A 144179-nucleotide genomic window follows, 5' to 3' on the forward strand; every position below is an offset into this window, starting at 1 on the left:
TGCCACGAATGATGCAGGTGGAGACATCGCTCAGCATGCATGTGCAAAGTTGAAGGAGTCCGTCACACACCCAGCTTATGTACACACAGCTCAGCGCTAAATATTGGGAACACCCTGCAGGGAAGATGTCCGGGTACACAGAGGAAGGAATACACCTTGGGACAATTTCACCATGCTGTAACTGCTTACATGAACAGAGAAACCTAGCTAACACCGTGTGATGGCACACAGATACCAGGGTCCCCCCTATGACCAGCACACTACTACATTTCCCACACACCCAACACATGAACACCACCCAAAACCATGTAGCAGCCCCACCAACAGCAATACCAGCAAAGCAGTAGTGTTCCAAGAGGAAAAAAATAAACTGCTTTATTCAGCATGAACCAAAAAAGTCTTGTTTGTAGGAAGTTCAATATTTACAAAGCCCATAGGGCAGTCCAGAAGTCACAGCTGGATGGGGGACACAGTGGGATGCGTGTCCCCTGGCTTGCCTGCACAGTTAGATTCCGTCGTCTTCCACAGGGGTGAGGGCATCATGTGGAGGGGAAGAACCAGGCACCGCAGGGACAGGAGGGCGAAGGGTAGGCGTCGTGGGTGCAGGGATGGAGGATTCCACCACAGGGGGTGGGGCAGGGCCAAAGGCGGAGGCCAGGATCTCGCTGCACACCTTAGCAAGGTCCTCCAGGGAATCCCCTGCACCCGAAGGAACCACAGGCCCCAAGGAGGGGGGGGGGTCAGAGGGATGGGTCGCAGCGCCACTGGGGAAGGGTGTAGACAGGGGGGGAATCAACCACCCTGACCGGGGACTCCCTTGACCGCTTGCGGGGTGGTGTCGCTGTGGGGCTCAGGGACAGAGCGGCCATGAAGGAATCTTTGTGTGATATGTGGCCAGGAGAGCTGAGGGGAGGGGATTTGGAGGGAGTGGATTGGGTGGAATGCGGACTCCCACTCTGGCTGCGTGTCTTACGTTTGCCCCCGACCCAGTGGGTGTGCCTACTTCACCCTGTGTGTGCGTGCCAGGAGGTGTGCGTATGACCTTCCCTGCTGGTGTGGTGCCTGTGTCTGTTGTGGTGTGTGCATGCGTACGTCTAGGTGTACGTGAGACAGGCATGGGAGTGGGAAGTGTGGATGGGGCAGGGGTAGGGGGTGGGACGTAGCGCTGCAGGAGACCCACTGCTGCAGTCAGTGTCGAGTCTATGGACCTCAGCAACTGCCGTTGGTCAGCCTGCGATGAAAAAATGCCCTCCAAGTATGCCTCCATGTTGTGCAGCACTTTGCTGTGGCCATGGAGGACATTAAGGATCGCAGCCTGACCAACCTGCAACTGCCGCTGGTTGTCCACAGACTCGGCATTGGCGGCAGCAGTGGAGACAGGGGCAGGGTGTGCGGTGCCTGGCAGGAAGGAGACATGTGGTGACCGTGGATGTTGGGAAGGGACATGAGCAAGTGGGAGGCGGCTGATGGCAATGGAGGGGGCGGGGTGCGATGTTGTGCCGCTGTCAGCTGGTGGTGCAGCCTCCGCCCACTCGGAGAGATCATCCTCGGACCCGTCCGCTTCATATTCGGTGGTGCCAGTGGACAGGTCCTCGGCCTCACTCTCCGCCTCTGTACCACTCAATGTGCCCGCCACGATGTCAACGCTGGCACTGGTGCTCGGTCCCTCCGCTCCGTCAGTGCTCATGTCTCCCTCCGTGACCCCCGACGATGCTGTGGGCAAGGTAAAGAGACAGCAATTAATCACACACCTGTATACATATGTCACATGAGTCCAATCTACATAGGTTACAGTGCATAGCCTGAAAAGTAAGATCAGTAACATCTACAAAACAAGGTACAGATGTAGGGCATGCAACACACAGTTGGTTCACCCACCATGCCAATGAAAATCCATGGAGATCATGACACAATAGCAAATGACATGAAATGGAGTTTGACAGAGGAGCCAGGCCCTGGGGACAATCCAGCACTGCATCTGCACCACACAGCGTTGCCGACAATAGGGATGAGGAGGGACCAAATCCATGAGCTTGAGGCACATGCTGCATAGGTAATACTGAAAACATGCCCAACATGACTGGCTCACTGCACCTTGAGTGTATGTCCAGCCAAACATAACACACTGGCCAGAACTAGCAAGGAGATTTCAGGTTTTGACATGTAGGCTTGCCCCGCACCAACCACCCCCTACATGAGACAATCTGTTGAGACACAGGTGGCACGTACACCTCTTAGTCTGGGTGAAATACACAGGGGATGCATAAATGCAAGATTGGACGCCAAATACCCGAGGTGCGCCTGTCCCAATAATCATATACAAATGGCCAGCATCAGATGATTGTAACAAGACACACAGGCACTGGCCACTGTGACTATGAACAAGGAAATTCAGGTCAGGCTGTACAGTGGACACTTGTACTACATTTCACGTCAATATACATGGTGCCAGGGGACAATGGCACAGAGCACAACCTATGCTGTAGACACTGAGAGTGTCCACGTTTTGTGATGACACACTTGACACCTCGGAAAATATGCCCCAGGGGACAGTAGTGGCAACACAGCTCCATGGTCCTGAATGGGAATGACTGCAACACACGCCACCATCCCTGCGCTATGCGTATCGCACACTCATGCACATCATGTCACAGGGCACAACATAGGACATGCGCACTGTAAGGCATGACACTTGTGAGACTAACTCCCATGTCTGGACTCAGCATCAGTGCCAACTGACATGGAACCCACATGTACTGAACTGGACAGGGCACAGGCAAGGTCCCAAAACCAGTTACACACCACCCCCACACATGATGCTACAGGCATAGTTCACGTGGAGAAAGTGCCAGCCTAGATAACCTTGTGAAGGTGTGACTACACACAGACCAGGGAACACATTGCAAGGAGGGGAAGGGAGGCAGGAGAGCACAGCTATACAGTGGGTAACTGGATCTGCACAGCACCTTTAAACACTGGCAGTGTATCCATGCAACTGTGCACTTACAAATGCGGGTGAAACACAACAAGCACACATGTACCTACCCCCTTCCTGCTGCTGCATCTCCTGTAAGCGCCTCTCCAAGTCTGGAAAGACCACCGGCAGCACACGCTTGTGGATGTGGGTCAGTCGGCGGCGCCCGCGGTTCTTATGGCTCTCAGGTGAGTCCCCCAGCAGGACCCGTGCGATCCTCCGCGTCCAGCACCGGATATCCTGCCAGCGTTTCCTCACCTGGGACAGGTGCTGCTTCCGACCATCCGCACTCCTCACGGCGCTGACGGCGGTCAGCCATATCTGCTCCTTGGCAGAGGCGCCTACCTGTGAGGATGAACAAGTGACACTACATCAATACACCTGGTACATGTCACAGAGACACATATTAGAACACATTTGCTGTTTACAAGAAGGCATAGTATGCATCCAACGCATTGCACCTTTGTCATAGGGACATGATCCTCTGGGGAAGGGCAAAAGCAGTACGTGCCATTGAAAGGACACAGGTGGAATGAGGGCAACTACACAATCAATGATCCAGGCTCACACTGTGCATCACAAGCTACACCAGGATAATGTGCAGCACCTCTAAGCAGTCACATGCCACAGGCCACTGACGCTACCGCAGCAGAGTACACAGACACACACAGGCACAGGACATTCACCTGCCATTGCCAAATGCAGCGACAAACCTCACTCTGCACATGTGCCACTAGACTGGGGGGGGCTCACAGGTGTGGGGCTGGCTCTGCACGTCAGACACACAGCACTGCTCCCTGCTCACATCACATGGCCAGGGTATATCCATCCCTCATGCAGCTGGGGTGCTACACTCCACATATGCACCCACACACATGACAGGGGACTTACACACACACCCATGTCCAGGGTACGAACATATCATGTGGACACTCTCAGCACAGGTACACAGAACTAACACACATCTGTGGGTACAGTCACCTGTCACACTGGGCTGACCACATAATCACATGAGGACTGTAGAGGCAACATTCCCAGGAGGATAAGACAGGCAGAATGTGGCATGCACCATGCAGTGATTGTCACAGTAAACACAATGCAAGTGAGAATGGCAGACATGCACCACTGCATGCTCTGGCTGGGAGACATCAGGCATTCCCCCCCCCTGGGACCCCCCCTACAGTACATAGCATGTGTGAGACACCTAGACACAATGCCAGAAGTCACAGTCACAAAAAAGGGACACAGTCTGTGCCAGTGGACTCTGCACTCACCTGATACCCTGAACGCCCATACAGCATGGGGTACTGTGGGAGGATCACATCCAGCAAAGCCAGGTTCTCCTCCAGGGTGAAGGGCTGTGACCTCTCCACAGACCTTGACATGGTTCCAGGGAATCAGTAGCAGCAGCTGGGTCATGGAATCCAGAGATGTGCAGGCAAGTGCTCCCTCATGGGACCTGGCTGCCTTATATCTGCCTTGCTGGCCTGTTTCATGCACAGGAGTACAGAGTGATTGGTCACTCACATTTGCATCCTATGTTTCCTCCAATCCCTTCAAACCTAGCACAGTCAGTGGGTTCTTATTGTGTTTTTTTCTTCAGCATGATGTCAACCCCACAAACACATTGCAACAAAGTAGATTCATTCCAACTGACTTCTGCTGTGCACCTTCCAGAACAAATTCAAACTTTCAACTTGGTCTCCATGACAACCAGCATGCATGTAGGCCTTAATACTTGTCCCTCATGTGTCCCCTATGTAATTTTGAGCTTCACACACAGGTACAGTGCGTTCCGGGGCCCTAGGGCACCCCAAATGCATAGCAACGGCCCGTACAGGCGTGTGTACGGGCCGTACCACTATGAGTATGCATACGCAAGAACACCCATAGTGGTACGGCCCGTACACGCTTGCGTACGTTCACTATCACTATGGGTGTCCTCGCGTATGCGTACTCGTAGTGGTACGGCCCGTACACACGCCTGTACATTCACTATCACTACGAGTACGCATACATGAGGACACCCATAGTGATAGTGAGTGTACAGGCGTGTGTACGGGCCGTACCACTATGAGTACGCATACGCGCGGACACCCATAGTGATAGTGAACGTACAGGCGTGTGTACGGGCCTTACCACTATGGGTGTCCTCGCGTATGCGTACTCGTAGTGATAGTGAGCGTACAGGCGTGTGTACGGGCCGTACCACTACGAGTACGCATACGCGCGGACACCCATAGTGATAGTGAACGTACAGGCGTGTGTACGGGCCTTACCACTATGGGTGTCCTCGCGTATGCGTACTCGTAGTGATAGTGAGCGTACAGGCGTGTGTACGGGCCGTACCACTACGAGTACGCATACGCGCAGACACCCATAGTGATAGTGAACGTACAGGCGTGTGTACGGGCCTTACCACTATGGGTGTTCTCGCGTATGCGTACTCGTAGTGATAGTGAGCGTACAGGCGTGTGTACGGGCCGTACAACTACGAGTACGCATACGCGCGGACACCCATAGTGATAGTGAACGTACAGGCGTGTGTACGGGCCTTACCACTATGGGTGTTCTCGTGTATGCGTACTCGTAGTGATAGTGAGCGTACAGGCGTGTGTACGGGCCGTACCACTACGAGTACGCATACGCGCGGACACCCATAGTGATAGTGAACGTACAGGCGTGTGTACGGGCCTTACCACTATGGGTGTTCTCGCGTATGCGTACTCGAAGTGATAGTGAGCGTACAGGCGTGTGTACGGGCCGTACCACTACGAGTACGCATACGCGAGGACACCCATAGTGATAGTGAACGTACGCACGCGTGTACGGGCCATACCACTATGGGTGTTCTTGCGTATGCGTACTCATAGTGGTATGGACCGTACACATGCCTGTACGCTAACCATCACTATGGGTGCACATACGGCAGCACTCCCATAGTGATACGGGAACGTACACAGGCCCTCTTAGCAGAAGTACGGTGGTTTTCACACATCACAGTAGTGACAGGCAGCACACAGGAAGGAATAGGGCTGACATACTTGTCCATGGATGGACATCAAGGCATTTTCTGGGCAGTACTACATGTGTGGGGCACAGGTATGAAAGGCTGTGATGTGGCACATTACTCCTGAGTCGAGAAGGCACCAGATGTATGATGAGATGTGTACACATGTAATGTGTCACGGTGCAATGTGTGCCAGGCATGCCCTTGACTCCTTTGACATGTGTGCATGTCGTACTGCACACTTGGGATGAGCGTCACTGGCATGGCACGGACACCAACACACGGAAGTGTCCCCTGAGGCCCGGTACAGGGGTTACCACACCAGACATGTCACTACCCACGGTGCACGATGTGACTATGTCCTGTATGTGTGGGGGGTTCCCATTAGGTTGATGTTGGTGCTCCCTCAAAAGCTGCAGCCGTTGCAGCAACCAACATGTGTCTGTGTGTAGATTGACATGGCACACTGTTCCGCACACCATGCCACATGTGGTATCGGATGTGAGGTGCGTATGTATGCATGGGACACGGAGTAGCGTAACAAGGACATGTCTGCATCCTCTCTATGAATGTGTGGTGAGTCATGACATGTACACCTTAATGGCAAGGGGCCCGATTCACAGAACTAACTTAAGACAAAATCCTAAACTTACTACCATTTTGGTATTCACAGAAGGCACTTACTCATTTTGGTATTCACAGAAGGCACTTACTCATTTCGGTATTCACAGAAGTTAGGAGTCCTAACTTTAGGACTCTTAAATGCCTTCTGTGAATACCGAAAGTTTTAAAATTAGGATTTTTCTCAGTTTAATAGTAGTATAGTTAGGACTCCTAACTTTAGGACTCCTAAATGCCTTCTGTGAATACCGAAAGTCTTAAAATTAGGATTTTTCTCAATTTAGTAGTCCTAAGTCTAAACTTAGGACTACTAAATTGAGAAAAATCCTAATTTTAAGACTTTCGGTATTCACAGAAGGCATTTAGGAGTCCTAAAGTTAGGAGTCCTAACTATACTACTACTAAACTGAGAAAAATCCTAATTTTAAGGCTTTCGGTATTCACAGAAGGCATTTAGGAGTCCTAAAGTTAGGAGTCCTAAACTTAGGACTACTAAATTGAGAAAAATCCTAATTTTAAGACTTTCGGTATTCACAGAAGGCATTTAGGAGTCCTAAAGTTAGGAGTCCTAACTATACTACTACTAAACTGAGAAAAATCCTAATTTTAAGACTTTCGGTATTCACAGAAGGCATTTAGGAGTCCTAAAGTTAGGACTCCTAACTTCTGTGAATACCGAAATGAGTAAGTGCCTTCTGTGAATACCAAAATGAGTAAGTGCCTTCTGTGAATACCAAAATGGTAGTAAGTTTAGGATTTTGTCTTAAGTTAGTTCTGTGAATCGGGCCCAAGGTGTGTGGGCTGTCCTAGTGTAATGTCATGTGACCTGTGGCTCTAGTGTTCCGCTACCAGTCTCTGCAATCGACATCCTACTTCTGCTGATGTGTGGATGTATGTCACTCCTGTGTTGCGTCTGGCTGTTCACTTGCACTGGGACACAGCTAATCCCATGCCATGGCATGTGGAGGTTCACAATCTCCGTGTGTAGCTGGGTCTTGGTAGGAGTGTCACCTGGCAGCCATACATGTCCAGGGCATGTGGCACATACCTGACTCCGTATGTAGCATATGTGTATAGACAGATTTACATGTGCTCAGTACAAATAAATTGTTGTTGTGGTGCACTCACTCTTCCTTGTCACTTCCAAATTACTGCAGAGCGCTGCCTCTTCACCGACCAATTCCGGACTTGGCTGCCATGCGGGAGAATGACTGTATCCGGTGCTACCGCTTCCCCCAACGGTTGATTCTGGAGTTGACGGCGAGACTGGCACCACACCTGCAACCGCAGCACAGGTATCCTACGGCACTGACACCCAAGCTGAAGGTAATGGCAGCCCTACATTTTCTAGCCAAGGGTACCTTTCAAAATACCATAGCTCATGTTGGTGGCATGTCCCAGAGCATGTTCTGCCGTGTGCTGCATGATTTCTTAGAGGCCATGTTGATTCACCTGGATGACTTCATCCATTTTCCTACCCCAGAAATGTTGACTGGGGTTAAGCGTGGATTCTATGCCCTGGGAGGGATGCCCCATGTCATTGGGTCCATAGATGGGACACATGTGGCTTTGGTACCACCACAGGCACAGGAGGTAGCGTACCGGAATCACAAGCACTACCACTCCATCAATGCCCTTGTGGTGTGTCTGTCCAACATGGTGATTTCACATGTCTGTTCTCGTTTTCCAGGATCAGCACACGATGCCTACATCATGAGGCGTAGCAGGGTGCCTGAAATGATGATGCAGCTGCGCAACGAACAAGCATGTGTTGTTGGTGGGTACAGTCTGTCTGTCCTGTATTTTGCGTAGACTTCCAGCATGACCGCTTCTCCTGTCCTACTTATGTCCATGTGCTTACCATGTAGGGGACGCTGGCTATCCCAACATGCCATGGCTGATCACACCTCCGCAACCCCATCACGCCGGCCCAGCTCCGCTACAACACCGCCCATGGCCGGACAAGGCGAGTGATAGAGAGGACGTTTGGCCTCCTGAAGAGCCGATTCAGATGCCTCCACAAGACCGGCGGCGCCCTCCCATATGCCCCGGCGAAGGTCTGCAAAATCTTCATGGTCTGCTGCATGCTGCACAACATGGCAGTTGTGAAAGCTGTGCCACTCATCCTGGATCAAGATGACCAGGACCATCCACCCGTGGAGGACGAAGGGCTTGGCAATGGGGCTAGTGATGTGGAGGATGTGGAGCCGCAAGAGGACATCCGGACTCGGCTCATACGCGACTTCTTTGCTTAGTGGTGAGTACCAGTGTCTGAGTGTGCACGCATTGGTCCCCGTGTGGCATGTGTTGCGATGTGTGTCTCCACCTGCATGTATGGCACGTGAGTCAGAGGTGTGTGTGGATGTGTCACTGGAGTGATGGTGCCAGTGATGGGTGTATTTCCCCAGTCATAATTGTGACCTAGCATGTTGTCATCCATACATGTGTCGAGTACATGCACATGCAAGTGGCTGTGCTTTTTGTGGCTGACTTCTTGTGTGTCTCTCTTCCCCAGGTACTTGCGCTTGCCGTCTGCTGCTTGCATTGTTGTGGCACTGCTATTCCTCATGGACACGTCATCGTGTGCTGACTCAGCGTTACAGGCACGGACACGTTTGGAAGTCTCCTTAGGGTAAGGGATGCATCAGGGGTGTATTGGGTGTGGCAGTTGTTCACGATGTATGCACACTGCCCCTGTCGATGTTTGGTTCCTCTGCAGACATGTTGCATCACCATGGTATACATTACATGCAGCTGGGTACACCTGAATAGATGGTCAGACTTGTTGACAGTCATCAGTGATGGGATTGTGGAATGTGATGATGGCATCAATGTGTGTAACACTGCCCTCGGACACATACGGTTTGCATTGGCTTGACATGCTGTGGGACTTCCACATCAGCGGATCAATGGTGTATGGCAGGCTCTCCGTGAGCAGCAGGGGGTGTTTAGCTGTTAGCCGACACTTGTGTGCCAGTTCCATGGCTATCACGCATTTGTGCTGCAGAAGGGGGGTGCCAGTGTTGGACCCACATGTTACTCCACATGAACTGTTCATGTGTACTTCGAGTTGCCTCTGCAATCCCGAATACATGACTAATAAAGGTGTCCCTATGCCTCCAAGGTGCCTCTTCTCAGTCAATGCTGGTGTGTTGCCACGGTGCATCCGGCATGTCTGGCATGGTTTTCCGTGATAGTGGCTATGTGTCTATGTGTAGAGTAGCAAGATGCAAGCTGTTTGTGTGTTATTAGACTGTGTATTGTGCATGATGTCCATGACTGTGTGGGTATTGTGACATGTGCCATCCCCATGCATCCAACGTTGGCCAGGCCACCATTCTCTGCATCCACCTGACTCAAGCTTGCAGGACATGGTTCTGCCACCTGTCTACACATACCTGGGTGCCCCCCAGGACACTCGACATGATCCCTGACCTCTGCGCATGACTGTTGCTGTACTCAATATGTCTGTCGGCACGGTTGTGCGGCCACCCCCTCAGCTGGTTGGGCCCATCACAGGTGTGTATGGTGCTCCATGTCTGTCTTGCCTAATACACTGTGACTCGTATGTCCTGTGCCAGACTCAGGCCCCAGGGTGTGGATGGTTGAAGTCAAAAGAGAACTCAGGCATGTTTAGACTTTACAAGACACATATAAGGTAATAATGCAACCAGCAGGCATCTTCTCTTCATGGTGTGACTTTTTATTTTAGGGGGGGGGTTGACATGAGGGGCTTTCCGGGTGTGTGGAATCCAAAGGTCACTAGGGGAGTTGGTGTCCTTGCCATTAGAAATCCTCAGAGTCCATGCCACAGTCTTTGTCAACATTGGTCAGACAGTGACCAGCAAGGCCATGTGGCAGAGAATGTCTTTTGATGCTGTGCTGCTGTTGCTCCAGTGGGCCAGGTGCCAGGCCAGGTGTCCTGGGAGATGGTGCTGTAGCGCCAACCCTCACGGTCTTTTCCGTGGATGACCCGCCCTCCTGCGGGGACCCTCAGAAGCAGGCCGTGATGATGTTTGGGATGCTCCATCGGATGTTTCCTCCTCCTCCTCCTGATCCCTCCCTGTGGGTGGTGATGTTCTACGCCTTCTGGCACAGGAAGGGTTGCCCATGTTGTTGGCCATCCGACGGAGTGTACTGTGAATTCCCGTGAACACCGTCACGAGCTCAGCCTGTCTGTCCTCCATCCTCCGTTGGTGTTGCAGTAGACAGGCATGTTGCTCCGCATGTTGCTGGGCCTGCTGGGTCTTGATCTCATCGAGGGTCCCCTTCATATCGTTGAGGGTGGACACAACCTGGGCCATGCCCGTGGTGTCCTGCCGGTATGTGTCCAGGATGTTTCAGACATGGGAAAATACCGGTTCCCCAGCCAACTGGTCAGGCTGGCGCCTCCGCCGTCCTCCACTCCCACCACCCCTGCCCACTTGCACCTGGCCTGCCCTTGTGGGCACATCGGGTCTCCGGGACCCCTGAGGGGTGGCATTGGCGTTGTCGCCTGCCTCCTCCTGGGTGCCCGGGACACCGTGTCCCTCCTGGCCAGCCTGGCTGCTTTGTGGTGGTGGGGCAGGGATCCTGGGTGTCTCCTGGGATGTGGCAGGAGTGGGGGTGGTGGTTGGCCCCGTTGTACCTGACGCAGGTGCTGCAGGTCTTTGGACACCAGAGGGGCCAGGTTGGTCGGGGTCGGGTTCGTCAACAGAGTGGTGAGAGTCGTCGCTGCCGGTGGCTCCTTCATCCCGCCGACCCGGGTCCTGTGAGTCTTCCCCCCCAGTGTTGGGGGGTGATCCACGACATTGACCTGTGTGAGAGAGACAATGTTAATTTTGTTCCATGCAACATCCATGTTTCATTGGTTTCTAAGTTGGCACATTTCCTCTGGGAATTTGGATATGTCTTGCATTCCACTCACAGTGCACTTGTGCATGGGTATGCCCCTTCGGCACAGCTTTGGCGACTTTACCTATGTCTGACACAGTCTTACTTGCTGCGTCAAGTGTGACTGCAGTCAGCAGTGAAGTGGGCAGGTGTGGCAAGCCGTGCATTGGTGCCTTCCGTGTGGCACTGTACGTGGGCACATGCAGTTGTTCCACACACTTATATGATGCAGGTAGCTGTCGTTGTGCTCGTGCACAGGTTGTGACATGGCCCTGTGTTTTGACATGGAGGAGAGGGGGGGTGCTGGCACTGGCCACCCTTATCTACATGCACGCAGTCCACCTGCTGACTGGCACACATTCCCACACACCACAAGGCTGATTTGCTCTCCCTGTGTCTCCCTCCCTCTCTGTCCCCCTCTACCTCCCTCTGTGTGTCAGCCTCCTCCCTCTGTCCGTCTTCCTGTGTCTCCCTCCCTCTCTGTCCCCCTCTCCCTCCCTCTGTGTGTCGGCCTCCTCCCTCTGTCCGTCTTCCTGTGTCTCCCTCCCTCTCTGTCCCCCTCTCCCTCCCTCTGTGTGTCAGCCTCCTCCCTCTGTCTGTCTCCCTGTGTCTCCCTCCCTCTCTGTCCCCCTCTCCCTCCCTCTGTGTGTCACCCTCTGTCACCTCAGCCCAGCTTACTGTGCACACACTGTTAGCAGATCTTTGAATGGGCCTAGGATTGTTGATGTGAGTTTGTTTCTGATCTCCAGGCACCCATTGGGTGTTGTGTCTGCACTGCTGCTGTGGTGGTGTGTGCTGCCACTCTTTCACAGTGTTGGCTGTTCATTAGCTGCTGTCATGTGCAAGAACGTGCTGTCACCCCCATGTGTTAATGCAAGGCGTCCGCCATTTGCTGGCAAGTCTTTCCTGTGTGGGGACACACTGTTTGTCTGGCTGTGACCTAGGCCATATGGGCAGAGGGCATTGTTGTCTGCTTCTGAGTTGCACTATGTGATTTTTTGGGCCCACCCTCCCACCATCCGGCTTACCGTGTCATGTGTTGGTGTCTTCTGTGGCCTGTGACTTGACATTGTCCAGCTGGGTGCATGGGGCATGGTGGCGCCAGTGGCATGTGCGTGTTCATGGAGTGTGGTTGAGTCATGCGATAGCTTGGGGTGGTTGCGTGCCTGTTTGTGAGTTTGGTTGTGGATGATGTTCCCCCCATGTGAGGTGCGTTGTTTGTGTACTCACCCGGGTCTCGGAGTCCTCCTAATCCGTCCACTGCCTCCACCGGCAGTATGGCCATCACCCTCTCCTCCCAGGGATGGTAGTGTACGGGTCTGCGAGACGGCCCTCCTCCAGTGACGTTGGCCTGGTTCCTTCTGGTGTCCGCAACAGCATTGACAGCATCGATGATGGTCTGCCACATGGCTGTTTTTGCTGAAATGCTGGTCTGTCTGACCAATGTTCCAAAGAGGTGTGGCTCGACTCTGAGGATTTCATCGACAAGGACCTCCAACTCTCGGCTAGTGAACTTTGGATTCTTGTTAGTGGGCATGGTGAGGGGTGTGGGTGTGGATGGTGGGGGGTGTGTGTGTGGATGGTTGTGGGTGTGTGGGTGTGGTTGTGCAGGTGTGTGTGTGAATGTGATGAGGGGGTGTTTGTGAAGGTGTGTGTGTGAAGGTGTGCAAGTGTAGGGTGTGGTAAAGGTTCTAGTATGGTGCTGTAGGTTGTCTGTGGGGTCTGGCAGCAGTGAGTCTGTTGCAAAGGCTCATGGTTTGTGTGTGTGGGCCCTTTTTATTGGTACACGGGGGGTACGACACGTACATGGGTGTACATACACGGGGGGTACGACACGTACACGGGTGTACATACACGGGGGGTACGACACGTACACGGGTGTACATACACGGGGGGGTATGACACGTATACGGGTGTACATACACGGGGGTACGACACGTACAGGGGTGTACATACACGGGGGGTACGACACGTACACGGGTGTACATACACGGGGGTACGACACGTACACGGGTGTACATACACGGGGGGTACGACACGTACACGGGTGTACATACACGGGGGTACGACACGTACAGGGGTGTACATACACGGGGGGTACGACACGTACACGGGGGGTATGACACGTACAGGGGTGTACATACACTGGGGGGTACGACACGTACACGGGTGTACATACACGGGGGTATGACACGTACACGGGTGTACATACACGGGGGTGTACATACACGGGGGTGTACATACACGGGGGTACGACTCGAACGTACGGGGGCTGGGGGGAGTGTTGGGTGCGTATGCGGGCACATGTCTCCATGGTTGCTATGGGAGTTCGGTGCGGACGGTGTTTTTTCCATGCGTTTGTAACATCGGACGCACGGGATGGATCGTGATTCCGCGGTCGGACTTCACATTTCACATTTGTACGGTAAATCGTCTGTGGACGTGTCGGACACTTTTTCCGACCCGAGGACGTGTGGGGAATACTTCCCAATGCGATTCGTATGGACTTTTTGCCATGCGAATCGTAATTGGCAGTTTGTACGGCACTTGTACGATTCGTACGGTAAAAAGACCGGATACGAGTCGTACGGGCTTTTTTTTTACCAGATCGTATTCGGCACCAGAGTATTTCATTGTTGGAAAATGGCCCTCTCTGAAGGGTTACCCCGAACTAATTGCCTGCTAACCCCTGCTCTCTTCTCGAAACATGTTTGGCTATTTAATTTACTTGCAAGTCCCATCTAAAGTGGTATAACATATACCCACGGCCTGTAAGTTAAATGCTACAAGTGGGCTGCAGGACTGATTGCGCCACACACATAAGTAGCCTTTCAATCCTGTCTCAGTTTACTGCCTCTTTGACTTGGCATTTAAAACTACTTGCAGAGCTTGAATCTCCCCTTTTATTACACATAAGTCACCCCTAAGGTAGGCCCTATGCAGCCCTAAGGGTAGGGTGCTATGCAATGAAAGGTAGGACATGTACTGGTATGTTTTGCATGTCCTGGTAGTGACAAACAGCCTATTTCATTTTTCATTACTGTGAGGCCTACTTCTCTCATAGGTAAGCATTGAAAATTCTGCAATACATTTTTAAGTTGTAATTCCTGATCACAGAAGAGTCACTTTTTCATGTTTTATATGTTTGAAATTGTGATGACAAATCCTCCTTATTGGTGAAGTTGGATTTAACATTACTGTTTTGAAAATGCCACTTTTAGAAAGCTGACATTTCTATGTGCTTATAACTTTTTTGTGCTTTGCAGCCTGTCTCCCATACACTTCTGGGCTGGATGCCAGCTACACATTGTGCACAACACAGGAAGGATAGGTGAGTCTGAGTACCCACCTACATGCATCTGTATTCTGAATAAAACAGGTGACTGCAACAGTTCCGTTTGCTCATCCTTTGCCCTGTGAACTAAGCCTGGGCGAAGCACTACGCTACGCTCGCGTAGTTTGCGAAGTTCGCGCTACTTCGCACTACGCGAACTGCACGTAGCACAGTGCGAACACGCGTAGCGTAGTGTTGCGTAGTGCTGCGGTCATTTTTTGCTTGCTCGCGGTCCTCAACTTCAAGTTGGCGACCGCGAGCAAGCAAAATGACATCCCGGCGAGACTTTTTCCTTGTTTGCGATCAGCAACTTCAAGTTGGCGATCGCGAGCATGGAAAATAAACCTCCCGGCGAGATTCCCAACGCGAGGAGGTCAGGTTTCTCATTGCGAGTGGTCGCGTATGCTCGCGACCGCTCGCGATGAGAAACTACCAGTTCGCGTTGAGAAAGCTGAAGCTCGAGTAAAAATCTACTCGAGCAGCAGAAAACTACAGCTCGCACTGTGCAAGATGCCATTTTCAATGATTGCACAGTGCCGGTTGCTTGTCCGCACTGTGCAATCATTGAAAACGACATCTGGCACAGTGCGAACAAGGTACTACGCAGTTCGCGAAGTGCTACGCGTAGCTCGCGTAGTGCGAACTTCACTTTGCGTAGCTTCGCGAAGTGCTACTTCGCGAACTACGCCCAGGCCTACTGTGAACAAGGGCGGAGTTTCCCATGAAACGTGTAAGGCTGTATTGAATGGATTTTATGCCTGCTTCTGGCCTCGCTGCAGATCTCATTAAAAGAAGGGACAATCTATCTAGGAGTGCGTTTTCTTTGTTTGTATTTTTAACAGCCAGCCTAGCCATGGAGATGCACTGCCGCAGGAAGTAACAGCCAGCCTAGTTGTGGAGATGCGCTGCCGCTGGAAGTAGCAGATCTGTAATATTATAAATTAATACAAATATTTTAATTATAATTAAAATACCAAAGTATATTCTAAAAATAATAACAAATAAATAGAACATTTATTTTTAAATGAAAAGCATTCAATACACATAACAAAAAACACAGTTTTTAAAAATATTTAAATATTCTTGAATGTTTTATTACTTAAGTATCAACCTACCCAATACCTATACAAACACACCTAAAATATATTTATTAAATGATAATATTTACACATATTACATAATTAATTATCAATTAAAATACAACCCACACCTAATTAATGTATTTAAAAAAATATGTAATTGAATCATTTCTATAATTAATTATCAATTAAATAATAAATAATTAACTAAAAACAAATCAATTATATTTAATTAACTCCCCATCATTTACCCCTACAAATTCAACTGAAAACTAATATACAAAACATACAATATCTTAATTACACAATGTAAATTATTATCAATTAAATATTTTTTCATGAATTAACATTAATTAAATACTGTAATTAATTGCCTGCACACCCTATACCCATACAAAAACAACAAACTACCCCCCCAAAAAAATGTGTACATAATTTACATAATTATCAAATAAATATTTAATTACAATAATAAATGATTATTAGCTAATTATAATTAATTTACTGCCCACCCAATACCCCTACAAAACCCACAACCCGCACCTAAAACGTAAATTTAAAACAATGTAATTAAACAGTTAACATAAATAATGATCAATTAAGTCATTAATATTAATAAAAAATGCATTATTTATTAATTATATTAATTTAATTCCCAAACCTGTACCCCTATAAACCCCACAACCTGCCGTGGTAATAAAAATGACAAAAACTATTACATTACATTTTAAAATGGATAAAAAATTCACAAAATATATTAAAAAACATTACACAAACAGATACAATTAAAATATATACTGAAATACATGAAAATAATAACACATTGATCTTATTAAAAATATTTTTTTTAACATTGATATTTATAACATAGATATTTCTATAATCGTTATTAATACTTTCTATTTTTTGAACATCAATGTTACTTACCTTAAAATTGATATTCTTGTCGACGATATTCGTGCTGGTGATATTTCTGCCTGACGATATTTCCATCTCAATTTTTCTTTAGGTCGATATTAAAATTTCAATATTATACTTTTTTAATTTTTTTTAATTATTTTATTGTTTGCAGTTAGTAGAGGCAGACATAAATAAGCAATTCATCAGAATTGAATTATCATTACTATATATGATACATACTCATCACTTAACATAAATACGAAATCTATACTTGTGAATAGGAAACCTGACTGATGATGGCTAAGGGTAGGCAAAGACTTAGTCCCCACCCTGTATTTTATAGAATTTCCTTAAAGCTCCTACTCTTTGCGAGTATAGTTTTTCTTTCGCCGTGATGTGAGACATCTTAACTAACCATTGAAAAAATGTTGGAGGATCAGTCTCCTTCCATCTTTGCAAGATCAGTGACTTGGCAACAAGTGAAACAATAAAAACAAATTGTTGTTGTTGTACTGGTAGGGCTAGTGTATTGGTCAATCCGAGAAGAGCAGTACTTGGTTCGGGTGCTAAGTGTATTTTCAGCTTGTTCCTGAGCCACTGATGCACCTGGTTCCAAAATTTAGCTAAAACTGGACATGCAAATCAGATATGGAGCCAGTCCTCAATAGGATGCGTGCATCTGAAACATGCTCCAGAAATAGAAGAACACATTTTAGAGAGTCGAAGAGGAGTGTGATAAAGGTTCCATTTGGAAAGAAAAGCCATACACTTAAAATTAGCCCCTTAGCCCCTTATGGCTTTATGGGCCCAGATGTTATAAGATCTCCATGTTTGCATATCCAGTCTACTATCAATAGAGGTTTGGATCATTTGTAAAGCTGTAGGCACTGTTTTAGTCTGAAGATAGCTAAGTAAAATGTTTTACCAGTTGCTTGTCCCTCAGCTTTCTTTTACATACAAATTAAGACTGGGGGCATGGCTTCGGCACCGAGAGAGATTGCCACACACTTGTGAGGCTCCGTGACTCCCCAGGCTTCTGCCTCTAATTAATCCGTCATTAATGTCAACAAATCATGTCAGACAGCGGCGCTCATATATTGGAGTATCAGAGATAGACAGCGCCGGAAGAGTGCAAGCGACAAAGGCACGGACAGCATGGTACGTGTGGTGAGGCCTAGACGGAAGGGGAAGCCTCGGCCTATAGTAGTGGGGGAGTCCAGCCGCAGTAACGGTGCAACTGGAAGGGTTGAAAGGGTTGGAAGCTCTAGAACATAGGTGGACCGGGTCTGCACCCCAGTAGATAACAGTGAAGAGGGCCACAGGCTCCGGGATCGATCGTGGGTCCAGAGAAACTGCAGAGCTCCCAGTGACGCAGTGAGAGGACGGATGCTGAGGCCAGCATGCAACCTCCCCCCGGTGAGTCCGTGAGGGGACAGGGGCTCTCTAGAGACAGCCTCGGTCTGGACACAGCTAGATGAAGTAAGAAAGAGATTGGCAAAGATGAGGCCCTAGAGACAGAAGAGGGTGCCGAGTGAGTGAGGAGCGGGGGGACATCTGAGGGCGGAAGGAGGGGGAACAGTGGACTTCGTCTAGCTATGGTAGAGCACTCCTAGAACAGCTCCAAAAGCATAGTAGGGCCTGCGGATGCACAGAAAAGCAGAATATTGGAGAGGTGGTAGTGGATCCACCAGCTGACACTGCAGAGGTTGATTGTGGCGTATGGGGGAAAGCGGTGGAGGAGAGCCTTTGTCCACTCCCGGGAGTAGCAACAAAGGGAGAGAAGTGACAATAAAGGTCTGAGGATCAGCAGCAGCCGGCCGAATTATCAGCCAGGAACCCCGGAGGGGGGGGCGGTTAACAGAGCTCGGAACTCCAATTGAGCAGTCGGATATAACACGCATGGTCAGTTGAACGCAGGGATCAGGGCGTAGCTGAAGAGAGACCACCTGAATCGGAACCGGGGATCCTGTAAAGAACAGCGGTGAAGACTAGAAGTGTTACGGTGCGGGAGGTTGAGGGGGCCTTTTGTGCAGAATACGGGGAGCAGGGAAGGAGTTGCGGGGAGCCCACTGGCTAGGGAGCATAGAAATCCGGACGGGCCTTAACGGGCCATCTACCAAGAGGCCACAATGTTGAGGGGCAAAGGAGCAAAAGGATCCCTCCAGACCAAACTGGATATATTTGCGATGCAGAAACGGGATGAGCCAGAAGTTCTAAGTAGGGGAGGAGACGACACAGGGCAGGAGCCGGACAGTGGAGAACCGTCCTTGAAGGATATTATGGAGGCCATAGTTGTAATAAGAACATCGCTGGAAACCAGAATGGGCTCGATAACATCCGAGGTGACACTAATGAGGGCTGACATGCATAACATCAGCGAAAAAGTGAGGAACGTGAAGGCGGCCATGACAGCTCAGCGGGGACGCAAAAAAGATGCAATGAGAAATCAAAGACCTACAGGTGGCCAGCCAAAACATGGAGAGACTCTTGGATGATTATGAAGGCAGGTCCCGAAGAAATAATATTAGGATACTTGGGGTCCCGGAGAGGGTGGAAGGGCCAGCAGCAGACATCTTCGTAGAAACCCTCATCTGCAACTACCTCAAGCCAAAGATCTTGTCTACCTTCTTCACTGTTGAGAGAGCACATAGGATTCCCGGAGATAGGCCCAAGCCGGGTGCCCCTCCTAGGCCCTTGCTAACGAGACCGTTGAACTTCAGGGGCCGAGACAGTGTGCTACAAACTGCCCACACGGCCCCGCCTTCTACACTGATTTCACGGTCGCAGTCCAGAAGAAAAGGAGAACCTTCTTGGAGGTGAAGAAGCAGTTGCGAGACAAAGGAATTAGGTATTCCATGTTATTTCCAGTGAAGCTCAGAGTAGAGGCTGAGGGGAGGTCATGGTTCTTTGATACACTGGAATCAGCTGCAGATTGGCTGGAGGGATGGAGATCAGCGAGGGACCACAATTCCAGAAAAGGAAAAGATCACAGCTTGATCGCTAAATCTTTGAACCAAGGAGGACGACAAGATGCTACAACGAAAGAAACTGAAGGGGAAGGTGCATATGGTTGAGAGACACAGGACTCGAGCAGAGAATGATAAGTGACTATATTGCACTAGACCTGAAGAATGAGTGAGACATGATACCACATTGATTAAAGGGTTGGGAACCGGGAGTCCAGCATGGGGGTCCCCCAAACTTACTTTTAGTTAGTTTTGTATGGTGCGACAGGCACTCTGTGTCTCATTGAGCATGGAGGGCCTCCCCCAGGTACGATCAAGAGGTACGGGGAGTATAATGATATGTGATATTTGATGATAAGAAGTGGGCAGACTCATGGAGAAGGGATTCCGGCTCCTGTCCTGAAATGTAAATGGGTTGTGGGACAAACTCAAAGGAGGAATTGTGCTACAGTTTATTAAACAACATGCTCCGGAGATAGTATTGCTCCAGGAAACCCACCTAATAGGTAATATGTGCAAGGCTCTGGCGAGATGGGGTTACCAAATGTTGCCACACTTAGGGTTTACCATGTGCTTGTGGGGAGTGTGAATATTGAAAAAAAGGTTACTTCCTATGGCAATAGATCAGGTATGAACTGATAGTTTGGGGAGACCAACAAAACCTCGGGACTGGACATCGCCATCGCCATTCTCTAAGAATACAAGATCTCCAGGAAGGACGCCCCACCCGCCCGGGAGGAAGTATCACCATCGTCCACAAATCCACCGTCTGCCTGAGCACACTCCCTGATGAGCCCACAGACCTGATGGAACACCTTCACTTCAAGATACTGGTCAGCTCTACCTCCACCCTCCGAGGAACCCTCATCTACCGACCCCCTGGACCCTGCAGACTTTTCTCAAAACTCCATCACGGACATCATCTCCCCGCATGCCATTGCGTTCACCAACTACACCCTACTGGTAGACCTCAACTACAACCCTTGACAACCAACTGGACCCCAGGACCACATCCCTCCTGGACAACCTCCACAACATTGGACTTCACCAGATCATGACTGAACCCACGCACTCAGCAGGACACACCCTCGATCCCCTCTTCACAACAGGAAACTCCATCACCTTCAGCCACACCACCGAACTCCCATGGACTGACCATCGATGCTTCCACTTCACCTTCAGAACACCCACCATCCACAGACACTAGCACCAGTTCCCATGAAGAAACTGGACCAGAATCACCAACAACCAGCTAACCTCATCACTCAGCAACTCCACCCCAACCATCATGGAAAACGACAACCCTAACACCGCAGCCCGAACCTTGCATAGATGGATCTCCGACAGCGCCAACACCATAGCCCCCTCAAGAAAAACAACAACACCCAAGCCAATAAAGCTAGATGGTTCACCACGAACATCGAGAGTCCAGACACACTTGCCGCCGCCTCAAAAAGGCCTGGAGGAACACCAAATACACAGAAGCCCACAACAACTTCAGAGCTGCCACCAACGCCCACCACCAACTCATCTAAAAAAAAAGAGGAAAAAAAACTATTGAAGACAGAATCTCCACTCATGCACACAACAGCAAAGAACTCTTCAACATCATCAAGGAGTTCGCCCAACCCACTACCGAGTCCACGGTATCCCTCCCTCACAAGACCTCTGCGACAAACTCAGCACCTTTTTCCACCACAAAATCAAGAGCATCTACGACAACTTTGACGAAGACAACCAACACACTGAACCCTCACCAACCACCCCCGACACTTTGAAGCCAGCGATCGACAACTGGACAGCCCTCACCACTGAAGACGATGAAGTCAATCCACTCCGGGGCCCCCACGGACCCCTGCCACACCACATTTTCAAAAGAGTCGCCAACACCATCGCACCCATGCTCTGCCACACCATGAACCGCTCCCTGGCAACCGCCTCGCTCTCTGACGACTGGAAACATGCTGAGATCAACCCCCTCCGGAAGAAACCCTCGGCGGACCCCACCAACCTCAAAAACTACAGACCCATCTCCCTGCTCCCGTTCCCTGTGAAAGTCATTGAGAAAGCCATCAACAGCCAACTCGCCACATTCATCGAAGAGCACAACATCCTCGACTCCTTCCAATCCGGCTTCAGAAAAAACCACAGTACGGAAACCGCTCTCCTCGCCGCAACAGACGGCATCCGTACCTTACTGGACAAAGGAGAAAGAGCAGCCCTCATCATCCTCGACCTTTCAGCAGCATTCGCCACAGTCTCTCACCGCACCCTAATACGCAGACTCCACGCACAGGGATCCAAGACAAGGCCCTCGACTGGATCCGCTCCTTCCTCTCTGGCAGAACGCAGCGGGTCAGACTCACCCTTTTCCTCTTGGACCCTACACCTACCACCTGCGGAGTACCCCAGGTGTCCTCCCTCAGCCCTACGCTCTTCAACGTCTACATGGCTCCGCTCGCCCCCATCATCAGAACCTACGGACTCAACATTGTGTCATATGCAGACAACACCCAACTCATCCTCTCCCTATCCAATGAACCCAACACCGCAAGACACAACTTTCGAGAAGGCATGAAAGCCATCGCCAAATGGATGAAAAACAGTTGCCTACAACTAAACACCAACAAAACGGAAGTACTCATCATGGGCCCAAACCCCAATGCCTGGAACAACACCTGGTGTCCCCCCGCCCTTGGATGCCCACACACCCCCACAGACCACGCAATCAACCTAACCTGGTAATCATCCTGGACTCAGAGCCCAAAATGGACCGCCAGATCAACTCCATCTCGTCCTCCAGCTTGCACACCCTCTGCCTCCTATGTAAGACCTTCAAATGGATCCCCCTCGAATACAGAAAGACCGTCACTTACGCCCTGGTCACCAGGAGGCTCGACTACAGCAACACACTCTATGCCGGAATAAACAAAAACCTCACCCGCAAGCTACAGAACATCCAAAACGCCGCCGCAAGACTGGTCCTCAACCTGCCAAGACACTGCTACATCTCCCAGCACCTGTGCACACTCCACTGGCACCCCATCAAAGCTAGAGTCACCTTTAAGATGCTAATCCACGCTCACAAGGCCCTCCACAACACCGGACCAGCATACCTGAACAGCCGCCTCAAATTCCACGCACCCCAAAGGACCCTACGATCAGCCCAGCTCTCCTACTCTGTGGTCCCCTGCACCAGAAAGACCAGATCAGGAGGCCGCTCCTTCTCCTTCCGCGCGGCCAGAGCCTCAGACAGATAACATCGCTCCCCATCTTCGCAAGAAACCTCAAAACCTGGCTCTTCGACAGACTCCCTCCTTGATGGACTGGAAACTGCGACCCCTCCACCCCCCAGCACCTTGAAACTCTTACGGGGGAGTAGTCACGCTTAACAAACACCTGTATGATTGATTGAGATATGCAGCAGTGTCGGGAATCTGGAAAGGCGAAGCGCTAACCATAATTTCGGTATACTTACCTCCTGGCCTACAAGAGGTGGTATTCAGGGACTTAGGCCAAGTGATGTTAACGTTCCCCACAAGGAAACTGGTGGTGAGGGGAGACCTTAACTCCGTATTGTCATGAAGGCTAGATCGAATCCCCCTCAGGGATTTAGGCACATCACAACTAATACTCCCACATTTGCTAGATGCACTGGGACTAGTGGATGCCTGGAGGGTTCATCACCAGACCGACTTGCACTTTACTTTTTACTCAGGGGCGCATAATAGCCTTTCTCAGATCGACTATATTCTTACCCTGGCGGATCAGGTCAGGTATGTTCAGGAGATCCGGCACTTAGCGAGGGGCTTCTCAGATCACTCTACGATATGGGTGTAAGTGGAGATTGGGAAAGGTAGCAGTACTAGGGTGGCGCCCATAAATCAGTGGCACCTCCAAAACCTGAATATCAAATTGAAGGTCACCCAGGAAATCGATCACTATTTTAAGGAAAACAAAGAGTCTATAGACCCGGCCCGGATCCTCTGGAGGCCTTACAGTGATACGAGGACATGCGGTGTCGCAGATAGCAGGTGCAAAGAAGGAAAAGAATGCAGGGCTTCTCCGACTGAAAGAGGAAATATTGAATTTAGAAAGTGAACACACTGCACAAAAGGGGCGGTATAGTGCGCATATTCTCAAACTGAAGCAAGAGGAGTATAGGGGCGAGGTGAGAGACATGGCTAGAACATTGGATAGACACAAGTTGGGGTGCATATATGAACTAGGGGACAAAGCAGGGAAACTACTGGCCTGTCTGGACAGGAGGGAGATGGCGAATCGGCTGGTCACGGAATTGGTGGGGACTCCGGGGACAGTCTCACAGACACGCAGGACATTGCTAATGAATTTGCCAGGTACTATGAGCAGCTCTACACATCCAAGGTCATGAGGCAGGACAGCGAAGTGAAAGGGCTGTTATTGGAAATGCGTCTACCGACGCTTGCGGAAGACGACAGAGTCTCGCCTGATAGTGACCTCGCCCAGGAGGAAATAGCGCACGCCGTTCAGAATCTCCAGACAGGGACAGTGATGGCCCAAACGGTCTCCTGATTGAGCTTTAGAAATTGAGGCCAGACAGGATAGCCCCACATCTTAAGGCGATGTTTGAGGAGAGCCTGGAGAAGGGACACCTTCCACAAGACCAGAGGATGGCCACTCTGGTAGTGATATACAAAGATGGAAACCCTAAAAATAAATGCTCGCCACACCGACCTATATCACTGCTGAATGCAGAGGTCAAAATTCTGGCCAAACTGTTAGCCACCAGACTGGCCCAAGTAGTTGCCGGATTGGTCCCGGATCAATCTGGCTTCATGCCGTCCAGGAATACATCATTGAACTTGCGACGACTACATGGGGTGATGGGAAGGGTGGACACCACAAGAGAGGATGGGATGGTGGTGTCCTTGGATGCTGCCATGGCATTTGATACCATAGAATGGCTGTATCTCTTTGCAGTTTTGGAGAAACTCGGATTTGGCTGAAATGTATTAGCTGGGTATGACTTCTAAATGCTGACCCCCTTGCCCAAGAAGTAGTTAATAATAAAAAATCTGCAGTTTTTCAACTCCGTAGAGGGACGCGACAGGGTTGTCCCTTGTCACCGCTATTATTTGCATTGACGTTGGAGCCCCTTGCCTTCTGGATGCGTAAGGACCCTATAATTCGGGGACTACGATGGGCAGAGGGCTGAGAGGACCGGCTCTCCCTGTACACAGATGACATCATGCTGTACCTGGCCTCTCCAGAGAGATCCCTACACAGGGTTCTAAATATATTCACTAATTTTGGTAACTATTCCGGATATACTATTAATTGGACGAAATCAATAATATTTGTAGTGTACGGCAAACCTCCGGTACTGAGTGAACAAGATGGCTCCCCTGTGGAGGTGAAAAAAGCTTGAGAAATAAAGTTCAGTAGCTTGCAAGGGGATGTATCTCCTTTTAAATGTGTCTCCTGAAATAAGATAATCTGAATTTGAGTAGAGACGAGCCACTGTAACAAAGCTTTTAATTTAACCTGGTTGTTAGCCCCATCATGGTGGGTCATTGAAAAAAGAGAAAAATTGTCCTTTTAAAAAAAAAAAATTACATACCTGGCCAGTTTTCTGGCAAAAAGACGATATATGAGGCTGCCTGAGAGTAGGGGAACAGGCTGCGGACCAAAAAGAAGAGGCAGGAGGCAGGAGGTAAAAGGGGTCCCAAAAAAGCTAGCTCTGAAGAGACTGTTCCAGGGCGCAGAGTCTCGGGCGAGAGGTGGAGGAACGTGCTCCAAAGAACAGGGCTGCTACTCATGAAGTTTTGGTGGTAGCGGTATCATCTTCCTCAGAGGAGCGAAAGCGGCAGTGGCAGTGCTGCAGTGAAGACCAGCAAAGACACAGAGGTGGAGGAACGTGCTCCAAAGAACAGGGCTGCTACTGATGAAGTTTTGGTGGTAGCGGTATCAGCTTCTTCAGAGGAGCAAAAGCGGCAGCGTCAGTGCTGTAGTGTAGACCAGCGAAGACAAAAGACCAGGGAGCTCCAGTTTGTAACGACTGGCATCCGTGGCATCAGTGGCATTTGAGTGAGGGAGAGCGAGCCCGACCAGAGTCCCAGTCCGAGCTCCAGAAGTCTCATCAGGAGCCCTTCTTCTATATAGAGGCTGTGACATTTATATTCACACTTTGTACGTTCTGTGGCTGATCACCTATTTATTAGTATTTTCTACTGGCATATTTTCCTAGACAGGTTCTTCTTAGCTCCAGATTGTAGTTCTTCCTCCGGCAGCTGTCCTGGTACTCCCGCCGTCCTCCCACTACACATGTTGACCTTTGGCCTAAGATCTGCTGCCCTTTTTTCCTGTATTTCCTTCTTAAATAAGAGCAAAACCGAAGAGATAAATCAGCATCGGGGCTTCAATCAACTAAAATCCTTGAGAACTGGGGCACAACTTTGAGTCTAACCTTAGGTTGGATGTTGATGGGGTGCGCAGCGGAAGCGGTCTGTGTAGCACAGATGCGGCTTGCAGCCATCTTATCTAACTCACAGCTGGGTTCGATATAATCTCAGCAACTCGATAGCCCACTCTTTAATCCCTATAAAAACCAGCCACATTCAATGAAGCGCAGTTCAAGGGATTCCTCTATGAAAACACGATCCGCTCAGCGCAACTTCAAATACGACAAGACTAACAAAACAGTCACAACAGACAACCGTGCGGTAGCGCATCAAACATGCACAAAACAGCTTCTAACCTCAGATAATAAGTCATGGCATTGGGACGATTCTTTGCACAACATTTCTCAGGAACATAATACAAGATGAGAATCTAGTTTGAGCTCCGGCACTATATCACCTCTCCCAGGAACTGCCTTAACTACACCTATTTCATTAGCTGTTTCATCTACTGCGGCAGTTGGTATCTCTAGCTTCGCTATAAGCCCTTCATCTGTAGCAGCATCGGTTAAGCCGGAAAAAGGAAAGCAACCCTTCTCTCTATTTTTCTGGGCTGCCAAAAAGGATGTGCAAAAAGGCTTTCATACGTCATCACAGTTGACTCAATCGACTAACCAATCCACTACTGAATTACTATCAACCCAACCATTGTCAAGCCAGTCATCCGATCCCTCTCAGTTTATAAGTCAGAATTCAACCATCCAGCATGATCCCGCATTTGTTATTACCACAACATCTTCAACCGCCAATCCCATGTCTTTAGTATTTCCTACACCATCTCCATCATCTGTACTGCCTTCTCAGCCTCTCCCAATCGAGGCAACGGTGCCTGAAATTCTAACTGAGCTACGCAACATCAAGATCTCGCAAGAAAGGGCTCATATGAAAACTATTGAGCAGCTCGAACAGATCAGCAATACCCTTCTTCAATTGTCTTCACACATGACCCAGGCTGAATCTCAAATTTCTTCTGTAAAGGACTTTTCTAAAAATCAAGGTACAACATTAAATGAAACACGGTCAGACCTCGAGGATCTCCAATTCAAAATTGACGATATGGAAAATAGGGAACGACGTACTAACCTTCGATTTGTGGGGATACCAGAGGATACGGAAGCCAGCTCTTCCCCTTTAAAATGTATCTCTGACCTGATCCACAAGCACATATTGATGGACAAGGTAGCTGCCGGGCAAGATCTTACCATCGTCTGGGCTCATCACATTCCTCCAATGCGTCCTTCCAATGTTAAATATCCTTGGACGATAGTGGCCAGTTTTGGAGACGTGCAAATAAAAGAACAGATCGTATCCCAGGCAATCACCAAAAAATCCTTCTCTACCTTTGAGAACCTTTCGTTTCAGATTTTCTTGGACATGTCGATACTAGCGGCTTGAAGACGAAGAGAGTTTGTGGGATTGATTAATGAATTCAAGAACTCGAGGGTACCCACTGGAATTATGCAACAATCCAAACTGAGAGTGCTTTACAAAGGACGCACACATTTTTTTGGGCCGTTGATCAAGCTAAAGAATTTCTCCATATAGTGAAGCAGGGTGGTGGGTAAGATAGGTCAGAGGATTCCTTTTCTTCTTCCTCCCCCCTTCTCTTTTTATTCTCCCCTTTTTTTCCCTCTCTTTTTTTCTCCTTATCTTTTTAGATAAACGCATAAACATGCAACGAGAAGAAAGGAGAAAAGAAAAGCCTTTATGGATTAACTAATCCAAGCTCTAATAATTCTGAGCTATCCACTCCTCCTCCTTGGAGATGAGCTTTTGAGTAGGCCTGGGCGGTAAATTCCGTTCCGTTCGCGGAATTTGCGGAATTTGGGTAATTTCGCGTTCTGCGGAGAACGCGAAATTGCCCAAAATTCCGCTTTCCGCGACTTCGCGAAATTTTTGCTTGTTCGCGTTCTCAAAATGCGTGTTCGCGAGATATTTCTCCCCGAGCACGCAAACAGCGATTGTGAACAGGAAAAAAGCATCGCGAACAAGCAATTCCGCGTGTTCGCGGAATTTCTGTGTGTTCGCGGAGATTTTTTACCGTTTCACGGAGATTTGCGTAACGCGATTACGCAAATTCCGCCCACCCCTACTTTTGAGTACCATATCAAAGTACTTATTTAAGGGGCGCAGGGAAACAGGGGTATGGGTGGGGCAGCCGTTCGGGCCAGTGACGGGTAGAGCCTTTAAACAGGGGTTGGGGGGTATGGTGGGGTGTGTTGATCAGAGGATTAAAACTGAAAAATAGCAGGTAGTAAACATTTTGCTTACTGTTTTTGATAAGTCTCTGAAAGCTCCAAAGCAAAGAAATCATGTATAATCTTATAGTTTCATGATTCTGGCACAACTCTAAGTCTCTATGTTTACACAACAAATAATTACATTTGCTTCAATATTTTACATGAATAAGCAGTGTCCTGGCCCCACATAAAGGACTGATCCCCCACAGATAGTCTGGTAGTCAGGACTGGGTTTAAAGGGGCACATCTGCATTTCATAGGCTGCTTTGAACTCACCCCCCCATCAAAGGCACTTTTGGGTACAAGACGTGGGTCCCTCGCTCACTTTGCCACTGGAATCAAGCTAGCCTGACTGATGAAGGGTCTTACACAGAAACTTGTCCCAGGATGCTTGTTTCTGGTCCAAGGAAGACATGGCTTGGAAGTTCGGGCTGGACTGTTCTGTTGGCAGGATATGCCCAGACGTGAGTCCCTTGCTCACTTTGCCACTGGATTCAAGCTAGCCTGGCTGATGAGTGCTGTTAGCCCGAAATTGGTCCCAGGATGCTTGTTTCCGGTCCAGGGAAGACATGGTTTGGCAGTTCGGGCTGGACTGTTCCCATGAGGCACAGGGTCAAGACTGATTTGCATATAGCTATGTCTGAAGTGCGGTGGTGAAGTGAGCTAAAGAATGATTATGGATCCAACCAAGATCTGTGACTGGGTGTGAGTGTCTGAAAAGTTTCAGCACTCCGTCCATCATCTCCTTGTCTTTGCTTTGCATACCTAAGCCAACCAGTAATCCGCGTTCTAACAACTGTCAAAAGTAGGAACGAACTCCATCGCTGTTGTGATGGAGTACCCTCTTCGCCAATATATATCAGACCCTAAGGCTCAAAAGGGAAAGTCAAAAATCTTCAGCAGGGTTAGGCTGTTGTTCGACGAGGTCAGATAGCCACTAGAAAGATCTTGGTGATGCTGTTGGTGGTTTTTGGTGGGAAAGCGTTGAGCAGGAGACATTTTAATTTCAGTTTCAATGATTGCCCCTTGCTGGCTGGGTACTTTTGGTGCCTTAGCCTACTTACGATTTCTTTTTTTTGGACTTAGTCACTTTTTTGTTTCTCAGCTTCTTCCCGTTGGGCAAGGCTGTAGGCTATTGCTGAAGAGGGCTCCACCAGGGTAAATACCTTCTTTGCGAGGTCCAGCAGAATCAGGTTTGCTCTTCCAGAAATCATCAAAGCGGTGGATAAACCTGAATCTCTAGCCTGGTGGCAAAACACCCTGGCCAGATAGGCTTGGTAGGTTTGTCCCGATCCTTTGGAGGTCTTTGGAGACAAAACATTTCTAAGTCTCAAGCTATCAAGGTTGGTAGAAGCCCAGCCAGATATAACTAAGGAATCCATGACCTGAGGAACAGCAGTTGGGGATCAGGACTGACTTCAGCAGAGACCAAAACCAGGGTTCGGGTCAGGTCCAGTTGGAATTGGTTGGCTGGAAAGTTGCAAGAAGGTCCTCTTGTAACTTGTTGTGTCCCTGTAGCTTAAACATGAAAGTCAGTCTTTTGACCACTGGAGTCCACTTCTTTGTATTGGGTATAGGAGAGAGCAGGTACAGTCCTTCATGGCTTGTCTTAAGTGTCGGGCAGCAGGTTGAATCCTCTTCTGATCTAGATAGGTCCCTGGGAACACCACATTTATGCCTGCCACTATCTTGTGGGTGTGGGCGGTATCCATTTCCTCCCTAACCAGTGGGTTATAAGTTTCCTAAGGTTACCCTACCCACCTTTACAGCATTCACCCTACCTCAAGCAATCCCACAGTGTTCCTCAATGCTTAAATCCAAGATGGTGAAACACTTCTCCCCTTGTGCAGAGCCTGTGTACCCACCCAAGAGGTGTGGCAGGTAAATGAGAAACCCCTGCTCTGTGGTGGCTTCAAATTATTTCTGGGGCAGCTCTCTCCTCCCTAAGAGTGGAGCCTGCCTGACTGGGGGAACAAAGACGGGGTTTGTGCGGGTGTCATCTGACATCGGCCTAGGCCAATGGAGGCTCCTTTGAAGTTGATCAAGTTTCTGGGCACTGCACAAATGGTCATCCTGCCAGAGGAACTGAAACATCTCCTACTCCTAAGCCTTTGTCTTCTGTGCTAGGACCAGTTTTCACAACTCCTTCAGGGTTGAGCACTCTGAGGGCAGCAGCTGGAGGCTAAGGCACAATTTCCTCCAGAGGCTTTAGGCAGTGAAATGGTAACTAAAAGTAGCTCTTTGTTTAATAATTAAAAATATGACTTCACTAGTGAATGTGGCTCAAAGATTGTAGAGAGTCCAGGAATGACATTTCTAGGGGTTTCTTAGCCAGAGACAACATTATTAAATTTAATATTGCATCCCAGTATTTTCTAAAAGGAACAGCTAACCTTGCTACAGTGAAAATACCTTTTAGGTGTTACTAATTGTAAGGACATGTTTAACATCAAATTTCTACATGTGTGTTGTAAAATGAAAATGCCCATCCAAGTAAAAGTTGCTGAAAATTTGTTAGGAGAACAGCACAGTACCTGCCATACAAAGAGACAGTCAACTCCCAACTCACCTCATCATTCTAGAGGGCAACTAGCAGTAGAAGTACATCGGAAAGATAACAATACTCTCAAATGACCACACACAGATACAGAGCGGGTGCCTTAAAGCAATAGCCTATAACATACAAAAGAGGTATAAATACAAATGTAATTATGCAACAATGGGCTTCTTTTTAATACCATGCACCCTAAATTATGGACTTTAATGCCTACTTAGGATTGACATAATAATATTTAAAAGTAAAGTTTAGACCTGTTAAAACGGTTTATTTTGGTTGAATTGCAGTTTAAAGCTGCTTTACGAAGCCATGTTGTATACGGTATTTGAGGGCACACTGGGCACTGCAGTCTACTAGTGACATTTAATTTACAGGCACTGGGTATGCATTGTACCATATACTAGTGACTTTTAGGCAAGTTAAATATGCCAATTAGAGGAATACCAATGTCAGCATGTTCAAAGGAGGAGCGCACGCACTTTACCACCATGCAAAAAATGATAATTTTCTATATTTTTATATTTGTGGATTAATATCACAAATCCATGCATCCTATACAAAATAAAATAAAATACTTTTAACATTTTGTGAATTTCGCTTTTAAAATGACAACTAAGAGCTAACCACTTTTATCAGTGCTTTTGATATCAAACACACATAATTTTGAAGAGTTCTGGAGAACATTTAAAAATGTAGAAAAAACATGAAAGCCCATAAAAAATGAATGTCTCTTTTTTGAAGTAGGTTATGAGGGGCTTGTCCTGATTTACGGAGGCAGAGTGTTCCACATTCTGGGGGCAAGGCCAGAGAAGAAGCTGCCTTGCCCCCTTTTTTAACTTCTGTGGTTTCAGTGCTTCTTAGGGAGTGCCTGCCCCTGGATAACTCAAGTTTGTTGGCCAATTATACAGGAGTATTGTGGTGGAGGGCCTCGTGCATCATGCAAGCAATCTTTAACTGGATTCTAGCTTCACACGGGAGCCAACTAAAATATTTTAAGACTAAAATATTGTGATCTATTTTCTTGGAACCTGTTATGATTCTGGCTGCTGAGTTCAATGTGGCCTTAAACGGGGACAACTTTACTTTGGGAAGGCCGGCAGCCATAATCTAATCAGGAGATGACCAGAGATTGTACAGCTAATTGAAAATCCACAGGGGGCAAGACAAGAAGGGTTTGATTTTTCTTATGATATTCATTTTGTGATTGACTCTTCTGATGGTTGCACTGATATGATCTTGCATGTTAAGATGTTTGCCCAGAATTATGGCTAAAAATTCAGTAGATACCCTGGATCCATGCAGCACCTCTAAGTAATGATGTAGTGATGTCATCAGTGATGTCATTTGAGATGTCATCAGTGATGTCATCAGTGATGTCACTGACCATGTCATGAGTGATGTAATATGTGACATCATCACCAGAGCATTGCGGGCGCACGAGTTATAGTTCGTTCAACTAACTATAACGGGAAAATTTCTCTGGTTTCATATGAGTTAAATGTCCAACTAACTATAACGTCCCTGAAACCTATGATTTTTTCAGTGAAATTCAAAGTTTTTTTAAATGCTAATTCCTAACTATAACGTCCGTAAAACCTATGGTTTTTTCAGTGAATTTCAAAAGTTTTTTAAATGTTAATTTCATATTTTAATATTTATAAAACCCATATTTTTTCTATTTTAAAAAAAATATATTTTGGAACTCTATTATCCTTTTTTTAAATTAATTTTAAAAAATATGTAATGATTTGTATCTTCAAAAACAAGTAACTATATAGTTTTTTTTTTTAGAAAACTGAAGTCCCGTAACGCTAGTGTACCAAGCTCCATCAGCACGCAAATCCTATCCACCATATTGCTAAGCTCATAAAGGATGCGCATTTTGTATCCGACGGGTTCGTGGCACTGCGTCCCATGTAACATCATATACGTATGTGGTCGTGCCAGCTGCTACTTTGGTATGCGACGGGTATACAGTACTTAGCCATGCCTTATGTCATTTACGTATGGGGTCACGCCCGCTGCACGTTGCGTATGCGCGAGTGCTCGCTGCCAAGCCCTGTTCTACGTTTTTGTCTCAAAACAGTATCTAAATAAGTTTAAAGTGTATATGAAAACAAGCGATAATCTAAAATATTTTAAACATTTATATATTTCTAACTGTAATAAACGTGTATTATGGTAAATATATTTTCTCAAAATTGCGTCGGGTGCGGCCTCCTTGCGCGCTCGGTGCGCAATTGCCATATTACCTTAAAGGAAAGCATTTGATTGGTTCATAACATTTCCCATTGTAGCAGTTGGAGGAGCCCACCCATTTTAATCATTCTCTCTACAGCGTTTGATGAGAGACTCCTCTTCTGCTGAGAGAGCTTTTTGAAAACCTTTTGCTATGTACACATATCTGACACTACACACAACATGCAACCATCATCTTCATCAATCTACATGCTCTGTAAAGTAGCCTTCCACCTGTGATAGTCATGCATCTAAAAGCTACATAACAGAACTTTTCCCCACTGCCAGAGGTAACATGGTTGCATACGCTGTCCACAGCACAATGTAATGTGGTACGGCCCTGGGGTAGTATAATGCATAGATAATGAACACACAGACACAGATAGACAGTGGAAGTGGGTACGGGCACGTGCGCTCGACTCCTTTTTATTACCAGGGTCACATATCCAGTGACGTCAGTGCTGAATGCGTGTGGGGTGAGTGTAAACCAGCCCTCAGGGAATGGTTGCTGCTAGCATCAACTACAACAGTAATCATTGGATCAAACACAGAGATTCAACAATAAAAGGGTCAATAGTTTGTGCTGCAGTAAGGTATGGACACTAGATGTGAAATAATACAGAAAAGATTCTATAGTAAAAGAACCATATCTTGTGGTATACTGAGATACAGGCAGTAGATCTGAAATAATACACAAAAAGATTGTATCCTAAAGGGTCCATCAGTTCGAGTGCACTCAGATAGTCACATCAAAAGCATTCAGCATGTGCACAGCCAGCGATGATGCATGCTGCGGGCGGGCTGTACTAGGAACAATATTTGTTGCCTACAGGACTGCCTCATCTGCAATAGCGACTCGATCTGAATTGTAAACACTGCTGTCTGCAGTTTAGGCCAGAGAGCAGTCAGCAAGGGCCCACAGCCACGTGGCGTTGACTTGAGCTGTCCTGTTTGCCGTACGCGAAGCAACAAAAACAGGGTGCAGAACCTGTGATGATGCGTATGCGTGGAGTGGACAGAGCACACTGGAGCAATGTCTTTTGCCTACAGGACTGCGTCATCTACAGTAGCGACTCAACCTGAATTGTGAACACTGCTGTCTGCAGTGTAAATTGAAGGCAGTAGCGAGCACAGTCTTCCATGAATACTTTTTCTCACTTCCTCTTCACAAAATACAACATAAATTACACAAAACTCTGCAATAAATAAATCAAAAAAATTCAAATTGCGATCTCTGCTGTCCACTGTGTAGACTGTTATTCAGTGTTCTTTACCACTACCAAGAAGAATTTGGTCATTGTACTAGACCTATAAGTCAACCTTAAAAAAGTTCTTGAAGCAAGTATACTAAAAGGCTATTTTGTATATTTCAATAGACATTGTAGTTAGTTGCCTACTGGATTCTGTAATTAAACAATAACACTCGATCTGAATTGTGAGCCCTGCTGACCGCAGTGTAGGCCAGAGGCAGTGGTCATTAGCGCCTCACAGCCACGTGCCGTTTTGATTCGAAAGCATGGAGTTGGTTGCACCTGATCGGAGGGGGTACACACATCACAGACTTTACCTTCTGACATCCTCAATCACAGAATCAAGATCCCCTTTCACTGTTCCGACCTGCTGTACCACAGTGTACTCCACTGACTGCAGTCAGCCAAGCCCAATAATCATGTGCAGCAGTTAGCTACGGAAGCACAGAGTCTGATGCACCTCAACAGAGGGAGTTCTGTGAAAACCAAGCAGCAGGTAATATCGTACATCATCCATTTTGGGATCAAGACACCGTTCCACTGTTGGGACGTAGAATTGGTTGCACCTGTTTGAAGGGAGTACCTTCATCTCCACTCTCAGATGCAGTCCTAACATCGTACATTGTGGGATCAAGACCCCATTTCACTGTTCGGACCTGCTGTACCACGGTGTACTCCAGCGACTGCAGTCAGCCAAGCCCAATGATCATGTGCAGCAGTTAGCTACGGGAGCACAGAGTCTGATGCACCTCAACGGAGGGAGTTCTTTGAAAACCAACAAGCAGCAGGTAATATTGGACATCGTGCATTCTGGGATCAATACACCGTTCCACTGTTGGGACCTAGAGTTGCCTGTACCTGGTCGAAGGGAGTACTTTCATCTCCACTCTCAGAGGTAGTTCTAACATCGCCCATTGTGGGATCAAGACACCGTTCCACTGTTGGGACCTATAGTTGGATACACCTGGTCGAAGGGAGTACCTTCATCTGCACTCTCAGATGCAGTTCTAACATCGTCCATTGTGGGATCAAGACACCGTTCCACTGTTGGTACCTGTTAGACTACTGTGTTAGTAGTATACAGAGCACTCCACGGTGCTGGGCCTCAAGCTGGGTGTTGTCTGCCTGTGTTGCGGTAACCTGCGTTGATCTCAGGAGCATTCCCAGCTCGCAGACCTCAGCCCAATAGCTTCCACCGGCACGTGGTAGGCCCTCTTTCACATACGGCGGTGTCGAAAGGTGAAATGTGGGGCATATGTGCATCGCAGCGGCCATGATGGTTTCTGGATACCAGCAGGCTGAGAGCATTATTCCCGCAGCCACCTTCGCTCACGGCGTCAGCCTTGTGGCGGTGTAAGCTGCGCAGACCTGACAGACATGTTCGCCATTCCGGAAGAGAACCACACCCAGAGAAACGTGCCTTTTATTCATACCCCTATGCTAGCCTTGCGTATGCCAAGCCAGCCCACTATGCTAAAGATTTGAGGGGAGGGGGGCACGTATGCGCTATGTTTTCATAATCTTCCCTACTGACTGTACTATCATGATTGCGTCCACTGTCCACTTCACTCAATAAACCATCAGTTTATGTTGACATGTACATGTCTGTGCTCTGCATACTGAAGTCTGATCGGCACATCCCCTCAACACTTTGCATTGTATACTTTTATAATCGAGAATCACTTGCCACCTTCGCACATACTTTGCTCCCATACCTCCCCGCATTCTGCATTGTGTGACAGAGGTGCTATGTTTGGTTTGTGTACATGGCTAGCCACGGTTCCCACAGTACGTAGGATAGTTGAGTCTGCTAGGTGTACATGTTGTTTGTCATGTTGTATGCGATTATATAAGGTAGCACGTTTATTTACGAGCAGTGGTTTCTCCCATTTACATATCGCTGTCTTAAAGAGGATACAGAAGTTTTTCTCACAGGTGAAATTTGGGACAACAATGGCAGTCATTCATTACTATGCAAGAATGTCCAACTGCACGACGCTTCTAAGCTTACAGCCCCCAATCTTGTGTGCTTTCTTAAAAGCACGCCAACTCCCACAATCAGACCAACATTCACACAGCTTTCTAACGGCAGTTATCTGCTTCTTAATAACATGGACTGCTATGCAATGTGAGCTGGCATACCGTATGTCCTTACTGTTTCAAACCGGATAACTTCCTCTTGCAATCTCTATTCCCAACCACGCAATGTAACTCCCAAAGTTCAACTTGGCCTTCAATACCTACTTTGAAAACAGATTTTATTAAATGGAGCAAACTGAAAGCGCTTTTGTTTCAAACAGAAGTGTCCCTCACTAGCATGAACTTCAAGTAAAATACACCCCCTTTTAAATACGAACATCCCATTACACTTTGTAAATTGTTACACAATTTCCAACACATCTGACATTTAAGTTCTGGCACGCTTTCTTAACACTATCTCCTCCGGCCTTGTCACAGGCTTTCAAACTGTTTTTAGTCTAATACCAGACTTCATTCATTCGATCATCTCTGGAATAACAGGAACAGTGCCCACAATTCTCACTCTGTTTGCGGCCATCCTACTACTATTTTAGCTTGTTACAAAATGGCTGCGCTCCCTGTGGTAACAAGCATGTCCGACAGAATACGCCTCTACGCGAAGCTACATCAATACCATGAAAAAATGGAACAACTTTTTGTTTGCCTGCCTCTATCTATTATCGGAGCCAGCTACAACATGACATTTATTTACACATATACAATCTGCGTGCAACCATCTTTTTATTACAAAACTTGCCCAATCGACTGGCGAATGGATCTTTACCTTGCGAACATCCCAGCAAATGCTCCCGATATCCAGCAGGTAATGGAGTATCTTGAAAACCATGAACATGATTGTTTGGGCAGTGGAGCAATGGCTGCTGCAACACAAAATTGTGATTTCTGCGCAGCCGTGAAAGATCTCCTGCAACGTGCGACCTTTGATGACATCGCAGATTGCCTGCCAATTCAAATTGCCACTCCAACATTCGAGGAACATTACTGTCCCTTCGTGGATATGAATTGGATCGCTTCTCTTTTCTCACTCGATGGCAACAATCGCCTCTTGGAACATTACACATCTCAAGCCGCTGAAGAACTTCCGGACTGCAATCTCCAAGACTTGTAAGAAATTCACTTTATTCTTGGATTGAGTTTTTCCAACTTTTTTTCTTTTTCCTATAATATATTTTAATACACTTCAATTGAACTATTTTCATATAATAACTTTCTAAGTATGCTTAGGCATTTAAACTCTGTTTTCATTATTGGCCCTTACGTCTCCAGACTAACCAGGGATGGATGATGTATGGACTATGCAAATACGCTATTTACTTGCTAAATTAGCCTAAACCCGACATCCATTTTGAAACCATGTCTATTCTTTGTACACACGTCTCTCTGGCTTCCTGTTATCCACGAAGCCCTTTCACACAAATTAGCTCATCCTCAGCCTCTGCTCACGAGCTGGCGATCAAGATAAAAAAACACGGCATAGTTTAGGAACTGGTTGGCACAGTCTGGTAATCGTATCCTACCTTTATTTTCATTCTACAATTTACAGTCATTCATGTCTAATATGTATTGTTTATGTCACATGGAACTGTAACATGTAATGTGGAATTGACTGATGCAAGAGCTTAGGTTTGAATACAGCAGAAGTGGTTGGAGTTTGCCTCAGCTGGATGCCTTAGCTCTTGCACCAGTGGGTTCATTTCTGGCACTTAAATAAAGACACTTTTTATATAACTAGCAGACTCCATCACTTTATCCCACTCAGCCACTTTCTTAAAAATACCTGACCATTTGTCTTCTGTGGCATTGCAACATTCTGCATTATACTCTTCACGATTATTTCTTTATTCCTGCTTGCTAAAACACTCCATTTTAGACTTCAGACCGGCAGGGGTGAGTACTTTGCTTCCCACTCCCGCTATAGTCTAAACCCATACTAACACCACTTGCACAGCTATGCTACAGTGGCCAGTATGCTACAGCGCCCAGAGCATATCAGTTTACAGCAATCAGCTCACGGTTTCATCCCCGAGTGTACCGGCACCTCACCTCAGCACCATCTCACTCTGGGCAAAATAGCACTTTCACACCGCTATGGGTGAATACTTGACTTCACACTCCCTGTATAGCACACCCTAACCACCCCACAGAGCTCACAGCGCTATAGTCTAAACCCATACTAAAACCACTTGCACAGCTATGCTACAACGGCCAGTATGCTACAGCGCCCAGAGCACATCAGTTTACAGCAATCAGCTCACGGTTTAATCCCCGAGTGTACCAGCACCTCACCTCAGCACCATCTCACTCTGGGCAAAACAGTACTTTCACACCTGTAGGGGTGAATACATCGCTTCACACTCCCTGTGTAGCACACCCTAACCACCCCACAGACCTCACAGCGCTCCTACCTTCCTCTTTCCTACTCTTTTTGCCCTTTTTTCCCCTTACTCACTTCAACAGAACCACAAAATGGCTGCCAAAACTTCCTAGTTGCAACCGCTCGCAGCCAATAAGCAGCAAGCTCGTGCTCGTAACACCTCAGCCAATCAGATGGCAGAATTCCCAAATATTGATATCTGTAAATTTTTATATTTCTCAAAAACTACTGAACGGATTTACACCAAATAAACAAAAGCATGCTTTCTAGACGAAGACCCTTCTCCCTGCCAAATTTGGGGTAATTCCGTTCACCCGTTCGACCTGTAGCCTTGTCTAAAGTTTCCTATGGAAATTGCATGGAGAAAACATGTTTTGGGATCCCCCTTTTTCCTCAGCCCCCCTTGACGAATCACCCCCAAACTTTCAACATAGGAGCTGATATGAACAAAGAATTAGTTTGGAAATTTTCATGAAGATTCATCAAACGACGCCAAAGTTAGAAGCAAAACAAAAAATGCTCTTCCCATGGAAACTTGATCCTAACAATAACTACCTACTGGCAACTGCCAGTAGGTAATATATATATATATATATATATATGCAAACAAACTCCTCCATTGCCGAAAGAGAGAGGCCACACGGGGAAATTTCTTTTGGAAGCCTTTATTTGAACAGCTGTTTGGCACGATGCATTTCGGCTGGATTAGCCTTCCTCAGGTGCTGCTGTAGTCACAGGATACTGCCCCACCCGTGTTTTGAGTAGTCCTGCATCCCTCTGATTGGTGGGGGCGCCCGGTGCTCCTGGTCATGTGATCGCCCCTCGTGGTGTAATGCATTACACACTACATCTCCCAGAATTCCTCTTGCCTGGGTAGAGGTTGCGCGGAGCCGGATTGAAAGAAAATCATCCTTTTACTACTGGTGCTCTGCAGGAAAAACACAGGTGACTGGTTGAAGATGTTCTGGTTGCCATGTAAAATCATAAAGTGCTTTCTCGGGTCCCCTTACGCTCGAGCCTCTTAAAGTTAGTGTCCACCGGGCTGCGGGTTTACATTGCAATGAAGAAAACCCCTTGTGAAGTCACAAGCTGCATTCAGCAGCAGCTCTTGTATCTCCTGCTTGCTGAGGCGAGCTGGAGAAATTCCGATACCTCGGAAGAAAGAAAAGCGTTCCAAACGCGGGAGCCAGCAATCCTCCAGCCAACTTGAAGAGCGGGGCCTCTTAACACGCTTCTGGCCAGCGTGAAAATATGCAAACAAACTCCTCCATTGCCGAAAGAGAGAGGCCACACGGGGAAATTTCTTTTGGAAGCCTTTATTTGAACAGCTGTTTGGCACGATGCATTTCGGCTGGATTAGCCTTCCTCAGGTGCTGCTGTAGTCACAGGATACTGCCCCACCCGTGTTTTGAGTATATATATATTTTTTTATATATATGTATATAAATATATATATATATATATATTGATTATAATATTATTTATAATATTTTTAGTAAATCTCTTTTTGTTTTTATATTTAAATGATTTGGAAAGGTATTTAATCTTTTGCAGTTTTATACTTTATATGTTTAATTCATGTATACATGTATATGCTTTTTATAGTAATAAAAAAACAAATACCCCCAAAAATGTAATATAATATAAAATATACATTTTGTAATTATAGTGTTACATTATATTAATGTATATATAAACATACACACATATGTGTGTGTTTATGTAAGCATACATTTATATATAGTATTACATCTGATTTAAATTAATTGAATTTACATCATTTTAATGTTAGATATAAAAATATGTAAGATTTACTATTTATATATATATATGTATTAAAAACTATTTTTTTATGTTTTTTAAATATATTAGTGTGAAACAATATCTTTTTTCGATATTTTTGTACTTACAATATAAGTATTGGGAAACAATATTTTTATGAACAATATTTTTGACACAATATTTCTGTATCTTGTTATTATTGTAATCGATATTGTGTCAGTGTTACAGAAGGAGGGCAGTTTAAAGGCTGTGGGAAAGGAAGAAAAAGCTCAAAGAAGGGGTGCAATCATGCAGTAGTGCACTGTGACGAGTCCTCTGGCAATGCAAAAGTTAAGTTAAGTTGCTCATCAGATTTCGATTCTGATGATCAGGTTCTTAAAAATCAAAAAGATGAGGAATTCTATGAAGGTGAGAAAAGAAAAGTGCATTGACTGACCCTTTGGGATATTGTATGTTTGATTCTATGTTGTTTAAAATCCTTTTTCCCCTGAGTTGATACTAACGGCTCATGTTGCTGAGTATGTGGAATTTTACTTAAGAAGGCAGATTCCGAAGGATGTTAGGATAGGGTTAAGAGCAGAGTGTCTCAGCCCTTTGTTGTCCAATAAGGTGATGGCAACGCCAGATCGGATGTGAAAATATTGGCCTTTATTGGAAAAAGGGGACATGATGTAAAGATCTGAGTAAGGGTTTGAGAATGTTTCAGGACAGATTACATGATGTGATTGGCTCTTTAACCAAGGTTTTTGATATGAGTGAGGAGGTCTATGTAAATCAGAAGACGTTAGATGTGGAGGAACTCTGACAGTGGGTTTCGAACACCGTTTGCCTTTAGGAAATGCTAATATCACTATTTCAATGGAGCACAGGAAGAGTATTTTGCTCTATATTGATCTAAAATTGGAGGATATGGCAAACAATGAGACAGGGTCTGCAGTGAATGGTCCCCTTTTATCAGACTCAGGGTTCAACCCAATCATCTGAATTCTTTCCTCGAGACAGTGATTTAGAAGTAGAGGGAACCATGGTGAACATCAAACTTAAAGTTCAGGTAAGTCTAGACATTAATGTTTTCCCCTTAAAATTTGGTGGCAGACTTGGTCAGTTTTATCACAATTGGGTCCGAATCAGAGGCTCGCCGTACCTGTTGGGGGACTTTGCTGCTGTCCTGTCCTGCCTGCGCTGCTGCCGCCGCTCCTGGGCCCCTCACGCTGTGTGTCTCCCCCGCCGCCGCTACTAAACCTCGCGGCCGAGAGTAGGGGGAGACTACAGCTCCCAAGCTTCATAGCGGCCGCCGACGCCACCCAAGCGCCCGGAGGCACACAAAAGAACGCGGCTCCCTCGGGGGAGCGGGAACCCGAATCAGAGGCTCGCCTTACCTGTTGGGGGACTTTGCTACTGTCCTGTCCTGCCTGCGCCGCTGCCGCCGCTCCTGGGCCACTCACCCTGTGTGTCTCCCCTGCCGCCGCTACTACACCTCGCGGCCGAGAGCAGGGGGAGACTACAGCTTCCATGCTCCATAGCGGCCACCGACGCCACCCACGCGCCCGGAGGCGCACAAAAGAACGCGGCTTCCTCTGCGTCGCGGGACGCGCGCGGGTGGCGCCGGGCTATGCCCGGGACAAGGGCGGGCTCTCTGAGGCCCTCAGAGGCACAAGGAGGCCGGGCCACGTTATTATCTCTAATATGGACATGCACAATATTGTATTGTATCCTATAATATGTCACACACTGTACCTTTAACTTACTCATTCTTGATACCTACTGTACCGTCCACACTAACCCTCACGTGACCTCTCCAAATAATTAAAACAAACCCCCCTTCTTTTTTCCTTTGGCTTTCTTCTATAAAACGCACTATCCTTTTCCCTACTAATTCTCCGCTGTTAAACATTACTCCTAAATGTGTATCTTATTGTTCTTTCTGTTTTCTTCTCCCATTAACGTTCTTACATTTTGACTCACTGGCCTGTTTTCTCTTTAACTCTTGTGCTTAACATGTCATATGCATTCGCATATCCCAAATGTTTTTTACCTACCCTTAAAATGAACAGCCCTGAAGAAGCCCCAGGCCTATAGGCCATGTAGGGGGCGAAACACGTGTTGGCTGTGCCACCCCTTGGTTTTTTCTCATACCCACCCCTATGTATGAGTGCAAATAAAGGACTAGCTCACGTTTAAATCAACTTGCTTTGAATTGGAATTTTTTCCTCCAAGAATCAAAATACACTAATCTTGCCTTGACAACCCATCAGAACTCGGGCCACGTTATTAGGCGTAAGGTATTCGCTCCTGTTACCTGTTTGTTGGACTTGGCGAGTTTATCGTCTCATTGAGTATGAGTGACGATATATAGGACAAGGAGCTGATTTATTCCCTTATTGATTTATTTTGTCATCATTTGTTCGTATAGGCACCTTTATAGTTTGATATTTTTATAATTAAACATTTAAACATCCCGAGGTATCTGTGAAAATGTCGAAATCCACAATAGGCAAAACACCTTCCGCCGCTGCAACACTAGATAGTTATCTGGTGAAAGTCGTTACTAAAATAAATAGTGAAAGACGTAAATCACTGGGCCAGGGTTCCACTTCTCCCTTACTGACCAGCACGCCCACTACATTATCTCCCCCCTCTCAAGGTGTTAGCTGCAGTACTGAACAACACGATCTGGTAAACTTGGCAGATCTAGTTCTTCTATCCCCTGAAACAGAGCAGATTCAGGATGATATGGCTGACCTAAAAGACATCAATGAGGCTCCACCATAGGGGTCCTTGGTCCCGGCAACTCAGAGAGTGTTGAGACCTCGTAAGCATACACAAATTAAACGGGGGGGGTGGCCGAAATAGTAACAAAAAAACAGGTGCTCCGCCCACTAATGGGGATAGTTTAAAGGAGGTTCTGCCAAACAACGCCATGACTAAAATAGATCCAGAACAAATAGATTGCCTGATTGGCATTTTGGAGGCCAAAATTACCAAGATAGTTGAACCCTTAGTGGCCAAAATTGGTGTGTTATCGGCGGAAATTGAAAGTTTACGAAACCTTCTGGGTCCCCGTAGTGACATAACTGCAAATGTTAGCACTGCTGTAAGGGGCCCGAGGGGAATAATCGTGTCACATAAGCCCCTTAAGGAAGGACGCAGTTTAGTTGAACCTGCAGATGCTGTGCCCCTGACAACTGTGATTAAAACTCCATCTCTAGAAACATGCCCAGGGAGTAAGAGGGAAATAAGGTCTAGTCGCACGGTTAGTGCACAACCAGACTTACCTCCTGAGTGTGCCCCATTTGTGGCAGTGTTGACTTATGTCCCACCTCTAATAGAGGCTGGTTTACTAAACAAGCCAGAATCCCACGAATCTTTAAAGAACAAAACTGTTTTGTGGTTAAACAAAGAGTGTGGGTTCCCAGTAGAGTTATCACGCCAGATATTAACCACCAGGAGAGTCTCATGGATAGGGCGATCACATAAGAATATTAAGGGGGACTGCGTCATTATAAACTTCAGTAACCCATTTTTAGTTAATAATGCCCTGTTAAGAGCATCCTCGCTGCCATATACTGACCAGGGTATCACACTTCGCCCACTGGGATATTTCTATAGATATCATACAAAGCAGCCCATAAACGACTTACGCAGGGGCAGAGAAATTGGTTCTGAAGGGTGTATTGCCCATGGGGTTGCCAAATTCAATCGTTATCAACCATTGAGTGATTTAGATTCAAACGATTGACTTGAATATGGCCGGGACCATCTTACACCTGCCATAGAAGCTCCAATTTTGACTATGGAGGAGGAACACGGGACAAATGAAAATTCAGTGTGCACTGGGGAGGGTGGTACCCTAAATGTCATGAATACAGAGGGGGATGCCTATGGCGGCATCACTGATGGTTTGGTGGGAGTGTCAGCCCAACGTCTAGGTACCAGGGTCCTCAGTTGGAACATCGCTGGGCTGAATAGTAAAGCAAATGATCCACAGTGGAGGAACTGTTTAACAGATTGTGAAATTATTGGGTTACAAGAGACCTGGGACACGGAAAACACCTTTTTGTTGGATGGGTATGCAGCTTTTTGGTCGGCTGCAGTTGTCTCTTCTAGGGGGAGGGCAAAGGGCGGTCTCTTAACCCTTATTTCATTAAAACTTGAAGGGATCTATACTAAAGTGGAGACAGGTTCGCCATATTGCCTTGCAGTGGAAATTCAAACTAACTTAATTGGGAATTGGCTTATTGTCAATTTTTATAATTCTTTTGCTAAGAGTACGCCTAACGAACATTTAGTCAGTCTATATGATTTTTTGGAAATGTATAATGTCAACAGTACGGACCACTATTCGGTTATTGTGCTTGGTGATTTTAATGTTCATTGTTGCTTAGGTAATTGTTTTGTTTGGGACAGTTTAGGCCCACCAAACCAAGATAACATTCATTTTGAACACACCCCGCAGGGTTTGTATTTAGAAGACCTGATCGTTGGAAATGATTTGATCTACCCCACCAAATATACAGGAGATATCCCAACCTATAAAGGAAGCGGTCTGGGGCCCACCATTGACTATATTTTTGTGAGTGTAAACTTAGTTAGTAGGGTGAGCCAGTATAAAGTTAGATGGACTACTTATGGTGATCACAACCCTGTTCAGGTGACTTTGTCAGATGATTTAAGGAAAAAAGAATTTGACATCCTGACTGCTGGAATCCTGGATATAAGGTCCACCAATCAAACGCGTCGCCTGAAATGGTGCCGTGTGGTACCGAAGGACTTTAAGGAAAATCTGATGGGAAAGGTTGGGGATGATATGTCCACTTGTCTGAAAGATGGCATCATAGGGGATGAGGTCTTAGTAGCCTACGGTAGAATCTGCTCCCAGGTCGATAGTGACCTTAAAAAAGTATGGAAGGGGCAACCCAGAAACGGGGAAAAATGGTTTGATCATAATTGCTCAATAGCCCAACGGAAGTTGATGGTAGCGCTGAAAGCCGTGCCGCCTGACAAAGCGGAAATTGCTGCCCTCAGGAATGCTTACAAAAAGGCACAAAGTAAGCGCAAAAATGAAATTAGGGAGGAAGCGTGGAATGAGCTTTTATCAATAGATGTAATTAAGAACAGTGCTAAATTCTGGACTGTGGTTAACAAGCCCTTTTTTCAGGATAAAAGTAATAGTGAGCTTGACTGTGGTATCCAGGAAAAAAAATGGCACAGTCATTTTAAACAGGTGTATGATGGAAACGGGATGTTGGAAGGCCCAATTTTAAATATGGAGAAATATTCTTTGACCTTCACCGAACTGGAAGTCACACATGCCATTATGCAAATGACAAGTAATAAGGCTCCGGGACCCGATGGAGTCCCGGCAGACCTTTTTAAATCAGACGTAAAAACCTGGTCTAAGATCTTATTCAATGTCTTTGTTAATGCCTGCCATTTGGGTCTGCCCTCTACTTGGGCGCGATCGGTTATTATACCCATATACAAAAAGGGTGATAGAGGTGACCCGAGTTGCTACCGCCCGATATCCCTAATAGATTCTTCTGTGAAAGTGCTGGGTAGGGTGGTCCTTGGCCAACTGATTGGCTGGCTAGAGGAATCTGGAACACTCTCTATGGCCCAGTACGGCTTCAGAAAAGGGATGGGTACTATAGATCAATGCCTGAACTTGCAACTACTAATAGGTAAATACACAGTGACTAAAAATGGAGCATTATTGGTAGCCTTTATGGACTTGTCCTCGGCCTTTGACCGTGTAAACAGGTTAAAACTGTGGTCCTTGCTTCTATCCTATGGAGTAGACAAAAACCTCGTCTACTTCTTAGCTGACCTGCATAGGGATTTATCGGCTACGGTCAGGTACGATCAACAGGGCAATTGTATGGAAGATATACCTATATCCAATGGAGTTAGACAGGGGTGCATTCTGGCACCCCTGCTCTTTACCCTATACATAAATAATCTAGACAATGCCCTAATTGCTTCATGTAAAGATATTCCGCGTGCAGGGAAATGCCTGATTCCCGCACTTTTATATGCGGATGACGCCGCCTTACTTGCAAGAACGGCAGTGGGTCTTCAATTATTGTTAGACTCTTTTGCGGGTTTTATGAAGGCACTGGATCTAAGCGTCAACTTCTCAAAATCGCATGTAATGGCCATTGGACAAAAATCTTTAAAGGCTAAAACCTTTAAATGTGAGGGGCATACACTAACTAGGGTGTCGTCATTCCCATACCTGGGCGTACTTTTTGACGACCAAGGATCCTGGGTAACCCAAATTACAGCGAAAAAAATTGTATTAACCAGAGCGACTCTGGCCGTATTGGGTTTTGCCAGAAAGCTAGGAGCCAGGCCAATGAAGGCCCTTATCCAAATTACAGAGCCAAGTGTTTCTCTCTAGCTATGTAGGGGGCCGAGTTATGGGGCATAAAGAATGTAAAGAACATACAGATTGTTGAAGATAGGTTTTTAAAACACCTCCTATCTGTCCCGAAAACAACTGCCAATTACAATACCCATCAGGAGCTTGGAATTGGCTTTGTGGAAGATTCTATTGCTGTGGCACCATTACTGAAATGGATAGGCATCTGGTTAAATCCTGACCTACTGCTTAACCGTATCATCATAAAAAATTGTATGTCACTTGACCATGGGCTATGTATACCCTGGCTTAAATACATCCAGAGACTGGCAATAAATTTGGGCCGCCCAGAATTATATCAATCACCAGAAGCTCTAGTGAAAGGAGATATAAAATGGTGTAAGGAAATGTATTTGCGTATAGCCACCATGGATAGGGAAGAGAGTGAGTTGTTAAAGGTAACTGTAAGGGCTCACCAGCTATGTAAAACAACACCATTCATGGAACCATATTTAGGATACGTCATAAATAATAACCACCGTTTTTTATTGACTAGACTTAGACTTAACCAATTGCATCTACTTATTGGAGAACAGAAAGGATGGAAAAGGGTAGAGGATCTTGGCCCTTGTACCTGTGAAATTTCTCACAACAAGATATCACACATTTCCTTTTTTTTCTGTGAACACTTCATTGACATCAGGAAACGTTTTATACTCCCTATCTTAAAAAACAAAGGCTTTGTGCAGGTGAGACCTGCCCTTCTCTACCTCCAAATGCTAACTGACGTTTGGGAAACTTTTAACATTGCAAATTTTTTATCAGCAGTTATTAGATTTTTGAGGACATGAATGTATAATCATATTATGTATATTAAGCCTGGGCGTTGAACTACGCTCCGTTCGCGGAGCTTGCGAAGTTTTGGTAACTTCGCGCTTCGCGTAGAGCGCGAAGTTGCAGATTGCTACGCAATCTAGCGCGTAGCGTAGTAAATTTGCTTCCTCGCGCGCTCAATATTCATTCTCGCGCGCGCGGTAATGTCTTACCTTGATTCTGCGATCGCCAACTTGCTTTTCTGTCTGTTTGCGAGCGCCACGAGATTTGTACTATGGCTGCCCAAGCCCGCGAGAGTGTGCGCCCCCGAACACGTCATTGGTGCGCGCGAACTGACTTCCGGCGGCTGTTTTGGTAAGATCGCGATCCCGAACATGGAAAAACTGCAATCTGGCAAAGAATATCTCGCGAGCTTCATAAAACCTTCTCTAAAATGATCATTTTGCTCAGAAAACTCCTCAGATTGTGATCTTGCTGTAGTCTTTGTGTAAGAAAGAGTCCTTTAATTTTTTTAACACTTTTTTTTCAAGAGGAAGGAAGTGCCCCTGACACTACAACTTCCTGTTCCTGTCCAGCAGGCTCCTCCCACGTGCTTTGTGCATGTGTTGTTCACTTTCATTTGGATTTGGAGCTGGAAGGATCACTTTTTGTGTCTGTCTGCTGCATCACACCATTTTTTTGGATTTATTTGAGGAATTTTTGATTTGAGATTTAATTTACGACAAGTAAGTTGGAGAATTGGTGTTTTTGTTTCATTGGGGCTTGTTTGTACCTACATTTTTCTGGGATTTTTATTGTTTTTAAAAATGATTGTTGTGGTGGGTGGCCTGTACTACTTTCAATATGGGCCTAGTTGTTTTTCTCTGCAATTTCAGCCAGTAGGGTACCCATGGGTCCATGTTTTGTGGTGTCTGTAGAATTTCTACATCATGTAGGGCATGGATGGCATAGGATTGAAATGCTAAACGTGGCTGTGGTGTATTTCACTGTTGGTGTGTGTGTGTGATTTACCTTTGTTGGATGTGTGTGCTTGTGGCCTAGTAGTCTTCCACTAGGCCCAGAGGTAGTCAGCCTCCAAGCTGTGGTGCGTGATTTTAAATGTACAGTTGGTGTTGTCTGGTGATTTTCCTTTACTCCATCGATGGCTTTGGATTTTGTTGCAAAAGGTGTGTTTGGGGTGCAATAGCATTTGTTGGGTGTGTGCTAAACAAATTGGGCTATTTTGGCCTGCATTTAAGGCAAGGGATTCAGCTCGCGAACTTTCGGTAACTCTGCACAGCGCGACAACGCGGACTTACAGTTTTCGTCATTTTTGCGCTCGCAATATGCGTGTTCGCGCACGCGAGAAAGCCTTTTTGTACAGTTCGCGATCCCGAACACGCAGCTTTTGCAATCTGGCAAACAATATCTCGCGAGCAACATAGACCCTTCTCGAAAACGCTTTTTTGTGCATTTCTGCACAAAAAACTCCTCAGGCTGTCATTGAGCTGTAGGTTTGGAGCAGGGAGAAGCTGTTATTTGTCTGGAAAACATTTTTATGAGAGGGATTAAGTTCCACAGACACTACAACTTCCTCTTCCTGTCCTTTCCAATCACTTTTTGTGTGTTATTGTGGTGGGGGGGCTGAGCATGTGTGTGGCGGCCATTTTAGGAAGGCATGCATTGTGCCTTTGCCATAGGCGTCCATTGACTGTCTCCCATTTCTTGTGGTTGTTGTGGGTGTGTGGCGGCCATTTTGTGAAGCCATCCAAGCAGTGTGCTTGCTTTTGCCATCCGGTTCCAAGCTTGTGGCCTAGTAGTCTTCCACTAGGCCCAGAGGTAGTCAGCCTCCAAGCTGTGGTGCGTGATTTTAAATGTACAGTTGGTGTTGTCTGGTGATTTTCCTTTACTCCATGGATGGCTTTGGATTTTGTTGCAAAAGGTGTGTTTGGGGTGCAATAGCATTTTTTGGGTGTGTGCTAAACAAATTGGGCTATTTTGGCCTGCATTTAAGGCAAGGGATTCAGCTCGCGAACGGCCATTTTAGGAAGGCATGCATTGTGCCTTTGCCATAGACCCTTCTCGAAAACGCTTTTTTGTGCATTTCTGCACAAAAAACTCCTCAGGCTGTCATTGAGCTGTAGGTTTGGAGCAGGGAGAAGCTGTTATTTGTCTGGAAAACATTTTTATGAGAGGGATTAAGTTCCACAGACACTACAACTTCCTCTTCCTGTCCTTTCCAATCACTTTTTGTGTGTTATTGTGGTGGGGGGGCTGAGCATGTGTGTGGCGGCCATTTTAGGAAGGCATGCATTGTGCCTTTGCCATAGGCGTCCAAACTTGTGGCCTAGTCGTACAGTAGGCCCAGGGGTACAACTCAGCAATCATCACGGCGGGTTTTTTTTCCTTGCTATTCTTCTTCCTAAGTGTACACTACACAGCACAAATACAACAGGATCCCTGGCCTTGTCAGTCTCTTAATGGCTGGCTATACTGTTGATGTTGTTCACTGACTGCATGAAATTTAATAATTGTGATGACCACCCACGAGACACTAATAAATTATATATTATATTATGGATCTTTTGACTGATGTTCTTCTGGCTTTTTTGCTTTTAGGTGCACAAAAGACAGAGGTGTGTCATCATCATCCACTGTTGTGGTGCCAGACCGACGTCCTGCTGCTGTAGTGTACACAACGTGACGTGTCAGTGACCTGACCAGGCATCTCTGCAACTTGTGCAACTGAGTGCTGTTTTGACATCTGTTGAAGATGCCCCCAAAGAAAGCAGGTAGCAGGTCCTCCGGTACCAAGAAAGTTGCCATGGAGAAGAAGGAACAGAAGAAGAAGGAAGTGTCACTTAAGTCTGGTGTGCCTCCCAAAACCTTTTTTGGTTCAACAAAAATGAGGCCTGCAGCAGCGGTGTCGGGGGGGCAAGCTGGGGGCAGCACCTCCACATCAGTGGGCCCAACCCACCAACCCATGCCCAAGCAGATGAGTGTGGAAGAGGTAGCCAGCCTTATGGTAGAAAGCAGTGATGCTGAGCCTGAACTAAACTTATCGCTATCTCAAAGTAGTACACAATCAACGCAGGAGGGAACATCATCAACACAGCAGATAAGTGGTCAACAGCCGCAGCTACCGCCCGCAATAGTAGCTGTTCCTCCTGAAGTAGGGGCAGTTCAGGAAATTGAGCCTCATGCAGAGGAAGAAGAGGAAGCCACTCCTTTAGAAGTTGCATTGGCTTTTAAATCCCCAGCAAGGAAAAGGAGGGTTAGTACATCAAGTTCTTCACCAAGCCCCCCTTCTGATGATCTAGATGTCACTTGGAAGCCACAAACAGAGTCTGAGAGGGAAACACATCACAAGAGCAGGCATGGCAAAAGGAAGGTTCCAGAAAGCCTTACACTTATGGATGTTGATGTAGAAGAGCAGGTTGATGATGATGATGATGATGAGCCAGTCATCACAAACATCACTCCCGGGCCTGAGGAGATGGAGAGCAAAATTTTTACATTATCCAAAATGGATGCGAGGGATGTAGCACGCATACCTCCAACACAGGTAACACCAACACGACCTCCAGCTTCCATATTTACATTAGCAAAGGGCCGGCAGCGTCCTACATCCAGCACAACAAGCACCACCTCAGCAGAAGTAGGTAGTGGTCCTGCACAGAGTCAAATTCAACACACACCCTCCAGTTCATCCGGCATTGGAAGTGGGAGTGGCACCTCCAGCAGGAGACAAAAGTTAAGCTCCCCAGTGTGGGACTACTTTACGGTTAGCCCAAAGGAGGAGAACATTGCTGTATGCTCCGTTTGTCATTCCTCTGTTTGCCGTGGAAAGCTTGGTACAAACTATGGTACCGGAGGCCAAATGACCCATCTGAAAAAACACCACGCAATCCAGTGGGAGGAGCACCTTAGGCTCATCAAAACTGGAACCATTTCTGTTGGGCATAAACGAGTAGAAAGTCCGCTCACGGTGGAACAGGAAGAAGAGGAAGACATTCTCTGTGCTAGTGGTACACAAAGTAGCCCTGTCCCCAGCACTGCAGTGGTAACGCCCACATCCTCAGCCACATCTCATTGGCACAAGAGTAAGAGCCAGCCTGAGACACCAAGGAGTACTGCTGGGCCAAAAAGTGCGACGTCGACCACAGGAAGGAATACCATGCAGCCTACCATTCTTAGCATGTTTAGTAGGCCGGAGGGGCAGTACGAACGCAATCACCCAATAGCACGTTTGTACAATGCTAAGCTGGCAAAAATGTTAGCACTGGACCTTCTCCCTTTTTCTTTTGTTGAAGGGGTGGGTTTTCTTGAGTTTGTGACCACCATCTGCCCAAAATGGAAAGTTCCCAGCCGCTACTATTTTGCAAGAGTTGCTGTTCCAGCACTACATCACGACGTGCTGGAATTGCTTGGAAAAGCCTTAAAACAGAGTGCTGTTCAGAGTATACACCTGACAACAGACATGTGGACCAGTTGTCAAGCCACTGATTACATGTGCATCACTGCACACTGGGTCTCTTTTTCGGGTGTTAAAGATAAGATATCTGACGGCGTTGTTGACACCGCTGAGATTTTTAAAGACACTCGCAAACATGCAACTGTAGCCATGTTTGCAATGGAGAAATCTCATACTGCTGCTAACATTTTGGATGAGTTTAACAGCAAGGTGTTGGAGTGGCTGCGACCAAGAGGTCTTACCATTGGTTTTGTTGCCACGGACAATGGCAGTAATGTAGTTCGGGCCATGAAAGATGGTGGTATTTCAGGGTGCCATGTTTGGCACACTGCATTAACATTGTTGTGCAAGACTTTCTGAAAAATGAAAGCAAAGTCAGCAGCTTACTGACCACCTGCAGAAGAATATGCACACATTTCAACCATTCTTTTAAAGCCCGGAAGGAGCTGAGGGTGATTCAACGTGAGCATAAAATGCCAGTCAAAGCACTCATCCAAGAGGTGCCAACACGTTGGAACTCAACGTATTACATGCTTGAGCGTCTGTTTGAGCAGTACATACCACTTAATGCTTATGTCATGAAAAGGTCAGGGGATCCTACAGTGAAAGGCATGAGAGTTGAGATGACCCAATGGGACCTTGTCAAAAGCCTGACAGAGATGCTACTTCCTTTTGAGGTCTTCACCCGTGAAGTGAGCCGGGAGGACTGTACTATGGGCCAAGCTATCCCATTGTTGTACATGCTAGAGCAACAGCTGAAGGATGTGGCAGAAATGTACGCAGATGTGGATGACAAAGTAGAAGCACATTCTTTGGCAGACACCTTATCCACTCGCTTATCTCACAATACAAGGATTCAAAATAACATTCTGTCAGATCCACATTAGATTACTGCCTCAATTTTGGATCCACGTTACAAATTATTGCTGCGCAGTAATGAAGTCATTCCTTTTTCAGAAGTGAATGTTGCCCAGTACAAAACTTTGATAGCTGAGGAAGCCACTGAGTTTGAAAACGAAAGGATCGAGGTCTACATGGAGCAAAGCCCATTGGTGTATTGGTATGGGAAAAGAAGCCAATGGCCAGTGCTCAGCAGGCTGGCGATAAAGTATGTGGCTTGCCCTGTTGCAAGTGTCTCTTCAGAGCGTGTTTTCAGTGCTGCTGGTGCCATTGTTACTGTCAAAAGGACCAGTCTCTCGCCCAAAAGTGTTGAGAGGTTAACCATGATCAAAATGAATCAACACTTTATACCACCGGAGTACAAAATACGTGAATCACAGGAGGAAGAGGAGAGTGACTTTGATGACATAAGTAGTGGATTGTTAGACGTACTGCTGTCCGAACCACCAGAGTTTGAGGACGAGCTCCTCTTCCCTGACAACTAGGCTTTCAAATTGTTCTCCCTTCCTTTATTTGTGTGTGACTGTGTGTATCTGTTTTTCTGGTTCAAAATCTACATTCACAACAAAGCCATCAACAGTCTCATTTTTTATTTCCCTATTGGAGTTGCACGTCTGTGCATAACTGTCCACTCCACTCCTCAGGGTCCTGCTCCATGTTCCTTACTCTCCCTAAGTACATTTCAAGCAAGTCAGACATTGGATGGAGATGGAGAATAGTACAATACATGTTGCCTCTAACAGTCCCTCCATAAGAAGTGAAACGTGACTCCACCTATATTCCATTTTGTTTCCAATCCGAAAGAAACTCATCGCTGACTGGCAGAAGGCTAGGCAGGCATCAGATCAGACAGCCAAAGAGAACACCAAGACAGGTAATGAGTGATTATTGTGAATGATGGTGGCATGCATTGCATTGGATGCTGGCTGACTACGAAGAATTGTGCATGCCATGAAGTAGAACTATACTAGTTTATCGACAAAGTACAAGTGACTCAGGTGTGGTGACAGTTAATGTTTCCTTGCTGTTTAATAATGACCACATTGTACTCCTACCACTGCAGGTGCCGGCCAATATCCGTTGCAATTTGGTAATATGGAATATATTATAAACTTAATCAGTCACTACAGACTGAGTTGGTGTTGGAGAATACGTACCACACGGTCACCATCATTGAGGATGCTGAGCATACTATCTTTGCACACAGTCAGTTGGATTGGAGAAAATTTATGGAATAACGGCGTTTCATGGGCTGACATAAAAGGTAAAAAGTTTGAACAAGAACCACAGCAGACCTAGGCTAGATGTCCGTGTAGTGGTGTGGACTGGAGTAGAGTGTAGTGGTATGACGGACAGTGGCGCATTGATTTAGTCCCTTCATTGTGAAAATTCTAGGTTGCTGCAGTGCATTTGACATTTCTCTGGCTCGGTCAAAATGTAAGTAAGGGGTAGGGTGCCTGGCCTGTGCCGCGGTTCTCCTGTTCTGTGGCTGTGCTGGCTCCTGAATCCTGTCCCGTTGTTGTTGTACCTTAATGCTTGCTGTAGAGTAGACACACTATGTAGCCTATCCAAGCTGCCTCAGTCTGAAAGTGTTCTCTCCAGAGTGTTGTCTTGCACTCCACTGTAATTGAGTTTATTGTTGTAAAGGCTGTAATTTTTCAATACCCCGTTTGTTTTTCCATCTACACTTACAGGCCGGCCTTTACCCTGTGCTACAGTGGGAGAAACGACTCACACGTACCTTACCAATACGCATCAGGCTTTTCATGGGCTGACATAAAAGGTAAAAAGTTTGAACAAGAACCACAGCAGACCTAGGCTAGATGTCCTTGTAGTGGTGTGGACTGGAGTAGAGTGTAGTGGTATGACGGACAGTGGCGCATTGATTTAGTCACTTCATTGGGAAAATTCTAGGTTGCTGCAGTGCATTTGACATTTCTCTGGCTCGGTCAAAATGTAAGTAAGGGGTAGGGTGCCTGGCCTGTGCCGCGGTTCTCCTGTTCTGTGGCTGTGCTGGCTCCTGAATCCTGTCCCGTTGTTGTTGTACCTTAATGCTTGCTGTAGAGTAGACACACTATGTAGCCTATCCAAGCTGCCTCAGTCTGAAAGTGTTCTCTCCAGAGTGTTGTCTTGCACTCCACTGTAATTGAGTTTATTGTAGTAAAGGCTGTAATTTTTCAATACCCCGTTTGTTTTTCCATCTACACTTACAGGCCGGCCGGCCCTTTACCCTGTGCTACAGTGGGAGAAACGACTCACACGTACCTTACCAATACGCATCAGGCAGGCAGTGATACCCAAGATTGATGTGCGGAGTGTCTATGGAAGGGAGGACCAAGAAGAATGACGAGAATGATGCAACTCCTCATTTGGACCAGGATAATACAGTAACTTTAGTATCATCATTCGTCTTTACATTTATTTGCTTGCTTTTTTCTCTTTAATCATTACGACTGTGTGTTGTGGTTTGTTTGTTAATTGATCCAACTTTTTTTTAGTTTCCTTAGCTAGCTTGAAAAATGAAAGTAAGCCCGGTAGAGCAGGTAATTGGGTTCGGTCTGAGCTCTGAGGGCGTCAGACAGGCAAGGCAAATTTCAATTTCGTCCCTGACTGTACTGTCTCATTGGGTCATAGTAGTTATAGTACAACTCATTATCTCATTAACCATCAAGTTATCCTCCTCAGCATGCATGCATTTGCTTTCTCTCACTTCATACTTTGATTTCTTTGATAATGGATCATGGTCGTCTTACAAGATTGTGTTTTACTTTTGTTGTGTCCATGCATATTGTCTGTTTTTCTTTCTCAAACCTTTCCCAAAACCCCACTTCCCATCCAATCATCAATCCCTAACCCTCTTCCCCCGGGCTGTGTGATTTATATTGAGGTGTGATGTGATGACTATGTACACCAATTGATCACACGCTTGCTGGGGCAGATGTGGTGAAAGCAACACTAATTGAATTTCAACTAAGGCAGGGCAAGGATCTTCTTCTGCTTGACCACCCATGCTGTAGTTTACTTTGTGTTCTGTTCCACTCCTCCTCCCTTAGTCTCAGTCAAGTGACTTTCTCTTTCTTTTTTCAAACGCTATTGCCAGTGTCTACTACTACCACCACTATAATGGCATCTACTCCGTCAATTTGGGAAACCAACCATGCAGCCATCAGTGTGCCGAACTTCATCATCAATCACAGGTAAGATAAGTTTGGTGGGAGGTATGGACTAGGAGGAGAGACTGACAGTACTATGACAATTAAAAATAACTCAGTGAGGGGTACTGCATCTATCGGTTTGTGTGTTACAAAATCGGCAGATCTTTTAAATCAAACACTGGCTGTGGGCATGCAGCAGCACGGAAACAAAGTAAACAACCATGTAACTTACATTGAATTCGGAAAACTGTAACCCACCACAAAAAACATTAACATCATATAAATAAATAGTAAGTATATTTTTAATATCCCCTAACAAAAATAAACTATCCCGCTCTGACCTAACCCACCCCCCTCCCTAACCCCAACGAAACGAAAGTCCAAAGTCCCAATGTCCGTTGAAATCCACAACGCCCACAAACCCACCCACCAACAAAAGGAATTAAAAAAGGGGCAAACAACAAGGTCCTCTAATGTCGGCGGGCCTTAAGGTGTTTGTCCACCAGGATCTTGACCCGCTCCTCCATGTTCTCCTCCCAGCGGGCCATCCGGCGGAGCAGCTGGCGGCGAAATGCCCTAAAGTTGCTTCCAGGGTGGGGGGCAGCAGTGCTGGAAATCGAGGCGCGGCGGCGGGCAAATGCCGGACCACGGCGCCGTGAAAGTGGAGGCCGGGCCTGACTGGGGCCCGGGGCATTGGAGGAGGCTGCAGCTTCAGCCGCCTCCTCCTCCTCCTCCTCCTGAGCCACCAGCCGGCGATAATGCTCGCAGATGGCCTCCAGTTTCCGGCGCCGGGCCCTAGCGGCCAACTCCTTCCTTGATGGTTTATTGGAAGGAGTATCATCTATATCAAAAAAGAAAAAGAACATGTTGGAGCCAATACTCTTAGCAAAACAGGAACACTAAAATCATTCAACACATAGTGTCACAGTATCACTAGCAAGCACAGTTCATAACATTTGGGATTTGGTGCTGGGGTAAGTATCTCTAATCCTACTTCCTTGGACTCTAACATTTGTGACCGTTTCAGACATTATTTATAAATATAATCGTACTATGTATGTACTGCGGTACACCAGTCGTGCTGTTCTTATCTGTAGTTTAGCCCAATTACATAACCTTGTTGTAGGCGGCATGCCAGGTCCATCAGCTAAGCTTGCACCCAAGAGAAACAGATATGAGCCACATGATGATGCAGACTCACGTTACTTTTATTTACTACTACTGTCTGCAGGTGGGGAAGCTCATCTTTTTGTCTGACGCCTTACGGCCGTTGGCACTGGTCATACTCTGTTACATGAGGGCAAATGGCATGCACAATTTCACTTACACCATACCATGGGTACTACAAAAAGGCTGATTATTTATTTATCGGATCCAACGATCATTGCTTATATTCATATTATAGATGCTGCTAGTGCTAATACGATATACGACATCAGGTCGGTAGCGGTCGGTGGTGGGAGTGCTGCCGGTCGGTGACGTGGGAAGGTGCAGGGTGGGGATAGTAAACGATGGATTAAGGACATTCACAGGTAATTAAAGAATACATAAAAAAAAAAACATTGCTGCACACAGTAGCACACACTGCATCGCATTCGGCGGTGCAGTGCGCACCTTGAAAATAGTTTTATTTATTTTTATGTTGATTACCTGTATTTGGCCGTAACAGTAATACACAGTTTACTCGCCAGTGCCACCCACCCGTCCCCTCCCCATGTCGCCGCCCGCCAACAATCCCACCACCGACCGCTACTGCAGAGGGTACTTTGCTTTCATTGCTTGTGTAACCAATATACATAAACATTAAACAACAGATAGGCCACCCTTTGCAGGCTGGCTGCCCCAATCGAAAATACATTAATAATAATAGGTAGGGAGTGGTCCCCAGAGTGGGAGGAAGGGGTTTCCGCTTGATAATATATGACGTGCTTGCAAACTACTGCAAGTGTACTGTATGCTCATAATACTACCTTGATTCCTCTAGGCTTTGCTACTGTCGCGCAGTTTCTGTTACATTTTCTTCAAAGTAAGAATCTCCAGTGACACTTTCCACCTATACTGTCTCTTGGTGATAGTACATCCAGGCATACATCCATTAAAGTAAACATCTATCCTTTTGTATATATCTCTTAACAAACCTTAGTTGGTTTCACCAACAAACACCCATGCTTCTGCTCCTTCCTTCCTTGCCTTGGCTTTGAGTTTGAACCAAAAACACCGCTGATTCTTGCTATCTAGTACTATCCACCCATACTGTGTCGCCCACCCAGGCAGGCATTCTTTCACCTTCCACCCATCCTTCAACAACCCATGCATCTGATCTTATTACTATCAGACTCCTATACATGCTTCCAACAACATATCCTTCTCTGCCGGTCAGTCATATTGTTTATCTCGCCCGTCCTTCCACCCTTAGTGCTTTCCCTCTATGTTCAACACATCCATGAAGGTCATCTGATCTGAGTTTGTCTTCTCCATAAAACATTCACAGCTGATTTTGGAGTCAAATAGAAGAGGCCATTGGTTACTCTACTCACGCTGGTAATGCTACGTAAAGGGTGTCTTCTTCAACCGTTGTATAATGTCGCACAGTACAGTGAAATAGTGAACACAGTTCCATCTAGCTGTAATGTCAAGAAGTAATGAATATAACTTACCGCCGCCGGCCACTGCTGCTGGATCCCCCCTGGGCCCTGTGTCTCCTGCAGGTGCCGCCAGTTCGCCTGCCCCCTCCGGAATGGCCGCATCGCTGGCCCCGACGGCACTGGTGGATGGTAGTGTGCCTAGAAAAAAGCATCAAAAATTTTTTAGATGCCTGTAAACCTCCCCCTATTTTAAGTGTTCACTTGGAACATTGAACAAAAAGTTAATGCGATGCAACATACATCAGCACTAGACAGTAAGTACAGTCAGTAGACAGACACTAGTAGGATATGGTTCCACTTCCTAGGGTCATCTAGTCCTACTCTACTCTTTTGAAAGTTAGCCTGAGCCATGAGTAACCCTTTTAGATTCATCATGTCGAATACTACTCTTTTGGTGCATATTATACCTGCCAGCGTATTGACATGTGCAGTAGATGCCTTTAAGGCCGCTTGACTGTTGCGTACAAGTGAAGAGGTCGAAAAAAAAACAACATATTGACTTTGTTTAGTTTATATTGCTTAGCCATCACACATACATGTTACACTTTTTGGCATGACTGCAAAATGCTAGCATCATTCACCAGTATACTATCTAACGGCTAACTCGCAGCGTTTTTCTCATATATCATAGGCGAAAGATTCCCTTCTACAAACCAGAGATTTACAGAGCATAGTGGATGCAAGATGATGTAACCAGTATTTCTACGTTCTACGGTGAGGGATCTTCCAGAATTATAAAGATCTTGGCTCTTGTTCTTGTTGTCAATCATGCACTTGTAAATGTTTACTGTTTTAATGTTAGGCTTTTTGCTGGCTTATTGACTATGGCTGTCGTAAATTAAATTTCATATTAACGATGTACAGAGTTTGATACTTGTTTCAAATAAACCTTTTGAACTTACACATAGACTCTGTGGTATTTGGTGTGGTGGAGTGGACTTACACAAGTGTGTGAGCAAAATGGTGTTTGTTATTATGTTCTGGATTGTCTCTGTCTCCGTCATCATCAACATTGTGTATCGTCTTCGTGGGGGGGTCGGGAGTGGGACCCTAATGTGAGACACTAGAGCTAGTCTGTTAGGGGATCCTGGGTTTTTCGGACTGAGGTGTGATCAGTAAGATCCAACCTCCCATCTGCACCATCCTATTTTGTTGTGCATAGTTCTGTATGTGGCTCTGCAGAATCCTAGACAATAGTAGTATCATGTACTATCCGATCAAAAATACTAGTCAAATATCTGGTTGGGCATTTTGTTTGTGGTAATTGTCAAAGCCTCAACATTGAGAAGACTTGAAGAGGACAGCCCAAAGGACAGGACCCAGTGGCTAGAGCTATTGGTCAATCAGAGTTTTATTGTTGCAAAGAAAACCTTCTATTAAAGAGTGGGCAACTGTGCAAGCTTCGCTACACACAGAGTAATATTAGTAATAGTAGTAGTAGTATTAGTAGCACAGAGAGTCATAGCAGAGGGAGTTAGAAGCAACTTCGAGGCAGGGATAAACAGAATTAGTAAACAGATAGTCAAGGTCAAAGAAGTAAGCTTTTGTAAAAAAGAGATTCAGAAAGTGGAACCATAATTTAGAGTTTGGGAAAAAAAGATGCAGTAACATAACATTTAGGGAAATATAAATGTCAATCTAACCAATGGAGGACTTACTGGGGCCAGCTGCAGGAGCCTCAGTAGAGGAGAGGTCCTGGGGTTCCCCCGCCGACTCCGACCCCGTCTTCTTGCCCCTGGGTGGTGCTGATGATCATGTAAAATATAATAAAGAAAGAGACCAACATTAAGGAGTGCTGTGAGAAAAATAATAAATCATTTGGAAAAACAATAAGTCAAAGAACATTTTAGGAAACAACAAGTGCAATAAAATTGACCTATCTAATCAGATGGATCGACTACTGGCTGCTTCCTAGTGCATTTACGGATCGTCTACTTATTTATGAACACTCCAGTGTTCCTTGATCATTCTGATTCCAAATACTAACAAAGCCTAGTAAGTACCACCTGACCTACACCACCTATTCCAGACGGGCCAATTGTTCACTAAGTCTGCACTTCAATTTTTTTCAGCCATCAAATGCATAGATGATGAGATGGAGGACACATGCATAGTTGCATACATTAGTGCATACATACAACAAATTGTGGGTTGGTTGCATAATGCTGATCTAGTTCTGCTACTGACTGACCATGCTAAGCCTACCACACACTAAACAAAGTACAAAAGGTTCGACGGAGGACTGGGGTAAGCAGCACTCAGTGACAGAGGATGCGTCACGCAGACCGCATAAAACAATTAGTAACTACTACTAACAAACTAAACCTAGTATCCAATATCCATCCACCACTATTTCACAGTAGGACAATGGAAGGACTAGAGTCTCTCTAGCAAATCGCATTACCTAACTTCAGTTCTGTAAAGTAAACTCTTACATAATCAGCATCAGCACAAGCTAGCGCAAACTACGTTGCAAACAAGTAAGAGTACCACCGTGCACCTGGGTCCTTAAATCAAAGAACATTTTGCTTTTTGGAACGTAATACCAGCAACGCTTGGCACGCAGCAGTAATCTTGTTGTTCATCTAATTTAATATACACAATCAGTTACTCACCAAGCCCGATGACCTCGACACCTAGCAGGTCCAACAGGTCCTGCTCCCGGTCCAGGATGTCGGACCACCGGTGAGCTGGCTGGTTGTGGGTGCGCCGGATCCCAGTGCACCGGAACACGGCCCGGCGCACCTTCGCCCACCGACGGTGCCGCTCCTGGGTAGCGTACCCGGAGCCGGGCCTGCCGCCTGCTGCCAAGGTCAAGGGGAGGAGGCGCTGGATGAAAAAAACAAGAGCCGCCACCTCCTCCTCCCCAAACAGTTGCCGGGCCTGCACCCCTGCAGGACGCATTCTGCCGCAAGGCAGGCGGCGCTTCTCTGCGCCTGCAGGTCCCTTGCCCTTGGGACTTGGTGTGCCCTTGGCCATGGTTCTGGGGTGGGTGGGAGGCGGAAAAGAAAAGTCCGAAGGGGAAAAAAAGTTAGGGGGAAGAAGATAGAAAGAACTTTATAAAAGTAACAAAAACACAGTAAAAGTAGAAATAAAATGCAAAATATAAACTGAGGCAAACAGAGAGATAGATAATAACTAAAAAAAAGTCAGGAAAAAGGCTTTAAAGACAAAGGATTGCTGAGATAAAGGGAGGATACAAAAGTAGGCCCAGAAACATGGCATAGAGTGAAAAACAAGATGGCCGCGCCCATTCGCGACCGCGTGGGTAAGTTCGCGCGATATTTCTCGCGAACATGTACAATTTATCGCGAACAAGTAAAATGCGCTCCCGAACACGTCAATGCACATCGCGAACACGCTATCCGCGACCCGGAACAGGAAATAAGGCATCGCGAGCGGGCGGGACTATAGAAAAACAAGATGGCCGCGCCCATTGGCGACCGCATGGGTAAGATCGCGAGATATATCCCCCGAGCATGCAAACAGTTCCCCGAACATGCTTACTGCGCTCGCGAACAAGAAAAAGCCATCGCGAACAGGTTGCCACAAGCAACTACGCAAGCTCGCGAAGCTTCGCGAAGGTCGCGTAGTGCAATGACATCTTCGCGAAGCTTCGCGAAGCGCGACTACGCGAACTACGCCCAGGGTTAATGTATATCCTCTTTTTATCGTCTTTAAAATGGAATTGTTTTTAATTGTCCTATTGGATGTTTTTATAGGTTTTTAGGAGCTATTGATTGTTCAAAATGAATTATGTACCTTCAACTGCTTTTATATATTATGTTATGTAGTTTGCTTTTATGGTTTGCACTTAAACCGAATAAAGATTTTTGACTGACTGACTGACTGGGTCCGAATTACAAGGGAATCATGGGTATTAGAAATGGTGCAAGGTTACCAAATTGATTTCATAGAAGTACCCATTCAGACTTGGTTTCCAAAAGGTATTGTGTTCAGCGAGGAACAGTCAAAATTAATAGACAAAAAGGTTCTGGAATTGTGGGAAATGAATCTGCGATTTTGAGGTTTCTCAGGACTTAGTGGGTTTTGTAAGCGGACAAAGTTATGCATCACAAGATATATTTACGGAGTCTGAACAACTGGGTTGTTTTTCATTATTTTACAATAAAGGATATGCATATGCTAAGGGACATTTTGCAGAAATGTGATTGGTTGACTTGATCGGATTTCCCATTTGAGAACCGCATCAGAGGTTTCTGCAGTTCAGATGAGCGGAAAGTTGTTGAAGCTTGTTTGCCTTCCGTTTGGTCTATCATTGGCTCCGTGGTGTTTTATGAAAGTTCTTTGACTGGTGATGACCTTTTAAATAGAAAGAAGTGTCCGATTGATAATCTATTTGGACAACATTTTGGTTATAGATCAGGTGAGATGGAAAGTGAAGATTTATATGAATTTGGCAACAGAGGTTGTGGAGAGTTTTGGCTTTGTGCTAAACAGCTAGAAGTCGAGTTTGGAGCCAAGTCAGGATACTCAATTATTGGACGGTCAGGTAATAATTGTAGGAGGGTTCTTGCAATTTCCTAGAAGCAAGGAGGAGAAGGAGAGTCTAAGAACTGTAAGCTTGGATCAAATTTCTTTGAGGATGTTGCAGTTGTATTGCTGGTTTTCTGTCTTTAATGATTCAGGCTGTTTTTCTTAGTCCAGTGAATTATTGGGCATTACAAAGATTGAAAGCTTTGCATTTGAGAAGTGGTTTGAAATATTCAGAAAAGATTGCTCTTTCGTAAGAAGCGAGGGAGGATCTTCAGTGGTGGTTAAAGAACATGGAGGATTGAAATGGGAGAGCAATTTTCAGGTGAAAATTGGACCTGTTTATAGAGTCAGATGCGAGTTTTGATGTGATTCGGTGTCGACAAGTGGATGGTTAATGGAAGAGAAGAGCAAGATGCACATAAATCGTCTGGAGTTGCAGGCAGGGTTGTTTACATTGCAATATTACAAGAAAGACAAGATAAGGTGTTCAGTTCTGTTGAGAATAGAAATGCTTCAGTGGAAAGGTATGTGAACAAATTGAGGGGGTCCCAAGTCCAAAGATTTAGCATATCTGATCAGAATCTTTTGAGAGTATTTTTTGAAGAGCAATGTTTTTGGTTCAGACAGTGCATTAACCAGGGTTAAGCTTCGTGTTGGTAGATTGGTATTCAAGGAAATTCCAGCATTACACCTATTGGAGGCTGGACTTATGAAGTTGGAGAGTGTTTGGTGTCCTTTCATGGTAGATCTTTTTGCAAACAGGTTGAATGCTCAGGTAAGGACATTTTTCAGTTGGCGTCCAGATCTGGAGTCGGTAGGGATAGATGCATTCTATCCAGATTGAAGGGTTGCCAGCCCTTACGCATTCCCTTTTTTTCCCATGATTGCTCAGGTGACCTTGACGGTTCACAAGTGGAAGGAGACTGTGGTATGAGTTACCCTAATTTGGAGGGCCTAGGTTTGGATTCCAATTCTTCTGGAGTAGTCAATAGATTTGCTGATTCTCTTTTCAATGTTTCTGGAGATTCTGATGGGACTAACAGGAGAGGTTAATGGCTTGGTGTATTCAGGACAGTATCTGTTGGGGGCTTGGAGAATGTTGGCATAGTATGGAAAGTGCCAGGCATTACTCAACAGGCTTCATCAGTCATCAAGGAATTGTGAGCTCCAGGCACTCGGATGTTGTATAATTTTGGCATTGCAGCAGTAGGTTTGCTGGTGTGTGGAGAGTGGTTTTGATCAAGTTTCAGGGGATGTAGTGGAGGTTGTTAACTATTTGTCAGAAATGTTTAAGTGTGATTTGATCTATAGCATTATTAATGTACACAGATCTGCAACTGCAGCTGGGCATTGTCTGGTAAATAGAATGTGTATAGGACAGGATGTTTGGGTAATAAGATTGATTATGAATAGAGTGATTGTGGATGTGAGTGTGTTTGGTGCTCATCTGTAAGCGGTGCAGCTGGGTCAAAGGCTTTTATGATGGGAAGTGCTTTGCAAGATATTCAGAGGTGTTCTGATTGCTCTACTTTAGGAATTTTCACTTAAAAATGATAGAGTGCAGCTTGTTGTTTGATTGATAAGCTTTAAATTATAATAATATTAGCCTCTGTTTCTTGCCATAAAATGTAGACTTTCCAAAGTCATGTGGGCAGAAAATATGGTTTTTATTAAAGTCATAGGGCTGAATGACAAAAGTAAAGTCAGACCAAACGTCTAACTTAGATCAAAAGTCTGACTGTACTACTTTTTGGTATTTACAAAGGTAAAGTTTGACCAGAAGTCTTGCGTAGACCAAAAGTCTGACTTTACCCGTAGTGATTTGCCTTTGTGAATACCGAAAAGTAGTAAAGTTAGACTTTTGGTCTAAGTTAGACTTTTACTATAACTTCACCTTTGTGAATCAGGCCCTAAGGGTAATATTCTCCTTCCAATTCACCCAACCCTTTTTAATTGTTAATTTTTTTTTTTTCTTTTCGTTCATGGTCAAGTTTAACTTCATGGAGGATCTTCAGTCATCAGTGTATGGATGTGAGTAGTTAATATGAAACAAACCTCTTATCTGACCTATTTCATTTTAACAATGGTAATCATTCCCCATAAACAAAGTCTCATCATATATAATTTTTCTTAAGATTTTATTATTTGTCATAACATTTATGCTTTTTCTTTTTTTTGGGATTATCTTTTTTCATGTGCTCAAAAGTCATAAAAAACATTAACAAGTACTCGCAAATTCATACAACTGTTTATGACATTAAAAGAACAAATCTTTCAATTGTGGTAACCCCCACACGAAGCCATCATCCCTCCATTCTTACCTCTCATTCTCATCAGTCATACTACCAAACATACCACACACAAAGAGTGACAATAAAATACACAACTTTAAACGGGATCCTACTAGCTATTACTTATTAGCATGACTTTGTATTTCAGTTATAACATTCAAGAAGATTTTTTCTGTTGCTTTTAATTGATTCTTCTTTCATCTGTGTCTCAGGTAGGATTACCAGACATGTAAGGGACGGTCTACGCACGTTTCGGTGAATAACCAATTATATCACCTTCTTCAGGAACAAATAAACATACATTTCTTTGGGTCTGTATAGTGGCCTGGGGGATTGTATGACTTATTTGCCGTCGGGTATTCTCTGGTTCAACGAAAAACCTTGTTCTCAAGTAGGGGTCATCATTTGGCTATATTCTCAAAGATTCCTATTTCCCTAATTGTATAATATGGGCGATGTTTTATCCATATCGCACCGGGGCTTCAAGGCGTCTTCTTATCAAAAAAATGCTCCAATGTGTTAATCGTCCAGCTTCTATATTAGAATCTTATAGTTCCATCTATACATAGGCAATACTGTTGATTACATGGATTAACACAATGGCCCCATTGTCCCAGAAATTAGAAAGAGTATCTTCTCTGTGTACTTCTGATGTATTCAATTGCGTTGGTTCGGTATTACTTTTCACCTGAGTTCGTATGCATGGAGTCTTGTAGTTCACTACACTACACTACACAACTACCCTTGCCTATGTATAGATGGAACTATAAGATTCTAAAACAGAAGCTGGATGATGAAGTGCACAGCTTAACCAAGGCGAAAATCGCTGCCAACAGGAAGGCAGCAAAGGTGACTGGAGGTGGGCCCCCTCTGCCACAGGAGGAGCTGGATGAGCAGGAGGAAATGGTGGCCACAGTCATCAGTGCGGAGACGGTGCAAGGAGTTGGGGGTCTGGACACTGCACGATCTGACCTGACCCAACAGCAACACGGTGAGTAACGACCAGGGACTGGGGTGACGGAGGAAGATGGGCACAATGGCACACATGCACAATCATGCCCAGCTCCCTGAACACCTGCAAGGAGTGTGGAACATGTCCCTGATACCCTTGGCACACTGCAGCACATATAGAAACACCAAGTAGGCCCCCCTCCACAATATGCACAAATAGGCCCCCCCATATCACCAATGCCACAACCTACCCATGCACATGTGCTGAAGCAAGAAAAGCTGCGGCTTTGTGAGCCATACGGGCTATTCAACTGACACTGCATGGCAGATAGCATGGCTGCAGTCACAATACATGACATGGTGCACAAGATGACTTAGAGCTGGCTGAGTGTGGACTACATCTGTAAAGGAGCAGGTCACACTCTGACACATCCACGTGCACCTGCAACCCATGACGTCAAAAACACATCTGCAGACAAACAATGCACAAGAGTACAAAAATATGTCCAACAGCACCAATGACCCAAGTCACAAACATCACAACACCCGAAAAGCACACAAGTCAAAGGCACATCGACTCATAGGAATGAGGTGCTGCCAAATCAGAGCTGCAGGGCCGACTCGCCAACAATGCAGCACACACACATAGCAATCACAGAACATCAACATTGATGACAATGTGGTACAAAGTGCAACACCTACACCACAGGACAGAGGCTACAACTGCTGCCGCTCGTGCGTAGAAACTGCCCAATCACATCTGGCATTGCTTGACACTGTGAGATAATGATGTACGAGTACCTCACATCCAACATGTAGTCGAAATGTCCACTGTCTTGCATCAAATAGGCAGCTCCTCCAAAACAGTCCCAATGTACATTGCCATGCAGTCTGTATGTAAATATGTACAATGTGCAACATACATGCAACACACTGTTAACCTGCATCTCCCCTTTAGATTGCAGAGGAACAATCAACACCTCCTACAGAGCAGACCACACATCTCTACAGTGATGATGAAGAGGACACCATGCACTTCTGCTCAGACACCCTCTAGCAGCTCGTGGACAGCCTCAGCACCCCACCCCCAGGAGCAGTGCAGCCCAGCTGCATCGAGGTGACCCCCACCCCCTGCACAGCCCACACAGCAGGGAGCACACAACACCATGGCTGGCCCACAGGACCAACACTTTGAATTCCAATACTGTGTGTTAGCATGCCAGGAGGAGTTGGCTGACCAGCTGCGGGTGGGTTTTGACCTCGTGGCAGCCAAACTCAATGCCATACGTGGGTGTCTGAGTCCCATCAGGGACCACGTACAGTCCCTATCGGACACCCACAGTCCACATCATGCTCGCGACAATCCTTGGCTGACCTCGCTGGGGCCATCACTCGGATACAGGAAATTCCTAGTCAGACAGGCTCCAGCGATGACAGCACAGAGTTGACACATATGCAGAGGACACTGGAGACCATGGAGCAGATGCAGGTGGGGAGTAGGGCTGCCGCGGCTGAACACCAGCGACATGTAGCTGGGATCTTCCAGGCCTTGCAGATCCTCATCTTGCCATTGCTGCCACAGTGCCTGCACCAGATGACTGCTGCTGGAACTTCGACACACACTTCTCCATCCCCTGAAGGGTCTGTGGCACACAGTGATGCAGCCATTACACCTCCACGCCCCGATGTGTCAGTGGCACACAGTGATGCAGCCCTATCACCTTTGCACCCTGATGTGTCAGTGGCCCACAGTGATGCAGCCATAACACCACCACAAACACCTGACACACCAGACGTCTCAGAGGAGTAAGATGTGGAGTGCAATAACTGTGAGGAAGGAGGCAGTAGCAACCGTACCCTCCACATGGCCTGTCCCTGCATGGTTCAGCCCCATGCATCATGCCCTGGTACAACACATCCAACAGTCCCCAGGAACACTCTGCGACATTCCCCTGGACCCCGACATAGACTGCCATATTTGCCCTTGTACCAATGACACAGCAATCCGGCTGAGGACTGTACTTTTCCTCTTCAGATCAACTTTGCATTCCCCCAAGGACTCTGGTTGGCCCACCACTCGGAAAACACTTAATGATGGCTTGAACTGGACATGTACCCCTCCATCTCGGAGACTCACCAGAATGTAAATAAAACCTTCTGAATCACATAGATGTGTCATGTCTATGTTCACCCACGTGTACAAGTATGGATGTAAATTGTAAATTGATATGTAAATTGATACTTGTATAGCGCACTACTCACTCGCAAGGGTCTCAAGGCACTTGTACGAATACCGCTGTGGAACCCATCCTGGCTTTCCCTGTGAGGTGTCCACTCCTGGGCACCCCCAAGGTGGAGGCCAGGCATCCTTAGCGTTGTGGGGGCCGTTGTGGAGATTAAGCAAGCTATTGCCCAGAGTTGCAGAGTGGGACTCCATGATTGGAATAGGCACCGAGGCGAGAATTGTCAGGTCCGTGGAATTTTTTAGCCCAAGACACGCCGAGGCGGGGAATTGAACCCTGGTCCCGGGCCAGACCTCTGCATCAGGGTCTGCCGCTCTAACCATTGAGCCACACTTCTCCACCGATGCATGTAGGGACGTTGAATGCACTAAGAGGTACACCCTGGTAAATGTCAGCAATGCGCAAGTTTGACCCACATGTCCAATTGGATTACTGTGAAGGTGTGTACTAGCTGTGACCTCAGTTCACATGCCCAACAATCTCGCATTCCCCAACGTAGCCCCATGTCCATGTATCACATAGGGCTGTGTGTATCAATGTCATAATCGGTAGCCCACCTGAAGTAGTGTCCCCCATGCATGATGTACTCACACACATCAGTGTGTACACAGTCTGCTTCAACGGATCATATCGCTCCACAAGGCAAGTAGTTTGACACCATACTCACATTGCTAAAGACACGTAAGGGCAGAGGTCTACCAGCAAGTATACCAAAAACAATGTGTGGCTCACAGAGGTGGAGCTGCCAATAGGGATTCACCACCTACGTACTAGAGGCAGTCTGTCCCTCCCTGTGAATGGAAAATGCTCATTGATACACATGATTTGTCAAACTAGTCAACACTCATCACAGTTGTACACGGGTGAAGTTGCGTAGGCTTTATTAGGATGTGCGTGTCAGTAGGGGCAAGTGATGGGCCCCATCAGGCAGACAAATGCTGAATACACTTGCAGGCAGAATGGGAACGTGTTGAGGTGCATGGAATGGGGTGGCAAACATGTACACATATCCTTACGGTTGGCAACGGTCTCAGTCCACCTTGCCTTGCTGGTTGAGTCATGTGATGTTTGGCATCTGCTCATTGCCCCGTGTCAGCGGACACGACTCATATCCCATGGGATCTGCATGGAGCTTTCCCACCAGACTGCGCCGACTGTGTGCTCTGCTGACACTGAGCAGGTGAAAGGGACCAACAAGGTCACATGTCATGCCACATTGGCATGTGTGTAGTCTACCTCCAGCTGTATGTCAGATTTGGAGAGCTAGGTTTGGATTCAAATTCTTCTGGAGTAGTCAATAGATTTGCTGATTCTCTTTTCAATGTTTCTGGAGATTCTGATGGGACTAACAGGAGAGGTTAATGGCTTGGTGTATTCAGGACAGTATCTGTTGGGGGCTTGGAGAAATTTGGCATAGTATAGAAAGTGCCAGGCATTACTCAACAGGCTTCATCAGTCATCAAGGAATTGTGAGCTCCAGGCACTCGGATGTTGTATAATTTTGGCATTGCAGCAGTAGGTTTGCTGGTGTGTGGAGAGTGGTTTTGATCAAGTTTCAGGGGATGTAGTGGAGGTTGTTAACTATTTGTCAGAAATGTTTAAGTATGATTTGATCTATAGCATTATTAATGTACACAGATCTGCAACTGCAGCTGGGCATTGTCTGGTAAATAGAATGTGTATAGGGCAGGATGTTTGGGTAATGAGATTGATTATGAATAGAGTGAGTGTGGATGTGAGTGTGTTTGGTGCTCATCTGTAAGCGGTGCAGCTGGGTCAAAGGCTTTTATGATGGGAAGTGCTTTGCAAGATATTCAGAGGTGTTCTGATTGCTCTACTTTACTTAAAAATGATAGAGTGCAGCTTGTTGTTTGATTGATAAGCTTTAAACTATAATAATATTAGCCTCTGTTTCTTGCCATAAAATGTAGACTTTCCAAAGTCATGTGGACAGAAAATATGGTTTTTATTAAAGTCATAGGGCTGAATGACAAAGGTAAAGTCAGACCAAACGTCTAACTTCGCTACTTTTTGGTATTTATAAAGGAAAGGTTTGACCAAAAGTCTTGCGTAGACCAAAAGTCTGACTTTACCCGTAGTAACTTGCCTTTGTGAATACCGAAAAGTAGTAAAGTTAGACTTTTTGTCTAAGTAAGACTTTTAGTATAACTTCACCTTTGTGAATCGGGCCCTAAGGGTAATATTCTCCTTCCAATTCACCCAACCCTTTTTCATTGTTATTTTTTTCTTCTTTTCGTTCATGGTCAAGTTTAACTTCATGGAGGATCTTCAGTCATCAGTGTATGGATGCGAGCAGTTAATATGAAACAAACTTCTTATCTGACCTATTTCATTTTAACAATGGTAATCACTCCCTATAAACAAAGTCTCATCATATATAATTTTTCTTATGATTTTATTATTTGTCAAAACATTTATGCTTTTTCTTTTTTGGGATTATCTTTTTTCATGTGCTCAAAAAGTCATAAAAAACATTAACAAGTACTCGCAAATTCATATAACTGTTTATGTTATTAGACATTAAAAGAACAAATCTTTCAATTGTGGTAACCCCCACACGAAGCCATCATCCCTCCATTCTTACCTCTCATTCTCATCAGTCATACTACCAAACATACCACACACAAAGAGTGACAATAAAATACACAAATTTAAATGGGATCCTACTAGCTATTACTTATTAACATGATTTTGCATTTCAGTTATAACATTCAAGAAGAATTTTTCCATTGCTTTTAATTGATTCTTCTTTCATCTGTGTCTCAGGTAGGATTCCCAGACGTCTAAGGGACGGTCTATGCACGTTTCAGTGAATAACCAATTATATCACCTTCTTCAGGAACAAATAAACATACATTTCTTTGGATCTGTATAGTGGCCTGGGGGGTTGTATGATTTATTTGCCGTCAGGTATTCTCTGGTTCAACGAAAAACCTTGTTCTCAAGTAGGGGTCATCATTTGGCTATATTCTCAAAGATTCCTATTTCCCTAATTGTATAATATGGGCGATGTTTTATCCATATCGCAGCGGGGCTTCAAGGCGTCTTATTATCAAAAAAATGCTCCAATGTGTTAATCGTCCAGCTTCTATATTAGAATCTTATAGTTCCATCTATACATAGGCAATACTGTTGATTACATGGATTAACACAATGGCCCCATTGTCCCAGAAATTAGAAAGAGTATCTTCTCTGTGTACTTCTGATGTATGCAATCGCGTTGGCTCGGTATTACTTTTCATATGCGTTCGTCTGCATGGAGTCGTGTAGTTCACTACACTACACAACTACCCTTGCCTATGTATAGATGGAACTATAAGACTCTAATATAGAAGCTGGACGATGAAGTGCACAGCTTAACCAAGGCGAAAATCGCTGCCAACAGGAAGGCAGCAAAGGTGACTGGAGGTGGGACCCCTGTGCCACAGGAGGAGCTGGATGAGCAGGAGGAAATGGTGGCCACAATCATCAGTGCGGAGATGGTGCAAGGAGTTGGGGGTCTGGATACAGCACGATAGACCTGACCCAACAGCAACAAGGTGATTAACGACCAGGGACTGGGGTGACGGAGGAAGATGGGCACAATGGCACACATGCACAATCATGCCCAGCTCACTGGACACCAGCAAGGAGTGTGGAACATGTCCCTGATACCCTTGGCACACTGCAGCACATATAGAAACACCAAGTAGGCCCCCATCCACAATGTGCACAAATAGGCCCCCCACATCACCAATGCCACAACCTACCCATGCACATGTGCTGAAGCAAGAAAAGCTGCGGCTTTGTGAGCCATAAGGGCTATGCAACTGACACTGCATGGCAGATAGCATGGCTGCAGTCACAATACATGACATGGTGCACAAGATGACTTAGAGCTGGCTGAGTGTGGACCACATCTGTAATGAAGAAGGTCACACTCTGACACATCCACGTGCACCTGCAACCCATGACGTCAAAAACACATCTGCAGACAAACAATGCACAAGAGTACAAAAATATGTCCAAACTCACCAATGACCCAAGTCACAAACAACACAACACCCGAAAAGCACACAAGTCAAAGGCACATCGACTCATAGAAATGAGGTGCCGCCAAATCAGAGCTGCAGGGCCGACTCGCCAACAATGCAGCACACACACATAGCAATCACAGCACATCAACATTGGTGACAATGTGGTACAAAATACAACACCTACACCACAGGACAGAGGCTACAACTGCTGTCGCTCGTGCGTAGAAACTGCCCAATCACATCTGGCATTGCTTGACACTGTGAGATGATGATGTACGAGTACCTCACATCCAACATGTAGTCGAAATGTCCACTGTCTCCCATCAAATAGGCAGCTCCTCCAAAACAGTCACAATGTACATTGCCATGCAGTCTGTATGTAAATATGTACAATGTGCAACATACATGCAACACACTGTTAACCTGCATCTCCCCTTTACATTGCAGAAGGACAATCAACACCTCCTACGGAGCAGACCACACATCTCTACAGTGATGATGAAGAGGACACCATGCACTTCTGCTCAGACACCCCCTAGCGGCTCGTGGACAGCCTCAGCACCCCACCCCCAGGAGCAGTGCAGCCCAGCTGCATCAAGGTGACCCCCACCCCCTGCACAGCCCACACAGCAGGCAGCACACAACACCATGGCTGGCCCACAGGACCAACAGTTTGAATTCCAATGCTGTGTGTTAGCATGCCAGGAGGAGTTGGCTGACAAGCTGCGGGTGGGTTTGATCTCGTGGCAGCCAAACTCAAGGCCATACGTGGGTGTCTGAGTCCCATCAGGGACCACGTACAGTCCCTATCGGACACACACAGTCCGCACCATGCTCGCCGACAATCCTTGGCTGACCTCGCTGGGGACATCACTCGGATACAGGAACTGCCTAGTCAGACAGGCTCCAGCGATGACAGCACAGAGTTGACACATATGCAGAGGACACTGGAGACCATGGAGCAGATGCAGGCGGGGAGTAGGGTGCCGCGATAGAACACCAACGACATGTAGCTGTGATCTTCCAGGCCTTGCAGATCCTCATCTTGCCATTGCTGCCACAGTGCCTGCATCAGATGACTGATGCTGGAACTTCGACACACACATCTCCACCCCCTGAAGTGTCTGTGGCACACAGTGATGCAGCCATTACACTGCCACACCCTGATGTGTCAGTGGCACACTGTGATGCAGCCCTATCACCTTTGCACCCTGATGTGTCAGTGGCCCACAGTGATGCAGCCATAACACCACCACAAACACCTGACACACCAGACACAGAAGACGTCTCAGAGGAGTAAGATGTGGAGTGCAATAACTGTGTGAGGAAGGAGGCAGTAGCAACCGTACCCGCCACATGGCCTGTCCCTGCATGGTTCAGCCCCATGCATCATGCCCTGGTACAACACATCCAACTGTCCCCCGGAACACTCTGCGACATTCCCCTGGACCCCGACATGGACTGCCATATTTGCCCTTGTACCAATGACACAGCAATCTGGCTGAGGACTGTACTTTTCCTCTTCAGATCAACTTTGCATTCCCCCAAGGACTATGGTTGGCCCACCACTGGGAAAACACTTAATGTTGGCTTGAACTGGACATGTACCCCTCCATCTCGGAGACTCGCCAGAATGTGAATAAAACATTCTGAATCACATAGATGTGTCATGTCTATGTTCACCCACGTGTACAAGTATGGATGAATGTAGGGACGTTGATTGCACTAAGAGGTACACCCTAGTAAATGTCAGCAATGCGCAAGTTTGACCCTGACCCACATGTCCAATTGGATTACTGTGAAGGTGTGAACTGGCTGCGACCTCAGTGCACATGCCCAACAATCTCGCATCCCCCAACGTAGCCCCATGTCCATGTATCACATAGGGCTGTGTGTGTCAATGTCATAATCGGTAGCCCACCTGAAGTAGCGTCCCCCATGCATGACGTACTCACACACATCAGTGTGTACACAGTCTGCTTCAATGGATCATATTGATCCACAAGGCAAGTAGTTTCACACCATACTCACATTGCTGAAGACTCGTAAGGGCACAGGTTTACCAGCAAGTATACCAAAAACAATGTGTGGCTCACAGAGGTGGAGCTGCCAATAGGGATTCACCACCTACGTACTAGAGGCACTCTGTCCCTCCCTGTGTATGGAAAATGCTCATTGATACACATGATTTGTCAAACTAGTCAACACTCATCACAGTTGTACACGGGTGCAGTTGCGTAGGCTTTATTAGCATGTGCGTGTCAGTAGGGGCAAGTGATGGGCCCCATCAGGCAGACAAATGCTGAATACACTTACAGGCAGAATGGGAACGTGTTGAGGTGCATGGAATGGGGTGGCAAACATGTACACATATCCTTACGGTTGGTCACGGTCTCAATCCACCTTGCCTTGCTGGTTGAGTCATGTGATGTTTGGCATCTGCTCATTGCCCCATGTCAGCGGACACGACTCATATCCCATGGGATCTGCATGGAGCTTTCCCACCAGACTGCGCTGACTGTGTGCTCTGCTGATACTGAGTAGGTGAAAGGGACCAACAAGGTCACATGTCGTGCCACATTGGCATGTGTGTAGTCTACCTCCAGCAGTATGTCAGATTTGGAAACTTTGCCAAACGATGCTGTGCTGCTCCGCCCATGGGGCTACAGCACCTTGCACAGGTGTGTGGCAACACACATCGGTGCACGCACATGCATTCTGAGTCCGTGCGAATGCAGAATCGTCCACTGTTGTATTGGCTTATGGGAACAATACTTCACGATGCAACACGTTGTTGGGACCAGTGCTCTGGGTGTCAATCAGTTGTGTATGCAGGAATGTAGTTACTCGTCCATGAATGCGAGCGCTGCTTCGTAAACAATCAGTTCCAGAAGTACGTTGTTCTCGGATTCAAGGAACACGAGGGAGAGCCAATCCATTCATTGGTGCAGACAGATGTGCTCCAACCACGCAGTTTTACCAATCCGCAGCACAGCCCAATAGGGGAGCACCTTGATGTGGTCACTGCACACGATGACTTATGCAATCTCCCATCCACTGCTGCCGGCACAAACACCACATATCAAGGCATCCCATGCCTGGGAATCCAGGTTGCACTCCTGTTTGTGTGTCAACAGGGGTCGTACACACAAGTCGTAATCAAGTTCAGCTACCATTGTGTTGGATAGGCAGACCTCCATGGGCAACTCGAATGTGCATGATCGATAGTGGAACCATGGCTGGATGCATGTGACGTATGCAAGCCGGTAACTCAGACGGTAACTGATTCACAGGACTGCCATTGACAGAGCTCCCAACAGATGCAGCATTCGTGCACGGTACAGTCCCACGTGACTGTGGTTGTGCATGTGCCCGGGATTGCCTGCCATAGCGTTTGTTGGTCTCGTACCACCGGCACTCCTCAGACCGGCATCGGCTCTGTGGACGATATGCCACAGCTCGGAGTAATGAGTCGTATGTGTGTTCAACGTTTTGACGTAGGGGTTATCTCTTGTACCAATGTGTTGGGGGAATGCCATGCAGGTGTAGCTTGAGCAGGGACAAGTGTGTGTGGGATGTGGACAAGTCACTCTTTTATTAGTGCAGTTCGTGGTGTGAGAGTCAACAGAGTCTAGTATGGTATCTCACTCAGGGGGGGCCGTGCGCATTGAAGACCAAGGTCGGAGGTTCGGATGTCCTTCCGCCTTGTGTTTCTAGACAAAGGAGCTGTCATGCCTAAATTAAGTCTGACTACTGCTTGCATTTCTGAAATGTGATGTGGCCTTCGAGCTGGATATGTTGCCAGGGCCAGAGGTTTTGGGTGCACCAATTGCGAGACACACGCAACAGTTGACATGTACGTGCCAAGGGCACGATTGTCCTTGCGCTCCTTGTTCAGTTTCACTCTCTCTCTCTCTTTCTTTCTCTCTCTCTCTCTCTCTCTCTCTCTCTCTCTCTCTCTATCTCTCTCTCTCTTTCTCTCTCTGTCTGTCCTTTGATGAGTGCCTGACATATTGTCTTACAGGCTGTCACTTGCAGATTGTCCAGAGATGACTAGCCATGACTCTTCCAAAAACTTATTTGATGCAATATTTGATTGTGATGTTTTGTTTGGACTTTCAATGGTGAAGGATTGAATCTGCTTTTTCTGTACTCAAATTACTATTAGTTGTTGTGTTTCTGTGGCATCAGGCGAATGGTTTTGTGCATGATTTCGTGACATTGATGTGCATTCTCTTGGTCCTGGGAGGTGGGGGTGGCCGGGGTGTGGCCCGGGGGGGGGTGGCTGTCCTGGGTGTGGTGGTGGGGAGTGTTGTGTCCCTGTTGGGGCTCCGAGCTGCATGATCAGTGGCTCTATGGCATCTGTTGGTCTTCAGGTGTGGCTGTGGTCAGGGCTCCCTTTTCTGTTGCCGGTTGTTGTCGACTTTGCACCAGGTCGGAGCAGGTGTTAGTTTCCTGCTGCTATTGCGCCTTATCACATGTTTTGTGATCTTATCGCCGATGTGGCTGTTTGCTGAGAATGTTGAGGTGTGGTGCTGTGGCAGCTTTTTACCCAGCAACTCATTAGCGATAGTTGCTGTGGTCATCCGTGGCGATGTTTTTTGAGGTTGCTATCGCAGGTAAACTGGTGGTATGGGCAGTTTGCACCAGCTTGTGAATTGGGTGATGGATTTATCGCGACTTTGGCTGCGCTAAAGTGCTGTTAACTCGGCGATGGCTCCTTAACAATATGCCCCTATGTTTTTAAAGGGGCTGCTGTGAGTAGTGGAAGCAAAAGAGATAGCTTAATATTAACCTATACATCTTTAATAAAATCCAGATATTCTGCCCACTAGGCTGTGGAAAATCTACATTTTACAGATCTTACTAGATACAGATCTTACTAGATAGTTGGCACCAGTGATCAGTGGCTTAAGCAAGGAAGCCTGCGTACTTCGGTCATTGTTTTGATCACTTGCTGACATGACTCAGCCTTTCATTCATCAGAGGCAGATATATTGGGTGCCAGGATATGGGTGATAGTGACAAGTCATTGCCGCAATTCTATTCTTATGAATTCTTAATGTTGAATGTTTGTATTTGTCTTTCACTTTTTTATCTTTTCACTCAAGATTGTGTTTATTGAAGTTTTTTGTCATTATATTTGAATTATACAGTGTATAATTTGTTAATAATTTGTCAAACTTTTTTATATTTTTAAGAAAACATGTTTCTTTTTAAATGTCGCATAGTGTATTAGTTCTATGCTTTTTTAAATAAAATACTAATTGTTATTGATAATAAAGATAAAAAAAAATTCATTACTACATGGTACACTGGCTCTCATTAACAGTAATTTTGTCTATTTTTTGGTTATACATCAATACATTCAGTGTGTGATATTTGTATCAATATTGATTGCCTAGGAATATATTTTGCATTGTATGGGTGATAGTGACACCTGCCACAGTACTACAAAGCGGTGCCCAAAGCAATGTATATAAAACAAATTATCAGATTTTATTTCAGAAAAGAGACACACGATTATTGTATTACAGTTTTCCCAAACACTTTTATATTTTAAGATCAGTCCAATATTAGAATGAGTTGATTCACAAACACAACAAACATGTACTTATTGGTACATATGAATCTGAAAAGGTCAATTCAATCAATAGTCTTCATATCTAACAGAAAGTCCAAACCAAGTCAATTTCGCAGATTCTCGCCTTTATTGATTTAAAAAGGATTCCCAGCACACGATCTAGCCGACACGTGTTTTGTCTGTACATAACAACACCTGGTACAAGCAGCACTCTGGTGTTGCAATGGGGGCTACATTTTCCCCATCATACGCATATATCTACATGGGTTTTTATGAAGAACATCATATCCGGAAAATGTGTCCACCCAATTTAACATATTCTATCATTTATTGGGGAGATTTATTGACAACATCATAATGCTATGGGGTGGTGACAGACTGAACTTAGACAGTTTCATTGAGAATCTCAATGATAATGATAATAATCTGAGTTTTACACACATTATCAATGCAAAACAAATTTACTTATTAGACATCACACTTTTTGCTGAGGAAGGAAAATTGGAGTGTAAATTATTCCACAAAAATACAGAATGCAACTCCGTGATGCATGCTAGCAGTGCCCATCCTGCTTCTCAAATTTGTGCAATACCCTTTGGAGAAATGACTCGCCTGAGGCGGAATTGTAGTAAGGATGATGTTTTTCAAACAGAGGTTACCAATTTGAAACAACGATTCCTTAATAGGGGCTATGATCGCACCACATTAGATAGAGCCCACACCAGGATCAATCGAACAAAACACAAAGGACTTCTTAAGTCCAAATCAAAGAAAAGTAAGGCAACGGAAAGGAAACAAATTTGAATAATAACTCAGTACAATTCACACAGCAACAATGTATTTAAGACGATACACAAACATTGGCACTTGTTGAAACTGGATCACGAGTTGGACTCATATATTTCCAACAAACCCCGCATTACATATAAAAGGGGCAAGACTCTACGTAATCTGTTGAGTCCCTCTATTACAGTTAATCGAGATTTAGACCCAAACCTATCATGGTTACCAGCTAAACCAAAGGGCTTTTTCAGATGCACAATTTGCAATGTATGCCGATTTACGGAAAATAAATTGACCAGTTTCCAATACAACACCAGGCAGACACATCAAATACATCACTTTATGAATTGCAACACCAAATTAATAGTATATTGCATCATTTGTCAATGTAATCTAATCTCTGTGGGTAGCACAATCAGACCGCTCAAAGAGCGAATACAAGAACATATTAGAGCCATTCGGAATAACAACACCGATTACCAACTGGCAGTTCATCATAACACCGCACATAAGAACAAAGAGGTACTACATATCAGATTTCTTGGGATTGCCACAGTATTAGATGATCCATGTGGAGGAGACAAAACATCTGCACTTTGAAAACTTGAGTTCAAATGGTTAATTAAATTGAGAATGGTGGACTTAGGTCTTAATGTTGACAGGGAGCTTCATTTCTTTTTGAAAGACTAATGATCTGCAACCACTAATATGGACTGTGGTTTGCTGATTAACAAGGTAACACCATTTCCCCCTTTGTATAGGCATGGTTATCATAGTGGTCGACAATTAATATTCTTTGGGAAATAACGGCACACCACGCCTAGAGTGACAGTACCTACAATGAATTTTTAGAATGTGAAGCAGTGAAATTGATTAAGATGTGTTTGTACAGATTGGGGAGATTCCGACTGTCTATATAATGTATTATGTAAAATTCATGTCATTTGGGGGTCATGTGACGGGAGACTGATTAGATTTCTGTATATGACAATTTGTTTCCGCACTGTACAATACAATCTTGGGATGTTTATTGAATGTACACATTCTGTACTATGGTTGTATTTCAGTATAAGATATGTCATATAGTGGTGGTTTCTAGTAGAGACTTATTGAGGCATTTTATGTCCAACTACTAGTCTTTGAAAGTTAACAGCTACACACTGGCAATGGGACTTGTCAATAACACATCCTTATTATGCACTGGCGCTACAATACCTTTTTTTGAAACTAAGATGGATCTACTATACAAAGTATCTGATATTTACTTGTATTATGGGGCTTATTAAAATGCCATTTGGGGTATTTTGCACATTAGACGTTGAATATTGAGATGACAGTTGGTCACTATGGGGCATATTGATATGCCCTTTGGGGTATTTTGTACATTAGACGTTCATTATTGAAATGACAGTTGGTCATCGTGCATTAACTGATTTGTGATATTGTTATGTTTTATTGACATCAAAACGTGGTTTTTCGGAGTGTATTGCTATCAGTATTTTTGTTTTCCTTATTACCTAAGCACGTCATATCACTCCATACGAATAGGAGTTAAACCCGATAAGATGGCGGTCATTTGTTGTGAATTCCACTATGTATACTTTTCTAACTAAAATCATGTGAGTCCCACGGGAACTCAAATCATGTGATAGGGGTTTTGAATTATATAGGATTAGCAATATGCTCCTCGGGATGATATGCACATCAGATATATAGTATTCAGATGACACTTGGCATCGTGAAGTATCCAGGTTACGATATCTTTATTTTAATTATTTATTTACCCAAGACATATCATGGTTGATTTGACTGCATTGTTGACACTATGTCTGGTTTATTTATTTACTGAATGTACCAACTATCATTTATATAATAAGAATTGAATCATCTAAGATGGCGGCTACTTTCCACAAACTTTGCGGTATTGTTTTACCCAGGTCACATGAGTATTTTTGGAACTTTGATCATGTGACGTGGGGTCGTGAGCATATATTTTCTACATTGCTTCTCATTCATTGCTCTTTACTGTGCTGTCAGTCAGCCATCCCACCGGTCATAGTGGAGAACTGCTATATTGCAGGTGAGTGCACTAGTACAGTTGTAGGGCTATACATAATATATTGCATATAATTTTTAGACGCTGATGGATTTCATTTCTTTTGTTGTCAGGTAGATTCTTCTTATGGAGGTGTACTGCAAGTGTTGTCATTGAGGAGGAAGTTTTTTCAGTATCAATTGGACCGCATTCTGTTCAGGGGTTTATCAATACTCATAGATATGTCATCGTTTGGTGGGTTTGTACCAGGTTGCCCACGGCTATGACACGGTGATTACACTATTATTGTACTTGTTGTCGTTATAGATTTATACCGGTGCAGCATTCTACGGTTCCATTTGGATACGCATGAACCATGAGATAATGGGATTTTCCTAGTGGATATTTAACACGTAGGTGAGAATATGTATTGGAAACCTATAGCTACATATCTTGCTATCCACTTATTTTGTAGACTAAGGTACTCTGTGCAGTAACAACTGGCATGGTGGTGCATGACATACATATGACTATTCATCTGACATTGTATATTGATATAGGAGCCTCTGTTTTTCTGAGACAATAATTATAAATGGTTACACCGCCTAGTGGTTTCGTTTGAATACTGCCCTGGCGTACCCACGTTGTAGGTCTTTGGCGGTGGTATTTATCTTTCCCATTGAATTTTTGATAGGCAGATGCACTGTTGTGTATCATTTAATAAATTGTGGTCCTCGTTTATATGTTCATGACCACTTTTAAACTTTGTCTCACATGACTTTGTATGTTGTTGTATTTATTATGCACATAGGATTTTCTATCAATTGATTGACGTGCTTCCATAGCCTTTACATATTCAGCTCGACTTGATGTTTTTCTAATTGTCTTCGTGACTAGTAAATATCGACGCTTGAAATTGCTGATCGGTGAGTTTCGTTTTTTCTTTTTCTTTTTCTTTTTCTTGTTCTCTTTTCTGGGTTCATGGGCTCTTCTTCTAACACTTAATCTTTGAGTGGCATGTGGTGTAGGGGCTACTATAGTATCTGTAAAGAGGAGAATCTGCCAAATTGACTTGGTTTGGACTTTCTGTTGGATATGAAGACTATTGATTGAATTGACCTTTTCAGATTCATATGTACCAATGAGTACATGTTCGTTGTGTTTGTTAATCAATTCATACTAATGTTGGACTGATCATTAAATATAAGGTTGTGCGGTTTAGGCTTTTTTGTGTTCTGAATGTATGCATGTTATTTATTTAATATGCGGATGACATCTCTAGGTAGTAGATGTTGATAGCTGTTCGAGCACCCCAATTTAATGTCATAGAATATTACGTTATCACTCCAAGGACCTTTTTTGAATATATAAATTGGTGTAATTTGATGTGCTTTTTTTCCTTTTTGAGGAACACTACTACCTACTTTAAGTTTTACAAAATGAATGTGTCCTTGTGTAACGCATCTGGTGCTCATGTAAAGTACTCTGATACCTGATACCTTCGGGTCTTCGCGCTATATAAAACTGCAAAAAAACACTATTTTTGACCAATTATATGTGAAGTGCGCTTGCGTATGTCTCCCCTGCATGCATATCATTGATGCATAAATGGACATCACATTTCCCACCCCTCCTCCATTTTTCTGTCTGCTTATGCTGGCATAGGGGATCTGTGTACTATGGCACAGTATGTGTTATTTTCCCCTAAACATGTAGAGTACATGGATGTCCCCTAATTGGCTTATTGAATTTTCCTGAAAGGACAGGGCTGATGATGATGCAGGAAGTGAACCAATTATTTAGTCGGCAAATGGCATATGTGGACTGAATTTGGGTGAATTATTTGTATTGCCATACAATGCAGCAAATAACTCTATTAATTACATAAAATAATTCAAATTTTAAAACATTGTAAGTCAGGATATGGCCAGCTAAAAAAATATGATTTCTTTTTATTGGGGGGCATCTTAAATTTACAAACCACCAGATGGTCTTCTGAATTTTAGCTGTCAGGAAGAAGAATAAGAGTATGACCAATCTGAGCACTTGCTCCCTGTGTTTGCAGAGAGTTATTTTAGTCGCAAATGTGCAAATACATATCATGATCACAAACTAAATGGCAATATCCCAAAATTCGTACCAGGGTTTGTCAATGAACGAATTTTCTTGGTAGACCAAAGAGAGATCTAATTACATGGGCCAGATATTTGCACATTGTACATTTTCCCAGGAAAGCTTGTTGAGATGACCTAAATGGCAACTTTACTCCATGGAATGTGGTCTTAACATGCTGTTGGAAATAACTTTGTTTTGTGTGGTATACCCCCAGATTTTGTATTTCTGTTACTGATCTCATTTTTGTTGGCTATAGAATTCTGTGCACTTTGCCCCTGCCAAACAGTGGTAAAGTGATTGTGCTCTTCTTTTCAAACATGGCCACATTAGCACATTTAAGACACTGGCATGGTACTATCCATAGCTAGTGCCTTTAAATTAAATTGCCCCCCACTACAGTAGCATTGTAAAGTATGTCTCCAGGCCTGCCACTGCAGCCTGGTTGTGTATTTTTTTTTTTGTGTTGAAATTTTTTATTGAATTTTTATAGAACAAACACATCAAAGCATAAACACCAGAAAATGAAGAGAAAATAAATCCATGTTGAAAGAAACAATGCAGAGAGATACTGGTGAATAAATATGATATAAATATGATATAAATATGCATTTAAATAGATAAATACTAATTGAAGTAATAATTATGTCAAGGCATAGAATGATACATTATAAAGACATAACCTATAAGGAGAGGAGAAGGGAAGAAGCTTAGACAACAGAAGTGCAGGAAGTATGAATAGATAGAACAAAGATAAAGTGATTAGATAAAGACAGAAGAACAGTACAACGAATAAAGCAGAGGATACAGAAGGCAAAGAAAAGAAAAGAAATAAACAAAGGACAAGAAAGGGTAAAAGCTGATTAATGTGCTTGGGTAAAAGTAGAAGCAGGAGAATTAGCAGCATTTGATTTAAGAAATGGAGACCAAATTCGGAGAAAGGTGTCAGCTTGATCCTGAAGGTTATAGATTGTGCGTTCATGTGAGGCAGTCTGGATCATCGCTACCAACCAATCTTCCTGAGAGGGAGGTAAAGATGATTTCCAATGACGCAAGATACATATTTTAGCAGTAGCAAGTGAGGTATGAAAAAGACGGAGTTGTGGTTTCGAGAGCTTTGGGGAGTGGCGTAAGTCATGCAGGAGAATGTTAGTTGGTGTAAGTGGCAATTTTAGGGGCATAGTGGAATTCAAAGTAGTACCAATGTAAGCCCAATAAGATTGGATACTGGGGCATTCACAAATGATATGAGTAATATCGCAACCTGAATTGGTACATCTCCAGCAGTTAGAATGGGAAAGAAGACCAGCTTTGTGCAATTTGACTGGAGGCCAATGCCAATCATGTAGTATTTTGAAAAGACAAAATTTGAGCCTTGATTCACGAGCTCCCTTGTTCAAATTCTCTAGAATCAAATCCCTTTCAGTGTCGGAAAAGGAAATTGAGAGGCGAGCTTGCCATTTACGCTGAAGATCATGTGAAAGAGATTTAGAGAAAAGATGGGACGATAAAATTTTGTATATACCAGAGGTAACACCTTTAAATTTCCCCCAAATGTGCAAATAGGATAAAATAGGGGAGTCTTGTAGTAGCCATGGCGAGGACCCCATATGGGTCTTCAGACATTGCTGGAGCTGAAGGTATTTAGAAGAATGATGTAGGGGAAGATCAAATTCTACCCTTAGCTGAGAGAATGGCTTAAAATCCCCATCATGCAGAAGCTGGTCCGGATAGAGGATGCCTGCAGCACGCCAATCAGGCCAGGATAACATACGACCATTGATACGAATGCCCGAATTATTCCATAGGGGGGCGTTGATGTGAATTCTTGAATTCGAACCTAGCAACCTATGACTTCTCTGCCAGGATTTATGCATGGCAGATAGTATCGGATTTTTCGGGTCGAGACGACTAGTGCCACTACCATACAAAGGAGTAAGATTCGATTCCGAGGATAGAAGATGACGTTCTATTTGGACCCATTGTGGCAAGTCTTTAATACCAGGTAAAAAATAGGAGAGTTGGGAAATATGTAACGCCAAAGAGTAGTGTTCAATGGATGGAAGACCAATGCCGCCAGATAACTGATGAGCCTTCAACTTAGTTATGGCAAGACGTGGCTTAGCGGTGCCCCAAATGAAGGTTTTAATCTGGGCGTCTACTGACCGGAGTAAGGATAAGGGAATCTGTAGGGGAAGCATGCCCAGAATGTAAATAAATCTTGGAAGAGTAACCATTTTAACAGCCTGAGCCCTACCCCAAAGAGAAAGACCCAAAGCCTTCCATTTATCAAAATCCCGTCGCATTTGGGAGATAAGAGGAGACAAATTATCTGTAACCATATCTTGTAACCCTTTATTAACTAGGACACCCAAGTATTTGAGGCGTGAGGACTGCCAATGAAAAGGAAAACCAAAGATGGCTGCTTTTGTGGTACCGTTAGAAATAGGTAAAGCCTCACTTTTGTCCCAATTAATCTTATAACCTGAAAAGGAAGAGAAATCATTAATAATTTGAAGAAGAGAGGGGATCGACCGAGGAAGACGAGTGAGAGTGAGTAAGATATCATCAGCGTACAGGTATATTTTGGAATGTCCAATGGGGAGGGGAATACCAGAAACTTCATCAGATTGACGGATGGTAGCAGCCAAAGGTTCCATAGCCAAAAGAAACAGAAGGGGGGATAATGGACAACCTTGGCGTGTCCCTCTCTTAATTGTAAAGGTATCAGACAGAAATCCACCACAATTCACTTGAGCAGAAGGATGATTGTAAAGTAAACGTACTTTATCAATAAATTTTGTACCTAAGCCAAATTTTTCCATGACCGTAAAAAGATAATTCCATTCGATGCGATCAAACGCTTTTTCTGCGTCAAGTGAGAGGGCTAACGCATCATCTGTGAGATGTTGAGCCGACCATAGTGCATGGGCCAGAGAACGCAAATGATTCCGGGAAGAGCGTCCCGGTACAAAGCCTACTTGGGAATGGTGTATCTAAGAAGGCAAAACTTTACGCAAACGGGACGCAAGGATACTAGCCAGGATTTTAATATCAGAGTTCAACAGGGAAATGGGACGATAACTACTGCAAAGCTGGGGATCTTTGCCTGGCTTTGGTAGCACAACAATAATAGCTTTGTTAGAAAGAGGACCCAATGAGGATGCAGCATCCGCCTCCTGGAATGCGGCATGTAAAGTGTCAATAATATTGTGACCTGCCCAACGATAGAATTCAGGAGGAAACCCATCCTCGCCAGGGGCCTTGTGATAGGGCAGGGCAGCAATCGCACTGGAAACCTCGTCCCTAGTTATTTCACCCTCAAGGATGGCCTTACCATCCGCTGAGAGAGAAGGGAGATGCACCTTCGCAAGAAATGCCGTCATCTTATCCGAATCCATTCGATTATCAGAAGTATAAAGGGATTCGTAAAAGGAGGCGAACTCATTGACAATGTCTTGAGGTTTTGTGCACAAGTGTCCTTGCGCAGATCTGATGGCCGGAATGGCCATAGATGCCTCCCTTTGACGCAACTGCGCGGCTAGTAACCTTCCCGCCTTTTCTCCTTGCTCGTAGTGTCGACCTTTCATTTTCTGTAAGGCGTATTCTGCCTTAGATGTAAAGAGACTGTTTAAAGCCATTCGGGCTTGTTCGAGCAATTTACGATTTTGTAAGGACGGAGAAGTGATATATAAGCGAGAATAGGTTTGTATATCATGTTCAAGCTCCACTTGTTTCCTCGCATTTTGCTTATTAGCGAGTGCTGCATCACGCATTAATTGTCCCCTTAAAGTAGCCTTAGCTGCAGCCCAGAGAGTCCTGCTGGAGGTCACGGACCCCTGATTAGTAGAAAGATAAGTTTGAAGGTGTGATTGCAGGTGGGATTTACCAACAGGAGTCCTGTGGCGCTGAATGTTCATTCGCCAGGGCTTACGTCCAGGACTAGAAAGTCCCAGTTCAAGGGAAAGGAGAACCGGAGAGTGGTCAGACAATGCCGCTTCCAGAATGCAGGAATCCGTGACCAACTTAACTGCATTCTGTGAGATGAGGAAGTAGTCAAGACGAGAAAACGTACCATGAGTCGACGAAAAGAAAGTATATTCCTTATCCGTTGGGTGACTGATACGCCAATGGTCAACCAACCCGATATCTGAGATAATGTCACCTAGCAAAGCCCTATCTGACGCATTGCCCCTATCTAATGGACCAGTTTTATCTAGAATAGAATCTTGCGTCACATTCCAGTCTCCACCAATCAAATATTGCAATGCATTAATCTCGAGCAACAAGCGGGATAATTGAAGAAAGAATGTTTTCTTGGTACCCGTATGGGCATATACAGACCCTACACAGACGTGAGAATCACCAATTTTAAGTTTAGCAAATACGTAGCGGCCATTTACATCTGACCATGTTTTAGAGACAGTGACCGGAAGGGATTTGCGAAGAAGAATTGCAACTCCACACTTGCGGAGGGGACCTGTGTCCGTGGATTCATCTTGTTGAATGCTGCTATGAATAACCTTACCCACCCAGTCTCTACAAAGTTTGTCTGATTCTAGAGCATCCAAATGGGTCTCCTGAAGCAAGGCTACATCTACATGCTTAGTCTGAAGGTAGGAGAGAACCTTCTTCCGTTTTATGTAATGGGTGAGACCATGGACATTCCAAGTAATTGCATTAAGAGAGTGTGTTTTTGCCATATTAGAACAACGCAAATATCAGAAACAGGAGAATGAAGCACAAAACAACGTGCTGAACCAAACAAAGGAAAAAGAAAAGAAGTGACAAAAAGAAGGGGAAACAAAAATAAAATAAATGGAAACGATACTTTGATTTAAATGGAATACATGAAAGAAGCGATAAAAAGAAGAATGAAAAAAGGAAAAAAAAGGAGATGAGATTTAGAGAAGTGATACAAGAATAAGGAAAACTATAAAATGTTGAGTAAAAGCAGAGAGAAATCAAGAGACCGTAAACTGTTACCCGCGGGTCTGGGCGCACTAGAGCACCGCCACGGGAAAAGACCCCACAGAAAAAGAGAAAAGATTAGGAGAGTAGTAATGATATAGAAGGAAGGCCCAGAAAAGCATTGTGAAAAAGAACATAGGTACGATAAAAAGGTAGAAAGAACAAAATAGAGATTAAGAAGCAGTATTGCTTAGAAGGGGGGAATCTAGTAATAATTAAATGTAAAGTAACCTAAGATCATAAAGCATACAATGCGTGTATAAATAAGCATAGACCAACATGCAATCGTGCAAGTAGAATAATAAAACTGTAATTAAACCATTAGACGCCAAGGCGCCCAAGTAAATGCAGAATCATTAAGAAATATTTAAGCAATAAATTGTAACAGGAGGAGCAATGAATATAGGAAGAAGAAAGAGTGATATTATTAGGCAGAGAAATAGCAGTAAGCAGACTGAAGGAGAAAAGAAATAAGGTAGAAAGCTAGGAAGAAAGAGGTAAAAAAGGACAAGCAGATATTATAAGAACAGCAAAACATGTGAAAAGTGTGGTAAATAATTAACAATAAAAATAAGACTCAAGAAAAAAGAGTCTACAATTAACTGCCAATAGTATTAAGGACAACAACTTCCAGGAGTGAGAGAATTATTCAGTCCGCATCTGAAGGAGTTTTAAGAGGAGAACGTGACTTGTCTCTCTGCAAATCTTGTGAGAACGTAGCAACCGAAACCGATTGTATTGCAGATTTCCTATCTTCTTGTGAGCGATGAAGACGTTCAAGATCCCTACCCCGAGGTCGGGGGCTGCTAGGAGGGCGCCTGTTGCGATCTGACAATGTAGTGGAAGACTTAGAGGGTGATTGGGACTGAACTTGCTGTGAGGGTGTAGTGAGAACCTCCATCTCTTGAGGATGAAGACGGTCCAGAAATTGCTGAAGATGCTCTGGGTCGAAAAAGTCCTTAGAAACTCCATCTTTGGTAACGCGAAAGCGTGCTGGGTCAAATAGGCCATATTTAATACCTAATTGACGTAGTTAAGGTCGCATGGAAAGAAAGGCTTTCCGCCGCTCATTAGTTTCCTTGGAGAAATCAGCTGCCATAAAAATGCGATGACCTTCAAAAGAAAAGGAGCCTTGAAGCCGAGCCGCAGATAGTATTTGTCTTGTTTGTTCATGACGGAGAAGACAGGCAATAATCGGTCGTGGACGCGCGGCGGGATCACCACGTGGAGGACCAATTCTATGAGCCCGTTGTATCTCCAGAGGTGGATTGAAAGGAATACCAGTTAGCTTTGGGAGTATACGACACAGAAATACACTGGAACTCTGCCCTTCAATGCGCTCTGGAAAACCAAAAAAACGGATGTTGTCTCTCCTACTTCTGTCTTCCAAATCAATGAGTTTACTACGGAAGAGTAAAAGGTCCCGGTCTTGATTTGGAAGAGATTCCAATCGATTCTCCACTGCCAGAATTCTAGAATCAAGGGATTCAAACTTCGTATGAAAGTTGGTAATTTCTGTCTTAATTGATTTAGTCTCCTCAGCTAGTGATGTAATTGTGAGGTGCATGTCATCTAATCGACGACTAACCTCGGAAATTTCGTGCAGAATACGTTGCAAAGCTGCCGCCGACGCCTGCCCACCATTAGAGACCGAAGCCTGAGGTGAAGCTGAAGGAGAGGAGGCATTGCCTTTTGTTGGCATATTGATAGACTGCTTGAGGGCTTCTGCAAAAAGAAGTGGTTTCGAAGCCTTGTTTCCTTGCTTAGAGGCAGACATTTGAGGAGAATGTTTGATAAAAACTTTGAAAGTACGTAAAGCCGTCTTGCTGTTAAGGAATGCTTATATGTAATTGCAGAAAAATACCAAGACATGCAAAAGAAACACTTAATAACTGTATATGTATGATATTAATAAGCTAAAAGGAGCTTATAACGCATTTCTAGACAGTAAAATGTAAAAGTACATCATTGCTTAATGACCCCCACTACTTACACTTGTGAATATGATAACAACTGCCGCTATATTCAAGGGCACGTAAATAGAGGTAAGATAAAATGAAACATCATATGCGCGCTTATGGTAATAATAATAAGCACAGCTACATACACAGCGAGATGAACAAGGCTGTAGAATGCAAGGTAATCATAGTCAAAGCAGAAAAAGCACAGCCCAACTGAAGAAGTTAACATGGGCACTATAATGGCATTGGAAAAAAGCACACTCTTGTGCGAGACATATAGACTGCGCTAAAGGAGGCCATGAAGCGCCAGCTGTAACCAAAGTCAAAAAAGGCGCGAAACTGTAACTGTAGCAAAAAAGTTCAGCTTGGAAGAACAGTTTAGCGTGATGAATCGCAAATTAGTTTGCTGACCTGATGATACACTCATTGACTGGATGAGGTGGGTGACATAGGTGCCACAACAGGATTATAGAAGGAAGTAATCCTACCAGTAGCTGAGCGTCGACACGTCAAGAATCCTAACTCCTGTCAGGCGACATTCCTGAAAATAAATATTACAGCAGGCAGGTTGAGAGAGGTGCGGCTTCATGAGGAGGTGGATACTCGTCAGGAGCGACGAAGGCGCGGCCTCATGAGGAGGCGGGCGCCCGTCGTCAGCAACGAAGGCGCGGCCTCATGAGGAAGCAAGCGCTCTTCAGCAGCAACAGAGGCGCGGCTTCATGGGGGCAGCCGTTCTTCGTAACAGAGGCGCGGCTTGAGGAGGAAGAAGAGGCAGCCTGAGTAGATACGTCAGACAGGCCCCGCCGGACACGCAGCTCCACACAACCCTGTCATCGAGGCAGACAATACTAGGGAAACTTCGCCGTCACATCGTCGAGAACACGCCCAAATCGTGCCCACCACCTTCCGGCTGACGCAGGGCACAAGAAAAGGACTCCAAAGCCGATGTGAGGTAAGAAATTTCCGTTAAGGGTCCATCCCGCGACGGAGCTCACTCGTCAGGCGGCCATCTTCCTGCGTGGCCAGACCACGCCCCCTGGTTGTGTATTTTTAAACTGCCATTTCCGCCTGGCAAAACAAAGACCTTTTGCTAGGCCTAAATCTTCCTCTTTAATAGTTCCCTGGCAGTGAAAAACCTCCAAAGTAGTTTTTCACTGTGGCAAGGCTGGCTGTTCCATAAGTTAATACTGGTTTACACTATTACGTTTATTGAATGTTAAATTCAGTTTGGGAATAGCTAGAAAAATGGGTAAAGGACTCATTTTAATAGCAACTTAAGATACGACCAAATGGACAAGCTGGATTTTATATCACTATATTGGAAATGACACACTTAAAAAGTTGCCATTTTCCTGCCCAAAACCAAAAGGCTTCCTATCAGAGTCCAGCTGTTACTTGACAACTATAGCTCCCCTGTGTATTTCTCCCAGACAGTGGACAAAGGGTTTTGGTGTGGGGAGGTGTTTTTCTTCTTGATCATGGTAGCCTGGGGGCCTGGAGGATGCCTGCGCTGTCACTAGCAGATGTAGCCCACACCTAGGCCTACCTCCCATTGTCTTCCTAGTCAGCTTGGTTCCAAACCCAGTAAAGGAGTAACTGCCTCAGACCTGATTTGGACTGACCACAAGGGAAGGTTTTCCCATTATCATAGCCACACCTCAGGGGAAGAAAGATTCTACCATGTTGGATTTAGGGTGGTGGGTAAAGGGTACTATAGGGTCGTTTAGAGTGAATCACTCAGAAATGCAGCAAAAGTGGGTAGGGTCACCCCTAGGAACCTTTATCCCATTAGGTAGGGCATGGCTAGGAGTTTCAACTACCCACAGTATGCCATTTTGCATAAATGTTGCCTTCCCAGTCTCCCCCCGCTTAGAACACTTCTGAACCTGCGAAGAATCTGAAGGACTCCCCTGCTCTCTGAAGAACCAGAAGGAAGGCAGAACCTGTCTGCGTTGTATCCAGTAGTCTAGAAATGATTTAAAGAGTCAATTGGCAGACCTCCTGTTAGAGCTACAGGGGCACAACAAGCTTCTAGAGACTTTTCTCCCTGTAAATGACCAGCTGACCAGTTTCAACTGGACCTGCCCTTGACCCTGCTGCTGGCCTCTGCTGTAATTAATATTAGTCCCCTCAAGTGGTGCGCCCTAGGTCCTGGACCCTTGGATTGTGTTAGAGTGCCCTCCTCCTACCGTCAAACGTAAAGAAGTAGGACTTAGAAACTCTAGAAAGTTTTTGTCAACCTTCTGCCTGGAGAACCAATGGAAACCAGGGTGCCTGTTGAATTTGCACCTGGTCAGCCTCAACTTACTGGTTTGCCCAGCTGAATGGATCTGACTTCTAGAAAAGTTTCTAAGACCATCGCCAAGCCAATCAACGTTGAGATCTTCTTGGGCTCTGACTTGCAAACTATTTTTGACAACCGCACTGAGACCCCACACATCAGCAACCTGCCATCGTTGAGCCATGCATCGAACCCAAATTGCCTCATCAACTCGTCGACTGACAGTTTTTTGCCATAAAAGTGCCTAAGTCAAAAGCTAAACTTTTCATCCAGGTGTACCTAGTCCCTGTATCCAACCTGCAATCAATCTCGGTCAGCCTTAACTTTTGACTTTGATGTGATCTAGCATGGCCTGATTACAGTTGTTGGTTCTTTGTGCTTTTTGGCACTATTTTTAATTCAAATTTCAAAAATTCATATCTCTGGTTCTACTTATTGTTTTTTTTGTTATTTTGGTGGCATTTTATATATTAAATGTACTATAGTTTAATTTAAATGGGATGCCTCTATCCAAGTCCAGCTCCAGAAACAACTTCTGGTTCTCTACTGGCATCTACTTTTAACTAATTCTCAACCACGGATCCAGCCCATCGGCTGTCTTGTGGTTGCCCAGCTGTTTTGGTCCCCAGACCTCTCTACCTCATCATCCAAGCCTCAATATATGACAAGATTACCATGGTTAGTGTTTTGTGCTTTTTTTTGGCACTATTTTTAATTCAGACTTTAAAAATTCATATCACTTGTTCTATTTATTGGATTCTTGTTGTTTTTGGTGTCAATATATTTATTAATATTTACCATTTTTCTAAATTGGTTTGCGATTTTACAAGTTCATTTGCCAGTTTACAGATTTCACTCCTCCGATTGTCCCTGATGATCAGGTCAGCAAGTCAAATTAATTCTCCCATAACATATATCCAAGTCAAGTCCCATTCATTCAATCAACCAAGGTACTCCCAAAGTGAACCAAAGTCAAGGTTTCATACTGTTGGAACTGGCCCTTTTTGCAGGTTTATCCCCAAACTTGTTGCTTCTTCCTCCTCTAGTTTTTCTGACCTGTGGTTGTTGGCAATAGGACTCTGGGCACTTTACCACTGCTGATCAGTGCTAAAGTGCATAAGCTCTCTGTATAAAATATCATATTGATTGGATATACCTGATTGGCATATTTGTATCACCATAAAGTCCCTAGTAAAGTGCACTGTGTGTGCCAGGGCTGGTGATGACAGATGCTACTAGTGGGCCTGCAGCGCTGATTGCGCCACCCACGGGAGTAGCCCGAAAATGGTGTGGCCTGCCTGCAGTCCCTGGACTGCCATGTCCACCTGGCCAGTGTCCACACTGGCCGGGCCTATCCCTTCCCTTTTTGTGCACATCAGTCATCCCTATGGAAGGCCCAAGGTACCCCCCTGGGCAGGGTGCAGTGTATGTAAAAGGTAGAGCATGTACTAGTGCAGGTATCATGCTCTGGTAGTGAACAGCGGCCATTTTGTGTGTTCACTGCTGCAAGGTTATCTTGCTCCATAGGCTAACATGGGGGAGGCTGGTGCCAATGGCCATCAGCCTATCTTCTCATAGGAACAAGATAAGACATGAGTGTTTGATATCCCTGAGCTCAGCATTTAATAACACATCTTTTAGGAGAGGTTGTTTTTAAATCCTGAGTTGGAGAACAGTACTTTTTAGAGAGTAGCTGTTCTCTTGTCTGACCCTTCTGTGTGCCTGGGCATGCTTGTGGATTGACTGTCTGGTTTGAGAGTGACAGGGGCTGGGGAGCCCCCAAGAGGTTGGATGAGTCAGCCCTTTGCTGAATGACTGCATTTGCAAGTAGAGTGGAGGGAGGAGATAGCACCTGGGAGTGAATAGGGCTGTGCCTGCCTGCCACACTGCTGGCTCCACCTCCTGCTGGGCGGCTGACTACTCTGCCACTCACTCTGAAAGGAAAGAAGAAGCCAGGAAAACAAAGTGCTCCAGCAACACCCAGAACTGGATCAGACCGGGTTCAGGACCCACTTGCACAAAGACTCCATAGACTTTTAGGGGTATAAGTAAAGGACCCCTGACAACAGAAAATCAGATTCTACAATCAAGAGGAACCTCTGCTGGAAGACGGACCGCTGAAGGACTGAAGGGAGATTGCCTTGCTGTGTGCTCTAAGGGCTGACCTGTCCTGCTGTGCAACTGAAGCTGAGGAGGAGAAGGGACCTTGCTGTGTGCTGTGACCCTGCCTACTTGACCTAACAAGACTTTGCTGTGTGCTGTGTCTTCAACTTTGAATCTCCAAGGGCCCGAGAAGAGCTGGCCTCCTGTTTTGCAACCCAGGGACAGAAAGGTTGCCAAGACTTCAAGACTCTGCTGTGTCCCCCTGGGCTGCTGTGTACCGCAGAGATCGTGGGCTGTTTTTAAACATCTGCCCCGTGAAGTGCGCTGGCTGCTCTCTGCTTCACTTGAGAGCGCCGCGCTGATCTTTGCCTGAAACCGGCTGCCGCGTTGAGAAGACCGACGTTCATCGGCACGTGTATTGCTGGTGGGGGCTTGGCCGGAGGAGCCGCGCTGCGAGTGGCTGACTCCCGGTAGCATCTGACATCGTCACTGGGGGCTCGTCGAGGGAGTCGCGACCTGATTGGCCCATCGCTCGAGAGCTGCAGAAACCCTGCACCGGAAAAGTTGCTCCGAAGCGCCGAGTCATCGCGCCCCTGCCCGCATCCTGGTGAGTCTGTGCCGGGAGGAGGAACCTTGCTGGGAACCTCGTTAACTGTAGGGGCATTTTTAAGTCACATCTCAATCCCCGAACGTCCCGCATAGCGCGTGGGACCCGGGGACTGCCGCCCATGGTGCAATCTTGTGATTACAAACGAGAAGAGCAGCCTGAGAGGAGCGCTTCGGTTATAAGCGCAGGGCACAGCTGGAGAAACGTGTTTTAAGTACTGGGAGCCTACAAACTTATTCTTTTCGAATACTAATTCCCACAAGAGACTAGAGACTATCTTTTTATTTTCCTAGCAACCAGAGAAAGCTGAGGAGAACCGGACACTAATGTGCAATGCTATGGTAGTTGATTTTTATTGCTGAAACTAGATAAAGCTATATTTTTAATATACTCACCTGTGTGGTCTGCATTTGTGGTGTACTGGGGGGTCATTGTGGTTGTTACTTGCAAATACTTTACACATTGCCTTGGGGATAAGCCTGTCTGCTCGAGCCAAGCTACCTAGAGGGTGAGCAGGGGTTATCTACAGTGTGTGTCCCTGTACCCTGACTAGAAGCAAGGGTCCCTATTTGGTCTAAGGTACTTACCTCTGCCAACTAGAGACCCCCAGATCTAACACATACCATGTTATCCAAGCCCTGTTATTTTACCCAGTCATTTTGACTCAAAATCAGTATTTTGAATATACCTGATAAATGTGCTCATTTGCTTCCTTAATACCCCACATTTGTCATTATTGCCTTCAAACTTCTGTGTCTCCATTATCCATGCCCTCACTCTCACTTTCAGCACTTGCACACAACTGCGAGTACCCTGGTACACCCTAGCAGTTGCTACTCTATCTACGAACACTACCAGCCAGATCTCACAGCAACTCTCATCACCACCTGCTCCACTTCACCACCTGTAGATATATCCCATCATCCTTAGCCCACCACATCCATGCTTCGACCATCAGCACCGCAATCAGTATCCCAACATAACAGTTCACCTTAGCATCTGAAATCATCTGTCCATCTCAATCTTTTCTCCCGCATCCACTATGATCCTATTACTTGGCCCATTGGTACCCTGACCCCATTCTGTATCCACCATTCTTCCAGCCTTATATATCTCCAAGATCCCCAGACTGGCCTTTTTGTCTCAATCTCCCACGTTTCTTTGGTTCTGTCACCCCATCCACCTTATGCATTGACAACCTCACCCATCCACGTAACCGTGCAGTTCAGCTTTTGTTTTCTGCTCCATTTAACCCATACAATGAACCTTCTGTCCTTACTGGGATACTGCCACATTTCTGTAACTGCTCCAAATAGGCATGCTGGACCAAAGTGCAGTGGGGAGAATATAATTCCCATCCCTACCTCATTGCCCACTCATGCCCACAGTCTCCAACACTTCACAACAATATTCACCACTCCAAGTTAACTAGAATCCACCAGGCCCTCCACAGCCTTCTAATGCCAGATAGGCAATCAACAGGACCAAGCTGGCCCATGAGTGGTGCTCCCAGAATGTGTCTAACTGATCAGTGGCCTGGTCCTTAACCCTGTCCACTAGGTAAAACAAAGACAGGTCACTATACAAATGATCACCACTGCCTTCCACCTAGCTTCCATCATCATCCCTGAACAGACAATCCATTCACCTCCACACAGACTAGGCCTTAGTGTTGGTCCATAGTCTAATTTCTTCTCTTCTCTCTCACCTGCTCTTTCCTTTCCCACTCGGAACCATGGTCTTCAAACCCCTTTATCCAAAAGGATCCTCCCAAATTCCAACCAAGACACTGCAATGTACCGTATGTAGAGGAGAGACTGGAGCCCCTTTGCCCATTCAAACAATGGAGCCCTGAGCCAACTTCTGTACCTTATAACAAAAGCAAAATCCCATCCTTCTTTTCCTCTTCTTAAGACCCTAGCACATTCAGCACCTCAGGGCAGTAGGCATGAATACCAGTACTAGACACAACCATAATGCATCACAAAAATGAAATAAATGGCCAACTTCACACCCATTGAAAAGAAGAGGAGTGTGATGTGACCTGAAGCTTCAGGTCTCCTATGGGCATATAATGATTCCTCAGTCCCATGTTTGTAGAATCAGGTCTCCATGAATGTGATTGCTGCTCTGGTACATTCTCCTCCTAATCTCTGCCATCTTAGCTCTGTAACTCGTTGTTCATGGGTAACAAAGCGGGTAGTCAGAGATATGAGCTGGTAAGCTGTACTGAGAGCTGGTAGGAATCATAAGGCACAACAAGAGAATTGGTCGACAGGAAGAGCGGGAAAAGGCACAGCAAGACCAATCAGTACATGCAGGGTCATTCAGAGAGGAGTCCCTGCACAATGAGCTGGACTCACATTTCACAATGTTTCCCCAAGCAGCTTCCCCTTCAGAGGCACCGAATATACCACCAAAGATCATGTCTGAGGTAGAGTAGAACCCGTTGACCTCACGGTGGCTGAAAAATTACAGAGTCTGGCTATATTCACAGATCCTCTAAAGTATTTTTTTAACCCCTGTAAACTCATCCTCAGAGTTCCACCCCAGCTCCACTCGGAGCTCTCTGGTTTGCTCTAAATATACTGTTTGGCAACTAGCATAATGGACAGTTTTTGACCAGAGATTCATTGAGAACTCTCCCAGTCAGCTTCTCCAAGCCACACACACTGCCCTTTTGCAGAACAGAGAATGTAAGCAGGACAGAAAGGAGTGTGGATGTACTAAATCGAGAAGATAAGGATCTGCTAGGAGTGTATGGACTAAATTAAGCAGGTGTGGATCTGTTAGGAGTGGGATGCATGAGGAGATAAAAGCAAGTAGGCAAGGGACAGGAAATATTTGGGATGCAAAGACCTCCCTAGTGAAAACTACACCTCTGAGGGTCGAATGAGGGTAAGAAAAGATATGATACGACCATGGAACAAGTGGAAGGGAGGGAGTAAAAGAAAGGAATTAGTGGAAGAAGCACCTCACTTGGATTGCAGGCTTCTTGGAGACCCACATTGACTCCTGGTGAGAGGCAGTGAACCAAGACAGCAGATGGATACTGACTATTTCTAAACAGACCGCCTAATCCCCCTTCCCGCATGGTGCCATTTTTATATGCATGTATACACCACCAGTAACGCCTGCTACCAAACAGGGGTCGTGAGGCAGGGGGAGTGGTGGAAGAGGGGGATAAAAAAAAATTGCACTTACCTATACCACCAATCGCTGGCTGCCACCTCGTCTTCCTCCGTCCTCCTTCTGCAGGAAGCACACAGCCTCCCAGAATCCCCTGACCAATCACAACGCTCCTAGGGCAGCATTGTGATTGGTCTGAGCGCTGAACCACTGAGCACTATGGTTCGGCGCACAGACAGGGGTTGGCAGGCTATGCATGTTCTCCATGCAGCTTGTAACACAGGCTTCATGGAGAACATGCAGAGTGCACATGATGCTTTGGCCAGCCCGAGACGGCCGACCAAACCATCATGCGCACTTTAGGTGCTTCCACAACTCCTCCTCCTCCTGTGACGCAGGGAGCCCAGCCCCGCCGCCCCTGTGGCTTCAGCTGCAAGCTGAATACAGAAAACAAAATGATAATAACGCACGATAATAACGAACGTTAATAACGAACGTTATTATCATTTTACTTTTTTGTATTCAGCTTGCAGTTCAAGCAGTGGGCAACGCTCCTCCGCCTGAACGGAGGAGCCGCCACTGTGTAACACCACATTGACCATAAAGGTAAAGCAGAGCCCCTTCAACAGTTAGAATGCGAGCGAAGGACACGATTGCAGTGCAGTTTTTAGTTAAATATGCTTAAGTCACCCTGTACAAAGTTTTAGAAAAATTTGCAAACACTGGGAACAGAGTAACATGCTGTGAACAATATGAAAACAAGACCGTCAGAGTTCACAAGCCCACTCGGGGCTCGGAGGGTGATATTGAAACGCCTCATCAGTCGCTATCTCTTCCACCATGTGTTCAGTTTTCCTAATCTGTTCTTCATTGAAAATCAATTTAACATCTTTCAATTGATAGCCTGGCAGTCCTCTGTGTGTTTAACAGATTGATTTCTTCTTTCACACGGTGCGTTTGGAGTCCATCCAAAGCCGAATCTCCCCAATTCCTACTCGGTGTTTGCAATTATGCACATGTGACCTGCTTCTTTAATTGAGTTCAGAGCAATTTCTCTCTTAAACTTTGAAAGTGATGTGTAAAGCCAGACACATGTGCCAGTTTAATCAGATAGAGCTGACAGAAGAAACCTTTTAGTCACGCACCCTTCAAAGCAATTCTTAAAATTATGCCAGCCTAGTAATTATGTTTAATTTTGTTTTAATCCTGTCACTTCTCTGTACTGATTTCCAGGGGAAAACCACTGTTTTTCATGCTCGTTCTTTTTATTGTTAAAATTATACCCTCAAAGAAAGTATGTATAAAATCGGGCTCTTTAATTGTGCTTTGAAGTTTTCTCTGACAGATGTTCTGCAGTGTCTGTGGTTTGCAAGCACTCTGTGGAAAGGTCACTACATCACATTTATTTAACTTAAACAAGTAGCCCTTGCAGCCTAGAATATTGCATTCCACGCTCCTCGAGCTGATTCCGGGTGGGAAAATTACCACAGGAAGTTGTGCGAGAACAGTCAACTGTTTTTCTTGTATCCTTATTTAATACACTAAAAAAGACACACTTGTTTGTTGTTAATGGTCATTTGGCATTTTTGCGGTGCAAAGCTGCCACTCTGTGGTCTTACTCACTGATGCCTAAGGCTTTGCAAGCCTTAACTCACGTGAACGGAAGCGGTGTGTGCTTTAAGTGCATCCTGTATGCATTAGGAAGCAGAGGTGCCCCTGGCATAAATACAAGCCAGGACAATGGGCGCAAGCCCCTCGTTAGTTTGCAAAACAGCCATAACTGAGGTGAAGTGGGTCCCTCACACTTCTGGGAAGTGGTGGAACTGTCGCTGCCGCACTATCAATAACTGCAGGGGTCCCTGTGTGGGAAGGACAGGCGAGTAACACAGGCCCCTGCAGCTCCTGCAGTGCCTGGAGGGGGCAAGACTTCAGGAGCTGCAAACACTTCAGAGGGGCAACAACCCGCCCAAGGCCAATGAATACTTGTGAGATATGGAAGACTCAAGGGCCGCTCTTCACATTCTGCAGGGGAGCCCCATCATTTTGCGTTATGCCACTGGGGAAGAGTTGGTGGTCTTGCATGAGGTGTGTTCGGATCATGTTGCAGCTTTATAAGGAAGTTGCTATTGTGTCTAGGAGAGGTGTGATGAATGAGTAGCAATTGTTGCTTGTGTTGTAATTCAGAGGTACAGCTGTCCTATAAAAGAAGCATTTGGTGTCATGCTCAATGGTTAGAGCGGCAGACCTCGATGCAGAGCACTGGTCCGGGACCAGGGTTCGATTCCCGTCGCGGCAGGGTCTCGGGCTACAAATTCCGCGGACCAGATATTCTTGCCTCAGTGCCTATTCTAATCATGGGTCCCACGCTGCAACTCTGGGCAATAGCTTGCTTAATCTCCACAACGGCCCCAACAGCGCTGGGATGCCTGGCCTTCACCATGGGGGTGCCCAGGAGTGGACACCTCACACGGAAAACCAGGAAGGGTTCCTTCAGCGGTATGAATACAGCGCTAAGATACCCGTAGTGGTGATCAGCGCTATATAAAAAAAAAAACATACATACATACATGCATGTTACATTGTGCTCCAAACCTGGTGCAGGGCACCAAATCATGCTAGTGCATTCTCTTTGCTGCCTATCCATACATACCCCAGTGCTGTATTGTTGTGTGGAAAGGCGACTGACGATCATTGAGCGTTGTCCATGTTCTTAGTGGCAGCAGGCAAGGAACCAGAATGAGAGGTTGTTCTCAATTTTTCAAATGCCTTTTGCTAGTGATTATGTAGTTTGCCATATTGTGCTGAGAAAGATGAACTTTCAAGATGATCCTTGGTAAAATTAAGGAAAATTATTTGCCAGTCAGCAATTGAAACAGAGACTCCTGCCGGGATAAGATCAATTTAGCTCTCACTGGAGGATTTTTCGTCCAGTACACTGGAAGGCACAATGCTCAATGCAGAGGGATTTAAATGAGCTTTAGCAGATGGCTAGCAGTGCTTGTAATGAAGCATTTATGTAGTCATAATGGCATAGATTAAATAGGAGTCTTGCAGCATCATTTTAAATCCTCATTTCTCTGTAAAGGAGAAGTAGAGGGCTGATGCTTTAGAATCCATTTACATCATCAGAGTGAGAGACAAAAGGAAGGAACATAGCTTGAGCCTGATGCATGATTTCTAGGAGCGTGAATATTTGTCTAAGGAATTTCAAGACATGGAAGGAGTGTTTCACATATGACTTCACCTGTGGAGGCAGCATCATTTAGACATCCATGGTCACCTTGAGGCTCCCTGCAGCCAATCTAAAACTGCCAGTGAGAGTGAACTCAAAATGAGGTCCATTGCCACAGGTTATGACTTTGAGTTTGATAAGCTTTAGCTTTATGTGGTTCCATGTCATATCGTCATTGACTATAAAAAGGCATTGCCCCTGGGAGTATTCAAGGACGCCAGGCAGCTTACTTTAGAGGATGATTTGACTGATATCTGCATAGATGTGACAAGTTTGGCTGAATGACAGGATGCAGAGAAAAGGAAGCTTTAATAGAGATTTAGGGGCATATTATCAAGCACACCATTAAAATTATCGCCGCTTTAGCGGCAGAAAACTGCCGCTAAAGCGGCGATAATGGGCTTGATAATATGCCGCAGAGAATTCCAATAGAAGCCCATGTTGACACCAGAACAAGCGGCAGCAGCGATAATTTTAACGCCGTTTCTGGATAATATGCCCCTTAGAGAGTAAAAAGTAAGAGTAGGACAATAGTGAAGCCTACATGGACACCCGCAAATGATATCCAAGGGAAGAGAGATGATAAATCAGAGTGCTCAGTTAGGAATCAGCAGATCTAACCCATGTCCAATTTGCCCATTTCCAAAAGGTGATGGAAGACAGTCAAACTGTACATGCCAAATGTGATGGGTAAACCCACAAGAATGAGATCAGCAACTCGATAACAATCCGATTACAATTTAAGGTCTTCAGATTCGAGTGTGAATGCATTGATCATCAGGCAAGTGAGGTTGCAGAGTGAAAAACCTACAGTAGAGCAAATTGATTGCATGTTTGCAGCACAAGGTTAGGGGCAAACGCTGGGCAACAGGCAGAGGGGCTGGTTTTGCAAAATGAAAAATAATAGCTGTGATCTAATTTTGTTATAGGTACCCACAGATATTTTGCATGTTATTTTTAGCCCTGAAAACCCTTTTATTGGGATGGAAATGTCCCATGCCTGGTGAAGTTAAGCTCTTCTGCCCGGAGTGCCTATTGTAAGTATCTGGTCTTTTGAATTTGGTCCTAGCTTTACACTAATCTAGTTTGTGCACTGAAGCCTAGGCCTTGGTACGACTGAGTTCCTAGACCTTTTTCTGTGACATTGAGGAATGCACCACGTATCCCTTCATTGCACTGACTGGACCACCGAACCTATCATCAGTTTAGTGCATTGAGCAGTGATAGCAGTGTACCATGTTTTGTGAATCCCTAGTTGTGGCCAGACTGTTTGTTAGAAATGGGGTTTCTGGCTTTCAGAGTATGGACTCTGCACAAGTAGGACCCACCACTCTAATCAGGGTAAGTAAAATTCACACCAAGGATAACCTGTGCTCACCCTCTGGTCACTTTGCAGAGAGCAGACAGGCTTATCTAAAGAGGCAATGTTTAAAGCATTTGTGCAACACACACACAGCAACACAATGAATACACCACAAAAAGAAATGCCAAGCAGGTTTATAAAAATAGATTATGATATTATAAACAAAACAAGACCATAACAACAAAGATCCAATTATCTGAAGTCGATATATTGAATTTTAAAAGAATAAATGCAGTATAGCACTTAGAAGCAAGAGGTGCTAGAAGGTTACTGGAGGTTGCGAGGGACTGGTACAAATTCAAAGTTTAGGCTGACCGTGATTAAGGGCAGGTCGGCTCCAGCACTCAGATATATCCTGCTAACAGAGCATGTTGGATAAAGAAAAGTGTCTACGTTGAAGACTCAAGGCAAGGAGTCGAGGAGGCACCACATCGTCATTTATCTGTGGATGGAGGCGTGAAATGGCACCGATCCATGCCGTTGATGGAAACTTGGGTGTTGCACCCCTTTTCGATGTAGGCACTGTGTCGATGTCGAGTTGCACCTTCTGTCAATTTCGAGCTGCACTGGCCATCAAAGTGATTACAACAATCGGCCCCTGTGTCGGTGTCCATCGAGGTCGAGCTGCGCAGTCTGTCAAGGCGATGTCGACGATTGGTTCCTGCGTCGGCTTCAAACGGCAATGTGTCAGTTCCTATCATTGCAAAGTTGTTACTATATGTTTGTATGTAGCAAAACAGCTTTAGCACCCACTTCTAAGGCCAAGGACTGGAGAGAATCCTCAGGCAAGGGCAGGACTCACAGACAGAAGAGTCCACCAGCAATAGCAGGATTGCAGAAAGTCTTTTGTGTTCCTGAGACTTCAGAAGAACAGGAGGCAAGCTAGCAATTCCTTGGAGATCACTTTCGATGGAAGGGAGAGTTCAGCCTTCCTTCAGCAAAGTCAGAGAGTAGCAGGCAGCAGGACCACAAAAAAGGCAGTAGCCATTCCAGAAAAGCAACAAAGTTGAGGCCTTTGAGCAGCACTGCAGTTCTTCTGACAGAGAACCAGTTCAAGGTTGAGAAGTGTCTGATTAGATGGGGTCAGAGCCTCAGTACTTATATCCAGAAATGCTTTTAATGCAGAGTGCGACTTCAAAAGAACCCTCAGAAGTGCACAACAATACCTTTCAACCCATCCCTGGCTCCAGACAGTCGGTAAGGAGTAAATCACCCCTTTGTGTGAGAGCAAGACAAAACCTATTCAGATGTAAGTGTGAGCCACCTCTCCCTGCCCAGGAAGACTATCAGTATGCAGAGGAACCTGGATGTATCCCTGTCACACCCAGTCTTGCCTGTGTTGTGGATGTCTAGAGGTAATGCCCAAAGTGTAGCTGTCACCCAACCCAAATGTGTATTAGAGACAGGCTGCAAAGCACAAAGGGTTCTATGCACAGAGAAATACCCATTTTCTAAAAGTGGCATTTCTAATATAATAATGTGAAATTCAACTTCACCAGTAGGAAAGATTTTTCACTAATATTATAAACATGCCAAACATGAAAAAAGCTGCTTCTTTCTGATCAGGAATTACCATTTCAATGTATATAAGGAAATTCCCAATGCTAGCCTATGGGAGGAGCATGCCTCACAGTAGTGAAAAAAAATCTAGCTGCTTGTCACTACCAGGACATGCAAAACATAAAAGTACATGTCCTACCTTTTACTTACACAGCACCATGCCCTTAGGGATACCAAGGGCCTATCTTAGGGGTGACTAATATCTAATAGGAGTTTAAGGCTTGGCAAGTAGTTTTAAATGCCAAGTTGAAGGGGAATCACACTGTGCACACAGGTCCTGTGGTAACAAGCCTGAGACAGGTTTGAACAGCTATTTCTTTGAGAGGCACAATCAGTGCTGAAGACACACTAGTAGCATTTAATTTACAGGCCCTTGGTCTATGGTATACCACTTTACAAAAGGCTTGGGCGGAGTTCTCAGAGTTACATGGAACTCTGGGAAGTGACAAAAAATACTCTGCCAAGCCACATGCTGTTCCGCGAGCGGTGGGGTGCGTTACGTCACAGCATTCACACTGATCTTTAGTGGTGGGTGTTTGTCCAGCATTGTAAAATCAGCTCAAATGGCATCATGCGCAGCGCAAGAGGGTGCTGCTTCTTTCTGCCATTCAAGTAGAAGTTCTATTTGAGTGGCAGCTTCCTCAACGTGACCGAAAAGTTTCTCATTACAAGCAATGGCGATCATCCGGAGTTGCCCGTCTTGAGAAATCTCCCTGGGAAGTGGTCTAGCATTGGATTGTTCTCACCTGCGCTCGCCAACTTACTGTTGGTGAGCACAAATGAGGGAAAAAATCTCCCAGCTACCCGGAGCAGAGTTTTTCAGAACTCTGAGAGCTCCACAGTGAAAAACTCTGCAAACTCCATGAACGGCGCGGAGTACACCGCCCAGGCCTGCTTTACAAGGGACTTATACATTAATCAAATATGCAAAGCAGGTGTGAACCAATCACACCATATTTAGGTGAGAGAGCACATGCACCTTAGCACTGGTTAGCAGTCCTAAAGTGCCCAGAGTCCCAACGTCAGCAAAAAGAAGGTGAGAAAAATAGGCGGAGGAAGGCAAAATGTTGGGGGATAACTGCAGAAAGGGCGCTCAATCCCAGAAGCACAAAATGCCCAGCATTTACCTGTGGAGCTGATCCAGGGCACTCGTGCAAGCTGGGGGGCCCAAGCATCAGTAGGTGGAAGCAGGGCAGGACCTTTGACGAAGTAAGTTGGTTTGGAGGGGGCCGGTCACACACAGGACTTTTGCTTAAACAAAGGAGTAGGCACCTAAACTGTATTTCATCTGTTTTTTTCAGAGCCTCGTTGTTGAGCAAATCTTTTCGGTTTACAAAACCTTCTTTTTGCAACCTCCTGACTTAATTAAATCTTCAGAAATTACAACCTTTTGCCATAATATTTAAATCCATAAAAAACTTTGTCACCCACAGAGTGTGATCACAAGGCCGACCTCCTGTGCTCCCTTGAGAATCCTTAGCCCTAAGTTGTTGGTGTGACTGCAAAGAAATCATAAAAACCATTACAGCAGATTAGAGAAGAGCGATTGTGTAATTTGGATGGAAAGACTCGATGTATATTGTGGATGAAATAATGCATGTTTGCATGATCCCATAGCACATGTGAAAGGCACAAGAATGCATATGGCATGACAAACTTGATATACATATGATTCAATCACAACAGCAACACGCTGGGTAAGAGTTGTGGTACTGGGTGAAACATGCCTACACCCCACAACAACGACTCCAGGGGGATCTATGTAATAATGGTGATCTAATGTAAAACGCAATGTATTTAACAATGAATAAATATATTTTTCCCTGGTAATCCTCATCCAGACCAGTGGCAAGTATTAGGCTTGTTCCAGTTTTTAACACTTAGAGGTTCTTGAGACAAATAGTTCATATGCACTCACGTCTTTAGGGGAAGTAACTTCATTACGTCCCACCCTGATGAAAGCCCAGGACCTATTTAGGCCAGGTAGGAAGGGCTGAAACATGTTGGTGCAGAAGCAAGGGTCATAGGACCATCACATCCTTAACACCCGTTTGTATGTATTTTAACCTTCCCGCGCACCCCATCAATCAAGATTTCTTTAGGAGTGGGTGAGGAATTTTATCTTTAATAGTACGCCCCCTGAAACACGGTTGAGCCCACCCCGACCATTAGGAGTTGGGGTGAGCCCTATGATGAAGCATGTCATTATTAGAGTGAGTGAGGGTTATTAAAAGAAAAGGGTCTTTTTCCCGTCCCACCCGTAAACAACGGGTTGGTCATACTCATAATTCTCCATCACACACCTGGGAACAACCCCCCCCCTACTTTTGGTCGTTCCTGTGTAACTACCCCCTAGTTCTAGAGGGAGCAACCAGTAAATAGGAAATTCTTTTGGTTAAAAATGAATGGATGATTAACCATCTAAAGCTCAGCACCACAAGGACAGAGATCATGACCTGTGGACAATGGTTCAACTGCCAGACTAAAGACATATGGCCCAAGTAACTTGATGCCCCACCATCTATGGCAAGGGAAACGTGAATTGAGAAACATTAGAGTAACCCTGTCCTCAGTTCTGTCCCTGATACCACATGGAGATGAAATTACAAGGAGCACATTTTATGAATGAAACACTGCAATGCATCTTTCCATACCATGGATACAATAAAAACTACAGCTATCCTCCGTCTCTTAAGCGTCAAGGTTGACTATGCCAATAGCCTGTAACTTGGTACACCCAGCTTCACAGTATGAAAACTGCAACAAATTTCAAATGCTGTAGAAAGACTCCTCCTCAGCCTTCTGCCCAGAGACCACATGAAAGCAGTCTGTCAAATACTTTATGGGCTACCTGTAGTTGCACGTTCAATGTTTAAAGCACTATGCCTCATCCACAGATCTTCCCGAGGAAAAGTACCACTCTATCTGCAAACCAAATTTAAACCATACAAACAAAATAGGTCTATGCACTCCAGGCTAGACCCACAGATTTGCATACCCACCTTACAATATGAAATCCAGACAGAGGGTCTGCATCCCTGGCTACAAGCTGCCAAACTCTTGAACTCATTGTCCACCAAGATATGCAAGATCCTCTAAAATATAAAGTTCAGAAGGCAGGTGAAAACATGCTGGTTCTCAAGATTATTACATTAACCACTAACCATGAGATCGTACCCAGAATGATAATCCTTCTATTAATAGGAGCTCAGCCAATGACGGAACAGTAACATAACAAGAGGACAGACACATGTATTCAACTTGTAATGGCAATCATATAAAAGAAGACTGTATTGCAAATTATGCGGTCAGATCTCTGATTTTGCCACTCACTTTTTATTGATGCCTGTTACCTCTTGCCATAGGATCACAGAGTGGATGACCTACTGCCACAGTCAGGAAAAGAAATCAGATCAAGTACATAAAAGGTAAACAGCCAACACTATTAATAGAGCTGCCAGCATTACACATATTTTAAAAATGTGTGTCTATCTCTTAAGCGTCCTCCTCCATCATGCTGCTAAGAGTTGCACACCATAACTTGGTAACTGTACCTTGGTGGTCATTATGACTAAACATGAAACCATATCCCACATATGCTCAATGTGATATCTCTCTTGTACCATTGTCAATATTCATTATGTTCCACTATAAAATGTTGTGTTGTCAATAGAATGTTGGAATTTGATCAGAGATTCAGATACCAGTGGCTGTTGATAGCTGAGGTGTTCTTATTAAACAGCTCAACTTTAGATACACAATTTGTCAGCCAATATGCTCCTGAGTAGCCTAATTCGACAATAAACCTGTAGCCTCTCAAAGTAACTCTTATTCCTTGTCTACAACTCTGGCCTACCTTCCTACTGAGCATTCATGCGTAACCTCTTATTCAGTTAATGATTTTCTTTTGTATCAGCTTAATGTTTATTATTCAACGTACAGCGCTCTGATACCATAGCAGGTCTTCTTAGCACTATATAAAACTATTCAAATAAATAAGTAAAAATAAATAAATATGTTCCTGTTTTACCTCGCTGCACTAGCGACGAGCATGGGATGGTCTTAGTTCAAACCAATACATCATGAGGCATCAGTGGGCATCTCATTGCGGTTCAAAGAAAAGAAGATGAGGATACTGTTCATTGAACATGGAGTGGAAGAACAGGCGTTTGGCTTCAAGGAAACAAATCTTTGCGAAACAGTGGAAGCCAGATGTTATGAAGATCTTGATCAGCTTCAGCCTGCTGTGCACCTCTCTTCACTGAAACATAAATTATTGGTGACAGGTACATTATAATAAGGCTTCAGCCTGCTAAATTTCGTGACAGGCACAACTTACTTCACCAATTATAAGCAGGCATACTGTGAAAGACTTAAAAAGGAATATTGGGAAACTAACTGAAAAAATTAGCTATATTTCTTACATTTAGTTTGTAAATTCTGCCAGTATAGATACTGATATTTAAAATAAGTAGGTTTCAAACTTAAGTTCACAAAAGCCCAGAAAATGTTTAATAATGCTGTTAAAATGAAGGATGGTGGGATATGGAACATAAGTTGTCTTGTTGTGCTAGATTGAAATAACAAACACATTGAGAGATGATAAGGGAGGAGGAGACAAGTATGTACATGTTGCTTCTATGGGTAGTGCTACTAGCGGTGATGTTGTAGACAGAAATAGTTTTTTTGATGTATGCTTAAAGTTAGGTAACAGGTGCTTGATTTGGAATGTGTATGTTTAAAGAAAGCTGTCTATATAATAGGCTGGCCCCGCCAGAGACTGCAAGGTGTAACATTGAACTCCAATGCAAAATCACAAGCTGAGATACCGGAATTTGAACAATACAGGGCAGAATGTGGAGATGAGTATATACAATTATTTCATGACGAATTGGTTTGTGCCAAAGGCTAAAAGTACCAGATAAGTATTAAAAGGAACGCAGTACTTGTTGTTGCAAATGTTTTACAAATTTCAGTAAGCATACAAGATAGTGTAAGTAAAGAACTGAAACAACTCAACATGGGAGTGACAGAACTAAAGAGTGGTTGGATCCATTGTCATAGTCAGCAAGGCAAGTGGTGGAATTTGCTTATGTATTGACGTAAAAGCTCGTAATTGAAAAACCATTGTGGATAGATTTCCCTTCCCCAGTGTTGTTGAGACTGCAACAAAATTAGCTGAGACAAATATTTTCACAACTCTTAATATAACTTCAACCTAAAATTGGGTTGAATTAGAATATTGTTTCCAAGAAGCAACTGCTTTCATCATATGAGGGCTTAGTCATTTAAGAGCCTGTTGTGTGGTCTGGTTTCTTCTGCCTTTGTTTTCCAGCAGTTCATGACAAGTGTTCTGAGTGGATTTGAAGGTGTTTAGTGTTATCATGATTACCTTTTGATTTTGGTATCAGTATGGATGAAAGTGATGTAAGAGTATGGTTAGTCTTTTAAAGGTTGATGAAAGCAGAATTAACAATAGAAATGTTAATGTAATTTTGAGGTAAGTGAAGTCAACTATTTAGGTCACCACTTTTCTGATACCGGTGTGACTCCCAAGAAAGATCTGGGGCATGCAATTAAATAGAAAAAGGAATCATGCTCCAAAGATTATTTAATATTATTTTTGGTAGAATATTATAACAAATACATAAAGGGGTATGTGAACAAATCTGTGTGTTTGAGAGCCTTAATTAATAACAAGGTAGAATTTAAATGGTGCAAATGTCAGGAGAAGTTTGATACACTTAAAGTAGATTTGATGAATGGCATTTCTGCCAGGTGAGAAGACCTTAATTATTACAAGCACTGGTTCCAAATGTCTAGGAGTGATACTGCTGCAAAGAAGGCAAAGGGTATAACAATTGATTGCTTGTGCTTCCCGGCATTTGAAATTGTCAGAGATTAACTACTCTTTAATTGAGAGAGAGGCTCTGGCTATTTTTTGGGCTTTAAAGAAATTCCAGAATATAGTGTGGGTCACCACATTTAAAGTTTCTACCGATCACAAACCTTTAACAAGAGTGTTCATGGAGAAAGGACAAGAATCTATCTCATTGAGAATAAAGAGTTGAGTGAATAAATCTTCAATAGTTTCATTTCTGTGCAGAATATGTTCCTGGCATGAAATATCTATCAGAGGATTGTTTTCCTTATTTGGTGACATGTTGTAATGTATTATATTGTAATTGCATTTATATAGCGCTTACTACCCCTAGCGAGGCGTCAAAGCGCTTTTTCGGCAAGTAGCACGCTACTCCGGGACACATAAAGGATTAGTGTTGATTTAGTATAGTGAAATATGAAGTAATTAAAGTGGTGGACAGGTTAGTCAGTCATTTGGATTCGGAAGGATAGTGGAAGGATAGAAAAATAAAAAAAGGTTTGTATTTATATAGCTCTTGTTACCCCTGATGGGGTGTTGAAGCGCCTTTTTTTTTTTGGGTAAAAAGATGCACAATGGAAGAAATACATGTAGACCAAAGATGCACCAGATAAACTCTGGTTCTCAAGTGTTATTGTACTTTAATTTTTATTTTTTTAATTTTTTTAACATAATTATTCTACATGTTTATACAAAGCAATACACAAAGATAGGTACATATTTATAGTAAGAATAAATGATTATATACAGAGGGATATGCTGCAAATGTCTGTTTGTGTATGGTGCTTATGTGGGGAAGAGCCAATGTTTGAGTAGTTTTCTGAAGATAAGTTGGCTGTAAGTGGATCTTATGTTGGGGGTAAAAAGTTCCATAGTTTGGCTGCTTGAACAGAGAAGGATGTGCCACCCATGTTTTTTTCTTGTATCTTGGGATTTAGAGATGAGGTGCCATTTTAGAGTGGAGGTTCCTTTGCTGAATGTGTTTGGTGATTTTATTCTTGATGAAGAGTGGTCCCATTCTATGTATTGCTTTGTGGATGTTACAAAGCAGCTTGAACGTGGATCTTCTGGCAACTGGTAACCAATGCAGGGCTTTCAAGGCAGGTGAGATGTGGTCTCTCGGTTTAATATGCAAGAGTAGCCTGGGAGCCACGTTCTGAATCATTGTAGTGTTTTCATGGCCGTTAAAGGTGATGCGTGGTAGAGGCTATTGGTGTAATTGAGTTTGGACGGAACAAGGGAGATGGTAGCTTGGACCTTGTGTGGAAATCCCAAATGAGGGAAAATTTGTTGCATCCTGTCTATAGTGACAAAGCTTGATCTTGCTAGTTTGTCCACTTGGGCATTCATCGATAGCTTGGAGTCCATGGTCTTTCTGAGGTTTCTTGCTTCCTTGGGTACTTTAGGTGGTGATTCCAGTTCATCAGGCCAGGCGGAAAGCGGCTCATAATGTTTCCAATCCCCACACATGAGTATTTCTGTTTTGGAAGCATTCAATTTGAAGTGGCTCCAAGTCATCCACTGATCCACGGCTCTGAGACTACTGAAAATTGGGGTGTTTCCAATGTCTTTGGGGCATTCCAGTTGAAGGAGTATTTCTGTGTCATCTGCATAGTTATAGACCGTGAGGTGAGATTGACTGATCAGTACCGGTAATGACTTCATGTTGATGTTGAAAAGCATGGGCGAGATGATAGAGCCTTGAGAGACCCCTGCTTTTGTGGAGTATGGTTTGGATGAGAAAGGTGGGGTATGGATGACATTAGTTCTGTTTCGAAAGTAGAACGCGATCTAGTCTAGAGCAGTCCTCTCTATGCCAGCTTCATAGAGTCTTTGTTTCAGAGTGTCATGGTCAACCATGTCAAAGGCAGCCAAGAGGTCCAAGAGGAGAAGCGCAGCAACCCCGTTGCGATCTACTGTGTCCTTCAGGTCATCCCAGACGGCAAGGAGGGCAGATTCTGTGCCTCTTCCCAGACGGAAACCTGTTTGGAAGTCTGAAAGTATGTCATTCTCTTAATGAATTGTGACATCTGTGCGAACACTGCTCTATCAGGTTGCCCAGGAATGGTCCATTTGTAATGGGTCTGTAGTTATCATGGTTCAGAGGGTCTAGTTTGTTTTCTTCAGTAAAGGGGGTATGTATGACTTTTTGAGTTCTTCTGGAAATATTTGGTTGTTAAGGATTCGTTGATGATTCTTCTTACTTTAGTGGCAGAAGAGGTTATTAAAAGAATTGTCTTGAAAGTTTGTGGTGGTCAAGGGCTGTCGACAGGCCTGCTTGCTTTGACAAGGTCCATAAATTCATCATGTGAGATGTGTTGGAAGGAACAGAGAGGCTGGGTTAGAGTATTCTTGGATTGTTGTTTTGTCAAAGGGTTAGTGCTGGTGCTTTGTCTTTGTTTTAAGCATGAGTCCAACGTGTCTGCTTTGTCAATGTAATGATTTGCCAGTTTGTCTGTGAAATCTTGAGTAACAGGATGAGTTCCTTCTAGGCAATTTGGTTTGCGAAATTCATTGAGTATTTTATAGAATTCTTTATTTGCACATTTAGCATTTTTAATTCTGTCTGAATAGTACCTTTTCTTAGCTTTTATGATAGCTGACTTGTGTAATCTGTTCATTTTCTGTGGGTGAGGTTTGTCTTGTTTGGCGTTTGTTTTGAGCCAGGTACGTTGCAGCTTTCTAATTTGCTTTTTTATGTCTTTTATCTCTGTTTCTCCAGGGTGCTTTTTTTCTTTTGTTCTGTTGTTTGGTATGTTCTGACAAAGATAATCCACAGGATGAGTTTGTTGCAGTCCCAATGTGTGCTATGGCTGAGGAAAAATGGAAATTTGAAATCGAGAAGGATTCTATTTTGTCAACTGTGTTGTGTGTGGTACAACCCTAAAAATTTATATGTTAGACAAGTCATGGCCCATGATTAAAGATGTACTGTCTGTTGACAGACGCATACTGGTATGAGGATTTAAATTCGTACCTCCCAAAGGCCTCAGAAGTAGACTGCTGGTTTTAGCCCATTAAGGTTACATAGGTACAGTTAAATCCAAGGAAAGATTGCATCTAGCTTTTGGTGACATGGAATAGACGCAGAAATAGAATTGGCAGTTTAGGATGGTTAGAATTTAATAATAGTAAGGAGATCTTGGTCACTAAATAGGCACCCGTAGTATGCAGAAAAGTTTCGAACCATCCATGGGATGAAGTTGCAATTGATATTGATGGACCATTAAAGGGGAGATGTGAAACTCCCTATATAGTTGTGTTTTCTATTTAAAGTGTATAGAAGTAATGTACGTGAAGGATATTTCTTAAATCCATTCTGTCAGACAATGGCCCACAGTTTTGTTTGGGTCAGACTGAAGAATATTTTAGATTCTGTGGGTTATAACACACAAAAAGCTCCATTTACCCGCTGAAACCAATGGAGCTGTTGAAAGATTTACCTAAACTTTGAAATAGAACATTCAATTAGCCAGAGTAAATAGTTTGGTATGGAGAAGGGTTTTACAACAAAGAATCATGGCATACCACATGACCCTGTATTCATCCACAGAAAAAAACTCAATTTGGGCTTTTTGAAAGAAGAACTTACAGTTCTATGCTGTGTTCAGGATAGATGAGTTGGGAAAAATGTGAGTGTGAAGTTCTATGCGGTAGGTGAATGGAGAGTTAGTAAGAGAATTGGGATTACAGTTACAAAGCAAAGTGTACTTTGAAAAAAAGAAGAGTGTGAAAGGCCCAAATTTTAATGAAGGAGATTGGGTCAAAATAAATGCACTGGTGGGGTGTGCACAGTGGTCTAATTTCAGAAAAGCTGAGAAAGTGGTGGAGATATTTAAAATGCTGTTTACATGGAGGAAGGTAGGAACTGGAACATGAGCCATGTTTTTATGCTAGATTAAAATAAATCAAAACCATTGAGCGGTGATAAGGAAGTAGGAGACAACTATGCACATAAAGCAGATATGGGTAGTGCTACGAGCAGTGCTCTTATAGACAGAAAGAGATCCAGGTTTCACAAACATCCAGGTTATCTTGATCACTATGTCAGTTAGTAATTCTAATGTATACAGATATGTTGTAGGCAGAAAGAGTTCCAGGTTGTACAAATGTCCATGTAATAATAATGACTATGTCAGTAAGTAATTTCTTTGTATGTAAACTTAACAATATTACAGTATTACGCAAGTCCTTTCACTTATATTGTGTTCTTTTTGCTTATGTTGTTTGGCTCACATTTATATGAGAGAGAAGTGTGACATCTCTCTCTTGTTCTGTTGTCAGTTTTCATTAGGTTCCACTACAGAACGTTGTAATGTTAATAGAATGTTGGTATTTTACCGGAGATTCAATTACCAGGAGCTGAGGTGTTCCTGTTAAGCAGCTCTACTTCATTTACACAATTTGTCAGCCAATATTTTCCTGTTTTACCTTGTTACTCTCAAACACACTTCCAACCACACACCACATAGTGCAGTATACTACCTTCACGAACAAGAGCTTCAGTTTCCCAAATAGGAGCAGTAAGCACTGTACAAACTATATATGACTTGTGTTATCCTCTGAGGCGGAAGCCGGAGGACTGTGTTTTCAACTGTTTTTAAAACTGCACCGTTTTCACTTGTGTTAGAATTTTAAAGACCTCAGAGCTCACCTGCTTGGAAGCGCCGACTTTAACGCGCTCTCACAGCCCTCCTCGACCACCCCTGACACAGCAACCCCAGCGCTGACTCAGGAAACGCCCAAAGGCGGTAGCCACGCCCACTGCGAGGCCACGCCCTCCCCCAGAGACTACAAACACGCTGAATGCAAGCGGATTTGTTATTGACTTGTGTTATCATCTGAGGCGGAAGCCGGAGGACTGTGTTTTCAACTGTTTTTAAAACTGCACCGTTTTCACTTGTGTTAGAATTTTAAAGACCTCAGAGCTCACCTGCTTGGAAGCGCCGACTTTAACGCGCTCTCACAGCCCTCCTCGACCACCCCTGACACAGCGACCCCAGCGCTGACTCAGGAAACGCCCAAAGGCGGTAGCCACGCCCACTGCGAGGCCACGCCCTCCCCCAGAGACTACAAACACGCTGAATGCAAGCGGATTTGTTATTGACTTGTGTTATCCTCTGAGGCGGAAGCCGGAGGACTGTGTTTTCAACTGTTTTTAAAACTGCACCGTTTTCACTTGTGTTAGAATTTTAAAGACCTCAGAGCTCACCAGCTTGGAAGCGCCGACTTTAACGCGCTCTCACAGCCCTCCTCGACCACCCCTGACACAGCGACCCCAGCGCTGACTCAGGAAACGCCCAAAGGCAGTAGCCACGCCCACTGCGAGGCCACGCCCTCCCCCAGAGACTACAAACACGCTGAATGCAAGCGGATTTGTTATTGACTTGTGTTATCCTCTGAGGCGGAAGCCGGAGGACTGTGTTTTCAACTGTTTTTAAAACTGCACCGTTTTCACTTGTGTTAGAATTTTAAAGACCTCAGAGCTCACCTGCTTGGAAGCGCCGACTTTAACGCGCTCTCACAGCCCTCCTCGACCACCCCTGACACAGCGACCCCAGCGCTGACTCAGGAAACGCCCAAAGGCGGTAGCCACGCCCACTGCGAGGCCACGCCCACCCCCAGAGACTACAAATGTGCCGGCCATACCAGCGCAGCGGACGAGCGCAGCGGGAGCGCCGTTTGCGCGCCGAAGGCGCGCCTAAGGCAAGCCCGTCTGCGCCCGTCCGCGCACGGCCGGGCCTAGGGCCACAATCCCTGCCGGACACAGCTGCCCCTAAGGTAAGATACTCACGTCGGGAGTTACTAAGTCTCAGACCCCCCACCCCCTCTTGTGAATACACCCATGACCTAAATGGACCTTTCATCCGCTGTACCCTCTGCAAGCCAGTCCAACGCAAATTACTTATAAAACCTCATAAGCCTGCTGCCTTGATACTAGCCTCACTCAACTGCCGTTCGCTCCCTAAACATGCGACTCAGATCAACCACCTCATTGAAGACCAAAAGATCGATATCCTCTTCCTCACGGAAACATGGCTCGCCCCACATTCTGAGGCAGACATGGTGCTAGCAACCCCACCAGGCTTCCTCATTCAGTCCCTACCCCGCCCCCTGGGCCGAGGTGGCGGTGTTGCCATCATCCACCAGGACCACCTTCTTTGCAAATCTGAGGACGCGCAGATCCCTGACTCTGAAAGCTTGCAATTTACAATCAAGCTAGACCCGACCAACTCTCTGACAGGAGTCCTTGTCTACCGCCCTCCCGGGCATCCAGGCCGTTTCGCTAGCGCTCTCCTGGACACTGTAGCAACCCAGGCCCACTCCATATCAAATTTCCTGATAATAGGAGATCTAAACATCCATCTTGATGACCCCACTGACCAGACAGCAGCTGACATGATTGCTGATCTGGCAGCACTTGACATCCACCTCCTTAATTCCGGACCCACTCACACCAAGTGTCACCTGCTGGATCCAGTGTTCACTAACAATCCATCGATGCAAGTGAAGGATACCTCCCCCTTACCCTGGACAGACCATTTCCTAATCTCCTTCCTAATACCAGGTTCTCTCAGGAAACCTCAAAAACCGCCCACCTACATCAGGGACAGGACCTGGTCCAGACTTCCTACCGAAGAGTGGGCCAGCATTCTGAAAAACACCAGCCCGGCACGCGCAGACGACCCGGCTGTCGCCGACAGCAACTTCAGAGAGTGGATCACCACCTCCCTGGACTCCGTACTCCCACTAAGAACAAGGGAAGATAAAAACGGAAAACCTGGGTCCGCCCCATGGTATACCTCTGACCTCCGACTCCTCCGTAAAAACTGTAAAAGAGCCGAACGGCTTTGGAGGAAAGACTGGCAGCACTCCAGCAAGGAAGCATATCACAAATCAGTCAGACTCTACAAAGAGGCCATCAGACACGCCAAAGCCTCCCACTATGACACGCGGATCACAGAATCTTCTAATTCCGCCAGGGAATCCTTCATAATTGTAAAGGAGCTGCTCAAAGAACCCAACTCCCCGTCCTCCAGTGTCCCCTCCGTGGACCGAAGTAATGACCTAGCCACGTACTTCAATGATAAAATCGCCCGTATTCTAATTTCCCTCCCCCCTCCCGGGTCCACCAGCCACTTGGACAATCCGACACCCCCCAGTCTAACCGAAAGTACTCCTCGTCCTCAACTTGAGACGTTCAGGCTAGTAACATGTCTTGAGGTCGAGCGAACCATGACCAAAATGAGAAGTGGTTCACCACTGGACGCGGCTCCCATCAGATTCCTCAAAACCGTGGCCCCTGTCATCGTTCCCACGGTCACGGAGCTCATTAATAGCTCACTTACCCAGGGATCTGTCCCTGCCAGCTGGAAGAGCGCGGTGGTAAAAGCCCTCCTAAAAAAACCACAGCTCGATCCAGCAGACATGGGAAACTATCGTCCAATTTCTCTCCTTCCGGCAATCAGCAAGATAGCGGAGAAACTGATTAACGGACAATTGTCCCAGTTCTTTGAAACAAACAACATCTTACGGGAATCCCAAACTGGTTTCCGCCCGGGCCATGGCACAGATACTGCCCTCCTCGCCGTCATCGAGGAGGCAAGGCGCATACTGGATTCAGGAGGGTCAGTGGCAGTGATCCTCCTGGATCTCAGTGCAGCTTTCGACACAGTCAACCACCGTGCCCTTCTCCATCGGCTCGCGGCAGCAGGGATCACCGGGACGGCACTCAGTTGGATAGAGTCCTTCCTCACCGGACGCACGTTCCAGGTATGGGACGGCAACTACCACTCAGCCACCCTCCCCCTCACAAGCGGGGTCCCTCAGGGATCTTCCCTGAGCCCGACGCTTTTTAACACATATATGGCTCCCCTGGAAGACGTGGTGACACCATTTGACATAAAAATGGTAAGCTACGCTGATGACACTCAACTGGTCGTCTCTTTATCCCAACTAGTCGACCACCCAGAGAAACTGGCGAACTGCCTCACCCAAATACACAGCTGGATGAGTGATTCATCACTAAAATTAAATGGGTCTAAGACCGAAGTGATGCTCCTGGGAAAACAATGGTCAACCATCCCCCCAACAGTCTGGCCTGACGTATTCGGAGAAATCCCCTCCCCGAAGCGTGAAATCAAAACCCTTGGAGTATGGCTCGAACCCGAGCTCACCATGAGGACGCAAGCGGCCAAAACTGCGGGCACCTGTTTTGGGCTCATGCGCTCTACCCGTAAGATTCTCCCATTACTACCACCTGCCTCTAGGAGACTCCTTATCCAGGGGCTAGTATTGTCCCGTCTAGACTACAGCAATATGGTCTACCTGGGTGCTCCAGAGGCCACCCTGACTAGACTACAGCGGACTCAGAACGCGGCGGCCCGTCTGCTCACGAACCTTCCTTCGAGAGTGTCAGCAAAACCAGCCCTCAAGGCCTTGCACTGGCTCCCTGTTCGCCAAAGGGTGGTATTCAAAGCCATGTGTACAACACACAAACTTATCAACGGATCTGGCCCTTCTATCCTCAGAAACATGGTCACCCCCTACAAAGCATCCAGATCCCTCCGTTCAAACAGTGAGCACCTGGCCAACATCCCCAAATTCAAAAGGACTCGCACCGGAGGCCGACGATTCTCGGTGCAAGCGGCTAGGAGATGGAATTCCCTCCCACGCACCCTCAGACTGGAAGCCAGCTACCTGGCCTTTCGCAAAAAACTGAAAACGCACCTATTCCCGAAATAATCGTTCCTCCTCCCTCCCTCTCCTTATAGGATAAACAATCTCCTTACAGCGCGGGGATGCCCTTGGGTCACCAGGCGCTATACAAATCGCTAAATAAATAAATAATAAATAAATAATAGCATATAATCTGCCCTTTGTTTTCATTACTGTCCATGCATTGTGATTTGCTCATTTGACATTGTGCAGTACAAGACAGACACTTAACAATAAAGTAACAGGTATGGAATCTATTCACCTTATCACACTACTGATGGATTATATTAAGAACTTCCAATAGCAAAAATCAAGCAAATGGAACTATAAGCAGCAAATGAAGATGGAGGAAAAAATATGTAAAATCTTTAGCATTCACCACCACCAATCACACAAAAGGTGATGGAAGGAATGCTTGCAAAAAGTCCAACCACTAGGAATTGCTCTGAGTAGTATACCAACCTGTCGTTTTCTACCCACTGTGCCACTCTAGAAAATTTTCCACCATTGTGCAAATAAACATGGCCCTGCCCCTGATGGGAAAAGTCTATCCAGAACAGAAAGTCGACACCCCCTTGAGAAAGGAATTTCCTGACATGTCCTTAAGAGGCAGTGGCCTGTCACTGATATCTCCTGACCTGTCTTTAAGAGGCAGTGGCTTGAGATCTGCATATGATGTGACCAGGTGATGTTCTCCACACGCCCTCATACTCCAATTCTGGTCAAAGCTAGGTACTATGCTTTTCACAGATCACACAAAGGTGATTGAAGGAATGCTTGCAAATATTCTAAAAAACGGCATTCCAGACCATCGTTTTTCACCCACTGTGATATTCTAGGCAAAGGCCTGCCTTATGCCAATCATTATTACCCGGCTCCTCAAGGGAACAGTCATCCCCAAACTGTTAGGTGAGGCCCCCTCCAGAAGGGAACTCAAGCAACCTCTAACTGGTTTCAGCCTTGTTTTGCCTCATCAGTGAGGTATGGCTTGTATCCTGTGGCACAGTGAACAAAGGCCTTATGTCTGAGCAGACTCTTGGCCTCATAGGGTGTAACATCAATCGCACAAAAGGTGATGGGAGGAATGCTTTAAAAAATTCTAACCGTTGGCAATTGCAAGCGGTACCAATCCAATCAATCCTTTTTCACCCACTGTGCCACTCTAGACAAATGTCTGCATTATCCAAATCAGTGCTAACCCTGCTGCTCATGGAACATGTGTATGTCAGACTCTGGAATACCATTATAGTAGGCATTTTGATGGTCAAGACTGGAGATGATTCTAGCATTGACAACACAGGCTTTCAGGTGACAAGGAATAAAATGAAGCAATTTTTTCAAGATCTTCATTTGAAAATAACAAGCTGACAGAACAGCATTATGTGGGTTGTCATTTTGAGATCTCTGTCCACCCAAAAACACGTTGTTTACCTTTGTCGACAGGATTGTGTTGATCCCCTAAACAAGTAAAAATTAATAGTCAGTTCCTAGGAGCATAACTTTGGTTTTAGAAGCATTGAGCCTGAGGAAGCTCCAAATCATCAAGTGTAAGATGGCATCCTGTCATCTTTTTTTGCAAGCTTTACTTATTTTAGGAAAAGAAAAGTAATAACAGAAAAAAATAAAATGTAAGAAATGGGCAATGCCATTACAATATTAAGGTCATGAAGGCCTCACATGCAGTGCTAATCAGATCTGAGTCATCAAAGTCATAAATTAAACAAAAAGTCTAACAATAGTTCACTTAGGCATGCATCAGTCAATTTTTTTACAACATTTGTTACCGTATCAGTTGCATATTTCAAAGCCTCCATCAGCTATCCATAGCATCATCAGTATTGACATCCGGGCCATCCAAGACACACTGTCTCCAATATGTCTGCAGTGGCGTACATATATCCATAGGCCTAGGTCTAAATTGCATTGCCATGGTGATGTTGTTGGCGCAGTACAGCAATATATTAGGCCCTTCGCTCAATTGTCGACAATAGGAAGATTGCTGCTGCCCCATTGCATTACAGCACGGCTTTTAGATAATGATAAAGCCAGTGCAGCGGAATTGTGAGTTGATACAGGTATCTCCTTAACATATCCATACAGATTCACAAGAGAATGGGGTACAATATTAATATCTATCATTCTACTAAGTTAAGTAACTACACTGCTCCTGACTCTTTATATACCGGTCGTTCCATGTTAAGAATTTAATCAGCAGGCTCTTCCCTGCACCTGAGTCATTTGGTATCTTCCCTCAGGCCAAATCTATGATTTTAAATTTAGCTGGGGAATAATTAAATATTTGAACACATTTGAACTGTATCAGTGTGCGCTAACTGTTAAGGGAAACATTATTACTAGCAGAGCAACAGAACAATCATTGCTCATCTGAAATGACACGGGTGATGTTCAAACCATCTACGAGCAGATCCTGTCATGTCTAGCTCCAAGAAAGTGCATATTGACTAGAAATTATTTACTCAAGACTGGCAGATTGTATTAAATGAGCCAACAGTAGTACTCATTAACCAATCAAGCTTTATCCGGCCAATCATAATTTTCCATATCAGCAAAGAAATCAATTTTTGCAATACGAATCTGAATTCATCACCAATTAATAAAAAAAACAATGCAAATTAAGTATAAACTTTTAATGAAATACATTTGTAATTCAGTCAAAGAACTTCAACACCAATTAAATAGTCAGCTCATTAAAATTGATTCAGGGGAAGCAAAAAGGCCAATCTATTATTAACAATTTATATGAAGCAGTAATCATAAAAACAAAAAATCATACATTTACGATGACGAACATCCAACTGCTTTGCAGGTTATACATTGGCAAGAAGTAGAGGTCTGGTCTGTAGAAATAAAAAAAATTACAATTTCAAGAATTTCAAGAAAAATACCAAATGTGACAATATTGGATTGAAAATTCATTATAGGTACAAGTTGAAATTGTGGATGAATCACATTGACCGAAGGGAAATGATAAAAACGATCTTATACTGCCAAGCTGAAATCTTGCCAAGAGATTTCTCTCCCAAACATTGTTACCCCAATGCACATAGGGCTCAGAGGAAGTGGAAGGAGTGGGTGGTAGCATAGTCCCAAACACAGGATTTCAGCAGTTCGATACGGATGAACCAAGGTATCTTATGACTGCAATTCACAATACAGGCAGTCCTCAATGACATGTTTAAGGCTGCCTTTTTCATTAGACCATAAAGATAAACTTAACATTTAAGCTGCCAGGTTAATGTCATTTAGACATATTTAAACTGCAGCTCTTCATGGATGAAAAAATAGGGTCTGCCTGAAAGTCTCCTACAAAATCTATTCTCTTCAACTTTCTGACGATCAGATGGACGATAGCCCATATAGGGGCCCCAGAAGTCAAAACAAGAAGGCAATTGTGCTTATATATTTCTGATGGGGCTGGAATGGCCTTACATCCAATTCTTTTAGCGAATTGAAAAGGTGTCCCTGTTGCTTGTGCAAATCTACTAACCCTGTTAGTCAGATAGGGGGCAATTATACCAGGAATCAAAAGTAATATCCAAGTATGGGAAACTGTGGCCTTCCCCTGAAGAAAATAGGTTTAATTCGAGATGGATGATTTCTAACTGCCATATTGTGTGATTCAGTAACATTTGTCTCCAAGTTGAGGCCATTCATGAATGATACAAAGTCTTAAATCTTATTTTACAAACCCATAGAGATTCATGAGATCAGAACAGAATTGTCAGCATATAATAAAGCTACCAAGGGTTGGCTCTTAATTTTTGTGAGATCTTGACCATGTGCTGTTAAATATTCATGCAACCTGCTGACATATAATAAAAATAAAATTGGGGCAAGAACACATTCCTACCTCACATATCGTTCGAGTCTAAAAGGGTCAGTGCACTCTCCCCAGGGCCAAATCATACAGAGGCATTAAGATCTTGGTGAAGAGTTCGAAGGAAGTCGATCAGTTCCTGGTCCGTCCCTTTTTCCTTTAGTATAGCCCATCGCATTGATTAGTTGATCCAACCGAAGGCTGAACTGAGGTACAGAAATACAATGTATAGTACTCCCTCTTTTACCACAGTGTATTTAGGAAAAAACAACATGAGATTAAATCCTTCTCTATGTTACCTAAGCCTTCTCTAAAGCCATACTGAACTGGTGAAATAGGGCCAAAGGTCTCTGTCCAGGTCATAATTCTCTTTAGGGCGATACGTCCCACTATTTTACAGAGGAATCCAGTAAAGAAACTATATGGTGTCACCCGGGTCTTGCTTACTTCCCTTCTTAAAAACAGGCACAGTAACAGTCGACTGAAAAGAGCTCAAATCAATAGTAAAAATAAAAAAAAGTTGCAATAGGAAACTCCACAAGCAACAAGAGGGCACAACAAATTTTTATAATTGAGAAATATATCAAAAGTGGCCAGGGTCAAACTTTAACTGTGGATCTGATCTACTGTTACATTGTGCTTCTATTCCACTGAATAAACTTCTTTCCAGAGGATAGGAGATGTGTTGTAAAACAGAATCTTACACCCATCTTTTTCCCCTCTAGCTTCTCAACCCTCACATTTTTTGTTGCCCTGTGTGATGCTCTTCTATTAGAGAAGCGTATTTAGAATGCTGATGTCAGGTGATGAAACAGCCGGTGGGTGAGAGATGAGATTGGAGGCCTTTTGTTTTGGGATTTACTGGTCTGCTTCACTTGACTACTGGCTTCATCAACCCTTTTGTAACTAGGGCATTCTTGGTCAATGCTTAAGTAGATGAAATAATGAGGAAGGGAACAGAAACGTGCCCTAAGTAGGCTAGGGTAGGCAGGAGAAGCATTTGATGATCTCTAAATTGGCAATATAAGGGGATTTAAAAAAAATCCCTTTGTAGTTTCTAGGCTGGGAGGAATGCTGGTATATATTGCAAACTGCCATATTTTCAAGGACAGTTTAAGATTTGCATTCAAGAACCAAAAACGATATAGATTGATTTCTTCAATTAATCTCAGTTACTGGTAATTACTGTTTCACAGTCAGTCATTTGTTTGCTCACCATGCCACATCAGATATGCACCAGCCATATGCAAATCAATCTTGGTCCTTGTACAAAGGGTAAAGTCCAACCCAAACTGCCAGACTCCCCCAAATGGGAACACAAGCAATCACAGGCCAGTTCCGGCCTAGTTGGGCCACTTTAGTAGTGTATAGCTTGTCTCAGGACCAAGTCTAGACATAACCCTGCCAATAAGGGTGTCGAAAAGAAGAAAGCAAAAAAAAGTGATGAAGGGAATGCTTGAATTAATCTGAGACTCTGGTAATTAATTAAATAATGGATTGGGATGCAGCTTACGTGATAACCAGTGGCTGAGATTCATTCATGCTTCCTGTCCATCATATTTTGTATGCTTACGATTTGCACTTGGCATCTACCCAGTGAAGATTGAAGTCCTCGCTGATAGTTTTGTCTGAAATCATTTGATTTCAAGTAAAATATTGTGAGGACTGGTTGTTGAAATTGGTTCTGATTTTGGGCAGGTGATAGATGGCGTGTAGGTACATAGTGCTGGATAGGGAAATGGGACATGACTTTTGATGCATGCTACGATGTATAGATCTGCATTTGAATGGTTGACATAGCATATGTTTTTATGTAAGGCCTTCTATGTACTCGTGGTAATGATATACACCTAATGCACTGCGCTTTACTGCAGCTAGGTAAGCCCCACTCAATCTGTAATTGTACATGCCAGAGTTATAACACACTGTTTTAAATTTACTGCACTTTTCTGTGCAGATAATGAGTTGGCCGCACATATACCTCTAAACTGACAATGTGGCATTGCACCACTAAGGTGTAGCCCTATAACAGCAGCTAGAAAATGTATACTATATTGGAATAAGTGACATTGTCCGAATGAGTAGAGATGACTACATACATATACGTTTAATAATTTTATTATTACAAAAAAAGAAAAATATACGAAGCCAAAGTTTCCCTCGCTGCTTTTCCACGTGACTAATTTGCTATTTTAGGACCATGATTCATACTAAAAGGGACGACTGAGAGCCTGTGTCAATATCACAATCACACGAGCATTAGTGTGGTTGAAGATGGGCACTGACAGCAAGGGTGCTGTGGATGCCAGCTGCCCCTCCCATCTGTAAACAATGAAAGCAGTGCTTAATATAACATGATTCAAGCACAAAAGTGAATCAAGTTTACAAGTGATACTGTTTCTGAACAAAATGTTTTTAAAATATTTTTATGTACAATAATTGTCTCAGATACATACAGAACATGCCTTATGTGTTTGCATGTATCTTTCTAATTCTGAGTGACCATTACACACAAGAAAGATCTATTTCAAGAGAGGTTTCTTAATGCTAAATGTCATGTTTTTTCACAATCACATTATAAAATATTAAACATTAAAAAAACTACATTATTACCACAAACTTATAGCACCTTTGTAGCTTATATTTTCTGTAATTATTATATCAAATGTCTTTCTCCGTGGTCACAAGAGCAACATCTGGGGGAAGGACTGTGTCCAAAGTTGCAAAACATGTAAGACCACGACAAAATTAATGCCCACAATTCCAATTTAGAGAACATTATATACTTATGCATGGATACTCTCGTAGCACATCCCTGCTTTAAATGTTATATACAGGATTTTCTTTCTTTTTTTGGAAGGGCGTTGGGGGTACAGTCCTAAAATAGTAATAACTATTGGTTTCAAAATGTCAGAAAAAAACTCCAAAATGTACCGAAAAATAATCACTGATAACGGGAAAATTTTCATTTAAGCTAAGGAAATGTATAATTCCAAAATATGTTAAGCCTGCGTGTGTTGAACCTACTGTTGCCTTTCCCCTACTCCAACAGTATTTTTTAACTGAAGTAGCAGTACCCTAATCTCTTCATTGTATTCCTTGGAGAAGCACCTGTATCCACCAGTCTTGTTCAGTGAGCCCTATGTACTTTATACTCCATTGCCATTATTACCAGATGCTCTTTAAGAGTGTATACTACATTGATGGCTGTTTTGTCTAAAGGAACAACTCAGTATTTTGCTCGCTCCACCAACCCTGTGAACCCAATTCACACTCCTGTTGCTACAACCTCTCTCTTACTCTCCTCAACTGATAACAGATATCTACTGCTGGAAATACAAGTGCGGTGACCCAATGTCTGGCAGTGGCAAAGTGAAGCCACAGATGATTTCACCAGTAAAAAAACTATAGGAAAGAAGCAGAGACTGGGCAGCCTGTAAGACATGAGGGTCTAGCAGTACCATTGTGTGGATCTGATCCTGCATCCCCGGTAGATAGCCCTTTTTTATGTTAACTACACAATTCCTCACACCATTGTTTATAGATATTTTGGCCACCTTTACAAGCAATTAGGCAAGATACTAAAGACCTGATTTAAAGTTTGACAGAAAGGATAATCCATCATCGCAAACCTGAAGGAGTTCCCTCTCTGGAAAACCTTAGTCCATCCAACTCATTAGAGAGAGGCTGACTGTTGTATTCTCCGAAATACTGCTTAGTGTAAATATGTATTCAAATGCTGTTATTGTTCTGTTTCTATGCAGCAGGTTCTAGATTCTAGGGTGGAGTTACTTTTCCAGAGGACCTGCTACCTTCTGGGCCTGTGGTATTGTGCTGCGACAAAGACATATTTTTAGGTATAACTCCCATGGATTGTGGACCTTGATATGTGGCAACGATTTGAAGACTGATCAGTTACTGCGATTCAGCAGCACAGGAGCGATTCTGTCGTCAGTGAACCTATGCATTTAAAACTGTTTAGATATCTACCTTAAGGAAAACATATATGCCCTTGCTCTAGCTGTAGGAAATTTTCTGGCTCCGTCCAAAGGCCTAAAAATAGTGCTTCTAACACAAAGGGCATGTCTCATTACACTTCCTAACACTAATTATGTTTTAACTTTTTTAACTAATCTGAACAAATGTATAAAGAAACAAATATGTACTCCAGCACCCTTATGATAAGCTTTGTGGCTTAGTTGTACATAATCAATGGAATGTGCAATTAGCACAGTGAGACACTCACATAAAAACATCTAACAGCATAGCAATGAAGTTCATTATTTTTTGAGCCAACACTCAAAATACTGACTTGCAAAAGAGACTTGAAAAAGCAACCCATGTCAAGAATGACTGTAATGCAAACTTACTGCAGGAAATCCTTGCCCCCTCATCAATCCCCATTTTTTTTTCTTTTTTTCTTTTGCTGGTTTTTAACCGTTATGGGGTTGGACTAGGTGTCAGTCACTATATTCTTTCTCTAACTGCCTAGCTACAGTTTGGTAGGCTGCCATGTGAAGTTTCAGATTTTAAGCAGAGTACTGTACATTGACTGCATTGGACAAGAGACTACTAATCACAGCCTGAAATCTGTTAAACAGGTGCAAAGTGTTGCTTGTACCTTTAGGATAAACTGTAATTCAGGAGGCATGTCCTGGCACATATTCAGCCCCTTAAAAGCTAGTCTTTACTGTGGGACACATTTGGAAACCCTCTAACCCTCAGGCCATGACTGAAAAGGGAGAAAAAAAAAATCAGATAAGCATGTTGCCAATGTTACTAATTTTAGAGAGTCCACTTAGGCAGTGTGTGCTTTGCATGGGTTTGGAGTAAATAATCCTGAAGTACTTCAAGAACCTTCGATGGCTGGTGTAGGTTTATAGCATGGTTGTGTGGATTGATATAAAATGTTTGGTTTGAGGGTTGTAGACATGTTTGGGTTTTTGGCTTTGGGGCAGGATGTACAGCTTATATTAGAATGGTGTTGCAACAATTGTGTTTGAAGACGGGAGGCTCATATTATGAAGCAGGGTCGGTTTGGCCTATAGGGCAATCAGGCAGTGCACGATGGGCTGGTCTGACAGATCAGTGTGTGGGACTTTTTTAAAATCAGTTTTTGGGCCTGTTTTTGGACAATTGGGCCAGTTTTGTCTGATATTATGAACAAACACAGCATGCAGTCGACCATATCTTGCAAAATACCCATGCAGCATGTCTTTATAACTCCAAAACTAGCCTGAATTGCAAATGTGGAAACTTTTTTAGTGTTCTAGTTTGCTAATAGGGGCCACTTTTATTTTAGGGCCCAGGCCGATTTTTTGTCCAAGTCTGGCCCTGTTATAAAGTCTATTTTTTATTATTTTAGTTCACAGCATCTAAATGCAGGCACAAGTCCCGGTATTCTTCCAATTACAGTTCAATATTTCTTTGAAGAAGCTTGTCTTTTTCTATGAACTTGATTGGTTCATAATCATTTGTATTGCCTAGGCTATTTTTCCATAATATTGTGGGGATTCAATTCCAAATTGGAAAAATAACAAATTATAAGTAATGAAGGCAATAATGACAATACTGACAATGTCAGTGCAGCAGAAGAAGAGAGATTTTAAAGCAAATCTCAGAGACTTTCTTGTATATCAGTATAAAATTCCATAAGAAAAGCTTTATCAATGTGACCATGGACGTAGTAAACTCAGTGGCGACCGCAATAACAAACTCCTTGACATAATCTGGTGGCACAGAAATGTAAGGAAAGTGGTGTATTATATGGTGTGGTTGTTAGACCTCATCGTGTAATACACTAACAAAAACATCTCGGGTCCAGTCAGACTTGTTTGTAAAACCTTTAGCTCAACGCTGGGTGGCTGTGGCTTCAAGCTGGAAGGCTTGGTCTTCCCTCTAGTCCCAATAAGATCTTAGTCTGGGTGCCAAGGATGCCTTATTTATGCCCAGAAAATGCCCTCAGGGCATACAGCAGTGTACTAGGCAATGGGCTACCAGATCTCTCCCTGCCCGATGGTGATTTCCTGGAATGTGTGGCAACAAGCTATCCCAGGGTGAAGTATTCAGCCCATTCCCAGGATGGCAAAACCCTTCTCTCGGTGTGTGGTGCTTGGTAGCCCATCCAGGGGCGGCTCTTTCGCTAAGGAGAAGGAGGGTCACCCCACTGTTTTCAGTAGTGTAAGGAAAATAAAGTTATAATAACTGAAAGTTATTATAATTAAATGCTTTCGTGTTTGTGGACGCCACCGCTTTGCCAGGCAGTGCAGGGGGGGGCTGCTCTGCTGACAGAGCATAGGGAGGGGACGAGTGGTTTTCACTCCCTAAGTGCGCATGAATGTTTGACCAGCTGGGTCGGCCAAACATTCATGCGCACTTTCCCTGTTCTCTTGGCAGGCTGCTTTACAGCCTGTGTGGAGAACATGCCCATGCCCCAATCCCTAGCTGAGCGCCGAACTTTGCAGCTTTGTGATTGGTCATGGGTGCCTGGGTGCTTACAAATCACAACACTGCAATGCCCAAAACAAAAGTGCAGCCCCTTTCATGTATATACACAATTTGCACATCAAAGGTAGCTTCCCTTTTGAAGCTCGCCATTTGGACTGACACCCTGTGTGGCTTCCTGCCAGGGAGAGGTAACACCTCTTCCAACAGCAGGTCTCTATTGTTATGGCTCCTGCAAGTCATTCACACTTCTCCCAATGATGGCCTCAGGAAGGTTTGTGGCTAGCATCTGCAAATTGCCACTGGAAAACTGGGGCAACAGGGTCGCAACTTTCAAAATGTTACCTTAACTCAAGAGTTACATTAAATTTGACTTAAACATCAAGTCCGGTTTAATGCAATGATTAATTTGGTACCTTGAAGTACCAATTTTAGCAGTCTCATTCAGACGTTACCACAGCTGAGTTGTCAGCGTGTAACCCTGTACTCACCAATGGAGCCTTTCCCCAGTAAAAATGACAATTTGGGGTTTTTAATGTTAGGACATATAAAAATACATGTCCTACTTTTCAATATACAGTACCCTGCCTCACGGCACGATAGGCCCACCTAAGGAGTAGCTTGTATATATTGAAAATTGGAGGTTTGGACTTTGTCATTGGCTTAAATGGCAAAGTAGAGTTAGCAACATATAGCTGCTCTAGCAGGCCGCAGTTGCACGCTCTGAGACAAGTTTTGACCTTGTCACACTCAGGGAGGCACAATAAGGGCTGCAGTCCCTGGGGGACACTTTAACCTACAGACCCTGAGTAACCCTATTACCATATATATGCTAGGGACTTATAAGTAAGTTCAGTTATTCCTATTGAATATTTACCAATCAAACATATACGTTGCCCAGGGCAATTACCTTAGCATGGCTGAAAGACTGAACGCTGAGAATTGCAAACTGTAACTCTGGATGCTGAGGGCAATACTATGTTCAACCATAGGATGCTAAATTCAGCGTAATGGTTTCCTCTATTTCTGGATGATTATATCAAGGCAATTATCCGAAGTTCTATGGATAGAGCAACTAGAAGCACAATGAGAATGGATTGCCCTAGGCCTTTCTTTCAGGGAAGACAGCTGTAACCCCATTCTTGATCCTAAAATTTTAATATTTCAGTTTCAAAGTAAGGGAGGCTAGGATCCCACGAAGGGAGTTGATAATACCTGGTCATCCTGTTGGGACAAGATTTTGGACCCACGGGGTCATTGAACAAAAGTGTAAAGCTTAGCAGCATAGGCTAGGAATTCTGTGAACATATGGATCCAGTTGGGGAGAAAAGTTGGCCCAATGGTTAGGGCGGACAACCTTAAATCTGGGGAGCCGGGTTCAAGTCTCCTGTGATTCTGGGCAAATCACTTAATCTACCGTGCCTAACAAAAAGGAATGTGTCCTCATGTAACGCAACTGGTGCTCGTGTAAAGTGCTCTGATACCCAATACCCTTGTGTCAAGTTCACGTAATATACAACTCTGTAATTTTTTTTTTTTTAAAAGATGGCTCCATAGAGATGTGTTTTCTAGGAAATGCAAATTCAGGTTTGTCCTTTGAAAGAAGGAAAGGTTTTCTAATAACAATATACCCTTGATTGGGAAAACCTACAGGGTCAGAGGTTGGCTAGAATGTTCAATAAGTGTGGGGACAAATTCATTAAGGAAAGTGGCAGATTTTTTAAGCCTTTGTGTCACTGGATAACACTTCACTAATGAGGGCAGTTTTCACCCAGTGCCATAGGATACAGGGGCCCCTTTGATGCCTGTTCAGACCTAGTCATGCCCTACTACTAAAACTGCCTGTACAGGATCACAAGGCCAAGGTTCTTCCCTCTGAGGATTATTGGTGGATATTTCAGATTCTGTGGGAGACAAGCAAGGGGAGGGGGCCGTTGCTGGTCATGGCTGATGGTCACTGTAGCGCAATGAGTAATGTTCTCTGGAGCTTTGTGTTGGAGGTCAGTGTGGGTGATAAAATCTTGATGTAAACATGCCCATTCACAGTTGCAAGTAACCCAAAGCGTCAGGGTTTCTCCTTTTCTTCAAAGAGGAAATCAACTGATGCCACACCAAAAGTCCAGGACATGGGAGGCACTTCTTGGGAAACAGTAACTCACTCCAGCAGGGTTCAGGCAGGTGCAGTGCCTGCAGGCCATCTGAGCAGTTGCAAAGGGGCTTCTTGAGCTTGTTGTGTCCCTGTAACTCAGAATAGGGGGCCAGTCAGCAGACTGTTGTAGTCACTGCAGCCTGGTTTGAATGGTGCAGGTTCTGACTCCATTATAAGCAACAGGGCAGGCCTCAAGTAGCAGGGTGTCCTTCTGTAGTATTCAGTTCCAGGAGTGACTTGAAGACTGGGTCCCCATTTTATATCGGGTTCTCACTTTGAAGTGGGAGAAGCTTCTGGAGGATCCCCACCGAAGTGTCTGGAATTTTCTGCCTCCCTGCTTGGTCCCATTCTGTCCAGGGACACAATAGGCTAGTGTGAAGTCTTTTGTGTGTGAGTTGAGCCAGTCCCTTTAAAATGCAAGTGTGGTAGGTGGCAGCTCTGCCCCTCTTCATCCTGCCTACGATGGCCCACCTTGCCAAAACCTAAACCCTCTCTTGTGACACTGTTTGGGAGGAATACACAAAAGCAATCTACACCTAGTCATGTGACCCATGAAACAGGCTGTAAGCATCAAATGATTAGGACAAAAAAAATCAAACTTTCTCAAAGTGGCATTTTTAGAATTGTGATGTAAATCCGACTGTCATTAAATAATATTTAAATTACAATTCCTCAGACCCCCAAACATGACATAAGTACCTGTTTGCAATCAAAAGTTAGCACTTCATAAATATAATAAGGTAAACAAATGTTGTCCTCTGGTAGAGGTAGACCTTGCAATAGAAAAAAACAAATGTTAGAGTTTTTCACTACCAGGACATGAAAAACTCAAAAAAACATGTTCTATGTTTTTTAAATACATTGCACCCTGCCCTAAGGGCTATTTAGGGCCTACCCTAGGGTGACTTATGCAATAACAAGGAAAGTTTAGACCTGGAAAAAGTTTTATTTTGCAAGGTCAAAATGGAAGATTAAAACTGTACACACAGGCTATGTAAGTCGGTGGCACAATAAGAGCTGCAGGCCCTCTAGTCGCATTTAATTTACAGGCCCTTGGTACATATAGTAGCACTTTACTGGAGATTTAAAAGTAAGTTAAATGTGCTAATTGGGTGAAAGCCAATTTTACCATGTTTAAAGAAGCGAGCACAAGCATTTTAGCATTGGTTAACAGTGACAAAGTGTGCAGAGCCCTAAAGCTAACAAAACCTAATTCAGCGAAACAGGTGAGATGAAGGCAAACATTTGGGGGTGACCCTGCAGAAAGGCCTAAGTCTAGCAGGGAAGAACTCAGACACAGATCTCCTTCAAGTAATTGGAAATGCTGGTGGGTCTCCTGTCATCATCTATTAAGGCCATCTTTCCAGGTCCCCCTTTATTACAGTACATTGAAGAGGATAAAAATCAGGCATGTACAGAGAGGCTTGAGTTACTCAGAAATGGTTCTTAGACCTGGATGCAAGAGGACGGGTGGCTTGTTTGTTAGACCACAAAGATGCATGGAATGGAAGGGCCATCTTCCCTACATTCCCAGATCTTATCTAGAATTTGTTGCAATTCTCTGTGGATGGGGGGAAAGTGTGGCAATTTCTTGACTGGAGAAAGATAGTCCAGAAGGGCTCAGTCAATGTAAATAACTTGTTTAGAGCTTCTTGCAGATCCCCTTTTGATTGAGAGGTTTATAAAAGGCAGGGCAAAGTATGCATTGTTCCTTTTAAAGGACAATCTGAGCACAATAAGGTATATAATGGGTTCGGGGAGAACAAGGACAATACCCCTGGCAGGGTTAGCCAAAGCCTTGTAAGAGTATTGCCTCCAGCAAAGTGTATCCTTTGTAGTGGAGTATCATCTGAAGCCAGTTAACATAGTGACAAAATGATGTTCAAGTACTCTGGTCGACAGCAGCAAATTGGCAAGTATTCAAGGCTTTAGACAGAATCTTGGCCCGCTACATATAGATCGGTTTGCTTCCAGACTAAAAACTCAGTTGGGGATATTTTTTAGTTGGAGACCAGATCCAAAGGCCCTGGCAACAGATGCCTTCCTCCAAGACTAGTCTGGAGGAAATTACTATGTTTTTCCTTAATTTGCTATGATCTCCAGAAGTTTGGCTCAAATACTCAGATCAGTGGTGGTTGTGACCCTAATATGGAAGAGCCTAACAGGTACACAATTTTGCTAGTGCTGTCCAGAGACTGTCTGATTCATCTTCTTGTATCCCTCGCATACTGAGGAGGTCATATGGCCTGAATCACTGGTGTTGGTAGCATGGCATCTTTCAGGCTGTTCACAGACATGCCAAGACTTTCAGAGTTGGCCTTGGGATACATCCATGCATCCTGGGTTACGGGCCCAGTCTAGGCCTATAGGTCAGTATGGGAAGAGTGGAAAGGCTGGTGTGTGTGAAGTGGTGTCTGGATCCTGTTTCAGCAAATTTTGTTGGAGTATTAAACTCTATCTCTGGTGGCAGTGCAGAAGTAAATAGGACAATAAATGGGTATATATTAGTGGTGTAAATGGGACATGAAAACGTTGATGGAACCAGTGGGGGAACATCGATTGGTGTGTAGATTGTTGAATGGTGACTCTCAATTAAGGAATAATTCTAGTTACAAACATTTGTTAAATGGGTTCTGCAAGGAAGAAATTACATATTGGAGCCACTGACTTGAAATGTAAGTTCCACTGAAAACAACTTGGGCATGCTACGGATCTGGGATACGGAATGTGAGGCCTAAACTCTACTTCAGGTTTCAATTATATCAAAAAACCTGGAAATGTTATTTTTCTCTTGAGAGCTGAAATAGAGAGGCATTAGCTATCTGGATAATTGCGGGAGATGTACAGAAGGTCAAGCAAATTAATTTCATTATTGTGATATATTATCCAGTGTTGCAGGCCTTAAGGGAAGTTTTGTTGGAATCAAACTTTTGGTAACGTTCTTCCGGTTTGCAAAAATATATATTTCTATTGATATTTATGTTAAGGGATTGCTGCATTTTAAGGACAATGGGTTTTTTAAATTGTTCATGTTTGGTAAGAGAATAATTTTAGGAAACTGCAAAAGTAAGTTTAAATTATATAATGTCTGTTGGATTCAGAAAATATTCGCCAGGCTTCAATGGAAATAAAAGGCTTTGTTATCAAACTAGTGATGATGGACTTCTGAGTTCTAGATATAAAGTGTCATATGGATTTTAGTTTCCCTTTTCTTTTGCCTTTTCTCAACAAGATCAGCAAAAGAGGAATTGACCACATGAAGGGCCCAACAGAATTACACTGAATTGGTCCCAACATTGACCATTGGATGGTGCCTTTTCCCTATTAGAATTGTTTGAACCTCAGATTCTTCTATTCACTGATGACAGGCACTAGTATTATCACTGGCATAGGTGGGGGGGGGGGCAGGGCGGACCACCCCAAGTGGCATTCTTTTTGGGGGCGGCAGAGGAGAGCAAGTTGTGTCTTTCGACTGCCACCATTCCACAATATTGTTCCCAAATGTAAAACCCAGTTATGGTTTTCCTCCGTTTCTGTGTGGGCCTTGCTTACTCTGGGGTCACTACTCGGCTGTTTTTTAAAAAAAAAACAGCTGTACTAAGCAAGGCCCACACAGAAACGGAGAACAACCATAATGGGGTTCTACATTTGGGAACAATATTGTGGATATGTCCTCAGAACCATCCCACAATTGAAAGGGGGGAATCATTGGAAACCGAATGCTAATTAAGCAAACTAACCATCCTATGGAAGCAAAGAAAATATAAAGGATTCCAGTTCGATATTAAATCTTTGAAGTGTGCTTCTCTTAACCTCGTAGGAGTCACACCTCTCCAAGTGCCTTCAGCACCGGTTTATACAATCATATGCTATTGGGATAAGGAAAAGAGAATTGTTAGTCCTAAAGAAGGTGGTTCTATTCTCACAGCTCTATCGAAACGCGTCAGCGCTATCCTTGTTAAATTTGAGAAGAGTCAGCTGCCATTAAAAAGACAGGGAAGCTTTTCTTCCCCTGCAGGGTGCTGTCTACAACAAGTCTCAAATTAACAGTTACAAGATAAAATGTACTGTCTCGTATAGTTTTCCTCTCCGGGTGTTGTTTTTAGATTAATTGGGGGATAACCCGTATATGTTTTTAATGATTTTATTATATTGGTGTTTATGATGATATGATTTATTGTACAATTCTAGTCAATGTTTGATATGATTTATTAAATATGCACATAAGTGCTTACACATTCTTAGCAGAGCTTTCATTTTAATTTCTAGGAAATAATTGATGTGTGAGTGGAATAATAGATATATTAGTGAGTAAGAGTGAAAAAGGATTTCCAGAGGGGAAATTTGTTTTTTAACTATTAGCTTTATTCAGGGGGCCTAAGTGTAGGCGTAGTTGGAGATCCATCGATGGAGGTTGCGTGCTGCGGTGTTGATATCTATGGATGTTGTTGGAGGAGTTTTGCTGAGGGCGGTGTTGAGTTGTTCTTTGGTGACCTTGTTCCAGCTTCCACGAGGGTAGTGATGGTTGTGGTGGTGTTTGGTGGGTTTGATGAAGGTGAAGTTAATGCAATGGAGGTCGGTCCACTGGAGTTCGGTGGTGTGGTGGAAGGTGATGTTGTCGCTGGTGGAGAAGATGGGTCAGCCTATGCCTTGCTGAGTGGGTTTGGGAGGTGACCAGTTGTTTGAGTCTGATGGTGGTGAGGTTCTCCTGCAGGGATGAGGCCACGCCAACCCCGACGATGGTGTGCGCACCCTCAGACGATGGATGGACGACTGCACCAACACCTTAGCCCTGCTGAAAAAACAAACCCTCAAATACAATAGCAAGAGAGCCAACTGGTTCACCCCGGAACTCCTAGCGTCAAAGCGCACCTGCCAGAAGTAGGAGAACATATGGCACAGCGAGAAGTCGCTTGGCAGCCACGCAGCCCATAAAGACACCATACGCAACCACCACCACCTCATCAGGACAGCCAAGAGGATCTCCTTCAAAGACCGCCTCGACAACAACACACACAACAGCAAGGAGCTCTTCAATGTCATGAAGGAACTCTCCAACGACATCCCGCCGTCGCAAGCCTTGTGCGATTCCCTCGCCACCTTCTTCCACCGCAAGATCGCCGACATCCACAATAGCTTCAACCCCCAGACGACCCTAACAGGCCCCAACACGCAGGAACCACCACACCGACTACGACCCCCTGACAACCTGGGCCAACGTGAGCATCGAAGACACAATCAAGACCATGGGCACAATCCACTCCGGCTCACCTTCTGACCCTTTTCCACACCACATCTTCAACAAAGCCTACAGCTCCATCTCACCCCTTCCCTGAAAGCTGGAAATACGCCGAATTCAACACCCTACTGAAGAAACCCAAGGCGGACCCGAGCGAACTGAAAAACTTCTCCCTGCTTCCGTTCCCAGCTAAGGTCATCGAGAAGATAGTCAACATCCAGCTCACCAGCTACCTCGAAGACAACAGCATCCTGGACCCCTGCCAGTCAGGTTTCCGCAGCAACCACAGCACCGAGACCGCCCTCATTGCCGCCACAGACGACTTCAGGATCCTGCTGGACAATGGCAAGACGGCGGCCCTCATCCTTCTGGACCTCTCCGCCGCCTTCGACACCGTCTGCCACCACACACTACGCACACGACTCCACGACGCAGGGATCTGAGACAAGGCCCTGGACTGGACCTCCTCCTTCCTCTCCGGCAGAACCCAGAGAGTCCGCCTCCCCCGTTCTGATCCAAAGCCTCCGAGATCATCTGCGGCGTCCTGCAGGGATCCTCCCTCAGCCCGACGCTGTTCAACGTCTACATGGCACCTCTCGCACACATCGTCCGACAGCACGACCTCAACATAATCTCCTACACCAATGACACATAACTGATCCTGTCCCTCACCAACGACCCCCTCACCACCAAATCCAAACTCCACCAGGGAATAAAGGCCGTCGTCGAATGGATGGAACATAGCCGCCTCAAACTGAACACAGACAAGACGGAGATCCTCATCCTCGGGCACAACCCCTCAGCATGGGACGAATCCTGGTGGCCCGCATCACTGGGGACACCCCCCACACCCACCAACCACGCACACAACCTGGGAGTCATCCTCGACTCGAAACTCACCATGACCAAACAAGTCAACGCTATCTCCTCCACCTACTTCAACACCCTCCGTATGCTCCGCAAGATCTACAGATGGATCCCAACAGACACAAGGAAAACAGTCACCCAGGCCCTAGTCAGCAGCAGACTCGACTATGGAAACACCCTCTATGCCGGAGCCCCGACCAAGCTCATCAACAGACTGCAAAGAATCCAGAATGCCTCTGCACGCCTGATCCTTGACGTCCCGCGCCGCGACCGCATCACCCCCCACCTGAGGAACCTGCACTGGCTCCCTGTCGACAAAAGAATCTCCTTCAAGCTCCTGATCCACGCACATAAGGCACTCCACAAGACCGGCCCAGCCTATCTCAACGGCTGACTCTCCTTCTACGTACCCAACAGGAAACTTCGCTCCGCACACCTCTCCCTGGCTACCATCCCACGCATCCGTACAACCACAGCCGGAGCCAAATCCTTCTCCCACCGTGCCACCAAGACCTGGAACACCCTCCCCCTCATCCTACGACAAACCGAAGACCTTCTAACCTTCAGGGGACAACTCAAGACCTGTCTGTTTGACCAGTAGCAACAGCAGCCCCTTCCTCTCCTCCCTTCAGCGCCTTGAAACCCTTGCGGATATGTAGTGCGCTTTACAAATTGATTGATTGATTGATTGTCATTGGAATTGTCCAGGTGAATGTTGAGGTCGCCGAGGAGGATGTAGTCTGTGGAGGTGAAGTTGATGCTGGAATCGCTGAAGGGTGGAAGGGGTCCATAGATGAGTGGTGTTCGGGTTGGTCTGGACTTGGTAGTGGAGGTCCTCCATGTTGGCTGAGAGTTCGTCTGCGTGGGTGGTGAGGTGGAGGGTGCTTTTGTGTATGATGGTGATGTCTCCCCCCGGTTGTTGACGCAGTACTTCTGGATGATCCAGTAGCTGTCCTGGATGGCAATGGCGACATCCCGGGCAGATGGGGGTTTATCAAGGTTTCCGTGACGAAGGCGACGTTAGGGTCGACGGAGTCGAGCTGGTACCGGATCTCCACAGCGTATTTGTGAAGGGAGCATGTGTTGAACAGGATGCAGTTGAGGCGGTTTCTGTTTCTGGTTTTTGTCAGTCAAGCGGTGGGTGGGGCTGGTGTGCGGAGACAGGTGAAGGAGCTGCTGCAGTTCTGGCAGGAATAAGGCCCTACTGTGTCCATAGGTGATACTCGGCAGCAGGCAGTGTGGTGTCTGGTGTTGGAGGGGGCTGGCGTCATAGCGGTGGATGGTCGGAAAAACAGGGTCCGTGGTGCTGGGCATTGTCCAGGTGCGGAAGGGCACAAACGGGCATGCCTTTGGTGCACCTTTGCCACACAAGTGGTGTGCCCGCACTACAGCCACCATACGTAGTGAGAGGGGAGGGCTGGACAGCTGGGAGGTGGGAAAGCCAAAATCTGCACTGGAGGGGGGTGGGCAATGGGGGTGAGCAAGGGCATGGGAAAAAAGGCTCAAAAGAGGCAAGAGAGGCATAAGAGCAGAAGCAGAAAAAGAGCAGAAAAGTGAAAAAAGTGAAAAGTGAAAAAGAGAAGGACAAAGGAAAAGGGGTCAGAAGGCAGAGAGACAGAGGGCAGAGCAGCAGCAGAGCAGGGAAGCTCCCCACTGGACCACCAGGGATGAGGCGCAGGTGGGTTCCTGCGGGTGGAGGAGTGCCTCAAACTCTGACCAGCAGCAGCTACTTTGGCAGAGCTGCATGGGAAGTGAAGCAATTCACTGACAAGGTCAGTGAGATTGCTCCTTTCACCGCGCAGCAGCTGCCATAAGTAATAGGAGGGGTGGGTTGGACAACTGGAGGTTGGGAAAGCAGGAAGCAGGAATCAGCACTGAAAGGGGGTGGGCCACAGGGGGAGAGCAGTAGCATGGGCACAGGGGAAAAAGACACAAAAAAGGCAAGAGAGCAGAAACAGAAAAAGAGCAGAAATCTTGAAAAGTGAAAAAGAGAAGAAAAAAGGAAAAAGAGATCAGAAGGCAGAGAGAAAGTGGACAGAGCAGCAGCAGAGCAGAGAAACTCCCCACTGGACCACCAGGGATGAGGCGCAGGTGGGTGCCTGTAGGTGGAGAAGGGCCTCGAACTCTGACCAGCAAGGGTCAGGGACAGCAGCTTCTTCGGCAGTTCTGTGTGGGAAGTGAAGCACTTCACTGACAAGAAGGGAGTGGAAGTTAAACTTTGGATCACTATGCCACTAATATTCCCAAACACCTAATTGCAATTTTGTAGAATACTCATGGCCATGGGGATGGGAGATTATTTAGAAAAAGAGTTGTCGGCCTCCAGCCTGCTACTTTAATGGAGGCTACAGCCTCTACTCCCCTGGCAGATGAGCACCTGCCCCCTGCTACCGAGTTTAAAAATCTAACTGGCGAAGATCTCACAGACCTTCAGTGATGCCGCTTGTGAATCGATGGCACTCAAGGAAGAAAACTTTCTGAGTATATGCCCTGTTTGTTTCACCCACTCCAAAATGTTTTTGGGGTATTCCAATAACCAATTCCCAAAGTGTGAGTTTGTAAATGAAGAAAATATGAATGGCCCTGATGCAGAGTGAATTTTCTCACTGCGCATTGAGGGCATTTATTACATTCCCTGACTAGAAACATCATGCAGAGCAGTCTAGTGATTCATCACCCCACCCTAAATAGGGCATGTTGAGCATAATTTTTACCTGGCGATCCTGTGGTGACCCGGCCTGAAGGTCAATGGTTTCCTACAGCAGAGCCAGCTGAGATCCACTGTGGAAATGAAGCAGGTTCTCGCCTCTAAAGGTAGCAGAGACACCAGAAGTTTGTTAGGCAGGATGTCTGCAATTTTTGGCGCATACCCACACCTGCTAAACTCTAATTGGCAGTTTTACAAGAACGGGCGCATCCCTGCATATTAGCAGGGATGCGCCAGTTAACTTGCGTGATGCAAAAATAGCCTTGTGCCACCATGGTTGCGCCGCATTTATAATGCAGTGCACCGCGGCGCATGGATAGACAGATGCGTGACGCATCTTGTCAGTGTAAGGGTCGCGCATCGCTGGACTCGTGTCTCGAGTACGACGCAACTCTAACAATGGTTAGGAATGCCTATTCCTAAAATGAAGTGTCACTCCTTATGCCTACTTCAAGCAGGCGCAAGGTTTTGACGCAGTGGCATTGTAAAAGTGACTCCGTGAAATCTTGTGGATTTCACTGTGACACTTTTACGAGGCTTCCTTGTGATGGAATGCCCACCCTGCATACATTATACCTGACGCAGGTATAATGTGATACAGGGCTTTACAACGTTACGCATCTCCCTAGATGCGTCAAGTTGTAAATATGTTGCATAGTGGCCCTTTGTTTATGACGCCGCTGAATCACAGAAGTGACGCAACGGCGGCATAAAGTCGGCGCAAGGGGCTTGTAAATCTGCCCCTGATTGACGTGAGTGGTAGCCATGGTCAGTGGTAGCCATGGGTTGTGGTTAGGGGTGGGCGTAATTTGCGAAAGTGACTTTCGCAAATTATCGCGAACATTTTAAAAATCTCCGCAAACAGAAGTTTTTTTCCTGCCTGTTCGGGGTATTTTCTGCGTGGTCGCGGCTCGCCAACTTTCCCATGCGGTTGCTCGCGGGCGCAGCCATCTTGTTTTCACTCTTCTCGCGGTGCATGATCGCGAGAAGGAAGATGTGATCGCGCAACCATTGACATTACTGCGGGCGCGAACAGTCGCGAGACAGAGCAAATGGCTACCAGCAATCCAACATCTCGTGGAGAACGTGACCAGATCGGAAAAACTTGTCGGTGAACGCGGGGATTCAGGTCAGGCGATCGCGCGCGTGCGAGAATGTATTATTTTACAGCGCGAGCAAGAAACAAATTATCGCTAAGCTGCGGAATGTGGTAATTTTGACATTTTTGCGCTCTCTGCGGAACGCAAAAATGTCAAATTATCGCAATTTCCGCGAGCAGAACGGAAATTTAGCCCAGGCCTAGTTGTGGTATAGCCATGGTATTCTAGATCACGAAGAAGCATATTTATGGCATATTCGAGATATTTTTCGCAACCCACAGCTGTTCGTGATATTGTGGCGTTTGAGTAATAAAGGATCTCTCTGCCCTCCTGCCACAATCCCTCCCCTTCTAAAACAGCACAAGTCAAGAGGTTAATCTCCCGTGCTCATTACAAAAATAGATCTTTGACATAAATACATATAGGGATTTTTTTCTCTGTCAATGCTTGGTTGAATTTCCCGCAGTAACTTTTTTTTTTACTGAAAATCAAACACGTTTCTCACCACCTGTTTCCCAAAAAAATATGGGTCACAGAGAGTTTAATACAGTGCAATCATCTCTAAGAACCAGTTGTTATCGCAATCGATACACAACAGAAAGGTGTAATCTTGTCTCAACGGCGATGCTATTAGCAAAAACGCTCCTCCAGATTGTTATCATATTATTCAAGGTTACTGTTGTGAAACAAACATATATTTTGGAAAAGCTTCTTTTAGTCTGAATGGTTCATTAAAGTGCTAGTTCTGGGAAGAACATCTTCTGAAGTCTGATGGGTATATTTATTTAGTAGAAATGCTGCACGTCATGCAGTAAGACCGATGCCACTGTGCCTCGCGATCACAGTCTGTGTTATTCGTCACATTTTTCATGTCCGGCAGCAGCAGGTAACTGACAAGACAGTATCACCAATCCAGGATGCCTAATGAATGAGCCAGAGGCAGTGCTGTGCATAGAGGACTATGCAAGAAAAGAGAGGAGAAGACAATGTCTCTTCACTTTACTACACCCATATAACAGGAAAGAACTGATTTACACAAGTAATTTTTTCTTCATTTGCACAATTGTCTAACAGTTACCACCATGACCATAAGACAATCCCTAGTATGATGGCATGCATTGCTCTCCCATAATGCATCGCAGCAAGTATTCAATGAGTCACTTTTAGACAATGTCACAACACATAATTTACCATTTTTGCAAACTATTACAATAATCCTCACCTCATGCAAAAGTGTTGTGTAAAGCATGGCAAAAATTAGCGTTGCCGGGTGGCGTGTCATATTCAAATGTCTGTTGTAGTTCGACTAGCAAGAGAGTAGCTTGGGGGTATCCGAATCCGAATGGTCCTGTGACTTCACCTTTCTGACCCTGAAAGAAAGGTGACTGGCTCTGCATCAAGACCCTGACTTCACACACAAATCCACCCAGTGGAAAAGCCCTATATAAACCACCAACAAAAATCAGTCCTACTCCACCAGACACAGCTTAATCTTATCCTACCAATTTCAGTTTCATGTCCTCCAAACCTGCTGCAACACAAAAAAAGAAAGTGTTGTCACAGTTTATGGACCTCTGTTGTGAAATACACTGCCTGTGCCCACTGGCAGCCTTTTCACACTTAATTTCGCCTTTGGGAAGGCCTACAGGTCATCAAGACCATCTAGATTAGTAAAAGCATGCTGGCTGCCTCCTATTGTGCGGGTCTTATTGGCACCACTGATGTTTCCAGCCTGCAAGTAGAGTAAAGAAAAATTTGCAGGAGCTTTTTAGGCCGTCTTTGGGACACTACGCTGTGAATTTATCAGTATTCGTTAAGGAATAATGTTGGCTTGCATATGTTGCTTCCTCGTGACCTTAAGGAACTCTCACCTCGTGGGGTTCCAGATCTAAAGGCTCAAGGAAGTCTGTTGTGCTGCTGTACCAACTGGTCCAGCGGTCCCTTGCTATGTCTTGGTCACTGTTAGAAATGGGATTTCTGGTTGGCTAATGCATGCGCCAAAGCCAGGCAGAAACCACCACTCTAATCAGGGCAAGGAAGTTACACGCCAAAGATAACCCCTGCTCACCCCTTGGTAGCTTGGCATGAGCAGTCAGGTTTATCCCGGAGGCAATGTGTAAAACATTTGCGCACGCACACAGCAACAACATCCCAGGCACACTACAAAAGGAACTCCACACAAGGTTATATATAAAAATAGCCTTTGTATTATCATAACACATTAGAATAGTAAGCACATATTATACAGGGTGCCACCTGGCACTGGGTCATATCTACAAGGGATTATTTACACCTGACAGGGCCAACTGGACCACTGTCAGTACCATCACAAAGTGAACTTAGTAAATGTAGAACTTATCATAAACATAGAACACAACCAGTAACTACTGGTAACCACTGTACTTAGCATCAGCCTGTAACATAAACTACATTATGCACAGTATCACATCAGGCGCGAATTACATTCTGCG

The sequence above is a fragment of the Triturus cristatus genome, chromosome 8 (genome assembly GCF_964204655.1).
Source record: "Triturus cristatus chromosome 8, aTriCri1.1, whole genome shotgun sequence".
NCBI lineage: Eukaryota > Metazoa > Chordata > Amphibia > Caudata > Salamandridae > Triturus > Triturus cristatus.